General features: G+C 35.1%; 1 protein-coding gene across 1 annotated transcript; it reads left to right on the top strand.

Annotated features, from left to right (window-relative positions):
- The first annotated feature begins 21452 nt into the window (after nt 1–21452).
- LOC127557587 (vomeronasal type-1 receptor 1-like) lies at nt 21453–94772 on the top strand. The gene is made up of 5 exons (XM_051990895.1): nt 21453–21546; nt 24002–24081; nt 93802–94109; nt 94386–94624; nt 94714–94772. Exons 1-5 carry the CDS (start codon nt 21453–21455, stop codon nt 94770–94772), a joined length of 780 nt encoding a protein of 259 aa, XP_051846855.1.
- The last annotated feature ends 49407 nt before the right edge of the window (nt 94773–144179 follow it).

Genomic DNA, 144179 nt, shown 5'->3' on the forward strand with positions numbered 1-144179 from the left:
TCTTGTATGTCTCTCTTCCTGGGACTTATTTCATTCCTAAGAAACGTCTTTTCCTTCCAGATCAGCTATGCATCCAGCATAACCAGCTTGAGTGACAAAACTGACTTTCCTTCATTCCTAAGGACAATTCCCAATGACCAAGCCTGGATCCAAAGTATTGCCATCTTGCTGAAGCATTTTGGGTGGACCTGAGTAGCAAGGTACCCATGATGATAATTTTGGGCATCAAAGTAGTTCTCTGATGAAAACTGAACTGGAGAAGTTTGGCATTTGCTGGGAATTCTTCATATATATTCCTACTTTTCAGTTTCCAGGGAGGTTACAGCATAGACTAGATATGTTGAAAAAATCAAGAGCCAAAGTCTTTATTACAATTTTAAGTACTTGGACTTTTCTTGACTTCTTAGATTTTTTTCTCATTAAGTGATATTGCTGGAAAACTATGGATAAGAAGCTACGTCGAATGGAAGGAACTGATAAGGAACAACCCAAATGTTCCTCAAATTATCAGCATCTCTCTACCTCAACCAACAACACAAGGGCTCCCAAAATTCTTCAGCCATCTATATCCAGAGAGGGCCTCAGAGGACATCTTTGTGAAAATCTTTTGGGAAAATGTCTTTAATTGTAGATGGCAGGACCAGGACCCTAGCTCTCTAGAGAATAAGACAGAGACTGGAGGAGGCCATTTCTGCACAGGATCAGAGCACCTACAAAATGAACATGCATCTGTGTTCAATATGGGAAAACTGACCATAAACTACAATGCTTACAAAGCAGTGTACAGTATAACCCCATGCACTCTAGGACCTGAGTTTGTGGGAAATAGAAAAAGGGCCTCTTGGAAACTGGATGTGCCCAGATGTTAAAATCTTAAGACCCTGGCAGGTGAGAGAATGAAAGTAAGATGTAGCTATTTAGGTATATAAATATACATATATACATATATATTTTAATTATATTTATGGCCATTTGAGATGTAAGGAAGCAGACTAAGAATCCAGTGACTCTAAAAGCAAAGGATCTAAATGACCAAGAGAACAAGTCTTGGAGGGAAAACTACCATGTTGAATATAGATTATAATATTAGAATGTTGGGACAAATGTAATAATATTCATTATCAATTAATATTACTATCCTTCAAAAATCAACTATATCAAGTTCTAAATGGAATAGATATTATTTAACATGAAAAGGATTAAAGAAAATTTCCTAAAAATTAGAGATATTCCAAAGTTACCTCTTTTGTGAGCCTTCAAAAATAAATTGTACAATCCTTCTCCAGTATATTCTTTCCAGGGTTCTTTTGGAATGTTATTGTTATTCTTTAGTTTATTAATTGATTCTGCCTCTTTCTAATTCCATTTAGGATTTTCTTTTTTTTAATTTTTTAAAATTATAGCTTTTTATTGGCAAAAGAGGTGCATGGTTAATTTTTCAACCATTGACCCTTGTAAAAATTTCTGTTCCAATTTTTCCCTTCCTTCCCTCCACTCCCTCCCCTAGATGGCAGGTAGTCCATTTAGGATTTTCTTGGTAAAGATAATGGAGTAGTTTTCTGTTTCCTCCTTCACTTAATTTTTCAGATGAGGAAATTGAAGGAAATATGATTTACCCAAAATCATATACCTATAATATGTGAGGCTGAAATTGAACTCAGGTCCTCTTAACTCCAAGACTAGTACTCTATTCACTGCACCATCCAACTGCCCATCTTGAGGTATGAGTTGTGGAGGACCTTAGTCCTCCACAGAAATTTTATGAGACTGATTTTGTGACCTTAGGGTTTTCTGTGGAACAAAACCATTTACTTTAAAATTTCTGTTTACTACCAATATTTTATTGTCCAAACCTGGGGTTTCATTTGAGTATGAACCTTCTATGAAGGGCATCATCTTCACCAATCAAGTAGATGATATCAATTACAAAAAGGTATTTATTGAGGAGGCATAACACAAATAGTCATGAAAAGCATTCCCTCCAAACTGTGATGCATCTTCTTACATACACAAGGTTATTGGATAGAGATCAAACTTTAAGTAAAAGATGAAAAAAACCTATGGAAAACAAGTGGGGTAGAAGAGCAATCAAAACTTTTGATTCCAGAAGTTTTTTTTCCCCCTTTGTGAATTCACGAGATGTCACTTTGGATGTATCCTTCTGCAAAACTCAGAGGACCTATGTCTTTCTAGAGCCTATAAGCAGCACTTCTCCATTTAACCAAGAGTCCTGACCAAAGAAGCCCCCGTTGTCCTTGGGTAGTTGTCCTTCCAATGCTGGTGCTTTCCTTATCATCTGCTACTGCTTTCTCTTCCAATAGACTCTGATATAAACTAGTTGCAGTAGTGTCCTCTGATGGATATTTCAATCATCCACTGTTTTCACTGTCAAAACCGTCAATTCTATGTTTGGATAGAAAAAACACTAAAGGTACCACGTGTTCACTGGTGCAGAACTACTAGTAAGACAATGCACTTTACAGCCATTTTCATTCACTCTTGCCTAACTTACTCATGGGAAGAAAAAGAGAGAAAAGATAAGGATATTACTTCTGTATGCTAACTCAGTTCAGGCTCCAAAATTCATTATTAATCCTTTTTCCTTAGTCAGTTGGAAGACTTTTTCATAATCACACAGTACCAACCCTTCTTATGGTTGGGAATAGTCTCTTTACAGCTTTCTACATGGTCACTTTGTAAAGATCAGGGCATATTCTAAGGACTACGCTCTCATTCACAAGTCCCCAGGTTATAGATGTATATAACCTTTGGCAAGAGGCTTTACTTTTCTGCATGTCATTTTCCTTACCTATCAAATGATAGGATTGAATTAGATGCCCTATTCCAAAAAAGAATACTTTACTCTCTAGTTCTAAGTTTCTTTAAAAAGTTATTGCAACAAAATGTACTATATTGGGGGAAGGAAAAAGACTGCAGAAAGAGAAGAATGATCATCGAAGGTCTATAGAGTGATTGCAATAGCCAATAGACAGGGTAGAACTATTCAAAACTTAGTTTGCTTCTATTTTTTCTGCCAAGAAGAATTACTTTTGTATTAAATGATCGGAGAAAAAGAATGGTTAACAGAGAGTAAGTGCTATCTTCATTGAATTCAAGTCAACATATGCAATGAATTATATCCCAGGGGCTGAAGAATTGTCACTTGGGCATTTGCAATAACTGGAATTTTAAACTTGAAGGAATATTATTGGAATGGAAAAAGAATAAAGTCCCAAATTAGTTGATGAAGGGGGAGGAGAAGTAATAATTCTAATAGCTAGCATGTGAATAATGATTTAAGATTTCAATATCTAATAGATATCAAGGATATACAACTTAAAATATTTAATGAAAAGTTAAAAATTAAAAGTCAGAGAGATTCTTTAGGGACACACCATGTCAGACTAATTTTACTTCTCTTTTTCAAAGTGTTATAAGCCAGATAGAGAGACTCTACAGCATATTGCATAGAATTAGCAAGACATGGGTTCAAGTACAACTTCTGACACTTAATGTCTTTTTGAGCTCAGGCAAATTATTTACTTCTCCAATATTTTTTAGATAACTCAAAAATTATGAATTGCAGAAAAAGTGTCACCATGTGGTGGTTGAGGGACTTACTTCATCTAGGAACTTTCTATGATTTCATAAGATCCATCCTTTTGTTACATATCTGGCAAAAAAAAGAAGCTGTGAAGGGGTAATGCTATATTTTAGGTATAGCAATGCATTTGATAAGATCTCCCATTTATTCTTAAGGAAAATGTGTAGTATGAAGTACATGATACTTCAGTTAGTTGGATTTAAAACTCGAGGTAATTCCAGTGGTTAGTAGTTAAAATTTTGATGTCAGCTTGGAAAACAGTCTCCAGCTGACTGCCACAGAGATTCAGTCTTGACCCAATGCTCTAATTTTTACCCAGTGGTATGGACAAAAGCATGGATGGCTCATTTATTAAATTTGCAGGTGATAAAAAGTCAGAAGACACAGGTACCATGTTGAATGAGAGAATAGCAACCCCAAAAGATTCAACAGACTAGAAAATTAGGCTAAGTCTAAGAAAACTTAATATGAATATAGATGAAAAGACATTAGGTTCAAAATTAATTTTAAAAATGCAATACGGGGAGACGTGATTAGTGATAAAACAAATCTGGGATTTTAGTGACTTGGAAATTCAGTATAATGCCAAGGAAAATCTGGCAACCTAAAAAATAAATTCCATCATAGACTGTATTTAATATGCATGGCACCCAGTGATGCTAGTGATAATCCCACTGTCCTATGTCCTAGTCAGACCACAAATGGGCATCATTCAGTTCAGTCAGTATGCTGGAGTATGCAGCATATTCCAGGAAAGACAAAGACAAGATAGAAGATCATGTTAGTATCAAGAGAAAGACTAAAAAATTCTCTGCTTAGGAACAGAAGACCTAAGGAGACATGATTTATTTTTGTAATTCAGTTGTTTCAGTCATGTCCAATTCTATAAAGAAAATTTTGGGGGGGATTTCTTGGCAAAGATTAGTTTGCCATCTTCTCCATCCCATTTAATAGGTGAGGAAACTTAAATGAGTGATTTGCCCAGGTTCATACAGCTCTTATGCAAGGCCACATTTGAATTCAAGTTTTGACTCCAGGCCTAGCATTCTATCCACTGTACCAACTAGCATGAAAATGTGAGATCCTGAGTTTAGCATTTGTATATCATCTTATGGCAGGTCCTCTTGGAAGAATGAATTAAGCTTCTAGTTGACTCTCCTCCTGTCTTATCACAAGTGATAAAGGGAATCATGGGGATCTAAACAAGTTTTTTGTTCATTTCTGATGAATTTAATGCACATTCTGCACTGTTTGGAAAACTTCTAGAGTCTAGGAGAACTTTAGGTTCATGGTCACTTGATACATATCTTATTTCTTATTGCTCTATTTTATTACACAAAATTTATTTGCTCACTGATTTCATGCTAAGATGAAAAACAGTAAACAGCAACAATTGAACATAATTGTCTTTCTTGCTTGATTTATGTTCTAAACACTTCTATTATACATTTTTTGTTGTTATTGTTGTTGTCCATTTTTGAAGAGGACCAAAATGACATCACTATATTAGAATCGAGTTATATATAGGTCTGTAGGTCTAATAGATGTAATGCTAAACTTCCCAGAATTGCAACTCTATGGCAGAGAGCACAAGTTCATTGGGCTGACACGGTTTTTTGAATGCCAAATGTATGCTTACCAAAAAGTTATTTTATAGAGAACTCACACTGGGATGTTGTTTAATGGAAGTGAATTCAAAGGAAACCTGAGGGGAAATTCTAGTAACTTGGGACAAGCTATAAAAACACTTGATCCTACATAATATTAAAGTCAGTCAACTGAGGGAAAAAATAGTAGGAGTAAAAAAAAAATACACAAGGGACATTGTGGTAGAGATGGGGTCTCACGAGTCAAAGAAAAATGTCAGGATCAAGTATCTTAAAATAATGGCATTCCAGAATTCTAATGGATTTCAGCAGGCATTTTTTCAGTCCCATAGATTTCTTTCAAATTTCACTACAGTAAAATGTATTGTTTTATGCAAACATTGCTTGAAAACCTGCAGTGAAGGTTTTCTGATATTAAATTTAATTTTTTTCAACATTTCTTGGAAGTCTGTGTCATAAGGCCAACAAAAATTCTGAATCCTCTTTTCACTTTACAGCCTTTTAAGTTTGATAAGAAAAATGATTTCTCCTTTTCTCTTTTCCAGATTATATATTTTTAGTTCTTTCAACTGATGCTTTTATACCAAGGATCTATGATTCCAATTTTTCCTCTTAACTTCAATTACACAATTTTCATGGCATACAATGAAGCTCCAGAAAACTGATATTGCTTTCTGGTTTTTTTCCTCTATCTTTTTTTGTGTTCCCTTGTATAACATGAATTTATATTCTAATAAGCATTAGAAAGTGATCCAAAATGCAACATAGTATGAAAAGGGAATAGAGTTGGAATATGAGACATCTGAATTGATTCCCTGACTCTTATGCTCTATACCTATGTATCCATATGGCTACTTTATTTCTCTGGCAGTGGAAGGAAGGAGAAGGAAGAAGGAGGAGGAGGAGGAGGAGGAAGAGGAGGAGAAAATGAAAATAAGGAAAAAAAAGAAAGAAAGAAAAAGGAAAAAAGAAAGAAAGGAAGGAAGGAAGGAAGGAAGGCAAGGGAAGAAGGGAGGGAGGGAGGAAGAAAGGCAAGGGAGGAAGAAAGGCAAGGGAAGGAAGGAAGGAAGGCAAGGGAAGAAGGGAGGGAGGGAGGAAGGAAGGAAAAAATGGAGGAATGAAGAAAAGGAAGAAGAAACAAAGAAGCAAAGAAAAAACAGGCAATATGTCTTGGAGATGAAAGAAAAGTAGCATGGTGGACCTCAAAATGGGCACAATAAAGGGAAGGCTACAATCAGAATTTGAGATCTTAGTGCTGGACTCTTGGGATGCCTTGGAAGTGGCTAAGAAAATAACAGTGATTTTTAAACTCTGTTGTTTTATCAGGAATACCTGTATTAGAAGTTAAATTCTATTGGCAAAGAAACAAGTAAATACATAAGTATATAATAGAAAATAGAAAATCGATACAATTTAATGCAAAGTAAGTTGATATAAGTTAGTTTGAAAGTGAAAATATTAGGAGATAGAAAGATCAGAAAAATATTCTGGCAGAATGGGGTGTTTGATCTGTATCTTGAATAAAAGAGAAGAGATCAATTTCTAGCTTTTTTTCTTAAAAAGTGTACATTTGTCATCAAAAAGTGGGGTGGGAAAGGAGTGAGAAAAAAATCCAATAAAGCAATGGTGAAGATGGAGTACATACCAAGGCTTAGTGCACAAGCATGGAGATAGGAAATGGAGTATCCCCAATAAAGATCATTGAGAATGCAAATCTGATTGGATCGTGGTGTGCAGAAGGGAGCACAATGTCCACTGAGTCTAAGGAAATGGAGTATCCCCAATAAAGATCATTGAGAATGCAAATCTGATTGGATCATGGTGTATAGAAGGGAGTACAATGTCCACTGAGTCTAAAAAGATAGGCTACAGCAGATAGTCAAAGCCTTAAAGGCTAAACAGAGGAATTTAGATTTTAGGCTAGAGGAAATTAGGAGATTATTTTACAGGGGAGTGACATGACCAGGTTCATGTTCAGTAGAGTTCCACAATGTCCATGTATCTATTCTCATGCATCTATTCATCAAGTGGTAGACACTGACGACCAGCCTTCACATCAGGTTGGCCCAGGTAACTCATCCGTATTTATCTCTTTAGCCATGACCTTGGGAACGTTCCTGGGCAGGGAGTATAGTTCTAATCATGTATATGCTCTGGTTCCCCCAGGTCTCTCCATCTATCTGTAGTGAGAGTTGCCCTCCAAGGTCCAGCCAGGTCCCTATAAAGGGATGATCCCACTGATACTTTGATTGTGAACCCTGCCCGGAAGGCCAGTTTGCAGATCATAGAGGTGAGAGCACAGAGGTAATGGTAGAATCACTGTCACTGGCTCAGGCATTCTGCCATCTTCAGGTAGCTTTGAACCCAACTGGGAAACCACAATGAAAATAAGGAACAAAAATGAATTGGACAGGGGTGGCTAGGTGGCGCATTGGGTAGCACACCAGCTCTGAAGTCAGGAGGACCTGAATTCAAATCTGATCTCAGACACTTAACACTTCCAGGCTGTGTGATCCTGGGCAAGTCACTTAACCCCAATTGCCTCAGGGGGAAAAAAACGAATGACTTTTTGAATAAGTAAGTTATTTTGTCTATATAAATACCCAAGTTAACTATAAAAAAGAAAACTGAGGTACAGATGGGCAGTTTGAACAATGGAAAAGATATTGGAGTTGAAATAGGCAGACAAATTAAATCCCAGCTCCTACATTTACCATGTAATAAAATGGATTCTTCAAAAGTTCCCCCAACTATAAGTCTATGATCCTATGATCTTCCTCTCTGGAAAAGCTGAATAAAATGATTTTATGCCATATGATAGTCTTAAGTCTGTTAACATCAGTGACACTGAGGGAAGGACCTATTCTCATGGCCTGAGGACACAAAAATGGGGCCAACATGGGAATGAGGGAGTAAGTTTTGATTCTTCCTCAACAGATATGAAACGGTGTGCAAAGTGCCCAGAGGACCCATATCCAAACACAAAGAGAGATGGCTGCTTCCCCAAAGTCCTGATTTTCCTGGCCTATGGAGAACCTCTGGGGGTGACTCTGTCTTGCATGGCCCTTGCCTTCTCTTTCCTCAGTGTCATGGTTCTCATGGTCTTTGTGAAAGCCTCATAGTCAAATCCAACAACAGAACTCTCAGCTATGCTCTGCTTCTCTCCCTCGCCCTCTGCTTCCTTTGTTGCTTGCTCTTCATTGGCCACCCAACCACAGCCAGCTGCCTCCTCCAACAGATGACTTTTGGAATCACCTTCAAAGTGGCCATCTCTTCGGTTCTGGCCAAAATCGTCACTGTGGTTCTGGCTTTCAAGGCCACAAAACCAGGAAGCTGGCTCAGGAGATGGGCAAGTACCCGAGTGTCCAACTCTTATCATCCTCATCTGCTTCCTCATCCAAGTGAGTTTCTCGGAGGTTCTGGCTGACCACTTTTCCCCCCTTCCCAGATGTGGTCGCTAACCTTGAGCCTGGCTCATTGTGTGTGATGAGGGCTCCATTGCTAGCTTTTACTGTGTCCTGGGCTACATGGGCTTCCTAGCCTTAGGGAGCTTCACTGTGGCTTTCTTGGCCAGGAACCTGCCCGACACCTTCAACAAAGCCAGGTTCATCACTTTCAGCATGCTGGTTCTGCAGTGTCTGGATCTCCTTCCTTCCTTCTTACCAAAATGCCAAGGGAAAAACCATAGTGGCTATGGAAGTCTTCGCCATATTGGCCTCTGGTGCTGGCTAATCTGCATCTTTATCCCCAAGTGCTACATGATTCTATGACGGCCTCATCAGAACGCTCAGAAGTGGCTCAAAAGCCACCCTCATTCCAGGGGGGCAATTTCATCTTAAGGCTCTCTATCTCCCTAATCTATTTTTGGTAAGGTCTCAGGATCCCAGAAATATGACTTACATAGGACCGAAAGAGTACAGAAGGTTTCAGAATCCTATCATCTTTCATGGTTTATAAGTAGTGAGCAAAACCCAGAATCAAAATAATTTAGAAAGATATTTACTCAGACATCCAACAAAGGAAAGAACTAAAAAGGGGTCATGTACTCCCTCTGAGCCTCTCTAAGCTACACATTATATAGGGTACAAATAAAGGAACAAAAAAACAGCAATGATTGGTCAGCACCAAGGCAGTTTCCAGATAGGACATATGAAATGTTTAACATATACAGAGGGAGAAAACTCCTCACACTGACCTTTGAATCTGAAAGATTTCTGACAAATTAACTTAGGTCTAAAATTAATAAGCAAATCCAGCCTCTGAGTGACAGGTCTGGTTTCTCAGCCATTTGAGGCTGGGTTCAAACAAGGATCATGTTTTGTGGTGTGGTACAAGAGGCTTGAGGTCTTTGGCACAAAGAACAACAAAGCATCTGTGTCAAATTAGTAATTCTTCTCTCACTGGACTCATAGGATTTATAGTAGGAAGGAGCCCAAAATGTCCTCACATTCATTTCTTTCATTTTACATATGAGAAATGAAAGGCCCAGAGAGGTTAGTTGTTTTTCCCAACATCACATAGATAAGTAGAAGTAAGATTTTTAAAATAATAGCTTTTTATTTTCAAAATACATGCAAAGATAGTTTTCAACATTCAAAAACATTAAAACATTTGTGTTCCCCAGCGAAAGAATTCTGGGAAATGAATATGAACCCCTATAGAATTCCCAATCACTCTATTTTTGTCCGCCTGAATTTTTGATTTCCTTCACAGGGTAATTTTACACTATTTCAAAGTCCAATTCTCTTTGTACAGCAAAATAACTGTATGGACATGTATACATATATTGTATTTAACATATACTTTAATATATATAATATATATTTGTCAACCTGCCATCTGGGAGAGGTAGTGGGGGGAAGGAGGAGAAAAATTGTAACAAAAGGTTTTGCAATTGTCAGTGCAGAAAAATTACCCATGCATATATCTTGTAAATAAAAAGCTATAATAAAAAATAACTGTGCTCCAAGTTTTTCTCCCCCTTCCCCTCATGCCCTCCGCTAGACAGCAAGTAATCCAGTATAGATTAAATATGTACAATTATTCTATACATATTTCCACATTTATCATGCTGCACAAGAAAAATCAGAACAAAAAAGAAAAAATGAGAAAGAAAATGAAATGCAAACAAACAAAAAAGGTGAAAAACTATGTTGTGATCCACACTTTAAGAATGCAGATATCTCTCTCCATCACAAGTCTTTCATAATTGCCCTGAACAACTCATTGTTAAAAAGAGTTACATCTATCAGAATTGATCATCACATAATCTTCTTCTTGTGGCCATGTACCATGTTTTCTTGGCTCTATTCACTTCATTTAGCATCAGTTCATGTAAGTCTCTCTAAGCCTCTCTGAAATCATCCTGCTGATCATTTCTTATAGAACAATAATATTCCATAACATTCAGATACCATAACTTATTCAGCCATTTTCCAACTGATGGGCAATGATTCAGTTTCCAGATCCTTGCCACTATAAAAAGGGCTGCCACAAACATTTTTGCACATGTGAGTTCCTTTCCTTCCTTTAAGATCTCTTTGGGATATAATGCCAGTAAAAACACTGTTGGATCAATTCCACCAACAATGTATTAGTGTCCCAGTTTTCCCAAATCCCTTCCAACATTCGTCATTATCTTTTCTTGTCATCTTAATCAATTTGAGAGGTGTTTAGTGGTTTCTCAGTTGTCTTAATTTGCATTTCTCTGATCAATAATGACTTAGAGCATCTTTTCATATGACTAGAAATGGTTTCAATTTCTTTATCTGAAAATTGTTCGTTAATTATTCTTTAAATGTTTAGTAGAATTCACTTATCCATCTGTCACTACAGATTTTTAATTAGGGAGCTGATTAATAGCTTTTTCAATTTGTTTTTCTAAAATGGGACTATTTAAGTAATTTACTTTCTCCTCTGTCAATCTGGACAATCTATATGTTTGTAAACATTCATCCATTTCACTTAGATTATCAGATTTATTGGCATATAGTTGAGCAAAATAGCTCCTAATAATTGCCTTAATTTCTTCTCCATTGGTGGAAAGTTCACCCTTTTGATTTTTGATACTAGCAATTTTATTTTCTTCTTTCCTTTTTCTAATCAAATCAATGAAAAGTTTATCTATTTTTTGGTTCTTTCATAAAACCAACTCTTACTTTTGTTTATTAGTAATTCAATAGTTTTTTTTTTTATTTTCAATTTTATTAATCTCCCACTTTTATTTTCAAAATTTCAAATTTGGTATTTAATTGGGGGCTCTTAATTTGTTTTTTTGCTAGCTTTTTTAGTTGCAACCCCAATTCAATGATCTTCTCTTTCTCTATTTTATTCAAATACGCATCTAGAGATATAAAATTTCTCCAAAGAACTGTTTTGGCTGCAGCCCATAAATTTTGATGTGTTGTCTCATTACTGTTATTCTTTTGGCTGAAATTATCAATTTCTTTTATGATTTGTTGTTTCATCCACTCATTCTTTAGGATTAGATTATTTAGTTCCCAATTAATTTTTTTCTATTTCCCCTGACTTTTTATTAAATGTAATTTTTATGATTATGATCTGAAAAAGATGCATTTACAATTTCTCTCCTTCTGAACTTGATTTTGAGGTTTTTATGTCCTAATACATGGTCTTTTTTTGTGTAGGTTCCATATATCACTGAGAAAAAAGTATATTTCTTTCTGTCTTCATTCAATTCTATTTACCTCCTTACCTTTTTTCTTATTTTATGGTTTGATTTACCTGCTTCTGATAGAGCAAGATTGAGATCCCCCACTAGTATAGTTTTGCTATTTCTTTTTTGAAGTTCTCTTGTCATCTAGGAACTTGGATGCTCTACCACTTGGTACATATATGTTTAATATTGATATTACTTCATTATCTATGGCACCCTTTAGCAAAATGTAATTTACTCCCTTGTCTCTTTTAATTATATCTGTTTTTGCTTTTGCTTGATCTGAGAACTGAATCGCTACCCCTGCCATTTTTACTTCAGTTGAAGCATAGCAGATTCTACTCCAATTTTTTATCTTTATTCTGTATGTATCACTCTAAATGTATTTTTTGTAAACAACATATTATATAATTCTGGCTTTTAATCCATTTCCATTTTATGGAAGAGTTTGTCCCATTCATATTCACAGTTAAAATTACTAACTCTGTATTTCCTGCCATCTGATTTTTCCCAAATTATATTTTTTCTTTTCCTTTTTTCCTTTCTCACCAGAGATTTTCTTCTGATTATCACCTCCCTCAATCTGCGTTGCTCTTTTACAGCCCCTCCCCCATTTCTGATTCCTTTCCCCTTCTACTTTTGTTCTCTCTTCTATTGCTATTACTTTCCCCTTTCCTCTCTATTATTTCTCCTCCATTATTTCCTTTCTATTATTACCTTTCCCCTTTCTCCTTCTACTTCCCTAAAGGATGAGATAAATTTCTATATTAAACTAAATGTGAGATATTCTCTCTTGAGCCATATCCTATGAGATTAAGATTCACACAATGTTCATTTCCCTCGCTTCCTTCCCTCAATATTAATGGGTCTTTTTTGCTTCTTCATAAGATGCAATTTACCCTATTTTACCTCCCTTTTGCTCTTCTTCCAGTAAAATCCCTTTCCCCACCCATTTCTTTTTTATATCTTCACAGTAAAGTCAAATTATACCTATATCCTCTAAGTATACTTCTAACAAAGATGCAATTCTTGAGTTAAACATATCTTCTCATATATGGATGTAAATGTTTTTACCTCTAAAAACATGTTTTTTCCTTCCCTTTTTACCTTTTTATGTTTCTCTTCAGTTCTGTATTTGAAGATCAAATTTTCTGTTCAGCTTTGCTCCTTTCATCAAAAATAAATGAAAATCCTCTATTTCATTGGATATCCATCTTTCCCCCTGAAAGATGATTAATTTTGCTAGTTGATTCTTAGCTGTAATCCAAGTTCCTTTGCCCTCAAGAATATAATATTCCAGGCCCTTTGATCCTGTAGAGTGGAAACTATTAGATCCTGGGTAATTCTGATTGTGGCACCTTGATATTTGAATTATTTCTTTCTGGCTGCTTACAGTGTTTTCTCCTTGATCTGATCATTCTGAAATTTAGCTAAATTATTCCCTAGAGTTTTCATTTTGAGGTCTCTTTCAGAAAATGATCAATGGATTCTTTCAATGGCTATTTTATCCTCTGTTTCTAAGACATCAGGGAAGTGCCCCTTGGTGATTTGTTAAAAGATGTTGTCTAGGCTTTTTTTTAATCATGATTTTCAGGTAGATTGTTTCTCCTGGATCTATTTTCCAGGTCACTTGTTTTTCCAATGAAGTAGTTTACATTTACTTCTATTTTTAATTTTTTTCTTTTGGTTTTGTTTCAAATGTTTGATATTCTTAATGTTCCACTGAGTCATTTGCTTCCATTTGTTCAATTTAATTTTTAGTAAATTTTCTTCAATTAGTTTTTTTATCTCATTTTTTTATCTCAAATTTCGTCAATTGAATTTTTAAAGGAGTTGTTTTGTTCATTGTTTTTTTTTTTTTTCCATTTCAGAAATTCTGTTTTTCGAGGAGTTTTTTTTTTTTTTTTGTCATTTTGCCAAAACTCTTTTTATGAGTGATTTTTTTTCAGACAATTTCTGTTTCCTCTTCCAGAGCTCTCATTTCCTTTCCCCATTTTTCTTCAAACTCTCTTTTAAATTCCTTTTTGAATTCTTTAAGATCCTAATCCTTTAAGATTTCATTAGGGGATGTCTTGTCTTTAGTATCCTCAGGGTTTGAATTTTATTCTTCCCTGTCTCTACAAATGATATTTACGGTTGGAGCTCTTTTTGCTTTTTTGCTCATTTTTAAAGGTTGAGATCTGCTCTTAAGGCAAAAGGGAGATTGTCCCAAGTTTCCCCTACAGGTGACAAGGGCTTCCTACTGCCCTGGGGCCAACGCTGCTTTCTTGTGTTGGGTGGACCTGGCCACGTTCTCTTGCCATGCTGGGCTTCAGGAGCTCACTATTTGCCTTTTGCAGTTGTGTTGGATGTCTCATAGCTACTGTGCTGATTCAGTGGTTTCTGAACCAGGACAGTGGCAAAGGCTGCTATGTTTTGGCTCTTAGCCAGAGCACGGAAGTCACTTTTCTCGGGATTCCCTGTGAGGGGCGCTGCATCTGCACCTGTGCTGGGCTACACCTTCCTCTTGCCTGAAGAGACAGATCTTTGCTGAAGTTTCACACAGATCTCCACAGAGCTCTGCCATCTCTGCTCCAGTCTGGGGTACATACCTTGAGAAAAACCATCTACACTAAGCCTTTCCAGGGCGTTTCCTCTCCCTTCGTTGGACATTTTACAAACTGGCTTCTACCCTCCTCATACCATTAAAAAACACTTTCTCCAGTTACCGATGATCTCGTAACTAAGAGATCTTAACTAAGCATCTAATTGCTTTTTCTCATTCCTCATATTCCCTTCTCTCGAAGCCTTTGACATCATTCATTCATTCACTCATTAATTCATTCATTCAGTGGCTGATTCTACGTACACAACATATGGAAGCCGAGTCCAATTTACTCAGTCCCTCTCAGCTTCCGTCTCAATCCCAGACAATTTGGACTGTGTGGAGCGGCCGGACCGCGCCCCCTCGTGGCCGAGAGAAAGACTATTCGCCCGGCGTTACAGTTCCTCACAGGAAACGTAAGGCTGTGGGGTTTCCTGGGAAATGTAGTCCGTGAGCAGAATTTGCGCAGGCGCAAAGCTGCCTTAGGCGGGCGAGAGGTAATCCCTTAGTCTAGCAGTCCTCTGAAGTCTGTTCTTGGAAAGAGGTCCCAACGCCGGCCCCTTGGTCCCAGTGCACCAATCCCAGGAAGCAGAGGCGGCTTTGGCGTGCATGCGCCTCCGGCCCGTCACCATGGTAACCGCTTCTCCTTTGTGACGTCATCACCCACCCCGAGGGAAAGCCGGGAATCCTGAAGATATCCAGGAATCAATCCCGAGTTGAACATCACCCCCAAGCTGTGACTGAGCAAGAGCTTTCCAACATCTCCTAAATACTTCCTTCTCTCCTCTGAGGCTGCCCCCACTCTGGTGCCGATCCTCATCACCCCCTATCTGGACATTGCAAGAGCCAGGTGGAGGAGAGTGCTTCCCCCCTCTAGCCAGTTCTCCATTAGGCTAAGTGATCATGAGTAAACTCTAACGTCTCTGTTCCTTCCCCCATCAAATATAAAATCTGCTCATTGGAGTTCAAAGCCCTTCATTACCCATCCTTCCCCTGCCCGGGCCAGCCCCCACCTTTCCAGGCCCTTACACACCACCCTAGGTTTTACCCTTCGCCCAGTGACAAGGGGCTTCTTAGTTATGGCACAAACAGGACTCTTCCTTTTCCATCTCTTTGAGTTTTCACCATCCCTCATTGGAAATCAAGGCAGCTAGAGAGTGCAGCAGACAGGACATCGGACCCTGAGAGACCAGAGTTCAAATCTAGATAGACCAGCTATGTGAAACCTGGGCAAGTCACTTAACCTTGTTTGCCTCAGTTTCCTCATTTGTAAAATGAGCTGGAGAAGGAAACGGCAAACCGCACCATTATCTCTGCTAAGCTACAGAGAGTTAGACTGAAAAAAATAAAGAACATCCCTGAAATGTTTTACCTCCTCGTCTCTGCCTTCTTGTTTTTCTAGCCTGCGTCAAGTTCCTTTTTTTAAATAGCAGGAACTGGCAAAGGACAATTCTGGCTCACTACTGGTCTATAAACTAAGAATGATTTGAAAATTTTAAAATACAAACCAAAAATATTTTAAAATGTAGCTTGTTCTTTGTTCTGCAAGATGACCTTGGCAACTGGAAGGGCTTGCAAGTGAGTTGGATTTAAGTGAGGGAGGTCTGTGCAAAGTCTCTAGCCCTACTCTCTGTTCTGACTCCTTCAGGGCTCAGAGGCAAAATAGTAATTAGCATATCTGGGGCTGGCTCTGGCTGCTGTAAGAGACCTTGGTCTTGTGAGACATGCTGAAAAGTTGGTTTCCACAGTGTTGCGAGCTTTGAGGTAGTGTGGGATAGTGAGTACCACTTGACCAAGAAGTTTTCAGAATATGAGAGGTTAAGGAAGGTTAAGATTCCACAGAACAATTAAGTGATCAATAAATTGTCCTGAACAAACAAGAAAGATTGTAACCCAGAAAAAAGGGACCAATCCCTTCTGTGAAGGGAGGGCTGAGCCCCACTACCAAGTATAAAGATTCTCCCACTTCTCTGCTCAGGGTTCCCTCTTCCTGAAGAGAAGTGGGGCCCGCTTCTGGCCAGAAATATTAAGATTCTTCTTTAATAAATTTTTCTCCATATCTGATTTTCAGTGTCAAGAGTGTATTTCTAACAGTCTTTTCAAAATATTTTGGATACTCTGTTTCTTGGAGCTAAGGCCCAGGAAACAGGAAAGAGGCTGTGTCCTGATCTTGACATAATAATTCTTTGTGCTTAGGATGATATCATCCTCTGGTAAAGTCTATTACTGGGACCAACACCAGGTGTTCATTGATTTAGCTTTTCCAGGGTCATATATCCTATATTCATAATCTCTGTTCCATATTATATTCAGGTACTGCACTCATATTCCCATCACATGACTCCCAAGACTTGAGACAATACCTTTCCCAAAGGAGCAGTGGGAATACTAACTCAATACCTAAAAATAAGACCTCCCTTTGATACAGGAGGTTAAGCCCTCCTTCTTAGGAGGGAGAATGTTTATTTGCAAATGTCGTTTTCCTTATTTTGAAATTAATTAAATGTTTCTGTCTCTGACTGTCTCTAGCCTGCTCTGTTTGTTTGGCTCACCCAGAGATAAAGAGTCCATTCTGTGTTAAGGACTTTCTAGGTTTCAGTGTGATGGAGACAACACCCATTAAATGATTAAAGTTAGTTAAGAAATGAGGCCTTTTCTATCTAGTTAAAAAAAAAAATCAATCAATCAATCATACGGTTCTCAAACTACAGCCCACGGGCCAGATACGGCAGCTGAGGATGTTTATTCCCCTCACTCAGGGCTATGAAGTTTCTTTATTTATTGTTTTTTTTTGTTTTTACTATATTTTACTATATATAAAACTTTATTGTTTTTACTATAGTTTGGCCCTCCAACAGTCTGAGGGACAGTGAACTTGCCCCCTATTTAAAAAGTTTGAGGATCCCTGGCCTGGAAAGACCTTTCTTGCTCTTTACATTCACTCTGAGCCAATCAGGATCCAAACAACAACTAACTGGAGCTTAGCCTGGAACCTTTTGTTGGCATCAATGACAAAGTGATTTGGATTTAAGGTACCAAAGGTACCTTACTTAGTGTACTGTAAGGTACAGTCCTTAAGAAACAAATAGAACTGGTAAACTCCAAGGTATCTAGTGAGGTTACAGCAACTCAAATTTTTATTTCTTTGGACAGAGGCTCTTCATGTAAAGGCATTATATCCTATGTAAATAGAGAGAAAGGAAGGAGAACAAGAGAGGAGAAAAGAAAAAAGGGAAAGGGAAAAGAAATGAGGAGCTGCATTTGTCCAAGTGGGTAGCCAATTGGATCAGCAGTGGACAGCTTCTCCTACTCAGTTGGTTGTTTGTCCTTAGTTCTCTTTGAGAACCATGACATCAGGAAATTGATGACTTGCGAAAGAATTGGATTTCAGTGCCCAGTGTCAAGATATAAATCAGGATGACTTGAGATGGATCTGGATGCAATAGGAGACCTTTTTGATTACAAAAGATCCTTTTAAAGAAAGCTCTTCTGGGTTCTGATTTAAAAAGTCTGGAGGAAGCTAATTAGCCATTATCAGATGTCCAATTGAATTATAGTCTAATTGAATCTCTTTTAGTTCTTATTTTTTCTTATAAATTCTTCTTTATTGTTCCTGTTATAAAAATCAACTCTGCCAATCAGTCAGGCTCTCAGATAATGAAGTCCTGGGTAAGTAGGTGGGGTTGGCAATGAAATCTAAAGGAAAGGCACTGATGGGGAACAATCTTACAATTTCACCCCTATGGAGGTCTTGGGAAACCCCACCTTACTGTATCCAATCAGAAAGCTAAGTTATGATATCAAACCTCCAGGTTAAATTTCCCTTATAGATCTGTACAGGGCCTACACTATCTTTGCAGAACCCTTTTTGGATTAGCCTGCCAAAACATTCTGCCTCTTGGTATCCTACTCTTCATCCCCTCCCCCAGACCTCATGGTATCTTTCTCCTAGTTGTAGGACTTAATTCTTTTAGGATGCTAAATTCTTCTGTTGATTTAGCTGCCATCAATGGCATACTCCTACCTCTTGGCATATTCCTTTTACTCTTGGTTAAATTTGTGAGTTCCATTGGGAAACTATTCTTTTGTTTTGCTAATTGTTAAACCCTTTTTCGTGCCCTCCCAAATTTATTTCATATTTACTATTCTTGGTATCTATTTTATCTCTTTATTTTGTCTGTAAACTCTTCTCACAAATAAATGGAACTTTTGGCAAGGAGAAAACCATTGTGAATTTTTCACATGTGAAGAATTGCTACCCAACTCCATCTTTTGATGCTGAACCCCATTATTTGGTGCCAATCTTCAACTTCATCATTCTCCATGGGAGGAGTCAGATGACCCTATTTGATATATGCAAATTTGATATATGATAAATGCAAGTGTTGAAAATTAAGTGATAATTACAAATTAAATCGGTAACTGTGGTCCTTAGTTTACTTTTTCTTTCAGATTACTGACATTCCCATAGGGCCAAGTGACACTCAGCATGTCCAGAGCAAGTCATTTTCTTCCCTCCAAACTTGATCCTTTTTCTGTTGCAGGAACCACTATCTTCATCATCATTCATCTCCTTACTCACTCTGAATAACCATTTAAAAAATCTCTACAGCCTCTTTCTTTTCCACCCACCTCTATCTCCTTAGATCATCACTGACCTTTTTACAGGCCCTCATCACCTTTTTTTTTTTAATTCTTTTTATTGTTAAATCTTTTTAATTTTCAAAAGATGTGCGTTGATAATTTTTCAACATTAACTCTTGTTAAACCATGTTTCAATTTTCTCCCTCTTCTCTCTATCCCCTCCCCTAGATAGTAAATAATTCAATATACATTAAACATGGTAAAAATGTGTTAAGTCCATATTTATACAATTATCTTGCTGCACAAGAAAAATCAGATCAAAAAGGAAAAAACTGAGAAAAATAAAATGCAAACAACAACAAAACGAGTGAGAATGCTATGTGATCTACACTCCGTTCCCACAGTCCTCTCTCTAAGTGGAGATGGCTCTTTTGATCACAAGATCATTGGAACTGGTTTGAATCATCTCATTGTTGAAGAGAGCCACGTGCATCAGAATTGATCATCATATAATCTTGCTATTTCGTGTAAGGCGATCTCCTGGTTCTGCTCATTGGTAGCTCTTTGGACATAGTTCCAAATTGCTCTCCAGAATGGTTGGATCAGTTCACAACTCCACCAACAATGTGTTAGTGTCCTAATTTTCCCACATCCCCTCCAACATTTATCATTTACCATCAGGTGGAGAGTGGCTGAATAAGTTATGGTATATGAATGTTATGAAATACTGTTCAATAAGAAACAATCAGCAGGATGATTTCAGAGAGGTTTGGAGAGACTTACACGAAGTGATGTTAAGTGAAATGAGCAGAACCAAGAGAACATGGTACACGGCAACAGCAATGATCGATTCTGATGAACATGATTCTTTTCAACAGGAGGTGATTCAGGCCAGTTTCAATGGTCTTGTGTGAGGAGGGACTGTGGGGATCACAGCTTAGTTGTTTTTTTTTGGGGGGGGAGAAGGGGGTTTTCTTTTCTCTCTCATTATTTTCCTTTTTGATCTGATTTTTCTTGTGCATCATGATAAATGTGGAAATATGTATAGGAGAATTGTATATGTTTAACATAAATTGGATTACTTGCCACCTAAGGGGGGGATGAGGGAAGGGAGGGAGAATAATTTGGAGCACGTTTTTTGTGGGGATGAACACTTAAAACTATTTTTACATGTAGTTTGAAAATTTAAAAAAATTCAAAAAATAAGAGATTTTAAAATAAATAACTAAAAAATAAATTAAAAAATAACAAAAAAAATGCTCTTTGCCCTCTCCTCCCACTCCCATCATCCCTTCCTCCTCGGTCTCTCCCTTTTTCCTTCCTTCCCTCCCTCCTTCAGACCCACTCCTCTCTCTCTCCTTTGTTCCATTGCCTGCAGGCTTTCCGACCTACAAAGGCGAGATAAGGGGCGGGGACTGTTTCACTTTTATCTTTGAACACACGGAACAACGGAAAGTCTCTTCCGCCCCGCGGGAGTAGAATCTAAGTACTGGAGGATCGATTGATGATTCGAAGCCCCGCCCACTCAGCGATTCCACTCTCAGAGGCCCGCCCACGGTCCCCGCTCCGACCCTCCGGGAGCGCTGTCTGTCCCCAAGTCTAAACTCGTTCGTCTCGGCCGGTTCTGCGCAGGCGCACCTTCGGCAGTCGGCTTCGGCCCCTCTCGCGGGCTCAGTCCTCCGCGGTCACGTGAGCCGAGACGGGTGCGGGCTCGGGCACGCGCGCCCTAGGACCCGGTACGTGCTGAGTACGTGCCCGGAGCCAATCCGAGGAGGGCAGAGCCGAGAGGGAACTTAGGGTTCATCGCGCACACTGCACACGGTGTGCTGAGGAAAAAAAGGCCGAGAGGAGGCCGAGAGTCCTAGATCACAAGGATAGTGAGTGTAGTCCCAAGTCTTGACGCGGAGGAGGCATTTAATAAATATTGCTTGATGCGGCAGGGTCGGAGCAGGATTCAAACCCTCACTTTAGAAGTAGAGAAAATTGAGGTTCTGGGAATCGATAGACTTTCCTCGAGCTTTCCTCCACCCCCCTGAATAGACGCTTCGATAATGGTCGGTTGTTGAAAGAACAAAGTGACCTGTCCACAGCCACACAGTTTCAGCTGTACATTCTGGGATTCGAACCCATGTCCTTTTCCCCCAGCAGCCCCCTCTCTCGCCCCTCCCCACGGTACTGCCGCTTCCTGGATAGTGGCCCGAGGGTTCTCCCACACCGGAGGTTCTGCATTCTCCAGGAGGCCTGGGGGTGGGTGGGGGAAAGAAGAACAGTCTGCAAAGTCCGGGGAGCCCTCTTTCCTCCGAGGCTCAGCCCGCCTCTGATTTTGTGGGTTCGCCAGCATTTAACAAATCGCTTACTAAGTGCCAAGCGCTGGGGGTGCCCAGAAAGCACCCAGAGATGCCCGGGAGCCTAGCGGGCCGAGGGGAGCGCCAGCCTGCCTGCGGAGTCAGGAGAGTCCGAATTCGCATCCAACACCCGCCATTCCGGGGCAGTGAGACATCCTCTTCACTTTTCCAATCAACTATAAGTCTTCGCAGTTTTGTCTCCCAGAAGCCTCTGCTTTCCGGGAGACAACAACCACTTAGTACAGATCTTTCCACCTTCTTACCCTTAGTCACCTACTAGGTTTTTTCACCTGGGTTGTCATTCCATCTCCCACCTTCAGAACAACCTTCCCCACTTAAAAATAAATAGTAAATTTTTGAACCATTAAAATCCACAAATTTCAAATCTATAAGGACAACCCCCCTTCCCATGCTTTCTTTTCATATCTTATTATTTTTATAGTTTTAAAAATATCAGCATTATCTTTACAAGAAATAAAATCACCCCATTTGTGTCCTTTTCTAAATTTTCATATAATTATGTGTAGTACTTACATGTATGTATATATTTACATATATTTAATATGTGTAAGTATATATATATATATATATATATATATATACATGTGTGTATATATATATTTATATGCATACAGACAAGTATAACTATTTTTACTTGGTAGGCATTCCTGAACCAGTGTTTTATAATCTTGAAATAATTAAGCACTAGTTTTTGTTTTTAACTCATTTTATGGCAATTATATACACAAATGTTTTAATATATTTATACAAAATTGTTTAGAAAATTAATCCAATCTCATTAACACTCCTTCCCATTCAAAAGATGAGGTTTTGAAATCAGGACATTTGAAAAATGGGGAAACTCTGGATTTCCTCAAGTCATTGGTTATTAATAATCGTTTCCCTCAATAATATATATTTTTGATAACATACATGTATAATGTAACATAGTATATGTTTTTTATTTAGTGTCACATAGTTTTGATAATTCCTGCTATCATTTCTGATATGACAGCCTGATGACTAATGATTCCGTCCATAAGCACCTATTGTGTTCTGGGTCCTGGAGATAGAAATAGAAGATGAAACAATGCTCTCAAAGTTCAGTGGGCATGGAGTGGGTTAGATGCCAGCTTCTTAAAACTGGGATGTTACCCCGTGTGGCATCTCATAACGTAATGTGGGAGTTGTGATTATGATTTATTATTAGAAAATGTTTGATTTGTACACCTATTTAATATACCTATACACCAGGGGTCACCTAAAAATTTCTTGGGCAAAGAGGAGTCACCAGTGAAAAAAGTTTTAGAAGCTCTGGGTTTGATAGGACATGATGCTCGCTCCAGGACTTGACTTTGGAGGTCGATGATTTAATAGGCAGGTAGGACTGGGCAGGAGTGTGCTGGAGCCAGCACCCTTATAAGTAGATTCACAATAAACATAAAGAGCATAAATGCAAACAAAATTACAGTGTCCAAGGTCATGGAAGAAAGAGAAACATTGACAATGGGAATCGAGAAAGCCCTGTGGTGGTGTTTGTGCTGTATAACCAGGGTGGAGAGGATGGAGAAGGGATCTGTTGAGGAGCTGTGAGGGGAGCAGTTTGATCAGAGTGAGGACGTTTATCTCCCCCACCGAGGACTATGAAATTTCTTTATTTAAAGGCCCACAAAACTAAGGTTTTGTTTTTACTATAGTCCGGCCCTCCAACAGTCTGAGGGACAGTGAATTGGCCCCCTATTTAAAAAGTTTGAGGACCCCTGCCATATAGGATCATCTATTGGGGGGGGTGTCACAAAATTATGATTTATTATCAGTAAATTTATTATCAGAACATTATCAATGCCCAAGTCCTAATTAACCTCAGGATTTAGTCTCCCTCATCTCAGATCAGCCATCAAATCTGCTCCTTGTGCCTTCCCCAAATCTCTCAAATTTTCTCCATTCACAATTACCACACTTACTTTGTAATTCACGCTTTATAATTAGTAAATATTTATTATCAGTAAATTATTGATTTGTATATTTATGTACCTTTATGACTGGGATTGCAAAAACATTTCTCTGCTGACGGGATCCTGAGTGGAAAAAGTTTAAGAAGCCCTGCTGTAGACTGAAGAAGTATGGACAGATGGAGGCTATCTCCAGGCCTGATCTATATATTGCCACAGACCCAGATGTCTCCTGAGAGAGTGAGGCTGGTGATTTTGCATAGGTAGGCTGCAAGCAATCTTTTCCCAAACAACTAAATCTCTTGGGGAAGCCCCATCTCTTCTGGTTTCCTACCTGAGCAATGTCAAAAGGTCTTGCTTTAATTCTAGCATTTCATGAATCAACTTTTAGCCAAGTGAGGTTAATATTAACAGGAAACATTAAATATCCGTGAGATATTTGGCATAATAGAATGCTATAAAAGGAAATTAAAGATTTCCCTTTACAGACCCTGGATCTCCCAGACTCCCAACTCTAGCACTCTCCATGACACATATTGCCTTTTCTTTTTTATTGGGAGAGCTATGGTCCTTACTTATCTTGTGTAAGGATATTTCTAGCATGGTAAGTCTTGGAGCCACCATTTTGATTCCTTTTCTTGCCCCCTAGGTTTATTGTCTGAAGATGGTTCCTTTCTCCACGAGGGCACCAGAGAAGGGAAGGGCATGACCCTGACAACTGGGTCACAGGCAAGTTGAGCTTTGTTTTATTTAAATGTCATCTTGCCTGTCAGTCTGTGATGTTTAAAAAAGTTTGAGAGAGATCATTTCTTGATAGTTTAATCGTTTTTATTAATAATACCAGCATTTTAATGAGAGGATGGTTATTTGAATGTCTTTCTCTTAGACCAAAGATAATCCTGGTGGTGGGCCCAGAGCTTATATTCCCCTTTAGAAGAGGGGTGGTCTGAGGGTGGCAATCAACTCTGGTTGTCTAACAATTAATGAGAGAATGAATATTACAAGGAGGGGCTGAGCTATTGAAATGAACTTTGATCATATCACTTGCTTCCAAGTTCTTCCCCCTTTTCCCATCTCCCACCTTGAACAATCTATTCAAAGAATTTGTCTCCCCTCCCATCAAATTTGAGTGGAGTATAATGCCTTCCATGTGGGTGGGTTTTGAACAACTGTTAAGAAAGTTAAGTCTATCTCATTATTAGTGATAACCTTCTAGAGACTGAATTTTTGAAATTGGACTTTAGAGAAAGGGGAAACTAGTGATCTCTTCAAATCATTGGCTCTTAATAATCATTTCTCTCTATTCCCTTTTCTGGTTCTGGGACTCCTCCCCAATATTTCCCTTCTAGCACTTGAATCCCAGTGACTCTCCCCTAGGGCCATTTTAGGCAATGATGGATTCCCAAAGGAAAGTTCTCTACTTGTTTAGAGTCACTCTCTTCTCCAACCAATAGTTTCCTATTCATGCAACAGGCCTTTGAGGCCTGCTCTCTCTTAAGTCTTATTCCAGGTGCTCGGATAAATTTCAAAAAATATGACCCAGTGCTTGAAATCCAAAGTCTCCCATGTTAAACTAGTGACAAAGCAATGAGAGGATCTGTGAACAAGGGCAAAAATTAGTCTGAATTAAGAATACATATTCTTGAGGCAGCTAGTTGGTATAATGGATAGAATACCAGCTCTGAAGTCAGGAGGACCTGAGTTCGAATCCAGCCTCAAGACACTTAACACTTCCTAGCTATGTGATCCTGGGCAAATCACTTAACCCCAATTACCTCAGGGGAAAAAAAAAAAAAGAATACATGTTCTCTTTATTGATTGTTAAATCTGAAAAGACACTGTATAGGCCACTGGTATCAAACCCAGTAGAAAGTTATTGACTCATATTGAGTTAAAAAACTACAAATCTGTGTTGCATTTTGTTTATTTGTTGAATTTTTTCCTAATAAAGTTTTAATCTGGTTTGGGGCAGACTCTAGAGTTTTGCATTCTGGGGCCTGGCCTGGGGCCCTTCAGCCAGAATTTGATACCTCTGAAACCCCAAGGCCAACAAACTAGATTTCAATTTCATTTCTCAGGACTTTTCCTACTTTGCTTTCTGGCCTGTGCTTTTATTCAGAAACAGGGAGATGAGGGTAAATTTAGAGGCAGTAAGGGAAACTTCAAGCTGGTTAGCTGGAGAGGACAGTAAAGGAGAATCCAAGTCATGAGAGCAGGATGAGCAAAAACTTGGAGGTGGAGTCTGGCAGGAATGACTTATTGTTATCATTATTATTATTTGAGGTAATGGGATGGAGTGACTTGCTCAGCACAATTGTTAGTAAGTCTCTGAGGTCAAATTTGAACTCAGGTTTTCTTCCTGAAAAGGCCAAGGTCTCCCATTTCATGCAGAACCATTCCTAGTGGTCCTGATTTGTGTCTGGCCATTGAACCCAGAAGGCTCTGAGGGGAAATGAGGCAGATGATCTTGCACAGCCTCCCTCCCTGAAATCTAGCTTCCTTGCATGTCATGTCATCGCTCTCATGGTCCTTTTGGAGAACGAAGACTACCAGCATCTGTCTGATTCTAGGCCATTGTTGTATTCACTGAGCCACCCAGCTCAATTCATCCTGGCAGATCCTGAAAGTTGTCAGGGGCAGCCTGAGATATGGGGCTTTATTATGTAGCCATTGAAAGAGTTTGCACAAAAGGATTTGAAAACTGTAGCAACTGGTCAATTAATCCATCACTAGGCAACTGTGAAGTCCTTACTCCATGTCTGGCTTTTGTGCTAAATTTCTTTTTTTCCTAGCTTTTGTGCTAGATTCTGAGGGTACAAAGATGCAGGCTCTCAAAGAGCTTCCTTTCTAATAGGGGAGAATACATGCATGTAGGTACAAGAAACACATATATTCCTCCCTTAGTGAGAAGAGGAGGCCAGGCGCGAGCTTCCCTTTCCTGAGGTGAGTTTTATAGCAAAGTGGAATCTATAAGAACGTGATGGGGCTGGGGGGCAGGGAATTCTTCAGAAGATCTGGCTTCAAATTCTACCTCTTCTGTGACTTTGGGAGAGACTCGATTTGTTTTGGAACGGCTCCCATGTCCTCTTTGAATTTCAAATGATATAACCTTTCAATACTAAAGGTAACTGTCTATAAGATTGTTAGAGAGAAAGTGGTACATAGCGTTTCCTCAGTGGGGAGATCTCCATCTCAACAAAATCCACTCATTATCACTCTTCCTGCCTGGCTTCCTCTCTAGCATAGAAATGGGATTATTTTGCCTAGAGCTGACAAGACTTAGAGGGGACATGATCATTAGGAGGCCATAAAGTAAAAAGAATAATGGTTCTGTAATCAGAGGACCTGGATTTAAAATTCTGTGTTTTATCTAAAATGTGACACTATTTCAGTGGATCTCAGTTTTCTCATCTGTAAAATGAGAGAGGAAACAGGTGATCTCTAAAGGGCCTGTCAGCCTTAAATCTACAATCCTGTGTATTAGGCAGCACTGTGAAAGAAAGATTGATGACTCTTATTCTTCATGGCCCCCAGCAGAGCCAGTCTCTGAAAGTTCCAGGGCCCCTTTCTAGCTCTGCATGAGAACTTAGCAATCAGATTTCTCTAATAGACTAAGAGAAATAGGAGATGCTGAGATTGCATCCCAGGAAGATGCAGGATGCCTACTGAGGGGTTCTGGGATTCTGTGACTGGGGCTGAGTAGACAGGGAGAAGCCAGCAGGTGGGACCCAGTGATATCCGGGCCCTTTCCAACTCTGAGATTCAATGAAGTTTAAGGTAGAAAAAAAAGGACAAAATCCTGGTAATTACTGATTGGACAGTATGCCACCTGGTATCAGCTTCTTGTCATTGCAGCTGAAGCTCTGCTCCCAGATCCCTTGACTTTATTTAGAACATGTTAATTCCACTGGACAATATTAGCTTCCATCTTTGTTTTTGTCTTTGTACCAGCTTGCTTAGCCAAATGCTTAGCAGGTAGTAAGTATCTAATAGGAGACTTCATTCAACTGACTTAAGTCCCTTCCTTCTAGATAAGGAGTTCTGAATTTGGACTGCAAGTTCTATACATATACATAGAAATATATCATATATATACATATATGTAATGGGCTGAGGCTTGAGTTGATGCACTGAGGTCCCAAGCACATGAGGCTAAATAGTAATTGGACCATACTCTATTAATATATAATCTTGGAGAAAGAATGGCCCCCGCCCACTCTTTGTGCAAGTCCTGATGTGTTGTATAGGAAATGACGATTTTGGTGGGTGGAGGCAGGGGAGTGGAAAAGGAAGGGGAGGAGAGCTCAGATGGCTCAGTGGATAGAGCACCAACCTTGAAGTCAAGAGGACCTGAGTTCAAATCCAGCCTCAGACACTTAACAATTCCTGGTTGTGTGACCATGGGCAAGTCACTTAACCCCAACTGCCTCAGCAAAAGCAAAAAGAAGAAGAGAAATAAACAGGAAGCCAGCTAGCTCTCCCCTGCCTCCACCCACCAAAATCGTCATTTTCTTTACAACACATCAGGACTTGCACAAAGAGTGGGCGGGGGCCATTCTTTCTCCAAGATTATATATTAATAGAGTATGGTCCAATTACTATTTAGCCTCATGTGCTTGGGACCTCAGTGCATCAACTCAAGCCTCAGTCCATTACACATATATATTTGGGGATGCATGCTACACACACACAGCAAACAATTCACATATTGTTATTGTATTTACATATATTTTTAAACGATATAAATACATATCTTGAAAACTATATTTCATTACAATTGGTTTCCTTTGCAGTCATATATATTTTATTTTATGCACTTAAAAACATTCTTCTAGGAAGTACTCTACAGGTTTCAAAGTCTGATTTTCCAAGGGGTTGAAGTCATCTAAAAAAGTGAAGAACTTTAATGATTGGGGGGCATCATGGATGCTCAGGCAGTAAATCAGCCTAGTCTTTCTCCAAACTATAGGGATCTGGGGATACAGGCAGCAGGAAGATGAAGGTCAGCTTATCAGAGATGGCAAACACACTTTCTACTTGAATACCAGGGTTTATCAATCACCAATCAACATTAAATGTCTCATCTCTGTCAAAAGCTGTGCTGAGTTTTACAATAATGTTCTAAATAAAGTAAAGGGATCTGGGAGCCGAGCTTCAGCTGCAATGACAAGAAGCTGACACCAGGTGGCACACTGTCCAATCAATAATTACCAGGATTTTGTCTTTTTTTTCTACCTTAAACTTCATTGAATCTCAGAGCTGGAAAGGGCCCGGATATCACTGGGTCCCCACCTGCTGGCTTCTCCCTGTCTACTCGGCCCCAGTCACAGAGTCCCAGAACCCATCAGTAACTTTTCATGATTCCATTTGGGGTTTTCTTGGCAGACATAATGGAGTATTCCATTGCCATTTCCTTCTCTAGTTCATTTTACAGATGAGGAAACTGAGGCAAACATGGTTAAGTGACTTGTCCAGGGTCCTACAGCTAATAAATGTCTGAGGCTTCACTCCAGGTCTAGTGCTCCATCGGTTGTATCACCTAGCTGCCCTGTACACCCATGTACAAAGTAGTTAAGGTTATGGTTGTTTGGGACGGAGGATATTAGCAGTTGGAGGGCATCAGGAAAGACTTCATACTAGAAGATAGAATTTGATTGCTTCTTAAAGGAAGAGAGGGATTATAGAAGGGGAAAGTTAATAAGTATAAATGTAAAGTTCTTGATCCAAACTCAAAAAATCAATCATACAAGCACCAGATGGAGGACTTGGCTAGATGAATGATATAAGAAGATTCTGTGCTTTTTCATGGACTACTTCCTTAAAATGAGACAAAAATATGATGTAACAATAAGAAATGGTTACAAAATGTCTAAAAACAAGCATACAAGCAAACTTATGACCAGTTATTTGAGTGAAGGTTAATTTGGAATTAGAAGCTGCTTTGGGAATCATATAAAATGACCTCATTACCTCTGATTCCTCCATTCACCCATCTTGTTCTCCCTCTTCAAACTGTTTTGGATTAATTTTGAATTTATTTTGCACACCCTTATTTATGCTCATGTTGTCTCCCATGTGAGAATGTAAGCTCTTTGAGGTCAGGAACTGGTTCACTTTTGTCTTTTTATCTTCTTAACTTTTCATTTCTTTTACTTATTTATTTATTTTTGTTATTGGGGGGAGGGGGAAGGAAATTAGGTCTAAGTGAGTTGCCCGGGGTCACAAACTAGTAAATATCTGGGCCTGTATTTGAAATCATGTCCTTCTTACTCCAGGGCCCACCATTGAACTATCCATTCTCTTTCCCCTCCTCCCCCCCCCCCCCAATTGCTTTTCATAGTGTCAGGAACATGACATACCTACTTCAGAAATGCTTATTAATGATTGTGGTAAACTTAGATAATTAGCACATTGCTTATAAAATAGAAATCACTTTTAGACAGTAATGGAAGGTATAAGTTGTTGGAAAAGATGGGAGCCAGGATTCTTATTTTTTTTTTTTTTTTGGTTTTTGAATCCTTTTGCCAGTCTGGTCATACCTAAACCTTTTTCTCAGAAGAATGTTTTCAAGTGCATAAAATAAAGAACATAATATTATAAAGGAAACTAATTATTTTGACTTATTGTAATCAAAATATTTTTAAATGGCAATATTATACATGTTTATTGATGCATTAAATAATGAGTAAATTTAAAATCTAAATATGGTAAAATGAAATTGAATTTCTCAAAGACATCAGTTTGCTGGACATGGCTCTTTTCAACAATGAGATGATTTAGGCCATTTCCAATGACAAAATTAGAGAAATCTTTCTGAGTGAGTGGCTGAATATGAACAGTAATTATTTACTTGAAGAATATCTGCTAGGTCCTAAGAGAAAGCCTGAGGGTAGGTTTTCCTTTAAATCTTTTTATTTTGATTTTTTCAAGTTGACTTTGTTGTAGTAGCTTCAGTCTATAAGGATAAATTAGACTGAAGTTAAGGCTGTCTTTTCAGACAGCCTCTGGCTATGTTTGAGGATAAAGTAAAGCCTGACTAATCAACAGACTAAGTCCAAACCTGAGAGTAAATTGAAGTTTATGGTGGAGCATTTTTATTGCCAATTTGCATGGTTGATCAGGCTCAACTATAAAATTCTTAATATTTTGTCTGTCATATATGGCTTGGAAATACTCTGTGGCTGATTTCATTTTATCGCAATAAAAAGAAGTAGCATTATTTGAATTGGATCAATTGACCTATTTATAGAAATTCTTAAGTGAAGATATCCAACCAAAATGATGGATTTTTAAATGAATTTCCACACTATTTAGTTCTTTCAGTAGATCACCCAATTTATTGTTTGTTAAGTTTGTTATATACTGAACCACTGTGAGAATTTTCTCTGCGGTATTTGAACATCCTCAATATAAATAGGTCTTCAATTGTTGGGTTTGTGAACTGGCACAAAAAAAGGAGGAAATAACCATATACCAACTTTTTTTTTTATTATTAATTAAGTACCTTGAATTGAATAAAAGTTCTTTGATTTAAAAAGAGTTTTCAGGTCAGCTCTCTTCATTTTGGTTCTCATTCACTAATTTCTGTCTATAGAGGATTTATTAAACTCTTTTGCTACATTGCTTTGTTGTTGTTTTTTCTGCACATCTCATACCAATAAGCATTCACTACTTTTTCCTGACAATCAGGAATACATACCACAAAGTACAAATCATCTTTTACCCTTACCCTCAGAAAAGATGTAGTAACTAGAAGATTTCTGTGTTTTATGTATACAACTGCTCTTCTTAATTTCTTAAATTTTGATAGAGGAAAGGGAGAGATTACCACTGGCGTTGATTGGACTTATATTAAATATTCTTCCCCAGACTCATTAATTTCAGTTACACTCAATTACTGCCCCCATAAATTCAGATGTTTGGCCACTTAGTGCTTTCAGAGTGAAATGCCAGTTCATGAGAATACATAAAATTATACCAAGTAGAAAATGATAGGGAGAGTGTGTGGCTATGATTAATTTTATTTATTTCATTTAAAAATTTTATTTCACTTCTTTTTATTTTATTTTTGAAATCCCAGCAGCTAGAACTTTACCCTTGTAAGCTGTTAGTATACATGCATGGAACTAAATTAGGAACAAATTGTCCATACAGTCGTCAGAAGTTATGATACGTCAGAATGATTATTGATTCAAATACTGAAATTTAATATAAATATAAATGTGTATAATGTATATACATATAATGTATAAATACACATTTATATTTATATTAAATTTCAGTATTTCAATCAATAATTAAAATATTAAATGTAAGTATATATATAATGTACATATATATGTATATATATATATATATATATAAAATGTACATATATATGTATGTGTATATATATATATATATACTTACATTTAATATAAAGCTAGCAAATTGAGGTAAAATTGGTAATGTTGGAACCCTACTCTCATCTTGATTGAAGAGGAATCAACATTCATCTTTAGAAGTCCTTTGACTTTGTAAAGAGATGAGAAAACTGGGGATAAGCTGAGGGAGTGTTGTTTACAAGTGTTAGATTAATATATAGGAGGCTGTGTGGAAAAAATAAGGGAAAACTTTTGGAGGATGGTATAGATGAGGATTAGAAATGTGAGGAGAGAAGATAAGGGATGAATTCTTAAAGATTCTTAAAGAGGTGGATAAAATAAGGAATAGGAAGATAAGGGGAGAAGTATGTAAAATGGGACTGGACAAAAAAAAAGGCTGAGAATGATGATAGCAAATAAAAATACGATGAAAAGAAATACACAAATAGGAATTATAGCTTTGAATATGAATAGGAGATACACTCACCCACAAAAAGGAAATGGATAATAGAATGGATTCAAAATCAGAATCCAACACTATGCTTTAATATAAGAACTACATTTTAGAATGAGACATAAACACAGAGTTATAATATAAGGTTGAAGTAGAATTTATAATGCTTCATCTGATGCAAAAAGGGCAGGGAAAGCAATTGTAAACGCACACAAAGTTATGTACTGATTGATTGAGGAATAAATACTTTAGAGAAATTTTAGTCTACATGAAAATGAATCTTTCCTAACAATTCTAGATAAAGAGCAATGGACTATCTGAAAAGTTAAACTCTGGTGATTATATCAATAGACACGATAAAATAGATTTAATTAAAATGATTAAAAGAATAAAGATATTTTGATAAAAGGTACCAAAGAAAATGCAGTAGTGAATCTATATGCACCAAATACTATAGCATCTCAATTTTAAAAAGAAATTTAAATGAGTACCAAATGAAGCTAGATAGTAGTACTATAATAGTAGTGACTTGTTCCCATCTTAGAACTAGATAAATCCAACTAAAAAGTAAATAAAGAACTCAAAGAAGTGAACAGGATTTTAGATAATCTACGAATGATAGTTATCTGGAGAGAATTGAATGGAAATAGAAAAAAATATACCTTTTTTCTATAGTTCATAGAACTTTATAAAGATTGTCCTGTATTAACATATGAATATTTTAATATTAAATTTAATATTAAAAGTTAAAAAGCAGAAATACTAAAAAGTGTCCTTTGCAGATAATGATATAATAAAGTCATTTTAATAAGGAACATAGAAATACAGAATAAAAACTAACAACCTAAATGTTAAAGAATGAGTGGATTAAAGAACAAATCATAGAATAATCAATAATTTCATTAAAAAGAATGACTATAATGAGACAACATATCAAAATTTATGTGATATAGCAAAAGCAGTGACCAGAAGAAAATTTAGAAAGATAAAAATTTTATATGAATTGCATAAACATTAATTATTAATTAATAAGCAATGAGATGTATATTTAGATATAAATTTTATATAAATTTGTATCTCTAAATGTTTAGGTTAATAACCTAGAGAAAGAGCAGGCTAATGAAATGGATATAAAATTCAAAAAGAACAACCAGAAAAAGATCCTAGTTAAATACTAAATTGGAAATCCTAAGAATTAAAGGAAAGATTAATAACAATGAATGGAAATTCCCATTGAAGTAAAAAAAATAAACATTTTTATGGAAAAAAATGAAATAGATAAACAATTGGAAATTTTAATTTTAAAAAGAAGAAATCCAAATCACTATTTTCAGTATGAAAAGGATGACTATACCACTAATGAAGGTGAAAGTTATTTTCCCCCAATTATATGCTGATAAATTTAATAATCTAAATAAGATAGAAAAATACTATATATATATATACATATACATATACATACACACACACACACACACACACACACACACAAATTGCCTAGAAATAGAATATATTTCAATAATTGAACAGGCCATAAAGCAGTTTTCTAAAAAAAAAAAAAAAGTACCATAAGCTCACTGATTTACAAGTGAATTATATTAAAATTTTAATAAATGGGGCAAGTTACTTAACCCCAATTGCCTCAGCAATAAGAAAAAGAAAAAAAAAATAATGAACAACTAATTTTGTAATTAATTATTTGGAATAATTATGTCCTATGAAATTGCTTTTATGAAACAAATATACTGAAATGTAAATCAGGAAAAGTAAAAATAGAAGGAAAATTATATTAATTTCATTAATGAAATAATTATTTAATAATTAATTTCATTAAAGAAAATTGATGCAGAAAGCCTAAATAAAAGATAAGCTAAATTAGAACAAATGTGTGACAAAGATTGAACATTATAATCAGCTGGGGTTTATAGCAAGAATGCAGGCATGGTTTAATATAAGGAAAGTTATTAACCCAATTGATTATGCCAATATTAAAATTTTTTTAAAACTAAAACAGTTTTTAAACTGGTGATTATATCAATAGACACAATAAAAACTTTTGATAAAATGCCACACTCATTTCTATTTAAAAAACAAACAAAAGTATTGGTGTAAGTAGTTTTATCCTTAAATTAATAAAAATCATTTACATAAACCACCTGTCATCCTTATTTATACTGAGGATAAACTAGAAGATTTCTAAACAAGATTAAGTGTGAAACAAGAATGCCCCCTATCATTAATGTTATTATTTTATTTTAATATTTTATTGGAAACCTTAACAATATCAATAAAGGAAGAAATATAGAAGGAATAAGAATAGAGAATGAGCTAACACCATAATCTTCGAAACTAATGAAAATGTAGTTGAAACAATAATTTTGATAGAATAGGCAGATATTAAATAAATCCACATAAAACATCAGCATTCCCATTGATCACAAACAAAATCCTCAGGAAGAGATAGTAACAGAGGCAGAGTCAAGAAAGCAGAAAAGGAAGGGACTCATCTGAATCTCTCTTTATGACAAAACAAATTCTAGAGCAACAGAACCCACAATAAAGAGGGAGTGAAACATTTTTCAAATCTAGACTTAGAAGATCAGCAGGAAAGGTCTGATGAAAGAAGATGAAAGTGGAGATCAATCTGGCAGAGTCTCTTTCAGCACAGCCCCAATCCTAGAAAATTAGGATCAGGCCTTCGGAGCCATTGAATCAGGAGGAGCAGGGATGACTTCTGGCGCTTTCAGTCCACAAACAGTAAAGGACTTTATCAGATAACTGGTCAGAGAGAGATGACGGGTACCTTTGCTAGTACTAAAGCAGGATTCTGTTGTTTTGATCATCCATGAATGCAAATTGTAGTCCTAAAAAACAGTCACTGAGTTAGGAGGAATACTAGCACATCAGTGCTTGCAGACGCTATAAAGCAGGGACCCTCTTTACAATCTCAGGAAGGGAAACAATGTTTTTGCTCATTCCCAGTCCAGAGCACAGATCATGAAAGTAGTAAATATACCTCTGATTTCTCACTGAAAAAAATCTCTCTAGAAATTCTCTGAAAATAGCTGTACAATAACCCTGAAACTTGGGACAGTACACTTTCAACCCTGGAAACAGAGCCTTACTTGAACAGAGTTACAAGTCCAGTTATAGGCTGGGGAAATGAGTGAAGAACAAAAAAAGATTATGACCATGGAAAATTTTTATGGTGACAAGGAAGATCAAACCACATACTTTGAAGATAAAAGAGTCAAAACTTCTATATCCAAAGCCTCCAAGAAATATATAAATTAGTCTCAGGTTATGGCAGAGCTCAAAAAGGGCTTTGGAAATCAAGAGAGGCATAGAAAAAATGGGAAGAAAAATGAAAGTGATGGAAGAAAAATCATGAAAAAAGCTTGGTAAAAGAGACACAAATACACAAAACACTGGAAAAAATAACTTAAAAAAAAGACTGCCAAAATAAAGGAGATATGAAAGTGAATGAGAAGAATTACTGAAAAGGTAAATTTGCCCAAATGGAAAGAAACATAAACATTCACTAAAGAAAAAGTTCCTTGAAGAGTAATATTGATGAAATGGACAAGAAAAAACACATCCACTGAAGAAAGCAACTTTTTATTTTTATTATTATTATTTTGCTGAGGCAATTGGGGTTCAATGACTTGCTTAGGAAAAAGCAAATTTTTAAAGAGTAAAATTGAACAACTAGAATAGGAAGTACAAAAACATTTGCTTAAAAATGAGAATTAAGCAGATGGAAGTTAATGACTTTATGAAAAATCCAGAAGCAATAAAAAAGGCCCCCCAAAATGAAGAAATGGAAAACAATGTGAGAAATCTCATTGGGAAAAAAAATGTGCTCTGTAAAACAAATCCAAGTGAAATAAATTTAAATCATTGAATTATTTCAAAGCTATGATAAAAAAGTGCATATGATCTTTCAAGAAATTGTCAAGGAAAACTGCCCTTGTATTCTACAATCAGAAGAAAAAAATGAAGATTCAAAGAACCCACTAATCACCTCCTGAAAGAGATTCCAAATAAAAACTCCTGGGAATATTGTGGCCAATTTTCAGAGCTTTCAAGTCAAAGAGAAAACACTGCAGTCAGAAAGAAACAATTCAGTATCATTAAGCTGCAGTCAGAATAACAAGACTTAAGAGTTTCTGCATGAAATATCATATTAGAGAGGGCAAAGAAGCTAGGATTAGAACCAAGAACCTCCTGCCCATAAAAATTGAGAATAATCCATCAGAGGGAAAACAAAAATTCCATGAAATAAAAAAGAACTTTTAAACATTCTTGATGAAAAGACTAGAGATGAATAGAAAATTTGACTTTCAAATACCAGTTTAAAAAAGATTTTATGCATTTAGGCTATCCGAATGTTCTTTTGTTCTGAATCTCTTTGTCTCCTTTCCTTAAGACCATTTTGAACTTTCATTGCTGAAATGTTTATTCGGTTTTCTTGGCCTACTTTAGAAATAAATTTTGTTATACAGAATTCTGTATTGATGGAAGAAAAGCAGTTGAGAAATGTCTATTGATTGCATCTACAAATAAATAGAAGGATTTTATGTTTTATCTGTGACCTACAAGTAAAATAGGCAATATCTATGAAAAACCAAGAAGTTTTTGTGAAGTATCCCTCTCAAGAATTGATGCAAGTGATATATTATGTTGCATGTAAAATGTAACAAAATTGAGGCAATTATCAAAGAAAGGTAGCATTTATTAAAATGATTTGCTGCCTGTTAATAAATGGATAAACAATTTGCCTCCAATTATTTCAAAATCTCAGAGCAAGAAGACATTTCTGCTTTTGTAGGTTTCTGAGAAGTACAGAGGAACAGAGCATGGTGGGAAACTTCATATGATTGACAACAACATTACTGGTTATATACTGAGGCTGAAGGGCCAATATAATTTTATAGAAGTTAGATAATCAGGGAACAATTTGATTACCCACTTTTCCTTCTTATGGTCCAGGTGTATGAAAACCATCCAAACATCCTTGATGTATATAGGTTGGTGCTATAAAGGAGGCCTTACTCCTGTGTGTTTACATCTATCCCCTCAAGTCAGCTAAGTTCCTTGACACAAGAATAATTGAGTGGTTAGTAGGAGAAAAGCATTTCTAAAGTTGACTCATTAGAAGCCAGGTGAATTTTATACAAAGTTTATTGACAAAGAACCATGACTTGAGGTGTTACAGGAAAAAAGCAGTTACAGTATTGATTCTAAACAGAATCAATAAGAAAATGCTACAGAATTATATATGTCATTTTAAATTCCTTCAGTTAAATAATGAAAATACATAGCTCTCATAGTTTACATATATAAGGGAATCCTACCAGAAATGTAACATAATCAGTATCAACTTTAGTTTACTCACACAAATATTTTTCCAGTAAAAATTTACAACTGGGTTAAAAACACTAATTAATGCAAAATTAAAATGAAAAATATAGTAATAAAGCTGGTTAACCAAAATATGTCATAATAAAAATATCCAAAATCATGGAATAAATTTTGAAAACTTTGCATGTAAATTAAAACAACTCTGAGATACCACCTCACACCTCTTAAATTGGCTAAGATGACAGGAAAGGATAATGATAAATTTTGGAGGGGTTGTGGGAATACTAGGACACTAATGCATTGTTGGTGGAGTTATGAAATAATTCAACCATCCTAGAAAGCAATTTGGGACTATGCCCAAAGGACTATAAAACTGCGTATCTATCATCTTTGGCCCAGCAGTGCCATTACTAGATCTGTATCCTAAGGAAATCATAAAGGAGGGAAAAGGAACTACATGTGCAAAAATGTTTGTAGCAGTTCTTTTTGTGGTAACAAAGAATTGGAAAAGGAGTGGATGCCTATCAATTAGGGAATGAAAATGCCATCTGCAACCAGAGAAACAACTAAAGAAACTGAATGTAAGTCAACATATACTATATTCACTTTTTTTCTGTTTTTTTCCTCTCTCCCATGGGTTTTCCCATTTGCTCTGATTTTTCTCTCCCAACATAATTCATAAAATAATGTGTATTAAAATGGATAAACTAAAAAAATTAAAAGATAGATTTGCATGTCTCACAGAAACCGAAAACTCAGCAAACTTAGACAATTGTGAAATACAATTCCAAAATAATACAAGGTGATCAACAACATTAACTCACAGTATTCATGGATCCCAGTAATTCATTTCCAAGGTCCATGTAATCAGCACATTTCATCTTTGATTTTAGATGTTCCACTTAATTGACTGGTTGTCTGTTAGCAATTCTCTTGTATATTCTGGAATTTGTCTCATCCTCAGGATAACTCCAAAAGGTGCACTTGTTCCTCAGTTTTTCTTGTTTCACTTCTTTTATATATCTACTAGAAGTTCTTGCTACAGTCTTTCATAAAATACATCTCAATACCATTTAATAACCTTCTTACAATTTTTTTCTGCAATAGTTAAAATCAGTAAAACATTATGTTTCTGATAGTATCTAAAACAGAGCTATAAGAATATCATCAATTTAGGAACTAATATATTTGAACTTTCAAAGAATTTAAGTTCTTAAATACTCCCTTGCTGTTTCTTTTTCCAAATTATGTAGTTTATTAAAAATAATTCTAAAGAAGAAGAAAAAATTTTAAAAACTTTACTGAAGTGTAGCAAGTCCTTCTTGTTCAAAATTTAATATTTACTAAAGTTTTCCCAGTTATATGTAAGACAACATTTCTTTTTGGTTATACATATACATCCATTTTTTAAACATTTTCATATGAAACATGGGAGAGAAAGATTGGAACAAAAAGGAAAAACCTAGAGAAGAAAAAGAAGAAAAATGTGAATATAGCATATGTTGATTTGCATTCAATCTCTGGATGTGGACTTCCGGTTAAGATGGCGGAGAGGAGGCTCACAGTTGCATAAGCTCCGCGCTTTCTCTCACTATCCACTTCATTACAAGCCTCTGAATCAATGCTTGACTGAAAAAAACCCACAAATAGTTACCAAGAGAAGCCATCCTTGAGATCCGCCAAGAAAGGTCTGTCTTTACTGGAGGGCTGGGGCGGTTTTAGATCAGGCGCAGGCTGAGGGCAGCGGCAGTGAGAGCACGGGAGCAGAGCTGAGAGGGGGTGGGGAGTGATCGTAGCCGTCTCTGCGGGGAGAGCTTCGCTACAGGTTTGGAACCTGCAGCAAGTCAACAGCCCAGCAGAGAAGCTAAAAACACCGGGGCTGAAGAATACAACCCCAAACAGCTGGAGTCTCTCAGGACCTGGCCGCCCCCCCCTTCCCCCCCCTCAGTGACTCAGCACGCTTTGGGATCTCAGAGCGCAGGCGCAGCACAGTCCTGCTAGTGCCTCACTGCTGCCACCTGCAGTCTGTAGAGGAAGCTCGATAACACACCCAGCCCCCCCCCAAAGAAAGACTCCAGTTTTTTCTGTTTTTCTTTGGTAGTTTGTCTCTGATTAATAGACAGAATGAGCAAGAAGCTGAAGAGGACTTTAACCCTTGACAGCTTCTATACAGATAGAGAGCAGACTCTAAATCCTGAGGAGACTAAAAACAGGCAGTCCCCAGGTGATTCCCCAAAGGAGGAGATTGTCTGTTCCTCAGCACAGATGAACCTCATAGAAGTGATTAAAAAGGCTCTCACAAGGGAGCTAGAAGAAAAATGGGAAAAGGAGAGGGAGGCTCTGCAAAAGGAGAGGGAGGCTTGGCAAAAGGAGAGAGAGGCTTGGGAAAAGGAGAGGGAGGCTTGGCAAAAGAGCCTGGAGAAAGTTAAAGAGAGAGTGGATAAAGAAGTAAAATCCTTGAAAAATAGGATTAGTGAACTGGAAACAGAAAACAGCTCTCTAAAAAACAAAATTGGCGAAATGGAAAAAAATTCCACAGAACAAAAGAACTCAATTGGACAATTAGGGAAAGATTTTTAAAAAGTGAGTGAAGAGAATACTTCACTGAAAATCAGAATTGAACAAGTGGAATTGAATGACTCGAGGAGACAAGAAGAATCAGTCAAGCAAATCCAAAAAAATCAAACAATGGAGAAAAATGTGAAATACCTTCTGGGGAAGACAACAGACCTGGAAAACAGATCCAGGAGAGACAATCTGAGAATCATTGGACTCCCAGAAAAACATGATGAAAAAAAGAGCCTGGACACTGTCTTCCAGGAAATTATCAAAGAGAACTGCCCAGAAGTCATAGGAACAGAGGAAAAAATAAACATTGAAAGGATTCATCGATCACCCACTGAAAGGGATCCTAAAATCAAAACACCAAGGAATATAGTGGCCAAATGCCAGAACCCTCAGATGAAGGAAAAAATATTGCAAGCGGCTAGAAAAACCCAATTCAAGTATCAAGGAGCCACAATAAGGATCACCCAGGATCTGGCAGCATCCACATTAAAAGATCGAAGGGCCTGGAATATGATATTCCGAAAGGCTAAGGAACTTGGTATGCAACCAAAAATAACTTACCCAGCGAGAATGAGCATCTTTTTCCAGGGAAGAAGATGGACATTCAACGAAGTAAGCGAATTTCATCTATTTCTGATGAAAAAACCAGAACTTAACAAAAAGTTTGATCTACAAATATAGAACTCAAGAGAAATCTGAAAAGGTAAAGATTAATCTTGGGAACTATATTTTGAGTATATAGATGTATAAAAAATACATGTATACCTTGTTCTAGAAATTGATGTGGAAAGGACATTGTACCAGAAAAAGGGTAAAGTGGGGGTAGTACATCTCATGAAGAGGCATAGGAAACCTATTATATCTGAGAGAAAGAATGGAGGGGGATGAATATAGTGGGTATCTTACTGCCTTCAGAATTGGCTTTAAGTGAAAAATCTTAAGACATATTCAATCTATGGTGAAACTTCTCCCATCTCATTGAAAAGTGAGAAGGGAAAAGTGGAAAGGGAAGGAATAAGCTAAGCGGAAGGGAATACGGGAACTGGGAGGGAAAAAGATAGGGGGAGGAACTCTAAGGCGGGGGGAGGGACACTAAAAAGGGAGGGCTGTGAGAAGCAAGGGGTGCTCACAAGCTTAATACTTGGAAGGGGGGGGAAGGGGAAAGAAGGGAGGAAAGCATAAACCGGGGTTAACAAGATGGCAAGTAATACAGAATTGGTCATTCTAACCATAAACGTGAACGGGGTAAACTCCCCATAAAGAGGAAGCGGTTAGCAGAATGGATTAAAAGCCAGAATCCTACAATATGTTGTTTACAGGAAACACACCTGAAGCGGGGAGATACATGCAGGTTAAAGGTAAAAGGTTGGAGCAAAATCTACTATGCTTCAGGTGAAGTCAAAAAAGCAGGGGTAGCCATCCTGATCTCAGATCAAGCTAAAGCAAAAATTGACCTAATTAAAAGAGATAAGGAAGGACACTATATCTTGCTAAAGGGTAGCATGGATAATGAAGCACTATCTATATTAAACATATATGCACCAAGTGGGGTAGCATCTAAATTCTTAAAAGAGAAACTAAGAGAGCTGCAAGAAGAAATAGACAGTAAAACTATAATAGTGGGAGATCTTAACCTTGCACTCTCAGAATTAGATAAATCAAACCAGAAAATAAATAAGAAAGAAGTCAAAGAGGTAAACAGAATACTAGAAAAGCTAGATATGATAGATCTCTGGAGAAAATGTAATGGAGACAGAAAGGAATACACTTTCTTTTCAGCAGTTCATGGAACCTATACAAAAATTGACCATATATTAGGACATAAAAACCTCAAACTCAAATGTAGTAAGGCAGAAATAGTAAATGCATCCTTTTCAGACCACGATGCAATGAAAATTACATTCAACAAAAAAGCAGGGGGAAGTAGACCAAAAAATAATTGGAAACTAAATAATCTCATACTAAAGAATGATTGGGTAAAACAGCAAATCATAGACATAATTAATAACTTCACCCAAGAAAACGATAATAATGAGACATCATACCAAAATGTATGGGATGCAGCCAAAGCGGTATAAGGGGAAATTTCATATCTCTAGAGGCCTATTTGTATAAAATAGAGAAAGAGAAGGTCAATGAATTGGGTTTGCAATTAAAAATGCTAGAAAAGGAACAAATTAAAAACCCCCAGTCAAACACTAAACTTGAAATTCTAAAAGTAAAAGGTGAGATCAATAAAATTGAAAGTAAAAAAACTATTGAATTGATTAATAAAACTAAGAGTTGGTTCTACGAAAAAACCAACAAAATAGACAAACCCTTAGTAAATCTGATTAAAAAAAGGAAAGAGGAAAATCAAATTGTTAGTCTTAAAAATGAAAAGGGAGAACTCACCACTAACGAAGAGGAAATTAGAGCAATAATTAGGAGTTACTTTGCCCAACTTTATGCCAATAAATTCGACAACTTAAATGAAATAGAAAAATACCTCCAAAAATACAGCTTGCCCAAACTAACAGAGGAAGAAGTAAATATCCTAAACAGTCCCATCTCAGAAAAAGAAATAGAACAAACTATCAATCAACTCCCTAAGAAAAAATCCCAGGACCAGATGGATTTACATGTGAATTCTACCAAACATTTAAAGAACAATTAACTCCAATGTTATATAAACTATTTGAAAAAATAGGGATTGAAGGAGTCCTACCAAACTCCTTTTATGACACAGATATGGTACTGATACCTAAACCAGGTAGGCTGAAAACAGAGAAAGAAAATTATAGACCAATCTCCCTAATGAATATTGATGCTAAAATCTTAAATAAAATATTAGCAAAAAGATTACAGAAAATTGTCACCAGGATAATACACTATGACCAAGTAGGATTTATACCAGGAATGCAGGGCTGGTTCAATATTAGGAAAACTATTAACATAATTGACTATATCAATAACCAAACAAACAAAAACCACATGATCATCTCAATAGATGCAGAAAAAGCATTTGATAAAATCCAACATCCATTCCTAATAAAAACACTTGAGAGCATAGGAATAAATGGACTTTTCCTTAAAATAGTCAGGAGCATATATTTAAAACCATCAGTAAGCATCATATGCAATGGGGAAAAACTGGAACCTTTCCCAGTAAGATCTGGAGTGAAGCAAGGTTGCCCACTATCACCATTATTATTTAATATCGTATTAGAAACACTAGCCTCGGCAATAAGAGTCGAGAAAGATATAAAAGGAATTAGAGTAGGCAATGAGGAAACCAAACTATCACTCTTTGCAGATGATATGATGGTATACCTAGAGAACCCCAGAGATTCTACCAAAAAGCTATTGGAAATAATTCATAATTTTAGCAAAGTAGCTGGCTACAAAATAAATCCCCATAAATCCTCAGCATTTTTATACATCACCAACAAAACCCAACAGCAAGAGATACAAAGAGAAATTCCATTCAGAATAACTGTTGATACCATAAAATATTTGGGAATCTATCTACCAAAGGAAAGTCAGGAATTATATGAGCAAAATTATAAAAAAGTCTCCAGACAAATAAAGTCAGACTTAAATAATTGGAAAAATATTAAGTGCTCTTGGATCGGCCGAGCGAACATAATAAAGATGACAATACTCCCTAAACTAATCTATTTATTTAGTGCTATACCAATCAGACTTCCAAGAAAATATTTTATTGATCTAGAAAAAAAACAACAAAATTCATATGGAACAATAAAAAGTCGAGAATCTCAAGGGAATTAATGAAAAAAAAATCAAATGAAGGTGGCCTAGCTGTACCTGATCTAAAATTATATTATAAAGCAGCAGTCACCAAAACCATTTGGTATTGGCTAAGAAATAGATTAGTGGATCAGTGGAAAAGGCTAGGCTCACAAGACAGAATAGTCAACTATAGCAATCTAGTGTTTGACAAACCCAAAGCCCCTAACTTCTGGGAAAAGAATTCATTATTTGATAAAAACTGCTGGGATAATTGGAAATTAGTATGGCAGAAATTAGGCATGGACCCACACTTAATACCATATACCAACATAAGATCAAAATGGGTCTATGACCTAGGCATAAAGAACGAGACTATAAATAAATTAGAGGAACATAGAATAGTTTATCTCTCAGACTTGTGGAGGAGAAAGAAATTTGTGACCAAAGATGAACTAGAGACCATTACTGATCACAGAATAGAAAATTTCGATTACATCAAATTAAAAAGCCTTTGTACAAATAAAACTAATGCAAACAAGATTAGAAGGGAAGCAACAAACTGGGAAAACATTTTCACAGTTAAAGGTTCTGATAAAGGCCTCATTTCCAAAATATATAGAGAACTGACTCAAATTTATAAGAAATCAAGCCATTCTCCAATTGATAAATGGTCAAAGGATATGAACAGACAATTTTCAGAGGATGAGATTGAAACTATTACCACTCATATGAAAGAGTGTTCCAAATCATTATTGATCAGAGAAATGCAAATTAAGACAACTCTGAGATACCACTACACACCTGTCAGATTGGCTAAGATGACAGGAAAAAATAATGATGAATGTTGGAGGGGATGCGGGAAAACTGGGACACTAATGCATTGTTGGTGGAGTTGTGAACGAATCCAACCATTCTGGAGAGCAATCTGGAATTATGCCCAAAAAATTATCAAAATGTGCATATCCTTTGATCCAGCAGTGTTTCTATTGGGCTTATATCCCAAAGAAATACTAAAGAAGGGAAAGGGACCTGTATGTGCCAAAATGTTTGTAGCAGCCCTGTTTGTAGTGGCTAGAAACTGGAAAATGAATGGATGCCCATCAATTGGAGAATGGCTGGGTAAATTGTGGTATATGAATGTTATGGAATATTATTGTTCTGTAAGAAATGACCAGCAGGATGAATACAGAGAGGCTTGGAGAGACCTACATGAACTGATGCTAAGTGAAATGAGCAGAACCAGGAGATCATTATACACTTCGACAATGATATTGTATGAGGACATATTTTGATGGAAGTGGATTTCTTTGACAAAGAGACCTGAGTTTCAATTGATAAATGACGGACAAAAGCAGCTACACCCAAAGAAAGAACACTGGGAAACGAATGTGAACTATCTGCATTTTTGTTTCTCTTCCCGGATTATTTATACCTTCTGAATCCAATTCTCCCTATGCAACAAGAGAACTGTTCAGTTCTGCAAACATATATTGTATCTAGGATATACTGCAACATATCCAACATATAAAGGACTGCTTGCCATCTAGGGGAGGGGGTGGAGGGAGGGAGGGGGAAAAAAATCGGAACAGAAATGAGTGTAAATATAATGTAATTATTAAATAAAAAAATTTAAAAAAAATAAAAAAAATAAATAAATAAATAAATTAAAAAAAAAAATCTCTGGATGTGGATGGTGTAGATGTTATATACTGCTGAAAAAAGACATATTTCTTTTGATCTCCACTACATTTTCTCCAAAGGTCTATTATACCTAATTTCTTTTTAAAAAATTCTATTCACTTCCTTAAAGCCTTTCTTGTTTATTTTGTTGTTAGAATTATCTAGATCTGATAGAGGGAGGTTGAAATTTCCTACTAGTATAGTTTTGCTTTTTATTTTTTCTTGCAACTCACTTCTCTAAGAATTTGGATGCTGTACCACTGGGTGTGTCAATGTTTATTTATTTATTTTTAATGCTTAATTGGTATTCAGACAGTCTTTTCCTTTTATATGCATGGATAGGATTTTTTTTTTTTTAATCATAAGTCCTTTGCAAAAGTTGTGGATCATTGTGTTGCTGAAAATAGGAAAGTCATTCATAGCTGATTATCCAACAACATTGCTATTACTTTGTGTTAAGGACCATGCCTAAGTGAAAGGGCAGGTCAGTTCTCTGAGAGCCTCCACAGCTGTGAATCATAACATCTGAAGCAGCCTTTACTGACACAGGTGTTGCTTGTGGACTGGGAATGAGATAAATTGGAGGCAGAGGAAAGAGGAGAGAGGTCAGACAACACAGCTGTCTCTCAGTCTTCTTGAATCATCATCATCATCCTCTCACATGAAGAGATCCATTCTATTGGTATGATTAGACTTCCAGTAGCCACTGGCAGGTGACTCCTGTATCACAACAACTTTGTACATTTCACTTTCCCTCCATTGTAAAAGTTTTTTCTTGTCTCTTTTTATAGTAGATAATTTACACCATTCTACTTCTCCCTTTCCATTTCTTCTAGTACATTAGTCTCTCACTCCTTAATTTCATTTTTTTGAGATAGTCCTTTCATATTCAACTCATACCTGTGCTTTCTTTCTCTCTCTCTCTCTCTCTCTCTCTCTCTCTCTGTGTGTGTGTATTTTATTCCTGCTAACTGTCATAATAATGAGAAAGTTCTAATGATACAAATACCATCCTCCCATCTAGATTGTAAACAGATAAACCTTATTAAATTCCTTATGATTTCACTTTTCTGATTACCTCTTCAGGTTTCTCTTGAGTTCTGTATTTGAAAATCAATTTTTTCTATTCAACTCTGTTCTCTTTTTTATTTTTTTATTAATTTATTTAATATTTCCCCAGTTACATTTAAAATAACTTTTTACATTTTTTTTACTTTTGAGTTCCAGATTCTCTCCCTTAACATTACCACTATCCCCATTAATAAAGCACATGTGAAGTTTTGCTTTTACAATATGACAAAAGTCAATCTGTTCCTTTTCTGTAAATGATATCTATATCTGTATGGATAGGATTTTTTTCATCATAAGTCCTTCAGAGTATTTGGAGATGATGGTGCTGCTGAGATAGCAAAGTCATTCACAGCTGATCATCCCAGAATATTGCTATTACTTTATACACAGTATATTTCACTTTGAGTTCATGGAGGATTTTATACATTTTTCTGAGAACATTCTACTCATTCTTTCCCATTGTATAATAATATTTCATCATAATCACATGCCACAGTTTATTCAACCATTCCCTAATATCATTTTCCTCATTATTTCCTTATGTTTCTCCTGAGTTCTGCATTTGAAAATCAAATTTTACATTCATCTCTGGTCTTTTCATCATGGATGCTTGAAAATCTTCTATTTCACTGAATGTCTACCTTTTCCCCTAAAAGGGAATATTCTGTTTTGTTGGGTAGGTAATTCTTGGTTGTAATCCTAGCTCTACTGCTATCTGGAATATCATATTTTAAAGCCTCTAGTCCTTTAATGTAGAAGTTGTTAAATCTTATGCTATCCTGAATGTGGATCCACTATAGTTGAATTGTTTCTGCATATTTTCAATATTTTTCTCCGTGATTTGAGAGCTCTGAAATTTGGCTCTAAACATTTCTGGGAGATTTTATTTTGGAATCTCTACCCAAAGATAATTGTTGGATTTTTCAATTTATGACTTTTCTTCTTGATCTAGAATATCAAGACAGTTTTCCTTGATAATTTCTTGAGAGATGCTGTCCAGGATCCTTTTTTGATCATGACTTTCAGGTAGACAAATAATTTTAAAATTATCTCTCTTAGATTTATTTTCCAGATCAGATTTTTTCCAATGAGAAATTTCACAATTTTTTTTTATTTTTTTCATGTTTTTGATTTTGCTTTATTGTGTCTTGTGTCATAAAGTTATTAACTTTCATTAGCTCAATTCTAACTTTTAAATAATCATTTTCCTCAGGGAGCCTTTGTACCTCCTTTCCCACTATCCCCATTTTTTTGCTTTTAAATTTTGCCAATTTTGCTTTTAAAGCATTCTTCTCTTCACTAGTTTTTTTTTTAATTTCCTTTTACATCACTTTCAATTCTCTTCTTAATTTTTCTACTGTTCTCTTGATTATCAAAATTCTTTTTGAGCTCTTTCATAACCTGAGACCAATTTTTTTTTGGAGGCTTTAGATGTAGGAACTTTAATTTTGTTATCTTCTGAGTGTGTGTTTTGATCTTCCTTGTCACTATAGTGACTTTTTATGGCCAGAGTCTCTTTCTGTGTTTGCTCATTTTAGTAAACTTTCAAATCCCTCTCTCCTTGGAAATCTGCAAAAGTTTCTCTCTCCAGCTGCTCCCAGCTGTACTTTTTAATTTATTTTTTGACCTTATTATTAGTGACTTAACTGTTGGTAGTTGTGTGATTATTAACAAATAATTGATAATTATTTACTCCTGAGAAAGTCCAAATTTTCAGTGACACTTCTGAGATCCCATGGAGTCAATGTTCCTTATCTCAACAGCTGACAAGATAATCACATCTCTGGAGGCAGCAGGTACCTCGAGTGTATAAGTAACTTTTGTCTGCCTCTTAGCATATTCTTGCTTTAAGTGATAGAACCAGCCTGATGACTAGGTTCCTACATATGATTTTTATTTAGTGACTTGGAGGAAGAGCAGTACATTTCCTCCTGTAGACAATGGGAAGGCAAAATGGGATCCAAGACCTCTATTTGCTGCCAATAGGGAAAGTACTCTGAAGAAGGCTCTGATATTTTCCTTCAGAATCTTAGTAAGACATTTTCTTTGTGGAGGTCTTCTCTCCTAGTCCAAGTCTCTATTGCAGCCATTTGAACCACTACAGTGTGCTCCTGATTAATTTTCTTGATTTGAATTCTGTTTGTAGCCCCTTGTACTCATTCTGTCAAGTGTATTTTTAATCCTCAACCCATTTTCTTCATATCTATGCCCTTTTTTCATAGATTCATGGATCATTGGATCAGCAAGGAATGTTTCATTCTATTTCTACTTCTTGTTTATTGATAGATATAGAATAGGAAGTGAACTATTGAGTCATCCAATTCATTCCCCAGAAGGAGAATTAAAAATATGTGCCATCTCTCACTGCAGTAAAATGGAATGAAAAATCCTTTCTACTTTGTCATTTTTGAATTAACTGCATATGTAACAGTCATAAAACTTTCTAAAAGTTCACCTTCCTTTTTTGTTTCTTGAGCAAAAATCATATTAGTTCCCAGTGATATTTATTTTGCTTTCTGAATGCCAGATATCTGTCTAAAGTTTCTCTTTTCCTCCTTTTTCTTTCCTCTTCCTTTGAAAAGTATTATTATTTAACTATAACCTTGGCAGATTAGTGCTTATTGACTTAGTCCTTTCCAGAAAGGAGTGAGTATGAGGACCCAAAGTTTACTTAAAGAAAGACAAATCACTTTCCAGTGAATAATATCCTTGGGTGAGTTCAAATAAATTTGAATCCTTTTCAGTTTGTCTTTGAAATGATTCACTTCCAGTTAATTGATCAGTTTATCAGATGAGATTCCCTTATGTTTCTCTTGGAACCAAAGTTAAAATTTCCCCAACTGCTTAGAAATGTGATGACTGCAACTTCTTTGATGCCACAGAGTGATGGAAATGAAATCAGCTCATCAGAGGTGGACTACCTAGGTAAGATTTCTAATCCTTTCTAAACTTCCAGTTAAGTTTAACCTTTTTTTTGTCCACTAGAGTAATAAATAACATTTTATTAAAAAACAAAACTTTTTTTGTTTGAATGATATTATTTCAAAATTTTGAAGCCAAAATTATATCCAAACTGATTAAGACAAATTATAAAAATCTGTCTGAAGTGAAGGGCTCAATATGCACAGTGATGTATTGTAAGAATGTCTTCCAGGTTCCTGGGTGAAATTCTGGAGAGAAAGTTTTCTTTTGGAATTTATTATTTTGATCTTTTCAAGGTAGCCCTGTCATGGCAGCTTCAGTCTACATCCAGGGTAGACTAGACTAAAGTGAAGATGGCCTCAGAGATTCTGGTTTAGTCTGAGATTATAAGAAACCATGAACAAACAACAGAATAAGGCAAGTCTTAAGTACATTAAAATTCAGGGTGAAACATTTTATGTCTAGCCTCCATGGGTTAGAATTACATATAAAATTCTTAATCTTTTGTTATAAGAATAATTTGAATAATTTAATTTAGCAAAAAGAAAGTTGTAGAGCCTTTGAACTGGATAAATTTACCTATTAGCAGAATTTTTAAATGAAAAGACCAAAGAAAAAGATGAATCGTTCATTTGGAGAGGTCACTTATTTTAAACTGTCTCTCTATTTACTGTTAGCTCCTTTGTTCTGTTTTTCTTTTGTTTTTGTCTAAATTCTTATGATACTGCTGGATATGGGAATTCAGGACCACAAGAAAAATTTTTCTACCTTGAGCTTTTAAAGAGAATAAAAATATCAAGGATACATTTCTTTTTCATTTCTATGTGAGAAAATATATGTTATTAGTTCTGTATTTTTGTATTGTGGATTGCCAATTTTGGCAGACATCCTTTTATATGCACTCTGATCATCCAGAGTCAAAGGATAGGAAAAAAATGAGAACTCTTCAAATGAAATATTGAACAATTTCAAAAGATAAAATTGTATCTTTATTCCTAATTCTGTTTAGAAGTGAAGGCTGAAAAACAGAGATGGTGAGACAGAAAAGAGATAGACAGACACAGACAGACAGAGACAGAGACTGGTAGAAACAGAGACAGAGTTTCATTACCCTTCTGTAGAAATTTATGACATTGTAAACTAAAGTGACTCTATTATGACTTCAGTTATATATATTCAATCTCCAAATTACAATTCAGAATGTCTTTTCTGTTTTTCATAAACTGAAATTTCTTAGTTTATTTTTTTAATTCAGAAGTTTTTTCCTAGGAGTGTAAGGAAAAAAAAAGACAGTGGTATCTGCATACAAATATACATCCAGATATCTTTCCATCTTTTCCTTACCTTCTCTTTTTTGTTACATCTAACTTCTATTTTGATAGTTCACATATATTACTTTGTATAAGTGTGAGCATATTTAGATACATAACTTTATAAAATTAAATCTTTTGTATTCTGTATCCAAAGTTAAAATATTTGATTAGTAAAAAAAATTCCCCCCTCTGAAATTGAGAAATATTTTATATTAATTATTTAATATAAATATGAATATTTTTGAGCAAATAGAGCATGTTTTAGGTATGATGGACAGATTAAAACCTGTTATGTTTTAAGTTCCAAGATATCCCATTTTCTCCACCACATATAATTTAATAGTAGTTTTAAGAATTATAGTCACTTTCCAACAATGAGATGATTGATGCCAGTACCAATGATCTTGTGATGAAGACAATCATCTATATCCAGAGAGAGAATTGTAGGAAATGAATGTGGATCACAATATAACATTCTCATTCTTTTTGTTATTGTTCTCTTGCATTTTGTTTTCTTACTCATTTGCTTTCTTCTTTTTGATCTGATTTCTCTTGTGCAGCAAGAGAATTGTGTAAATGTGTTTATACATGTTTTAGCATATATTGAACTGCTTGTCATCTGGGGAGTGGGTGGGGGGAAGGAGGAGAAAATCTGAAACACAAGGCTATGCAAAGGTCAATGTTGTCAAATTATCCGTGCATATGTTTTGAAAATATAAAGCTTTAAAAAAAAAGAATTATAGTCACATGGCTAACTAATGAAACTAACCAAACTAATCAAGAGAATGGTCACTTCTATCATTGATGGGTTATAAAGAATCCACTGAAATCTCTTGGTTTCACTCATTCTTGTAAGTGGAACTTGGCAAGCTTCTTTCTAGACATTATGTAGCTCTGAGGGCTGTGCAAGTAGTTTAAAAAAGTATGCTATTTGATTAAGTGTTAGAATCCTTACAAAGTGTTAATTCATTAGAGTTGATAGAGACAATAATTATCTAATTTAGCATGGTTCAGTATGATTGATCTGATCATATGAGATGTTATGGGCCAGAACTTGAAACAAGGTACTAAGTAGAATTGAGGAGATAATGTTTAAATCTAGTTTAGCATTGATTTAATCATACAACAAATAATGGTTTCCCAGTGATATAATGATTGGTGTGTACCCAATGAACAGCATATAAGCAAGAAGCTCTCAGGGTCAGAGAGCACTCTAGGAGATACAGAAGTCCACAAGCCCACTCTCGGAGGCAAAGTCAGATTCATTCCATCTTCCACCTTTGTGCTGGCTGGAGGCTGAAGAAAATAGAGGCAGAAGCAAAGAACAAGCTCCAAGAGCTCTTGGAGTCAAGGAAGGAAAAAATAAACGTCTGGATTTTATCAGCTGGCTGTATTTGAAATGATTCTTACTTTTAACTGAAACTAAGGCTGCCTCCAGAGAACCTCCCCCAAGAAACCTGCTCTCAGAGAGAACCATCCTATATTATATAAAAGAAGAGAAAACCACAATTAAGGAATAAACAGGATTAATAATTATAAGTCAAAGCAGTGTTTAAATAAAACAGTGATATCCTTTCTTAGAAGTGAGTGAAGTAGCTTTGTTGGGAATTACTGAATGAGAATATTGAGCAACTATCCTTTTTCCACTGAGTCAGCATATGCTCTACAAGCACATATTACTTTTATTTCTCTTCTGTTTACTCTTTGCTGAACTTCAGTGAATACAGGTCCAAGAAAGCAATAATCAGCTGATTGGAAAAGCTATCAGGATTCCACCTCCAACTAGTCAATAGCAGAGTTATTGGGAGAAATGGTATCTCTAGAAAATAGCCAGTATGATAAAGATTCTTTTTTTGTTGCGTCTTCTTAAAAAAATATCTTTTTCAAATGATTATTGTGTTATCTCAATAGGCTTTTATAGAAGACATAGCAGAGAGAGACACATGAATAACCTAGTAAACTCCAGTCCTTTAGAGTTATCCTTAAGTAACTGAAGAGAGACAATATTCTCTGGGGAGCTAATCTTAAGTGTCAATGGGAACTGGAACAATGATTGATCATGATAAAAAGTCAGAACCATTGTCTACTTTAAGTAAATTAAAACAACTTTCAGTGAGGAGCTTGCTTTCCAAACACAGAACCATACCTTTTCTGAACTTTTGAGTCTGAGAGGCATATGATATGATGAAAGCGTGTATTCTTGCCATGGGTCACAAAACCACTATGTCAGAAATTACTCTTGAATGCATATGTTTCTGTTACTTAGGAAAAAACTTTATCTATATAATACCACAGGGTTCCATGGATTGTTTAAATATATTCTGGCATAGTATACTTTTGCAAGCTTGGTAAAGCGAATGCTGCCTCTCAACTTTCATTTCCCCTGTGTTTTCCAGGTTCTTTTGTCAACTATGGTTGTAGAACTTTTGATATGACTTTTTTATTCTGTCAAATAGCCTTATAGTTTTTGAATCTTGTGGCCTTTAATTTAGAAATTAGTCTGGGGAATTCTACTAAAACAGATTAGCTCTATGATCAGCCTAGTTATGCCATCTGCTTTTTTGCAAAGTATATTTTGGTGTTTTAAATATCTCAAATTAGCAGACTTATTTAACTATCAGTTTTCACAGAATATTTTTTGAATAGCTTTCATTTAGCCACATTTTAACATCTTTTTTCTCCTTTTAAAACTTGGATGAGTTTCCCCTATTTTAAAAAGTAAACTATTTCAGAATTACTTCTCATTTCAATTTCTCTTCTAAATACTTGTTTTAATTCAATTTTTTAATTATATTTGTCTATCTTTTATTGTTGCCTTGGCTACTGTTGTCTTATCTTCAGTGAGTACACATTTTAAAATATTTAACCACATACTCATAATTAAATTTCTTATTCTCACAGATTTTTCAGTATAATAAATTTTGCCCAATTTTTCATATTAACAGCATCCTAGAGATTTTTATATATTATATGTGTTGCTTGTGTCTGGTGTAATGTTATTATTTTTAATTAATCTTTTATTGTGATAGTATAATATATTAAAAGATTTCAATATGAATTAAGTTTTGGTATCTTTATAATGATTATTTATTAGACACAATATTATCTTAAGTATAACAGAGGATTCTTCCATTTCTAAATGTATCTACATACTTTTGTCTCATCACAAGAATAATGGATAATTTTCTTCCATATTTACTTACATTATACATTTTCCTTCAATTGATCTTCATATATGTATTAGATCTAGTTTTTTTTTAATAGTCTATTGAGCTCTATCATTATACAATAATTTTGAATTTTTGCCTATTTCAGTAGTGGATTGTTCTAACTTTCTTTCAGTCTGGACATTTGGATTTAAATAGAGCATTTTCATATCTTTGTTGATTACTCAGTGACTGAAAAAAAATTCTTCTGATGGTCTGGTGAAATGATGGTGCTTCAAAAACTAGGCATCTTACACTTAACACCATACACCAAGATAAGATCAAAACGGATTCATGACCTAGGCATAAAGAATGAGATTATAAATAAATTAGAGGAACACAGGATAGTTTACCTCTCAGACCTGTGAAAGAGGAAGGAATTTATGACCATAGAAGAACTAGGGATCATTACTGATCACAAAATAGAAAATTTTGATTATATCAAATTGAAAAGTTTTTGTACAAACAAAACTAATACATACTAGATTTGAAGGGAAGCAATAAACTGGGAAAACATTTTTACAGTCAGAGGTTCTGATAAAGGTCTCATTTCCAAAATATATAGAGAATTGACTCTAATTTATAAGAAATAAAGCCATTCTCCAATTGATAAATGGTTAAAGGATATGAACAGACAATTCTCAGACAAAGAAATTGAAACTATTTCTAGTCATATGAAAAGATGCTCCAAGTCATTATTAATCAGAGAAATGCAAATTAAGACAACTCTGAGATACCACTACATACCTGTCAGACTGCCTAGAATGAGAGGGAAAGATAATGCGGAATGTTGGAGGGGATGTGGGAAAACAAGGATATTAATACATTGTTGGTGGAATTGTGAATACATCCAACCATTCTGGAGAGCAATTTGGAACTATGCTCAAAGTTATCAAATTGTGTATACCCTTTGATCCACCAGTGTTACTACTGGGCTTATATCCCAAAGAGATCTTAAAGAAGGAAAAGGGAACTATATGTGTTAGAATGTTTGTGGCAGCCCTCTTTGTAGTGACCAGAAATTGGAAACTGAGTAGATGCCCATCAATTGGAGAATGGCTGAATAAATTGTGGCATATGAATATTATGGAATATTATTGTTTGGTAAGAAATGACCAACAGGATGATTTCAGAAAGGCCTGGAGAGACTTACATGAACTGATGCTGAGTGAAATGAGCAGGGCCAGGAGATCATTATATACTTCAACAACAATACTATATGATGATCAATTCTGATGGACCTGGCCATCTTCAGCAATGAGATGAACCAAATCAGTTCCAATGGAGCAGTAATGAACTGAACCAGCCACACCCAGTGAAAGAACTCTGGGAGTTGACTAAGAACCATTACATAGAATTCCCAATCTCTATATTTTTGTCCGCCTGCATTTTTGATTTCCTTTACAGGCTAATTGTAAACTATTTCAGAGTCTAATTCTTTTTGTACAGCAAAATAATGGTTTGGACATGTATACTTATTTTGTATTTAATTTATACTATAATATAGTTAACATGTATTGGTCATCCTGCCATCTGGGAGAGGGGATAGGGGGAAGGAGGGGAGCAATTGGAACAGAAGGTTTGGCAATTGTCAATGCTATAAAATTATCCATGCATATAACTTATAAATGTAAAGCGATTTAAAAAAAAAAAAGAAATGATGGTGTTTCCCCGATATAGAAGGTAATTCTACATTTCAGAATCTGCACTCTGCTCACTTTCAGATATTCAGTAAATACAAATCAGGTTGAGTATCACAAATCTGATTCATTCTCAATAATAGTCTCCAAGAATGTTGGAAAATTCTTTCTTGCCCTTTCTCCCTTCATCTCCACTCTTCTCCCCCATTTCTCTTCCTTCATTTGTTCCTTCATTCTCTCCCTTCTTACCTTCTTTCCTTCCTTCCTTTCTTCCTTCTTTCCTTTCTTCTTTCTTTCCTTTTTTTCTTCTGTATTGGAAAACAGTCCTACTTCAGTCAGTGATAGAAGTATTCTTTTTACTTAGTTCTAGGTATCATCTTCCTCATCCAGACAGGAGCTGGTATACTGGGAAATTTCTTTATCTTTTGCCACTGTGCCTTTGCTTTCCTCAATGGAAGAAGACTGAGGCCCATAGACTCCATTTTGTTCCACTTGGTCTTGGCCAACTCCATAGGACTTGTTTCCAAGGGAATCCCTCAGACAATGGTTGGTTTGGGGCTGAAAAATTTCCTGAATCTTGTCAGCTGTCGATTTATTGTTTTCCTCCACCGAGTGGCCCGTAGTCTTTCTGTCACTATCACTTGCCTTCTGAGTGCTTTTCAGATTATTATCATCAGTCCCTTTACCTGTTCCATACTGTCAACAGTTAAAACCCATACTTCAAAGTGTATTTTCCCCTCCTATCTTTTCTGCTGGATCCTACACATACTGGCAAATGTATTTATGTTTAGGAATATGCAGAACTTTAGAGCAAACAGTAACATCACAAGGATATGGAATTTGGGATTCTGTTCAGATTCTACTCCAAGTTCATTTGATGCCTCATTATTATTAATTTTGTACGCTATTCCTGATTTTCTGTGTGTGAGTTTTATGATCATTGCTAGTGGGTACTTAGTGCTTCTCTTACAAAGACACCATCGACAAGTCCAGCATATTCTCAGCCCTAACCTGTTGTCAAGGAGGTCCCCTGAGACTAGAGCTACCTACACCATCTTAGTGTTGATGAGCACCTATGTCTCCTTCTACTCAATCAATTCAACATTTTCATTTTATCATGTTCATTTTGATAAATATTCTCGATGGTTGCTTCCCATATCAGCACTCTTGGATTTATGTTTTCCAGCAATAAGTCCATTTGTGCTTATCAGTTGTGATTCCAAAATTCTCCTTTTCTTTTGCTCATTCTGGAAAAAGAAAAGATTCCAAGACTCTTTTTTCCCCTAGCTGTACCACTGTTAAGTATCTGATTTCAACTTGTAAGTAGATATCTTTAAGTACAAATGGAAGCAGATAGCACATAAAATGATAAAACAATTCTTGGTTTTAGAAACTAAAAAGGATGTTTATTATAACTATAGTCTTCATTATCTCAACATATATAGAGAGCTTCAAAGATTGAAAATACTTTTTATACACTTCACATGTAGGCTATTCAGATGTCCTTTTATTATGAATCGTTTTGTTTCTTTTCCTTAGTATATTTTGAGTTCTCATTTCTGAAATGCTAATTAAATGATCTCATTCTACTTTAGAAATTGTGTTTTTCATGGATTCTAATGGGTTGTTGAGAATAGCATTTTATACTGATAATGGAGGGCTGTTGAGAAATATCTATCAATTTTCTACCTATGAAGTAAGGGGAAAATTTTATATTTTACCAGTGATCTACAAAAAAAGAGATAAACAAAATCTGGAGAAACATAGAAGTTTTGTAAAATTGGCCCCTCATTGAGACTGGTATAAGGAGTATATTATATCAGAAGTGAAATTAAACAAAAGGAGAAACTGAGGCAATTCTTTGCAAAAAATAACTTTATTCAAAGAAGCTTACTGTCTTCCAATAAATGATTCAATGAATTGCCTCCATTTATGCCAACGACCAAAAGCAAAAGGATAGTTTACCTTTTGTAGTTTTGAGGGGTGTAGAATGAAGAACAGAATAAGGAAAGTGATGTCATATAGTTGAGGGCAACTAAAATGGTTATAATGCTGAAGCAAAAAAACTAACAAGTTTGAGGCTAGCAACAAACTCTTCTTTCTGTCCACAGAGTCCAAGGGCAAGATAATCAACTAAATATCCATGAACGATAATTTGAAGGCATAAAGATATAAGGCCTTTATCCCTTGAGTTTATATGCATCTCCCAAGATCAGCTAAATTCCTTGAGACAAGGAGAAATCAGAAATTAGCAGGAGGGTTGAGTTTATGCAATTGCATATTTATAGGCCAGTTGAATTCTGAATTAAATTTCAAGAAAAAGAACCTTAACTTAAGGTTCTTTAACTTATTAAACCTTAACTAAGGTGTAATAAATCAAAAGCAGTTGGAGGACAAAATTAATTACTTGCAAATAGGATCAAAAGGAAAATGACACAGAACTCATACTGGTCATTTCATTTTTCTCTTTTATCCATTAGAGATACCTATGTCTCATAGATCACTTATCTATAATATAATTCTGTAAGATATTTAATATCATCATTATTAATAGTTTGGTGTATAAAATAAATTTGTTTTTTGGCAAAAGTTCAAATTAGGCTTTAACACAGCAAGTAATGCAAAATTGAAAAAGAATAAGATGGCTAATTACCCATAGCATAAGCCATAATAAAAATACCTAAAACCACTAGACTCAATTAAAAAGGGACATCTGCATGTTTCAAGGCACCAGAGAAAACTTGATTGGCATAAATGCTTGAAAAGCAAAAGCCCATGAAATAAGATAATCACCAAGAATGCCAATTTATAGCAAGTCTTCTTGTTTTCCTGTATTACATTCTCAATATTCATTTATTCAGTACTTTTTGTCTTGGATCCCAATTGTCCCATGCAGTCAATTGGTCTTTTGGTAGCAATTTCTTGGATATTTTAAAGCAGGATAAGTCTATAGGAGATTCCTCTTCAATAATATATTTTTTCTGATTTCATATATCTTGTAAATTCTTAGAAGTTTTTGGTACAGTTATTTTTATTAAAGCTTTTTTATTTTCAAAACATATGCATAGATAATTTTCAACATTTACCCTTTCAAAACCTTGTGTTTCAAATATTTTTCCTCCCTTTTCCCCACCTTTCCCCTAGATGCAAGTAATCTAATATATGTTAAATGTGTGCAATGTACAGTTTTTTTAAACATCTCAGTAAAATTTGGTACATACCTTCAAATTTTTTTCAATAATCAATTAAAATCAGTTCAAATCTTATGATTGTGATGTTTTAAAAAACAGAGATATAAGAAAATTATTGCATTAGGAACATAGTTCACTTAAAACTGCAGGGAATTCAAGTTCTTGCATATGCCTTGCTTTTTCTATTTTTTTCTATATTCGATTTACATTTGACTTAAACTTGCTAACATCAAGCTAAAGGAAGAATGTTTCCAAAATTCTGGGGAAAATATTTACCTTGTAAAATGAAAACTTTTATTTCAAAATTTAATATTTATCAAAGGAAAGCCATATGCCCATCTAGATTATCATTGACTCCAATGTAAATACTTTTCAGTGGTGTAAGTTAGCAAATTGTTACCCTGATATATTTTTAAATTTCAAGTACTAACTAAACCATCAAAAGCTAAATAAGTAGAGAGAACTCTGAAAATATTATAATTTATACATAATTTCTTTTTAAAAATATTTTTACTGCAACTTTTCAGCACTCAAAATTTTTCAATTAATTCCAATTTTTTCCTTTAAGAATTCCAATTCAATTCCTTCTTTAGCAGAAGTAAAAACTAATAAGGGTCTAAGTCTTACATAAAAATGGTACATTTCAATAAAAAGATGACCTCTAGTACACAATGAATTTGCTTAATATTATAAATTGTACTCCAATCTAGCAAAAATGGGATGACATGAGCAATCATGTTAAATAGCTAATTCCAAATTATATACAGTTTATCAGTGAAAATCAAATGAATTGTCTTACATTTAGATATATTTGTGTTTCACCTGCTCTAAAAAACATTAAATAATGAACCTAAGCAAAATTTGCAGTTCCTTTGAGGCAATACAAGTTATTCCGTAAGTTATTATCCTCTAAGTAAACTGATTACAATGAAATTTTTTTCTTCAAGAAAAAATTTAAAAATGTTTCTGATTTTAATTTGAACAAATCAATAGATTAATATTTTGCTCTCACAAATTTTGCATCACTGAGTAATTATTCCCTTAATCTTTTACAATATTTCAAGTATTTTATCTTATTCTGAAATATATAACCACAAACAGGCAGATGATAGTAATCTTCATATTTTTATGGTATAGAAATGAATATAATTTCAGACAGAAAGTCATAAAGTCTCCTATACCTGTGTATTAAAGCAATGCAGAAGCATCAAATATAGCTGCAACAAGATATCTTATATTACAACTCAACTTGTCATGGTTAGAGAGATTTTCTACAAAAGGAAGAAGCAGAAAAATGATTATAATATTAATACTGGTTCATCAGGCCTAATTCCCAGGGGCCACAAGGATAGCACATTTTTAACAACATAAAAATTCTTAAATCCATTTGAATTCAAATAAGAGTTACATAAGCAACCAGTGATAGGATCACACAGTTATATACAAAATTAATTCTGGTTGGGGAAATTTAGCTAAGATAGTCTTATTTAAAACTTCCCAAAGTCATCCTTCCTTTCCTTTTCCTGTAAACAGAGATCCATTAGACTCACTTCCATTGAGCTGCTAGCATTTTTCTTGAAGAAATGAAACATTGTATCAAAGATAACAGTGAACCTGAAATCAAAATTTGGAATAATTTTAGATTGGGGTCCCTCGAGATTTTTCCTCATGTAGCAAGTTGCACTAATCAGGCATAGGCTTGGATAAAGTTATGATCAATACTCATAACTCACTGCAGTGTATGAGCTAACAAATAAAAAGCTTTCAGACCTTTCCAAAAAAATCACCCAAATGACTTGATTCAACATTTGTTTTCTTCTATTATTTTCTTTTCTCAAAGTTTAAAATTCATTATGGTATAAAAGGCATTTAAAATAGTTTAACAAAACAATTACTTAAATTCCTACAGATAATGAATTCATGATTGTTTTCTAACTCCTTTAAAATAAAAATAAATTTCTAAATCTGGTCTCCATTATGATTAAATAGACAATATGTAAATTCAGGATAGATTTTTCAAGTATAATCTTATAATTGTCATAACCACATATCATCACATAAATCAATCATATCTGTACTATAAAGACACATTTAAATTTTTTCCCCAAAATTTTATTTACCTTGTTCAAGAAGTATAATTCGGGGATCCTATTCAAAATAAACTGATACCAGCATTCTTTCACAGGGCTGAAAAAGGTTCATGGCATTTCTGAAGTTTTGTAAGTTTACAAATAAGGAGATTTAAATAAAATCTCTCTTCTATTCTTTTTAAAAAGTGACCTTTTATTTTTTCCATTTAAAATATATCCAATTTAAGTCCTTATAGATTTTGACATTATGACAATAGTCTCACATCACCTAATAATTTCACTGTGTCCAAATTTTAAAAAGAATCAAAATCTGCAAAGATATAAAAATACCATTTCCTCAACAATGTATCTCATACCCTACTTTCCCAATATTTGCAACCTAATAAAACATAGAAAGATTAGAAGAACATGCACTACATTCTGAGCTTACTAAGTTAAATAAAACTATGCACAGATGATATTAATTTAATCTAATTACAGTTATGTAGAAAGTCACCCACCCTACCCCTTATTGGCTTTTGAAACAACAATCAATGTGATGTTCTTCTTCTTTTATATAATATAATGGTTCTCTGGGAGCAGGTTTCTGGGGCAGGTTTTCTGGAGGCAGCCTTAGTTTCAGTTCAGAATAATAATCACCTCAAATACAGCCAGCTGATAAAATCCAAACATTTATTTTCTCCTTCCAAGTCTTGTCTCTTTCCTTGGGCCCAATTAGCTTTCCCGACTCCTGGCAATCTTCCAAACTGATTGACTGCCTGAAGCTCTAAGAGCTTCTTATATATGATCTCTTAAAGGTGTGAACCCAAAGGTTGATTCCTCCTCTGAGAGAGTGGGATTGTGGGTTTCTGACTTGTGAATCTCCTGAATTTGTGAACTCCAATGTGTGAGCTCTAATGTGTGACCTCTAATGTGTAAACTCTTAAAGGTGCAAACCCAAGCACACAAGCATTTTCCCCACCAATTCCATTGAGTTATCACCTTGTTTCAAATTCTGGCATTTAACAAATCAATCTCCTTAGTTTGTTAAAGACATTAAGATGAGACAAATTCCATATTTCATTAAAGACCCAATTAATTGAAAAATAGTATATATGTTGGCCAAATGAAATCAAATAAGAAATATATAGCTCTATTGGATTCAGTTCAGTGCAAGGCTTACTCTACATATGCTGAGCTTACAAGACATTTTTTGTTGTACCTTTCTTTAATTGCAGAGATGGCAAGATCTCAGAATTCTTCACTGAACAAATGAAGACATCTTAGAGATTTCTGCTATAATGAATTCATAATAAAAATTTAAAATTATTTTTATTATTCTCCATTGTATTTCCAAATGAAGAGTCTTCGGCAATTACCAGTTTTTCCTAAATAGCTGGTTCCAGAACAGTTTAATTTATAATCCAAATAATCTCAATTTATAAAGAATTTTCAGTGGAGGCTATATGGTAGAATAGAGGCAGGGACTTACCTGAGCTTTCTCCAAATATCTAAATAATAAGTTTATACACATTCTAGAGCAGTAGGACCTACAAAAAAGTGAATAAACTAATTGTCCAGTCCTAGAAAACTTAGGAGTTTGTCAGAAAAAAGTCTGTCATATCAGGCGCAGAATAGAGCAAACTCTATCAGCATTTCTCTGGCTCCAGAAAATGTGGAATAGGCCTTAGGAACTAAGGATATGCCTGCCACCATGTAACCTAAAGTTTAGTATAGGAGCTGCACTGATTTGAGATTTTCCTACCAATAACATGAAAGGTGCTTAGAACTAATCATAACTTATTACAATTCCCTGTTTGCTAGCAGACTGTTTTATATATATATATATATATATTTATTTATGTGTGTATGTATATATTTTACACATGTATATGTACACACACATATGTGTATATATGTGTACTTACACAGATTTATGTGTGTATAAGAAATTTGAAGAAATTGAAGCTTTATATGGCCATATTAAAATTTCTCTAAATCATTATTCATTGGAGAAATGCAAATTAAAATAATTTTGAGATATCATCTCATACCTATTAAACTAGCTCAATAAAATGCAACAGAAATATGATAAACATTTGAGGGAATTTATGAGTGAAATGGGGAATTGACCCAACAATTTTGTAATGCAATCTGGAGTTATGCCCAAAGAGTTATAAAACTACATGTTCTCTTTGACCTGATAATACAATGATTAGGTCTGTTATCCATATGATCAGAAGTAAGGAGGGAGATTATATGTTTTAAAATTGTTATAATAGCTCTCTGTGGTGGCAAAAATTACAAATTAAAAAGATACCTATTAATTGGGGGAATACTTAAATTGTGCTATGTGATTGTGATGGAACATTACTGTGCTGAAAGGAATGATGAGCTAGTTGATTTTAAGAGGGAATGTAGAGAGTCAGTATTGAATAAATTCATGTACAGGAAGAGTCTGGTCCAGGTACTACTAGAGACCTGTTCTCTGTAAGGGCCGTTCAAAGCATTGTCTCTCCGCCTTCCCTGAAAGTGATGAAAGACATGATGGGGGTAAAATTAAAGTTTCTTGATGGACAATGCATGTAATTGGAACAAGTCATCACAAATGATACCATTTATAACTTTGTCAGATAAGTAGTTTGTTACAACTAATTGCTACAACTGTTAGCTAAGTAGATTATTATTACTTATTGCTACAATTTATGACTGTTAGATAAGTAGTTTGTTACTACTAATTGATTTGTTACTAATTACTACAATTTGTGGCTTTTAAGTAGTTTGTTACTACTAATTGACATTGTTACTACTAATTGCTACAATTTGTGACTGTTAGATAAGTAGTTTGTTACTACTAATTGATATTGTTACTACTAATTGCTACAGTTTGTGACTATTAGATAAGTATTTTGTTACCACTAATTGCTACAATTTGTGGTAACTTGATAATTAGATTGGTACTACTAGTTACTGTTTAATGTTAATGTCAAGCTGGGATGTTGGAAATGATGCATACCTGTAACCTTGTATGAAAAAACTTTGTTATTGCATAGAAGAATGACCTCCTGGTGAGCTCAAGGATTAAAAAGGTAAGAGATGAAAGGAGTTTATCACCAGGCTAACATGAGGATTAAGATAAAAAATGTTAAGATTGATTCTTGTCCAGCTGATATCAATATAGTGCACATATTGAATCATAATAGGGGAAAATCAATCAGGTGGCAGGGACAGAGGGACATCCTATGTAGAGAGCCACAGAGAGTGGGGGAACTCTGGATGAGGTATAAGACTCTTCAGCCCTGCTGACAGTGTCTGATTTGGCTCTCCATCTCCCCTAAGGATTCTTAGCTTTCCTGAGAAGTCAGGGGGCAGTGACAACGTGTGTGGTGATTGAGGCAGAGTGATACTAGGTGGCAGAGTGATACCAGGTGGCAAACTATATGCAATAGCAAATTGTTTATGTGGTCCCACATGCACAGTATATACTTACTGCAAGTGCAATGTTGCTTTGATTATATAAGGATATGAGGGTATATAAGAGTAAAAGAACTTGGAATAAATGGACTCCATATTTTAACCATCCTTGAGAGTCTCACTTCATCACTCCTCCACTAAGATGGTATGTTTTAATCACCCCAGCATGGGGGCTCTAGAAAGCATGGTACATTTTGTCACCCCAACTTGGGGGCTCTAGAAAGCAGGACACAATAATCTTATACAAAAATTATGCAAGGATCTAATGAGACCTTTGCTGACTTTGTCAGCTGCTTAATGATGGTTTCAGCATTCTATCAGCGATGGGAAGGCAGCTCAAATTTTATTGAGACAATTTATCCTTGAAAATGCTAATAAACCTTTAACTTTAAGTTTAAAATGTAGAAAGGGCATACATTGGGCTTCTGAATGTCTCTCTCAGAAAGATAATCTGATATTGGGAAATTGTGGCCCAGTCAAACAATGGGAGCTGCACTTTCCCTTATTCCCCCTGAAGCTGTGCTGCAACCAATACTTTAAATCCAATGTATAGACAGTACAAGATTTAATGCATGCAACCCTGGGAAGTGCTGGCCTTGATCTGTCCCCCTCAGTGTCACACCAAATTACTGATAATATGGAAATATGTTCTCTCCCCACTGGAGTCGGGTCCTCTTCCTTCTGGTACACTAGATCTCATTTTAGGATGCAGTTCACAATTATTGATGGGGCATAATTATGGTTGTGCATGAAGTAGTAGACTTGGATTCTTTAGGGCTATGCTGCTCCTCACCAGGATATTTTAATAAAAAGTGGGGAGAGGATAGCACAGTTACTAATAAAACCTGACAAAAGAATAGGAAAAAAATAAAAAAAATCAGAATAGTGGTTTTGGGAGTACAGGAAAACAGGCATTCTGGAGACAACTTTTAACTGATCCTAGGCCAATTTTGAAATAGAAAGAAGGGATAATTTAATTACTCCAATGATTATCAAAAATTATTGGGGAATATTAATTGGATAAGACTGTATTTGAATTTGGGAACACATGAATTGACAAAATTATTCAAAATTTTATAAGGAGATTCTAACCCCAATTCAAAAAGTCTAACTAAGGAAGCTGAGGATCAACTGCAGGCAGTAGATGGTATTTACAGAAGATAATAATAAACAATTATCCTCTTTATTTCACTTACTACTATATATTTTAAACACCCCATTTGAATCAACACAGCAGAATGAGCTATATGCAATCATTACTGTTCAAGAACTTCAACTTTTTTTAAGACAGCAAATATGCTGTTTTAAGTTAATAATATAGAAATAGCCCCTGTCCTGGACCCCCTGCTGGTTAAATGAGATTCCTTTAACATTAATTGTTGCTATTGTTTAAAAGAATAGTTTATGTTTGCACAGATACAGATAGACAAAAATGACACGGAAGAGGCCTGTCCCATCTATGCCAAAAGCCATAAATTTAAAAAATAATAAAAAACTCAACTAGTTAGTTTAGTAACTAAACTAAACTATTTAGTTCAGTAACATTTGGCAAAGATGGGACAGTCCTCTTCCATGTCATTTTTGCCTGCCCATAGCTGTGTCTCTGTGCACAATTTCTGTGTCATATTTATTTTGTGAGCTAGATTTTTTAACATCCTTGACCCCCACTTTAAAAGGGGAATATGCCTGATTTTTTCCTGTGGACCCCAGTTCTGGATAGATTGGGAGCTACAGAAATAAAGTTAGCTAATTAAAATTATAGAACTGCTAAAATAACATTTTAGTAGATTCTCAAAGTTTTGAGAGAAAAGATGGCAGTTTGGCAATTAGTCATTCTAAGATTACCAAAAAAAATCCTAGATAAATAGCAACTTTTTGCTAACCCTTCTTTGACTTGTATCTTGTCTGGAGTCTCCTTCTACTCCTTTGGTAAAGAACCCCAGAAGGTATTAAGGGACCCTCTCCACAACCCTGATTACTCAGCATGTTCCATTCCTGGAGCCCTGAGTGAAACAGTAACAGCCATGGGGACCTCCCACATAACACCTCCCCAACCCACCTTCAGGGAGTGGAGATGGATTGGGGTCAACCTCATGGTCAGCATTCCCTGAGCACCGGCACCTGAAACTATTATCAGAGGGAGATCCCAGCCTTCAGCAGGTTCTGTCTTGCAACTGTCTGAGAAGAATCTGGGTGCTCCTGGAAGCACCCAGCATAGCAGTGTGAGGAGATAAAGTCAGTCAGTCTCTGCTTTTGGTAAGCCTATCATTGTCTGTCTAAGTTACAGAAATGTATTAGCTTTGTAATTTATGGCCAATTATTTTATCACTGCCCACTTTTCTGATTTGTAACAAGAAATAATAATAATAATAAAGAAATAAAAATATGATGAAGATCACATGATTGCCAAAGTGCTTAGCATAAAACAAATCATATATGTATGTTAACTTCTTTACTGGATATAATTGCTTCATATTTGTAAAATTTATATGGGTTTTTAGATGTGACTAATATACAATGCCAATATTGAGATAAATGATTTTTGTATTTGTAAACTAATTTGGAAGCAAATTCAACTAAATTAAGGCCGCCCCAGGACTAGGAAGATAGTGCACAGAGGAAAGGGAGTCTCATTCTCTTTCTTCCCCCTTCTCTCTTTCCTTGACTATCACAGGGACACTTGGACGAAGGGCTGAGAAGAGAAAGAAAATATACATAGTTCAGTGAAATTTGTGATTTGAGATATGTTAGCAAAATCAGTTTTAAAGGAGCTCTAATCTTTTTTTAAATTAAAGTTTTTAAAATTTATTTACAAAGCATATGCATGGGCAATTTTACCAACATTGACCTTTTGCTCCAAATTTTCCCCTTCTTCCTCCCACCCTCTCCCTTAGCTGGCAGGTAGTCCAATACATGTTAAATATGTTAAAATACATGTTAGATCCAATATAGTCATACATGTTTATGCAATTATCTTATTGCACAAGAAAAATCAGATCAAGAAGGAAGAAAAAGAAAAACTAAGAAAGAAAATAAAATGCAAGAGTAGGAATGCTATGTTGTGTTCTAGGCTCTGTTCCCATGGTTCTCTCTCTGGGTGTAGATGGCTCTTTTCATCACTGCATAAGTGGAAGTGGTTTGAAACATCTCAATGTTGAAGAGAGCAACATCCGTCAAAATTGATTGCCATATAGTCTTATTGCCATGTATAATGATCTCCTGATTCTGCTCATTTCACTTAGCATCTGTTCATGTAGGTCTCTCCAAGCCTCTCTGAAAGCATCCTGATGGTCATTTCTTACAGAACAATAGTATTCCATAGCATTCATATACCATAATTTTTTCAGCAATTCTCCAATTGTTGGGCATCCACTCGGCTTCCAGTTTCTTGCCATTGCAAATAGGGCTGCCACAAACATTTCTGCACATGTGGGTCCCTTTTCCTAAAGGAGCTCTTATCAAAGCCCACTAAAGGGATAGGTAAATTGTAATCTATTTGCATTGACAATTTTTTTTATTGTAGTAAGTTTATTTATCTTTAACGCACATTGCTTTATCAATCATGTTGGAAGAGAAAAATTGGAGCAAAAGAGAAAAACCATGGGAAAGATAAAAAAAAAAACAGAAAAAAGAAGTGAACATAGAATGTGTTGGTTTTATATTCATTCTCCTTAGTTCTTTTTCTGGATACAGATGCCATTTTCTGTCCAAAATCTATTGGGATTGCTTTGGATCACTGAACCACTGAGAAGAACCAAGTTTTTCATAGTTGATCATTACACATTCTTGCTGTTACTGTGTACAGTGTATTCCTGGTTCTGTTTGTTTTTCTCAGCATTCATTCATGTAAATCTTCCGGAGTTCAACAGCTTGGAGATAGACAAAAAAGATAGAATAAATGTAACAACTAAAAGAAGGTGGAAAGATTAAATAAATTTTGCTAATCCCATTTTATAACATTTTGTAATGTAATTTAAAAATTAGGCATTTTCACCTTTGCTAAAATATTAAGAGGAAATTGCAAGTAAGACTATTTGGCTATTAGGAAAATTCTAAGATTGTTAACTGAATTATTTGGAGTTATTATCATCATGTTAAACCTAAAATTGGTAATTACTGTGTGTGTAACAAGAGGAATGAGATAAAAACATCAGTTTACCTTCAAGTATGAGGGCATGCAACACTTTTTTTTCCTCCTTTACAGAATGGGAAGAGTTATCAAACAGCACAGTCCATGAAAACACTGGGAATAGTTAGGGTGAGCAACATCAAACTCAGCCCCTTTCCTGGAAGCTGCCAACTCCCCTCAATTTGCCAGTTTTCTTGAAATCATCAGGGTAAGAAGATCATCAGTCCTGAGAAATGAGCCTATTTAGGATATATAATTCCTAAACAAGGAATGTGTTTCTTAAGAATCTATAAGTTTGTTTAAGGCTAGATCCTTTGCTCCAGAATTAGTTTAAAGATATAAGATGCTAAACAAAATCTCCTATGTGTGTATGTCCTGGCAAACTTTGAAAAGAAATAATTTCTCTAGCGGTGATTAGTAGAATTTCTTGGGACTGTAAATAATATTGTTTTGAGTTTTAAATTTGTGAATGATTTTTCTGATGAATTATTAAGTCAGTAACTCACCATTTGAGAGAAATACCATGAGATATTCAGAGAAATGTGATCCTGAACTGTTAAAGATGGAGGTCTGTGTCTGGACAAGAGTTGGGAGAACAAACTTGGCCTCTGCTCAAGGTGAGATCCTCCTGACCCAGTTTCCCATTTGTGCCTCCTTGAATAAGAACCCACCTGATTATTCGTAAATCTGGCTATCAGGTAGAACTATTATAATTGGTTATCAAGCTGAGCTAAGGATGCTTTATCCTGTCATGTGTATGCTCCTAGACTGAGGCCCAAAGATCCAGTTTTGATGACATTATAATCATACTATATTTTCCTCTTATAACAAATTTCTATAATCAGAGCAAATGGTGAATAGAAGTCATGAGCACCATTCAATTGTATAATATATTGCTGTTTTCAGTCTGAAAATATGTAGTCATTATATCCTAAATAGTTAGATGAATGAGTTTTTGGCCTAGTCATCTATCTGTTACTAGATGTTCATGTCTGTATGAAATAAGGTCCTTAAAGGTTTCCAAAATAATATAAGAACAATTAACATGCTTGTATATAAGATCTAACTGTTATTTGATTGTTTATTAAAACTAAAGCTAATATATCTTTAGCATTTGTGAGTACCGTGACACAAATAGATTTCTCTACAGGAAAAGTTGATGGCCAATCTATATTGGCTTCTCTACATCTTGTAGCAGTCCTTGTGGACTTGTCTTTCTATCTCAGATTAACCTAACCTGTATTTGTTGAATTTGTTTTTTATTCTAGATTTTGCTCAGTTACAGCTGCATTGACCAGATTCAAAGAACTGAATCAACCATTGGATGTTTCAACCAGTTCATGCTTACCACCTCCTCCAAAAAGAAAAAAAAAATGGGGCCCTGTAGATGATTCAGCTTTACACCCATTCTCAATAGGAAGTAGTTTCAAAAGATGAGATCATCATCTCCATCCCCAGAGAATTTTGGGCCCCATTGGTTTGGGAAGGAACTGGAATTGGTTGGTAAATGGACCCCAAATTATCCAGTGTCTAGATGGGTCCCCTGTTACAATGTATTTGGGACTTATGATGGGACAAATTTTCACATCTCATATATAGGATTCCATGATTTTTCAGGTCCCTCAGAAATATACTGTATAGGCATGTTTAAAATATTCACAGATAAGTTTCTAACTACAGATATTATTTTTAGAAATGTCACTGGAATCCAAATCATGAATGAACCAGGAGGGCATATCGTAAAATAATACAATTGTGTTTTATCCCAATGTCTTATTACTTGTAATTCATTGCCCATAGTTCTTATTATTGAATTCCCCTCTTATGTGATAGTGCCTACTAAGATTAATCACAATTAATACAGGCTTGGGATAATATCAAAAGAAAAGTAGAAAACAATAGAAGTAGGAAAAGGACATTTGTATTATTCATAGCTGGAGTTCTAGCCACTATAGCTGTTATTACTTCACTTGCCATTTCAGCTATAGCTGAAACAGAATCTGTTCATAAGGCTCATTTTGCAGATCAATTAACAAACAAAAAAAAAGTATCACAAGCTGTTAAAGAACAAATTGATATAAATAATGAGTTAAAACAAGAACTAAACTTAATGGAACACTCATTAATGTGGTTAGGAGATCATGTAGACAATCTGGAAACCTAATTACAACTTGTTTGCAATTATAGATTTAGTCATGTATTTGTAACTCCATATAAATGAGATAATGATATCACCAATGTGACATGGATTCAAATAAGGAACAGAATAAATGGAACATACATAATTTTAACCTCACTTGGAATATATCTCAGTTAGCTGCTTTAGTGGACAAAAATGGCAGAAAGTAGTATCTCTGGAACTGATCCTGAAAGTATAGCAAAACAAATATTTGAGTGGTTAAAAAGGTAGATAATGTAAATAATATGACTTCTATGCTTTTGCATTTTGTTCCTCTTGCATGTGCCATTCTAACTTAATGGCTTAGTCCCTCATGCTTTGTGATATGTTTTTCAACTATTTTCATCTATGGGAACTGAAATTTATATTATTCAGCTTATGATTTAAAAAGGGCGAAATATAGAGGGCCAGTATTGACTAAGTCAATGTACAGGAAGACTCTAGTCTAGAATAAATGTAACAGGAATAAGGCATCATGAAGTATACTATTTATGACTCTTTTATTATAAGTACATTGTTACTGCTAGCTACTGCTATTTATGACTCTATTATTGTTACTGTTGATTACTCTTTAATGTCAAACTGAAATGTTGAAATATGGTATATACATTAACCCTGGAATGTACACAATGCCACCTGGAGACATCTGTTAATGCAAGACTAACGTAAAGAGTGTATAAACTCTGATTCTCAGATCAATAAATGGATTGCTTAGACAGATCCCAGCTGGCTTGTGTATTTTCGTTTGCATTTGTATTCTCATCTTGTTCACTGGAGCTGGACTGCTACAATGTGTGTAGGGGAAGATGAGTGCAAACAATAGGATTCAAGGGGACATGGCTTGATATTCAATTTCAGGAAGATCCATAGGAAACTCTATCCATTGCATCATCTTGGCACCAAATTCTCTCTTAAACTTTGCCTCTTACACAACAGGCATAGTCTTCTATGCATTCTTTGTGAATGCAATATCTAATGTGCATGATAATAGTCATGGGATGTTGCTGTTAGGTTGTTTCTTAATGTCAGATGGATTGATTTCTGGTCCCTTCTAGTCTTGTTATACCTTATCCTCTCACAATCTCTTTGATCCACTGACAACTCTTATAAGCTTTCCATTACAAAAGCCACTCCATCTTCTGATTTTGTAGACATTTTCTGTGGTTGTCTGCTATTCCTAGGACATACTCCTTCCTCGTCTCTGAATCCAGACTTCCCTGGATTTCTTCAGATCTCAGTTAAATTCCCACCTACTTCAAAGCATCTACTCTGATATTCTTAAAACCTGAAATTACTTTTTCTTTATTGCACCTAGTTAATTTATTTGTAACTATTTGCTATCATCCTTGGGCTGACTTTTGCCTTGTTTATTTCCTCAGCATTTAGCATGAAGCATGCCACAAAGTGTACACTTAATAACACATATGTTTTTACTATTAGTAAATTACAACAAAAAAGTTGAATATCAGAATGTACTTTAAAAAGCACCATTTTAAAAAAGATATTAGAATAAGAAAAAGTCATTATATCTTCTTTTAGGAGTCTATATAAGTTAGATTTTTAAAAATGTCTTGGTTTCACTGAAATTCATCTCCTGGAAGTCTATTTTATAATAGTTCTTGTGTACTTTTCAATTTGAAAAATAAAATAAAAATCTATAACAATGGACTTGGTGGATGAATTTCCTGTCCTAAAAAGGTCATTGTCTCTTGTCTCTATCACAGAAGTCTCCTCCACCTTGATGCTTCAAATAGAAGGGCAACATATGTGGGGACTTGCCTCTTTCTAGGTTCTAATAGATAGAAATTATCCCACAATTGACCACTGATTGACCTTCCCATATATAGTAGGAAATTTCTGTGTATAAAATTTCATTTAGGAAATGAATGAAATTCGTTCCTAATCAGGAATTTGACAAGCTTCATCTTCTTCATATATGCAAGACTGAGAAGCATTCATAATCACAATCTCCTTGTTATCCATAAATGGGGAGTTGTCATCTGGATTACCAACTGATTAACTTTTATCCTCTTCTATCTCTAAGGACCTACCCAGGAACTATCATATATGATTGAGCTCCCAGCTCTCAATCTGGGATTGAAGACCACTCTGGAGCAGACTGCTGGTTGGAGGTGAAAAAGTAGTCTGGAGTGTTAAGATTGATAATGAAGAAATTGAATGCCATGGAGAGCAAATGAATTAGTCACAATCATAAAGGTCATAATATTCAGAGTGAAAATTTGAATCGAGTTGTTCTTACTCCAGGCATTACTCTTTCCTCTCTGCCACTATGTTTTTACTATGAGGAACCTCAGACAAGCATTTCTACAAGGAAAAACAAATGAGACAAGATAATTGCCTCAGTCAGGATCATGAAGATACAAAAGTGTCAGAGCTAAAATTTCAGTACATTAATACTTTCAACTTCAAGAATCTTCTCATTGAAGATGTTCCCATGAAAAGAAAAAGATTCTTGGAGTTGGAGTATATTTCTTCTTCCCTTGGGTTTCTACAATCCAAGCTTTCATATTTTTGTTGGTGATTCTTTTTTGCATTAGCTTGGAAACTGAGAGATTTGAATGATCATTTTCATGGCACAAGATGACAAACAGCCTCTTTAATGATATTAGTCTTTTGCAGGAAGTCATAACCAGTGATTGGAGTCACAAGACAGACTGAAATGAATGGGAAGGAGGATTCTCAACAGAGGAAGCTTAGGCAGGTTTAAAAGTCTAGGCAAGCTTAAATTTATCCCTAAAAAGGCCCTCACCTGGGCTTCCATGTTCTTCTTAAACTCCCAATCCATCTCTCCCTGGAAACCTGCAAATATTTTTCTTTCAAGTTGTTCCCAGCTGTATTTTTTCAATTATTATTGACAATCTTCATTAATAATGAATAATTGTTGATGAGTGTATTATCATTAGTTAATAAAAATGGCTGATGTTGATGTAGATCTGGGACAAACCTTCAGTGACACTTCTGAGATCCCATGAAGTCAATGTTCCTTATAAGATAATCACATCTCTTGGGAGAGACAAAATCTTGAGTCTATAACTAGCATCTGTCTGCCTCCTCTTACATCCATGCTCTGAATCGTACAGCCTAGTTTTCACCTCAGCAGCAGAGCACAGCCTGGTGAGTATCTTCCTCAATCTGATTTTTAGAATCAGAGACTCAGAAATTGAGCATCACTTCACTTCTAGAGGTAAGAGGGGAGGCAGAGTGGGATCCAGATGTTCTTTTTGCTATCAATAGGGAAGGCATTGTGAAGAAGGTTCTGGCATTTTCTCTCAGAATCTTAGTGAAACATTGTCTTTGTGGAGATGTTCTTTTCCAGTCCTAGGCCACACTGTAGCTCATGTGGGTTGCTACAATGTTTTCTCCTGATCATTCTTCTCAATTTGAAGCCTTCTACTAGCCTCTTGTTCATGTTCTACCAAGTATATTTTTAATCCTAAATCACAGTTTCATTCTATTTTTGCCCTTTTGTTTTTGCAAATTCATAAATTTAAAGATAGGAAAGGAATGTTTCTTTTGTTTCATTTGTCATTTTTCTTGACTGACAGATATAAAATGGGAAATGACCTGAGATGTCATCTAGCTGAGAGAAAAAACCCCAATACAGATGGCCTCAATCACTTTAGCCAAATAAAAGGCAAAATCCTTTCTACTTTGCTATTATTTATTGGATTGCATCTGTAGCAATTTTAAAACTTTCTGAAAATTCCACCTTTTCTTTTTTTCCTTAAAGCAAGATTTTAGTACCTCTAGATAATATTTATTTTGCTTTTCAAATGCTAAATGGTTGGCAAAAATACTCTTCACTATCTTGGTTTCCCTCCTTTGAAAAGCATGAGTATTCAGTTTCAAATGATCAATGATGGACAGAAGCAGCTATACCCAAAGAAAGAACACTGGGAAATGAATGTAAACTGTTTGCATTTTTGTTTTTTTTCCCAGGTTATTTTTACCTTCTGAATCCAATCCTTCCTGCGCAACAAGAGACTTGTTCGGTTCTGCACATATATATTATATCTAGGATATACTTTGACATATTTAACATGTATAGGTCTGCTTGCCATCTGGGGTTGGGGGTGGAGGGAGAGAGGGGAAAAGTCAGAACAGAGGTGAGGGCAAGGTTTAATGTTGTAAAAAATTACCCAGGCATGGGTTCTGTCAATAAAAAGTTATCATTATGAAAAAAAGAATACAAAAAAGAGAAAAGCATGAGTATTGGACAATCTCTATGTAATTGTGTATCATTTACTGAAAGGGCTGAATATTGTGGCCCAATTTCTTCTTTAAATAAGCGAGATTCTTGGATTAGAGCCCTTTCTAGCAAGTAGCACTCCAAATAGTTTCAAATAAATTTGTTTTCACTTGAATCTCTGAAGTCTTTTACTTTCAGTTAGGAAATCAAGGTAGTGGGTAAATTCCCCTCCTTATTTCTCCTGGAACCATGATTAAAATTCTCATCACTTTAGAAATGAGATGTCTAGAAATCTTCTGAGGACACAGACTGGTGAAAATGAAACCAGCTCTTTGGTGAACCAGCTAGGTAAGTGGTTTTTTTTTTTTTTTTTGTTTGGTTGTTTGTTTGTTTGTTTGTTTTTGTTTTTTTGTTTTTTGTTTTTTATCCCTGCCAGACTTCTCTGCTTCAGTTCAAGCCTTTTAGTCCTCTGAAGTAATACTGTTTTCCTTTAAAATTTCTTAGTTTGTTACATAATTTTTAAGCCAAAATTGTATCAAAATTAATAAAGAAAAAAATTATAGAAATTTGTCTCATTAGTTGAATATGAACAGTGATTATTTTACTGGAAGAGTGTCTTTCAGGTTCCTGGGAGTAGATTCTCTTTTGGAATTTATTTTTTTAATCATTTAAGCCAGAGTATAGCCCAGACTATGAAAATTTGAACTTTTCAGACAGACTCTGATTTAGTCTGAAGATAAATTGAACTATGACAACGCAAAAGAGTAAAACTTTCTCTCAAAGTGGAAGGAAATTTATAATGTAACATTTTATAGACAACCTGAATGAGTCTATCAGGATTATCTACTATTAGTCTTTCATCCTTTAAACAGTTTAAGAATACATAGATGATTTCACTGCATAGCACTAGAAAGATATGGAGTCATTTGAATTAACTAAGCTGAGCTATTTGCAGAATTTTTTTAGAGGAAGATGGTTAGCCAGAGATTGCTAGCTCATTTAGAGACATTTATTTGAAGAAACTTGTGTCTTTGTTCTTATATTTTACACTTTAAAAATATTTCCTCTTTTTTTTTTATATCTAAATTCCTATGATATTGCTGGACTTGCAGATTTTCTATCCCAATAAGAAGGTTTTCTGACATCAACCTCTAGAGAAAGTGAAATAGATTATAATTATTTATCTATTTTATTATTTTTTAATTTGAAATAGAGTATAATCTCTCAGCTTTCTGGATTGTTGTTGATAGGATTTCTTTTACCTGTATTTTGATTATCCAAAGACAGAAGGTGGAGAGAATAAGAACTCAGCAGATGAAAGATGTGACAATTTCAAACAAGACTGCATTTCTTTGTATCTCTATTTCCAATTTCATCCAGGAAGTGGAAGGCAGAGAGATGAGAGAAAGAGGAAAAGAGAAAGAGACAGACACTGAAACAGACAGACAGAGACAAGGAGAGAGAAAGTGACAGAGATCAAGTTAGACTAAGACAGAGATACAGAGACAGAGACAGAGAGGCACCAAGATTGACACAGAGGCAGACAGAAATGGAACCAGAAATAAAGACAGAAAGACAAAGAACAGAAATCAAGAGAGACAGAGACAGAAAGAAATAGACAAATAGAGAAAGAAACGTAGATAGGAAGACAGACAATGAAACAAAAACACACATACAGCCTCTTTTTCTTTCTGTAGAGATTCATGACCTTGTAAATCATAATGATGCTATTTGTGTCAGAAGTATAGCTATTAGTATGAATCTAGAAATTATAATTCAGTTTCTTTTGTATATTTATCAATTCAAACATCCTAATATATTTTTATATTAATCAATTATTACTTTATACAAATATATACCCAGATTTTTTCTCTGTCATTTTGTCACTTCCTCTTTTTTGTTTCTTCTATTTACTAATTTAATACTTCACATATATCAATATTTATAACAATATAAGAATATTTACATACATATTTAACTTAGTAAAATTAAATATGTTGCTTCTTATTTCCAAAATTATGATAATTAATAGGTAGAAAGTTTCCTATTCAGGGCAGCTAGGTGGTGCAGTGGATAGAGCACCAGTCCTGAAACCAAGAAAATCTGAGTTCAAATCTGATCTCAGATACTTAACCGTCTTGGCTGTGTGACTCTGGACAAGTCACTTAACCTCAATTGCCTTAGAAAAAAGGTTCTTATTCTTAAATTAAGGGATATATTGTTATAATTACTTAATAAAAATATGAAAGCCATTGATCAAATGAATAGATGAAAACAACTTTTTTTTTAAGTCAAAGCTATCCTATTTTCCCCATCACATATGTTTCATTAAGAGTTTTTAAAAAGGTAGTGATAAGGCTAACCAATAAAACTATCCAAATCTTGAGAGAAAATGCACATCTTTCCTTTCTGGAAGGTAATGAAGAAAATGCATGGAAATCCCTTACCTCTTTCCATTCCAATAAGTGAGGTTTGGGGGGGGGGATTTATTTCTACACATTATGTAACTGAAGTTATTGTGCCAGTAGTAAAAAGTAGGCTAATTGATTGAGGAATCATCAGGACTAATGACTCAAGGGTCCTTGAGTTACAGGGTTATGTACAATAGGGCATCCTTTCCTAGAAGTGAGTAGCTCCAATTAGAGTTACTGAATGGAAATATAGAGAAGAAGCATTTTTTCCCACTGAGTTAACATGTGTTCTGTGAGTACATAATACTTAAGTTTCTCTTGTGTTTACTCTATGATGAATTTAGGTGTACTTGGGTCCTAAAAGGAAATAGTCATATTACTGAGAATTCCATCAGAGCTTTCAGAATTTCCACCTACAACTAAGATCATTAACAGGTCACTAGTAACTTAAAAAAAGGTAAAAGTATGATACCCCACCTTTTTTTTTTTTTTTGCTAATTCTTGGTAAAGATTTTGAGGAAATGCTTTTTCTAGATGATCATTGAATTATCTTGACTGATTTAACAGAAGGAAATTATGGATATACTAGAAATATCCAACTGCTCAGAGTTATTCTGTGCCAACTGAGTAGGGAAATCCTTTAGGGCTGCAATCTGCCAGAGTAAATAGGAGAGGGAAGAGTTATTTTTCTATTGATAGGGATGAAAGATAAAACCACAACTATACCTACTTGTAAAATATCATCCTGTAAGTTGTTAATAAACACTTTATTAGAAAACAATGGGGAAAATAATTTCTGATTTTTTAATTCATAAATTTTATGGGATCATTAGATTTGAATCCAGAATGAGTGATAGTTTTGGTATATTCTTCCCCCATTTAAAAAAATAAATAAATAAATGATTAATTGGAGAGGAGAAAATTCATTGATATAACATCTACTATGTGAGTTTTATTTATAGAAATTCTATTTTAAATGATTGTTTAAATGTTACATCAATAATAGTAAGTTGCAAAACAAGAATTTGAACCCAGTTTGCTTTGATCTCAAATATAGCACTGTTTTTACATGTACCCAACAACAACAACAACAACAACAACAACAACAACTCTCTTCATGGATTCCCTCTTTCTGTTTCTCTTAACCTTAAAAAAAACTTAAAAATCTACACAAAATCTTTTCAATTCCGTTTTAATTATATATTTTCTTATTTTTCTATTAACACAAAAACATTAATAACAAAAACAAAAATTAAACCACGACTAATAATAGCAACAAAGCAAAAACAATTCTGATAATCAGAGTAAAAGTAGTAATGTCAATAGTAGCAGTAGTTATAGTAGTCATTGATTTAGATATAGTTATAATATTGGTCTCTGAGATTTCTGCGGTATATGGAACTCTCAATGGGAAACTTGCTTTGCCATCACAAATCAATACCTTTTCTAAACTTTTTAGTCTAAGAGAGAAGTCTGACGGGATGAGATTCTGAGTGACTTGCCAATTTCACAAAGTCACTATGTCAGAGGGTCACCCTTGACACTATTTGTTCCTAAAGCAGTCACTAATGCATGTCACCAAACCGTTTTCCAGATCATTTTAATACATATTGGCATATAACGCTTGGCAGACTTGGTAAAGCAAATGATACCTCAAGTTGCAATTCTCCTATATTTTTACTATTGCTGTCCATAGTTTTCATAGGAATTTGGATATAACTTTATTTCTTCAATCAAGTGGATTAATAATTTTTAATGTAATTCTTTTCAATCTATAAATTAATCTAGAAATGTAATTAATCCAGATAAGCTGTGTGACCAGCTGGCTTATGTCAACTACTTCTTGTCTTGGTAATTTTGGTATTTTGAATCTCTAAAACTATGAAATTTATGTAAATTTTCCAGTTTCAAGAAATAATTACTGGATATTTTTAATTTTAATCTTGTTTAAATTTCCTTTTTCTCCTTTCAAAATTTGGATATTTGTGTTTCCTTTTTTTTTTTTAACAGAAAAATATTTAAAATTTAATTTTCATTTCATGATATTCTTAATCAAGTCATGCTGTCCTTTAAATTGTTTTACTATCTTATTTGCTTAATTTCTGTAGTTGTCTTGGATTTCTTCCACTTTTTTTGATTACATAATTCTTTTTGTTCAATATTTAACAAAAACTGACCTTTAAAATTCTTGTTAACATGGGTTGTCACTGTGTCAAATTTACCTGTTAACATTCTAGAGATTTTTATGTATGATGATTGACTTGTTGAAGTCTGATATAAGTTAATATTTTTAATAATTTATTTTTTGCTGGAGCACTTGTGTAGTACATTTTAAATTTTTCAATATGAATTTACTTGTGTTATAATTAGATCCTTTATTTGTTGTAATATAATCTTAAATATAGCATAGTCTTCATTTCTAAATATATCTACACATGTTTGTTGTACTAGGACATGAATAATACATAGTTTTCTTCAATGTTTCTTTCATCAAGCTTTTTTCATATAAATGTTAAACTTTATTTATTTAATAATCTATTCAGCTTTTTTCCCCCTTTTTATTGAATTTTAGCTTATTTCAATAATACATTCTCTTAAATCTCTTTCTATTTTGGATTTTTGGATTAAAATTGAGTAAGCATTTTCCCAATCATCAATCATCAATCTCTCTCAATGATTTAAGTCTCCTTATAGCCTGATGAAACTGTGATATGTTACCTATATTACTTTCTATTGTTTGGGTAGCTGCAAGTATTCATAAGGTTGAACATCACAGATCTTACTTATCTCATTAGCAAATGTTCTCCAAGAAAGTTTGAAAGCAATCCTACTTTTTCTTAGTTTCTTCTTTCTGTATTTTTCTTTCCTTCTTTTTGTCTTTAGCTCTGAGAACATTTTTACTTCAGTCAGTGAGAGAGTTTTATCTTGACTTAGTTCCAGGTATTATCATCTTCATGCAGACAGGCGCTGGTTTACTGGGAAATTTCTTACTTCTTTTCCATGGTACCTTCACATTCATAACTGCCAGCAGGATGAGGCCCATAGACTCCATTTTTTTCCACTTGGCCTTGTCCAACTTCATAGGAATTATTTCCAAGGGAATTCCTCAGACAATGGTTGGCTTGGGGTTTAAAAATTTCCTGGATCGTGTCAGCTGTAGATTTGTGGTTTTCCTCCACCGAGTGGCCCACGGTCTTTCTGTCAATAATACTTGCCTTCTGAGTGGTTTTCAAATTATTACCATCAGTCCCTTTACCTGTTCCATGTGGTCAAAACTCAAAACCTATGCCTCTATTTACATTTCTCCATTTTGTATTTTCTGCTGGATTGTCCACATGATGATACACATTTATATGTTTGTGAATATGCGATACATTATAGAAAGAAATAACAACACAAGGATATGGAATCTAGGATTCTGTTCAGATTCTGCTCCAGTCTCATTCAACAACTCACTATTTATTATTGTGTATTCTATTCCTGATTTCCTGTGCGTGGGATTTATGGTCATGACCAGTAGCTACTTGGTGTTTTTTCTGCAAAGACATCATCAGCAAGTCCAACATATTCACAGCTTCAGTCAATTGTCAGAAAGGTCTCCTGAGATTAGAGCCACCTACACCATATTGGTGCTGGTGAGCACTTATGTTTTTTTCTACTTAGTCAGTTCCTTATTTGCATTTTATTTCTTTCATTGTGATAAATGTTACCAGTGGTTGATGGTCACCACAGCTTTCTTAGATGCCTGTTATCCAACCATCAGCCCATTTGTGCTTATCAGATCTGATTCCCAAATTCTCCAATTCTTTTACTTACTCTGGCAAAATAAAAGATTTCAGGACTCTTTCCCCTAGATGTTCCACCACCCACCTAACACTCTTATTTCCACTTTTACAAAAAGAAATTTTTCAGTAGTTGAGAGCATTTCAACAAACAATAAAAGAATTTCAGACAGCATCTAAAAGGGATATTAATGATAGCAATAATTATCATAATGAGCATTTGAATAGAAATTCAAAATTTGAAAAAGACTTTTTATAGCCTAAATAGTTGTCCTTTTTTCTGAACCTTCATTTCTCCTTTTTAAGAGCTCTCATTTGTGAAGTGTATTCAGTTTTTCTCATTCTACTTTAGAAATTGATTTTCTTGGAGAATTGAGTGGGATGCACCTTTATTACTGGCAACTGGGGATAGCTGTAAAATGTCTATCAATTGCTTCTATAAATAAAGGCAGAGCAACCATGACTGATTACAGAACTGAGGCTCAAGAGCTAATATTGAAATTTTGGTAATAAGGACCAGCAACAACTCCCTCCTTCTCTTCTGATGATCCAGGTGCATAAAATTAACTAGAAATCCTAGAGAACTCACTAGCTGGTGTAAAGATTTTAAAACCGACTCCCTTCTAATCCATATTTCTTCTCTAAGATAAGTTGAGTATTTTTCTGGGAATGTTCAAAAGTTGGTTGAAAAAAATACACTAAGTTAAAAAATAAAAAAGGTGATCAAGCATAATACAAATTATAATAAACATCTTCAAATATAGAGTAAATTTGAAGAGAAATTTGCATGGCTCACTTGAGAAAATAGTATACACAGATAATTATAAAATAAAAAGCCTAAATAATACAACATGGATCAACAACATTAACTAACATTAAATCTTATTGCATCCCATCAGGGTACTCCCAATGTCCACTTAATCATCACATTTTATTTCAGATTCTAGAAGATCCACATAATTGACTAGTTCTCTGTTGGCAATTTTCTTGCATCTTCTGGAATTTTTCTCATCCTCAGGGGGATCTTCTTCAATAAAGTTATTTTTCTGGTTCCATATCTTTTATAGACTAAAAGAAGTTCTTGCTACAAATTTTTATTAAACAAATATCAGTGCAATTTGGAACATACTCTAAATTTAAATTCTCCAATACACAGTTGCATTAAGTTCAATATTTATGGTGCTGATATCAGTAAGAAGGATTATAAGAAAATCATTAAATAAGTGATGTATCATTCACTTGAAACTTTAGAAAATTTAATTTCTTAAATACTCCTCAGTATTACTTTTCCTTCAAACTCTGTAATTAATATAAATATGTTTAAAAATTTTAAAAAAGGAAGCTATAAGAAGAATCTTTGGGGGAAAAACTACGAGAATCTGAAATTTAGAATGAGTTCTTCTTGTTCAAAATATACTATTTATCAAAGTAAAGCTTACAGCCTTGTTAAATTATCATTGACTGCATTATATGTAATGTTCAGGAAAATAATTTGCAAAATTCTTTCATTGTTACACTTTAATAAATTCAAATACCACCAGCAAAATCAAAAGCAAATTTTTTTTGGTTCATCCTGGTTTTTTTTTTTTGGGGGGGGGGGATTAAAGCATTTTCTTTTGAAAATATAAGCATAGGTCATTTTCAATATTCACCTTTGCAAAACCTTGTGTTACAGTTTTTTTCCTCCTTTCCCCTCATCCCTTAATGTGAAAAGCAAGTAATCCAATATATAAACATGTGCAATTCTTCATTACATATTTCCACAATTATTATGCTGCACAAGAAAAATCATATAAAAATAAGAAAGAAAACAAAATGCAAGCAAGCAACAATATAAAAGGTGAAAATATTATATTGTGATCCACATTCAGTCCCCATAATCCTCTCTCTGGGTACAGATAATTCTCTTCATCATAAGGCCATTGGAACAGGCAAAAGCAAATAATTTAAAATTCCACAGAAAGCAGAATTATGAAAATGTAAATTATCACATGATTGTAATTTTTCTTGTTTTCTAAAAATTTCATATTTAATTTTCTACTACAGCCATTTAGAACTCTAATTTTTTCAATAAATTAATTTTTTTCCTTATAGAATTTTGATTCATTCCAATACAATTTCCTTATGGTTTTCCTCCACCGAGTGGCCCAGAATAGAGGGTATTATGGAACAAACCTTACATGAAAACAACAAGCTTTTTATATGAATATGACATTGAATACCGATGAAATTTATTAAAAATATATAAATTATATTCATATATAGCATAAAGTCCTGAGATTGAATAAGCAAGCAAATTAAGTATTTAGTTCCAATTGCATAAAATTTATCAGTGGATATCAAATGAATTGTGTTTCAGGACGTGCTTTAAAAAGTAATGTAAAGCTCATATTAGATGTCAAACCTGTGAAAAATTGACTTTTCCTTTGAGGTAACACAATATAAATTGTTTTTCTCCAAGTAACCTAACTACAATTAAATTCTTTTCTTCAAGAACAAGCTGAAAAAGTTTCTGTTTTCAATATGAATTAATTCATAGATTTATACTTTCGTCCCACTAACTTTTACTTCATTGTTTAATTATTTCCATACCAATCTAAGAACTTTCAAGAACCATAGTATCTTATGCAGGAATACATAACAATGAACAGGTAATTGACAAGGTCCAGTAGTCATCCATAGAGTTGTTTCAGATATAGATATGAGTATAATCTCATATTGAAAACCATAAAATCTCATATGTGACAACTCAACTTTCACTAATTTGAGAAGTTTGATTAAAAAAAAAAAGAAAAAGAGATCAATAAAAGTCCACTAGTCCTAAACCCAGTGGCCCAAAATGATTTAGGATATGTATAACAAGATAAAACACTTCAGATCTGATTGATTTCAGATAAGAATAGAAAAAGCAGCCAAATGTATGACAGGATACCTCACTCAACTCAGAAGTAATCAGGTGAAAAGATTTCTTACATGATAAATTAAGTCAAAAGTATCTTGACTTAGTTTTCCCCAGGTCAACCTCCCAATTTTTTCACATGGGCAGTGGTTCACTATCCTCATTCCCATTAAGCTGTTGACATTTATATTGAACTGGTAAAACATTGGCTCAAAGACACATCAAATCTGAAAACAAAATTGTCTATTAGATTGCAGTTCACTGAGATTTTTTCTCACATAACATTTCATTTTTCATGAATAGGCTTGGATATAGTTATTATTAATACTCCCATGTCATTGCAATAAGTTAGCTAGAATGTAGAGGGCCACAGATAGTGGGGGGATTCTGGATAAGGTATAAGACCCTTCAGGCCAGAGGGAACCTGCTGATAATGTCTGGTTTGGCTCCCCATCTCCTTTAAGGGCTCTCAGTCTTCCTGAGAAGTCAGGGAGGGCATGACCATTTCCCTTTGGTGCTCTCACCCTTCTTGAGAAGCAGAGAGGGCATGATCACCACCTATGTTCTTCTTGAAGCAAGGAATACTTACAGTAAGAGGAATTTACATATCAGGAGCAGGGTGAGTATAGTTAACACATGCACAATATGCTGTGGTGATCTAATGCTACCATAGTTAGCACTTGTGCAGTGTGCTTGGTGATGTGGTGATGATGTAATGGTTCTACAGTTGGCATATGCTCAGTGTGCTGCAGTGATGTAATCCTACTAAGGTATTTAAGGGCTGAGAGGACTTGAAATTAAAGGACTCCATCTTTGTCCATCCTCCTGAGTCTCCTCCACTAAGACCAAGGCCTCGGGCTGGTCTCAAGGTCTTCCAGAGAGCTAGTCCAGACACTATATTTTAATCACCCCAGTATGGGGGGTCTAAAAAGCAATGGTACATTTTGTCATCCAACTTGGGGACTCTAGAAAGCACACTACACTAGAACATAAAAGTTTTCCGAACTTCTAACATTTCACAAAATTCTTAACATGGGTGGAGACAGGTGATTTAATTCTGAGCACAACTCTCTATTCTACCATGGTTTTACTATGAGATACCACAGATGATTATCATTGGCCAATCTTATAGAGGAGAAAAATGAATTGTCCCAATCATGATTATGAAACTCTTAAGTTTTAGAGCTAGAATTTAGATATAACTTTCAAGATAATACTGAACTGCTTCTGACTTCAAGAATCTTTGCTTGGCAGATGTCTCCAAGGAGAGGAGAAGTAAAAAACATGGTTACTACTGGAGTAGATTTTTCTCCCCATTAATTGCTACAGTGCAAGCTTAATTTTTTTTGCTGGTCCTTTTCAGTTGGATGAAGAGGCTTTGAAAACAGAGATTTGAAAAATATTTGTGAGTAGATGAGAACAGTGTCTTTAATGATATTGACCCTATTCAAGAAATCATAGCTAGTGAAAGAGACTGAAATGATTTGAAACGTATATTCTCAGGATAGGAAAGTTAATAAAACTTTCAAAATCCAAGTCAGTGCAAAGAAATCCCTGAATATACCTTCACCTGGTCTTCAGTGTATCTCTCCTCTCCAACCATAAGTAAAATTTCACATCCCTTTCTCCTTGGGAACCTACAGAAGTTTCACTCTCAAGTTCCTCCCAGTTGTATTTTTAAGAAAAAAATTTGGCCTTACTCATTGTTAGTGATAATTGTTGGTAAGTTTATTATTATTAATTAACAAAATAGTTAATGTTTATTTACACCTGGGACAAAGTTGAAACTTTCATTGACACTTCTGAGATCCCATGAAGTCAATATCCCTTATCATATAGCTGAGAAGATAATCACATCTCTGGAGGCATCTAGTAGCTTGAGTCTATAACTAACTTCTGTCTGTCTCCTTCCATATCCATCCTCTGAGTGACAGAGCCCAGCTTGGTGAGTGGGTTCCTACATATGATTCTTAATCAGAGACTTAGAGGCAGAGCAATGTATCTTCTCCTGGAGATAAATGGGGAAGCAGAATGGGTTATAAATATTCTCCTTGCTGCCAATAAAGAAGGCACTCTAAAGCAGGCTCAGGCATTTTCTTTCAGAATTCAGAAATTGAGAAAAATACTGACTTTATAGGAATTACCACCACCCCCAAGTCCTACTCCCCATTGCAGCCCATTTGAGTCATGGCAGTTTGCCCCTGATTAACCTTCTTGATTCAAATTACTCTTGCGCCCATTCATCCAAATGTAATTTTAATCCTCAATCCCACTTTCTTCATATCTATACCCTTTTATTTCATAAATTAATAGGTCATTGGTTCAGGAAGGAATGTTTCTTTCATTCTATTTATAATTCTTGTTGATTGATAGATAGAGAGTGGGAAGTGAACTGTGGAGTTATTCAATCCACCACCCAGAAGAGAATTTATATATATATATATATATATAGTGATCATCACTACAGCAAAATGGAATGTAAAATCCTTTCTACTTTCTCCTTTTAAATTAACTGCATATGCAACTATCAAAAAACTTTTTAAAAGTTCACCTTCCCCTTTCTTTCCTTGAACAAATATTTTATTAGTTCCCAGTGATATTTGAATGCCAAATGTTTACCTAAAACTTCTCTTTTCCTGTCCTCTTTTCTTTCATCTCTTTTGAAAAGCATTCCTGTTGACCTCCAATCTCATCAGATTACTGCTTGTTGGTTATGTAAGCTTTGCTAAAAAGGCTGAATATGGAAACACAAATGTTACTTAAAGAAAGACCAATTCTTGGATTGGAGAGTTACTTTCCAGGGAAGGGAATTCTAATGTAACTTCAAATGAACTTCTTTTCAGTTTGTCCCTGAAATGATTCTTTTCCAGTTATTTGATCAATCTATCAGATGAGATTTCCTTATGTTTCTCCTGGAACCAAGATTGAAATTTCCCCAAAATTTTAGAAATGGGATGACTGCAACTTTTCTGAGACCACAGAGTCATGGAAATGAAACCATCTCATCACAGGCAAATTTAGGTAAGATTTCTAATAGCTGCTAAATATCCTATCTAGTTCAACCCTTTTTGTCCTCTGGATTAATAAGTAGCAATCCCCCCCCCTTCAAAACGTTTCTGGTTAAATAATGCTATTTAAAAATTTTTGAAGCCAATATCATATTTCAAGTGATTAAGACAAAATTATAAAAATCTGTCTGAAGTGAAGAAGTAAGTATGGACGGTGATTATTTATTGGAAGAATATATTCTAGGTTCCTGGAAGAAAGATTGTGGAAAAAGTTTTCTTTTGGAAATTATTATTGTAATCCTTTTAAAGTGGCCCTGTCATGGAAACTTTGGAATAATCTGGACTAGAGTTAAGGCAGCCTCTTCAGACAGAGACTCTAGTTTAGTCTGAGGTAACACTTGATCAAGAACAATCAACAGAGTAAGGCTAGCCTTGAGAGTGCATTAAAATTTATGCAAACATTTTATGGTCTGCCTGAATGGGTCAATCAGGATTATCTACAAAATTCTTAATCTTTTGTTTGTTTTAGGAATAACCTGGATAATTTCAATTAGATAAATGAATTTTTAAGTGAAGAAAGCCAGATAAAGATATGTATTATAAATTTGGAGAGAGCTGTCTCTTTGTTGATTGTTATCTCTTTGTTCTATTTTTCTTTTGCTTTTGTCTAAATTCTCATTGTATAGCTGGGTATAGAAATTCAGGATCATAACAAAAAATTTTCTAAATTGAGATTCTAAGAAAAGTAAAAGAAATCAATATTTTTTTAATGGATTTCTATTTGTCAGAGAATATAAATTGTGTTATTTGTTTGTATTGTGGAATGGCAGTTTTGGCAGAAATTCATTCACCTCTACTCTGATCATCTAAAGGCAAACGATGGAAAAAATGAGAATACTTCATATGAAACATTGGATGATTTAAGTAAATATAATTATATTCTTTTTCCTGATTCTCTCTGGAAATGGAGGAGATTGAAGAGGAGAGAGAAAGGCAGAGACAGAGAATAAAGATGGAAAGACAGAGAGATAGAAACAGAGAAACACACAGAAAGAGACAAATAGGAAGTCAGGAAGAAACAGAGATTAGAGATAGAAAGAGAAAGCGACTGATATAGAAAAATAGAGGGCTTTTTTCCACTTCTGTAGAAATTTATGACATTGTAAATTATAATGATTCTATTCTGACTCATATCATATGTTCAATGTAAAATTTCAAATTATAATTTAGAGTGTATTTTGTATGTTTTGCATAAATTGTTTTGTGTATTTTATTTTTTAATCATTATTTCTTCTTAAGAGTGTTTAAAAACAACAACAAACAATTAACCACAACAGTAATATCTGCATGCAGATATGCATCCAGATCTTTTTCTTCTTGTCTTGTTTTTAACTTAATGCTACCTCTATCTTCTATTTTAATAGTTTGCATGAATTAATTTTTATATACGTATATTTACAAACAACTTTATAAAATAAGATCTTATATTCTGTCTCCAAAGTTATATTTGATAAGTAAAAAAAAAGTTTCCTTCTGCATCTACAGAGAGGACTATGGGAACTGAATGTGATTTACAACATAATATTTTCACATTTTGTTGTTGTTGTTGTTTGCTTGTTTGTCCCCCAAGCCTCCTTTTGATCTGATTTATCTAATGCAGCATGATAAATTTGGAAGCATTGCACATGTTTAACTTTTATTGGATTACTTGCTCTCTAGGGAAGCAGGAGGAAGGAAGGAGGAAAATTTGGAGCACAAGATTTTGCAAGGGTGAATGTTACAAATTATCTTTGCATTTTGAAAAATAAAAAGCTGTTATTATAAAAAAAAAGAGGCAAAAAAAAAGCTTTTACAGTGGAGAGAAAGAGGCAGAGAGAGTGAACTTTAATCTCATCAGAAATGATTTAAAGAGGAAATAACATACACACTCATTATGGATATATAAATCTATCTTATCCTGAAGGAAAATAGAAGAGGAATGGGATAAAAGAGAGGGCATATTGGGGGAAGGAGTGGTTGGTAGTAAAACACTTTTGAAGATGAACAGAGTAAAAAGGAGAGAAAGAATAGAATAAATGGTGAGAAATAGTTAGCAACTGTAACTGTAAAAAAGAATTTTGAAACAATTTTTTCTAATAAGGCCTAATTTCTCAAACATAGAGGAAACTGATTCAGATTTATATGAAAAAGAGCTATTCTCAGTTGATAAATGATCAAAAAATATGATCTATATCCAAAGGGCTATAAATTCATACATATCATTTGACCTAATAATGACAGTACTAGTCATGAAAACTAAAAGAGGTTTTTTTTTAAAGGAAAATATTTGTAACAGCTCTTTTCTCAGAGCAAAAAAATCATTTTTTATATAAGTATGAATATATTTACAAACCATTTTACAAAAGAAGAACTCTTGTATTCTGTCTCCAAAGTTATGATATTTGATAAGGAAAAATGTTTCTTTCTTCTGAAAATTATGAAGTTAAGGGGTAAGAGAGGAATGTACTGGGAGAAAAGAAAAGGAAGAAATGAATGATGCAAATTATCTGTCATGAAAAAGAGGCAAAATTCCAATAAACTTGTGATGGAGAGAGCCATCTGCATTTACAGAGGCAACTATGAGGACTGAATGTGAATTGAGGGCATGCCTATCAATTGGGGATATTTGAATATATTGCAGTGTGTGATTCTCATGGAATATTATTGTTCTATGGAAATGATGAGCAGGATGCTATCAGGGAAAAAAAAAACACTTGGAAGGTCCTCCATAACTCAAACAAAGTGACTATATACAAACTAATAGCAATGTCTTGCAATGACCAGCTTTAAATAACTTGCTATTCTCAGCAATAAAGTAATCTGTAACTAGTCTGAAGGATGTATGATGAAAACCCAGGAAAAAAATGATTGTGACTGAATACAAATTAAAGAATACTCTCTCTCTCTCTCTCTCTCTCTCTCTCTCTCTCTTCTCTCTCTCTCTCTCTCTCTCTGTCATACACACACACACACACACACTTTATCTTTCTTGATTTTTATTAGGGTGGGAAATCTATATTTTCACAACAAGACTTTTTGGAACTGTTTTGCATAACTTCACAGTAGTTTCTTAATAGGAACTGAGGGTGGGTTTAAAAGAGAGAATCTGGAGCTCAAAAGTTTTAAAAAATGTAAAAAAAGTTTTAAATTATTTTACTGGAGAAATTTAGGAAAAGATTGAATAAATAAATTTAAGTTTTTTTAAAAAGAGAAAATATTTCCCCCTGTGAAACTGGCAAATATTTTATTTTAATTATTTAATAAAATATGAATATCATTGTGCAAGTAGCGCATGTTGTAAATATGATGAACATAGAATAAATTTGTTTTAAGGTCTCAGATATCTATTTTCTCCATTAAAAGACTACCTAATGACACCTTTCCCTTCCTTATAGAATACTAACATCTGCCCTTTTGGGTGGGCTATAGAGAATTCACGGAAAACCTCTACCTGCACTCATTTTAGTAAGTGTAGCTTTGGCAAGTTTATTTCTAGACAATATGTAGTTCTGCATACTGTGCAAATAGAAAAAAATCATGCTAATTGGTTAAAGATTCAGCAGGATTAATAACTCAAGACATCTTGAATCAAAACAGGGTTTACATACAACAGGTACATCTTATCCTAGAAGTGAGTTACTGAATAGGAAGATTGAACAACTGTACCTTTCCCACCAAGCATATGCTCTATGAGCACATATTACTTTTATTTCTGTTCTGTTTATTCTTTACTGAACTTTAGTTAATACAAGTCCAAGATGCAATGGTCAGGTGACTGGAAGAGCTATCAGAGAATTAAGTTTCCACCTCCCACCAGAGTGAATAGCAGAATAACTGGGAAGAATGGTATCTCTAGAAAAGTACCAGTATTGTACAGACTTTTTTGTTGCATCTTCTTAGGAAATATCTTTTTGAAATGATTATTGAGGTGTTTTAACAGATTTATTATAGAGACTGTAGCAGATAGAGGCTCATAAATAACCTAGTAAACCCCAATCCTTCAGAATTATTCTTAAATAACTGAAGAAAAACATCATCCCCTGGGGACCCAATATTTGGTGTCAATGAGAGATAGAAGAATGACTTGTTTTGTTGGTAGTGATAAAAATCAGAACTACAATATTGTCTGTTTTATTTCTTAATTTCTACATTTTGTAGTAAATTTTTAAAAATAGAAAATTTAAAATTTAAAATAAAAAAGTTTAAAAATAGAAAAAAATAGAAAATAATGGGGAGATGCCTTATTGTTTGTTTTCATTTTTCTTTTACCATATATTTTACAGAATCATTATATTTGGACATAGAAAATAGTTTTGGTACAATTTACTCCAACCTCTTTTTTAATGATAATGATGAAGGGGAAAAAAACATTTATATATAACCTACTCTGTAAATTTATATAAGGAAATTAAGTCTAGATTGGTTCAATGTCATATCAGCAGGAGTGGGTTGTACAAGGGGATTTCAACTCAATTTATTTTGTCTCCAAATATAGCACTCTCTCCAAATGTGATCCTCAACAACAAAACAAACTTTGCCCACTGATTTCTCATGTGCTTTTGTAATTTTGTGCTTATGATTTCTCTCTTTTTGTGTTCTTGTCTTAAAATTACCAGGCAATGTTTCCACATAAAATCTTTGTTGTGCTATCTTTAAATAATTTATTTTTGTTTATCTATTAGCACTAACCTCAGCATCAACAACAGCAACAACAAAAATAACAATACCACCATAACAATTACAGCAACAACAACAATAATGATAAGTTATTGTATTTGTTTCTTTCTAAATTTTCTTTGGTATAAGGAATTCCCAGTAAGGATCTTGCTTTTCCCATAATTCAATACCTTCTGAACCTTTGCGTCTGAGAGTTATCTGACATGTTGAAAGAATACAGACTTGTCTAGGGTCACAAAACCATTATGTCAGAGGTTGTATGTGTTTTTGCTGCCTAGGAAGTCCCTCTATCTATAGTATCACAGTGCTTTATTTATTGTTTAAATAGATACTGGCATATTATGCTTTTGCAAGCTTGGTAAAGCAAATCCTGCCTCTCAACTTTCACTTTTGCTATATTTTCCAGATTCCTTTGTGCATTATTTTAATAGGAATTGTGATATGACTGTGTTCATTCTTTCAGCCTAATAATTTTTGAATCCTAAGGCTTTTAATTTATAAATTAATCTAGGAACTTCCACTAATCTAGACCAACTCTATGATCAACCTGCTTATGCTGTCTATTTTTTGTATGTGTATTTTGGTATTTTAAATCTCTCAAAATAGCAAATTTACTTAAATTATCTGTTTTCATGGAATAGTTTTGGATAACTTTCATTTAGTCTTATTCTAATGTCCTTTTTCTCCTTTTAAAACTTGGTCATTTCCTTTTTTAAGAAAAAAATTTTTTTAATTTTCATTACATTCATTTCTTTGTCAAGTAAGTTCTTGCTTCGACTCAAATTGTTTTATCATCTTATATTTGTTTACATTGTTGTCTTGGCTATTTTTGTCCTTTTTTCAGTAGGAACATACTTTTTGCTTAACATTTAACAAAGTACTCATCATTCAATTTCTTATTCTCAGAGATTTTCAGTGTAATAAATTTTGCCCTATTTTTCATGCTAACAACATTCTAAAGATTTTTAGATATGTCATTTATGTTGCTGATATCTAAAAATTCAATATGAATTGTTTTATTATCTTTATAATGATCATTTGGTGCAATATGCATAACAGAGGGTTCTTCTATTTCTAAATATACCTACATTTTTTTTCCTGTCTCATGAACAATACATATTTTCTAATAAATAACACATTTTCAGCACTCCTTTGCTGATGCCATTTTAGTTGACACTGGCTATGTCCTTTCTCATGAGAAAGCAATTCCTTTTTGCCTCTTCTAAAAAAAAGTAACACATTTTTCTCCAATTAACCTTTCTTCATATATATATATATATATAGGATCTAGATTTTTATAATAATCTATTGAGCTCCATTATTTGGCATTTTTATTGAATTTTAGCCTATATATGTAGTGGATTATCTTAACTTTCTTTCTATTCTGGACATTTGGGTTAAAATTGAGCATTTTCATAACCTCCTTGATTACCTTTAGTGACTGAAAAAAGTCTCCTGATGGCCTGGTGAAATGGTGAATTTTTTTTTCAGTGTCTGCACCCTATTCATTATCATAGGAATATTAAATAAATATAAATCAGAATGAGAGTCATAAATCTGATTCATTCTTAATAGTAAGTGGTCTCCAGGAATGTTGGAAAGCATTACTTTTTCTTTCTTTTCTCTCTCCTCTCACCACCTTTCCCTCCATTCCCCTCTGGTCCCCTCATTCCTTCATTCCTTCCTTCTTTTCTTCTTTTCCTTCCTTCCTTCCTTTTTCCCTCCTCTCTTTCTCCTGTCCTCCCTCCCTTCTTTCTTTCCTTTCTTCCTTCATTGTTCCCTCCCCCCTTTCTCCATTCCTCTTTTTCTCTCTCCTTCCTTCCTTTCCTCCTTCTTTTCCTTTTTTCCTCCTTCCTTCCTTCCCTCTTTCCCTGTCTTCCTTCCTCCTATCTTCCCTCCCTCCCTCTCACCTTCTCTCTTGCCTTCCCTTTTTTCCTTTCTTCCTTTCTTCCTTCCTTCTTTCTTTCCTTTCTTTCTTTTTTCCTCTGGCTCGGAAAACAGTTCTACTTCAGTCAGTAATATAATTAATTTTCTTGACTTAGTTCTAGGCATTATCTTCTTCATCCAGACAGGAGCTGGTGTACTGGGAAATTTCTTCATCCTTTGCCACTGTGCTTTTGTTTTCCTAACTGGAAGAAGACTGAGGACCACAGACTCCATTTTGTTCCACTTGGTTTTGGCCAATGCCATAGGGCTTGTTTCGAAGGGAGTCCCTCAAACAATGGTTAGTTTGGGGCTGAAAATTTTCTTGGACCGTATTGGGTGTAGACTTATTGTTTTCTTCCACCGAGTGGCCCGTAGTCTTTCTGTCACTGTCACTTGCCTTCTGAGTGGTTTTCAGATTATTACCATCAGTCCTTTTACCTGTTCCATATGGTCAGAACTCAAAACCCACACTTCAAAGTGCATTTTCCCCTTCTGTCTTTTCTGCTGGATCCTACACATACTGGCAAATACATTTATGTTTGAGAATATGCAGAACTTTAAAGGAAGTAGTAACATTACAAGGATATGGAATATGGGATTCTGTTCAGACTTTACTCTAGCTTCATTCAATGCCTCATTGTTTGTAATTGTGTACTCTGTTCCTGATTTTCTGTGTGTGGTTTTTATGGTCATTACTAGTGGGTACCTGATGCTTTTTCTACAAAGGCATCACCAACAAGTCCAGCATATTCATAGATCTAGCCTTCTGTCAAGAAGGTCCCCTGAGACTAGAGCCACTTACACCATCTTGGTGTTGATGAGCACCTATGTCTCCTTCTATTCAATCACTTCATTTTTTTCATTTTATCATGTTCACTTTGATAAATATTCTCAGTGGTTGCTTCCCACGTCAACTCTCTTGGATTCATGTTTCCCAGCAATAAGTCCATTTGTGCTTATCAGTTGTGATTCCCAAATTATCCATTTCTTTTGCTCATTTGGGAGAAAGAAAAGATTCCTAGACCCTTTTTGTTCTGGATGTGCCATTGTTCAGCATTTGATTTCTACTCTTACAAGCAGATATCTTTAAGGACATATCACCACACAAAATGATCAAATGATTCTAAGTTTTAGGAACTCTAAAGGATGTTAATCATAACTATAATCCTTATCATATCAACATATAGAAAGAGCTTTAAGCATTGAAATACTTTTTATACATCTCAGTCTATTCAGATAACCTTTGATTAGGAATCTTCTTGTCTTCCTTCCTTAATAATCCTGAAATATTAATTAAGTATTCTCATTCTACTTTAGAGATTGTGTTTGTCATACATTATGAGGGGTTGTTGAGAGTAGCAGTTTGCACTGACAATGGATAGGCCATTGAGAAATGTTTATCATTGTTTGTACCTGTGAAGTAAGGGGAAAATTTTATATTTTTCTACAAAGATAGATAAGCAATATATGGAGAAAAAGAGAAAGGTCTTGTGAATTTGGTACTTTATTAAGACTAATATCAGGAATATATTATGTTATAAGTGAAATACAACAAATGGATAAAATGAAGCAAGTCTTTGCAAAAGTTAACTTTTATTTAAAGAAGGTTACTGTCTTCCAATAAATTAGTCATTGAATTGCCTCCATTTATGCCAAGGAACCCAAGCAAAAGAATAGTTTCCCTTTCATAATGTTGGGAAATACAGAACAAAGAACCAGAACAGGGAGATGAACTCATATAGTTGAGAGCAACAGGAATAGTTATAATGCTGAGGCATAAGAAGTAATATGATGGGTTAGAAGTTTGGGACTAGCAACATTTTTTCCTCCTCTGAGTCTGGGTACAAAATAATCAATCAAATATCCTTGAGGGATACCTTGAAAGCATAAAAATATAAGATCTGACCCCTTTGTGTTTATTATGCATCTCCCAAGGTCAGCTAAATTCTTTGAAGTAAGGAGAGATCAGACATTAGCAGATTAGAACTAACACTGTTTGATTAATTAATTCTAATTAGAGGATAAAATTCTGGATTTCTGCAAGTATACATTCACAGGCCAGTTGAATTCTGAACTAAGTTCAGAGACAAATAACCTTAACTTAAGGAGTTATAGGACAATAGCAATTAGAAGACAAAATCAATCACTTATAAATAGTATCAAAAGGAAGATGACACAGAATTTAAAATGATCATTTCATTTTCCCCTTTCATCAATGAAAGATACCTGTATCTCATAGATCACTTATCTATAATATAATCCTATAAGATATTTAACATCATTTTTATCAAGAGTATGGCACATTAAAATAGATTTGTTTGTTTGTTTTTCTTCTGGGAAAAGTTCAAATCAGGCTTTAAAACAACAAATAATGCAAAGCTGAAAAAGAATAAGAAGGCTAATTACCCATAGCACAAACCATAATAAAAATAATTAAAACCATTAGACTTAATTAAGAAGGAAGAGTTCTATATTTCAAGGAACCTGGGAAACTTGGCAAGCATGATAGCTTGAGGCCCACAAAGTAAAATAATCATCAGCACCAATTTATATCCAGTCTTCTTCTTTCCCTGTGTTGTATTCCCAATATTCATTTAATCAATATTTTTTATCTTGGATCCCAATTGTCCCATGTAGTCAATTGATCTTTAGATAGCAATTCTCTTGGATATTTTGGAGGAGGATAGGTCTACAGGAGCTCTCCAATAGTTTTGTTTTTCATTCTTAGAAATCCTTGATATATTTTTAAAACAAATTTCAGTAAAATTTAGAACATTCTCTTAAATTTTATTTCAATAAGCAGTTAAAATAAACTCAAATCTTATGGTTCTGATATTATCAAGAATAGAAGTATGAGAAGATTATGGCATTAGGAACCCATAATTCACTTGAAACTTCAGGAAATTTAAAGCCCTTGACTACACCTTGCTTTTTCTATTTTTAACTAAATTTTGTATTTTATGTGAACACTGCTAACAACAAACAAAAGGAAGAACATTCAAAAGTATAGAAGAATCTAACTTGTAAAATGAGTCCTTTTATTTCAAAATTTAATATTTACCAAAGGAGAGCCATATGCCCTTCTAAATTATCATTGATTCCATGGTAAATAACTTGCAGTGGTATAAATTAGCAAATTGTAACATTGATTTATTTAAGAAATTCAAACACCAACTGAAAAATTAAAAGCTAAATAAGAAAACAGAACTCAGGACAGTTAGATGGCACAATGAACTGACTCTCTGAAGTCAGGAGGATCTGAATTCAAAACCGGCCTCAGACCATTGAGTATTTCCTAGTTGTGTGACCCCGGGCAAGTCACTTAATAATCACAACTGTCTCAGCAAAAAAAAAAAAAAAAAAACTCTTAAAATCTTGTAAATTATATGTAATTTCTTTGTTGTTGTTGTTGTTTTTTTTATTCAAAAAAATTTTAACTGCAATTATTTAGGACTCAAAAATTTTTAATTAATTAATTTTTTTTTAGAATTCCAATTGCATTACTTCCTTAGGAACAATAGGGATTGATAAAGATCTAAGTCTTATATGAAAAAAACCACACTTTTAATAAAAAGATGGTCCCTGTTACAGGATGAGTTTACTTAAAAGTTGTAAATTATATTCCAATTGATCAAAAATGGGATGACATGAACAATTTAAGTTACTAATTCCAAATTGTATACACTTTATCAGTGGAAGTCAAGTGAGTTGTTTTATATTAAGAAATATCCACACTTCCGCACTTGTTCTAAAAACAGCTGTTTTTCCCACAATAAATGATAAGCCATAGCAAAACTGATTTTTTCCTTTGAGGTAACACATGCTGTCTTTACCAAAAGTTTGTCCTATACTCAATGCTCTCAAATTGGTCATCAGAATGTAGTAGAAACATCAGAAATGTAGTGTGAGTCCCTCTGAAAATAGAAAACAGTTGTTAGAGTATTGTTTACTCTAGAGCCATATCTTTATTTTGATTTGAAGAGATCTTGTCAGGAAGCATACTCCAAAGGCATTTCTTTTATGATACTTTGGCAACAGAAGAGAACTTTGACTAGTCTGTTCCTTATGAGCACTAGACTCTGTTCTTGACTCATATGTTCAAAATCTTCATGTAGAGATTTCAAGACCACAGAGTACTGACTGCTTGCTGGATTTATGAGCAGTAACAGTCCTATATTGAACACTCTTAACTCCAATTCAAAAAATCCTGTAAGAAAATGGAATATTATTCATAACATTGAATATGTTCTTATTTTCATAATTAGGAATTTTTAGACAGTTCAGATCCCATACAAATGATTAATTGTCATGGATTTGATTACCTTCTCCATATGGATGATTCTTCAATCCACTGATCCCCTCTTAACCAATCTACTGACTTCCACTCTAGATGCCTGTCTGGCATCACTAACCAACAGGTTAGTTGGTTAGAATTCAACAGGTACAAAATAGAACTAACTATTTTTGCACCAATGCCCCTCCTCCTAACTTCCCTGTTTAAGTTGCTACCATCTTTTTTAATTGCCCAGGTTCACAACATAGATGCCATCCTCTGCTATTCACATGTTCTCAATCCTCTTTTGCAATATGATACTAAAGATTGTCTATTTTACATTCATGCTCTCTCATATATGCCATCCTCTTTCAATTAAAAAAAAAAGCCATTGTCATCCTCTCTGGCAGGTCTGATTACACACATATAAATTATTTTAATGATCTATTGGCTGGTCTTCTTGCTACAAATTTCTTCTCACTCGAGTTCTTACTGTAAAATTTATTTTTCAAAAGTTACAAGTATGACTGTCACTCCACTTAATATAACTTAATAAAACAATAAATTTTTGTATGTTCCTATTCTATCCTACCCAGGATCAAATGTAAAATTATCTTTGAGGTTCAAAGATTTGTTCCCTCTAGTCTTTTTACATACTGTACCCATTTCCACATACTCTCTAATCTATTTACCTATTTTTCTGTCCCTCCATTGCACACGGCACTTTATGCCTTGTTGTAAATAATTTCTATGGTTCTCTGACATTGCTAGAACATTCCAAGAACATATTCCCTCCTCATTTCTGCATTGTGAGTACCCAGGATTCTTCACATCTCAGTTAAATTCTGATCTTTTTCAAAGAATCCTTTTCTGATTTTCTTACTAGTTATTATTTGTAATTATCCTATTATTGTATCTAATCCTTTTTTGTAAATATTTGCTGTCATATTGTCTTCCTCAATCAATAGATTGTGAGTTCCTTGAGAACAGTCATTATGTTTTGCTTTTCTTTAATTCCCCGGAACTTAGCATAAAGTACAGCACATAGTACACACTTAATAATACATGCCTCTATATAAATAGACAATTTTCACTTGAAGAAATTGAAACTATTTCTAGTCATATTAAAAGGTGCTCCAAAGCACTACTGATCAGAGAAATGCAAATTAAGACAACACTGAGATACCACTACCCACCTGTCAGATTGGCTAAGATGACAGGAAAAGATAATAACGAAAGTTGGAGGGATGTGGGAAAACTGGGACACTGATCCACTGTTGGTAGAGTTGTGAACAGATCCAACCATTCTGGAGCGCAATTTAGAATTATGCATAGTCTAAAGGCATGTATGTGTGGACTACAACATAGCATTTTCACTCTTTCTGATGATGTTTGCTTGCATTTTGTTTTCCTTCTCAGCTTTTTCTTGTGCAGCAAAATAATCATATAAATATGTATACATATATTGGATTTAACCTATTTCAACATATTTAACATGTATTGAACTACCTGCCATCTAAGGGAGGAGATGGGGAAGGAGGAAAACATTTGGAACAAAAGGTTATACAAGAGTCAATGTTGGAAAAATTGCCCATGCATATGCTTTGTAAATAAAAAGTTTTAATATTAAAAAATACATGCCTTTAGACTATTAGTACATCAAAAAATTAAATTAAAAAAAAATCTCCTGTAGTATTATCATATGGTCCTTGTAACCGAAAAACCACAAAATTTAAAAGAATCTTAGAATAAGAAAGAATACTACATACCTTCTCTTAGATTTCTACTTATAGTTTAGATATTTTTAATATCTTAATTTTACTGAAATTCATCCTTTGGAAGTGTGCTTATGAAATGGTTCAGGTGCAAGTGCCAACTTTAAAGAAAAAAAAATAAAGTCTTCTGACAATTGAATGGATGGATGACTTTCCTGTCTTAAACTAAAAAAAGGTCATTGTATCCTATCTCTGTTTCAGAATTCTCCTTTACCTTCATACAGCAAACAGAGGGACAATAAGCGTGAGGACTGTCCTATTGCTCAGCTCTAGCAGATAGAAATTGCTCTATATTTGACCACTGACTGACCTGCCTACATACTGGGAAATTTCTGTATCCCAAGCTTCAATTAGATAATGAATGAAATTGCTTCCAAATCAAGAAAAGTTCGAAAAGCTTGTTCTTATTCGTATGTACAAGAATGAAAGACTGTCATGATCCCAATCTCTTTGTTATCCATAAATGGGGAATTGCCATCTGGGTCACCCACTGATTGACTCTTAGTAAAATCTCCTCTTCTAACTTTGTGTATCTACTGGGAATTGTCAGATATCAGAGGAGAGACTGAGCTCTCAATCTAGGTTTGCAGAGCACTCTGGGCAAGACTGATGGTTGGAGGAGAAAATGTCTGAGGGGTTAAGTTAGATGATGAATAAACTGAGTCCCATGAAGCGTAAATGAATCACCCAGTATTACAGCAATCAGAAAATTTAACTTGAAATCTTGAACCCAGTTGCTCTCACTCTACACAATTCTCCTTCCACTCTGTCACTATGCTTTTACAATTATCTTAGATAATCTCCCCTGCCCACTTCTATCAGGAAACTTCAGTTAGTTTTCTCACTCAGGATCATGAAGTTATTAAGTTTCAGAACTGGGATTCAGAGCTAAAATTTTAGGACACTAGTGTAGAGAGCTGGAACTCTGGAGAAGTATTCTTGAAACAAGGTGTTAACTCAATGGAATTGATAAGATAATTATTTTCTAGTTCCCATATATACTTAGTATGTTTTAATGTAATGGATCTCTAGTTCACACATACTCAGTGTACTGTAATGATGTAATAGTAATAGAGTATTTTAACTGGGGGAAAAGTCAGACTCCAAGGGAGACTGGTTGAGACTGGCAGACTGGCAGACTGTTGGAAGAGACTGGGTCAAACAGTTAGACTGTGAATTAGACTGCTGGTAGAAACTGTGAGCCAAACTGTCTGAGACTGTGGGGCATATTGGTTCAGGCTGGGACATTGAAGGAGACAATAAAGACTTTGGACTTTATTCCTGACTATTCCCTTGGTGATTATTCTGCTGAAACCAAGACTTGTCCCAAGGCCCTCCAGAAAGCTAGCCTGGACATTGCACACTAGTACTTCCAACTTAAAAATCTTTTCATTGAAGTTGTTTCAAAGAAAAGAAAATATAATTAAAGTTGGAGTAGATCTCTGTTTCTCCTCAGATCATAAAATGCAAGCTTTCATTTTCCTGGAGATTTTTTTTTGTATCAATGCATGGAATAAGAGGCTTTGACATCTTGACAAATCTGAGTGATCATTTACAGGGGCACAAGATGATAGACAGCATGTTTAATGATATCAGCCTTATACAGGAAGTCATAACCAGTGACTGAACTGGTAAGACAGGGACTGAAATAAAGGAGAGGGGAGATAGTCAGCAGAGGAAGCTCAGGAAAGGTTTGAAAATCCAGGCAAGCCCAAAATAATACCTGAAGATGCCCTTATTTGAGTGTCCATGTTGACCTCATCTCCATCCTTCTCAATCCATGTCTTCCTGGGAACCTGCACAGCTTTCTTCCACAAGCTGCTCCCAACTGTATTTTTCTTTGATTATTTTTGACCATTCTCACTAATGATGAGTAATTATCACTGGGTATATTATCACTAATCAAAAAACTACCTGATGATGATTTCAACCTGGGACCAGCCTTCAGTGACAAATCTGAAATCCCATAAAGTCAATCATACTCACACCTCTGGGGAAAGACGGATTTTGAGTCTATAACTAACTGCTGTCTGCCCTCTCTTGCATCTGGGCAGAGCCCAGTTTTCACCTTGGCAGCAGAGTATAGCCTGTGTTGTCTTCCATCTGATTCTTAGAATCAGAGACTCAGAAGCTGAACATCACTTCTGTTTTGGAGGTAAAAAAAAAAGGGGGGAATCAGAATGGGATCCAAATGCTGTATTTGCTGACAATAGGAAAGGCACTCTGAAAAAGCTGCTGGCATTTCCCCCAATAATCTTAGTGAGACTGTCTTTGTAAAGGTCTCACTTTCTGATCTACACTGCACTGTTCCCCTTCTCAGTTTTCTTAATTGCAGTGCTGTGTGTAACTCCTACAAATTCTGTGAAATATATTTTTAATCCTAACTCACTATTTCATCATATCTATGTTCCTTTATTTCATAGATTTATAGATCAGAGTCAGGAAGATATTTTCTTTCATCCTATTTGTAATTTTTGTTGATTGATAGATATAGAATGAGAAGTGATCTGAGAAGTCATTTAGCTGAACACACAAAAAAGGAATAAAAACCCAATCCAGATGACCTCTATCACGCCAGCAAAATGGAATGTAAAATGTTTCTACTTTGCTACATTTGAGAGGACTGAATTTGTGATATTTGTAAAACTTTCTAAAAATTCACCTTCCCTTTTCTTTCTTTGAACAGAGATTGCAGTACTTCCAAGTGATTTTACTTTTTGAATATTAAATAGCTGACTAAAACCATTTCCATTACATTAGTTTCCCCTCAACTGAAAAGTAAGAGTACTGGGCTATAATCTTTGTTTAATACTGCCCATTGGCTATGAATCATTTCCTGAAATGTTTGAATATTGGGTCCAATTTCTACTTAGAGAAAAATAAATTCTTGGATTGTAAAGTCACTTTCTAGAGAGATTCATATTAAATTATTTCAAATAAACTCGTTCTCTCTTCAGTTCATCTCTGATGTTATTCACTTCTAGTAAGGAGATTGAATAATTGGTGAGTTCTCTTTTTTTCTCCTGGAACTATGGTTAATATTTCCCCATCATTTTAGAAATAAGATGTTCACAACTCCTCTGAGACCACAGACTGATGATGGAAAGGAAAGAAGCACAGCACAGGTGAACCACTTAGGTAAGTTTTCTTACTTTTGTGAGACTTCTCTGCTTCATTTTTGTCTTCTGGAATAGTATAATTTTCCTTTAAAATCTCTTAGTTGCCACAATATTACACCAAATTCTTGAAGTCAAAATTATGTCAAAATAGATTAAGACAAAATTATAGAAATCAGTGGGTGATTATTAACAATGATTATTCATTGGAAGAATGTCTTTCAGGTTCCTGGGAGAAAGTCTGAAAAGTGAATCTTTTTGGAATTTATTTTTTGATCCTAAGAGTTAGTCCTATGGTTCTGACTCCAGTCTATATCAAATATAGACCAGATTGTGAAAAATGACTTTTTCAGATAGACTCTGGTTTAGTCTAAGGGTAAATTAAATCATGAGTAAGCAACAGAGTAAACCTATTACTAAAAGTAGAATGAAATTTATGGTACAAAATTTATGGACAGCCTGAATGGGTGGATCAGATTAGCCTTTCATCTGTTATATATGGTTTAGGAATACTGTGGATGATTTCATTTAGCACTGGCAAGGTTTAGGGCCATTGGAATTGGCTAAATTGATGTGTGTGTGTGTGTGTGTGTGTATGTGTGTGTTTGTGTGTGTATACAGTTAGATAGATGATATGTATGTGTAATTATTTTTTTAAAAAGACATGGCCAGCCAGAGGGATTAATGGCTTATTTAGAGACATTGTTTATTTGAAGAAATTGTCTCTCTGTGTTATCTTTTCTTCATTTTTTGAAAAAAAAAATATTTTGTTTTGTTTCTATCTAAATTCCTATAATATTTTTGGACTTGGAGATTTTGAATCATAATAAAAATTTTTTCTTCTATCAGGCTCTATGAAAAGTGAAAAAAAATTATAGTTGTCTTTCTATTTTATTTCTCTTTTTCTACAATAGGATATAATCTGTCTACTTTGTGGATTGTTATTGTTGATAATTTATAACCATAAAAACTATAGTGACAGTGTCACAGATATTATCTCTTCAGTGTGAATCTTGAAATTATAATTCAGTATATGTTTTGTATGTTTGTCAACTGAAATATCTTAGTGTATTTTTTAATTCAACAGTTCTTTCTAGATGTTTGAAAAACCAAGACAGTATAATCTGTATACAATATACACCCAGATTTTTTCTCTTTTATCATTTTATAATGCATTACCTTTAATCTATAAATTGATAAAGGAATTTAATTAATCTACATGAGCTGTGTGGTAAGCTGACCTATGTTGATTACTTGTTGTCTTGATAATTTTGGTGTTTTGAATCACTAAAAATAATTATTTAAATTTTCCAATTTTAAGGCATAATTATTGGATAACTTTTATTTTAATATTTTAATCTCCTATTTTTTTTCAAAATCTGGATATTTGGGTTTCCCTTTTTTTGGCAAAAAAAAAATTTCATTATTGCCTTCATTTCATTTTTTCCCCTTAATTAATTCATGTTGCTCTTTAAATTGTTCAATTATCTAATTTGCTTAATTTCTATTGTTGTCTTGGCTTTCTCCCACTTCCTTGAGTTACATCATTTTTTGTTCAATATTAAACTAAGAACTGAACTTTAAATTTTGTTAACATGGGATTTCAGTGTGTCAAATTTTAACCCAATTTTACTTGTCTACATGTGGTAAATATCTTCTTGGAATCTGATATAATCTGATTGTTTTTATCATTCAGCTTTTGCTGTTACATTTGTGCAGTACATTTTTATTTTCCCAAGGCAATTATGATTAGGTGGCTTGCTCAGGTTAACACAACTAGGAAGTATTAAGTGAATAAGGCTGGATTTGAACTCCTAACTCCAAGGTTGGTACTCCATCCACTACAGTGTCTAAAAGTTTCTTGTGCAGAACATTTTGACATTTTCAATATGGATTTATTTTTGTTGAACTTAGATCCTTGTGTATTTGTTGGAATATAATGTTAGATATTAAATAATGTTTCTCTATTGCTAAATATAGCTACCTAGTTTTTTCCCAGCACATGATAAATGCATAATTTTCTTCAATGTTTACAAAATATATTTTGTTTTCAGTAAACTTTCTTCATATAAATGTTAAACCTGGTTTATTTAATAAACTATTGAGTTCTGTTATTTTTCATTTTTCCCTTTAATAAATTTTAGCTAATTTCAATAATGTATTCTCTTAATTCTCTTTATATTAAAATTGAGTAATCATTTCCTCAGTCTCATCAATCTCTCTCATGACTGAAAAGAACTTTCCTGATGGCCTGAAGAAACTGTGGTATATATCACCTACATTGCTTTCTTATATATGGGTTCTGGTGTTTGCCCACCACTAAGAAAAATTAAATACAAATAAAGTTGAGCATCACAAAGCTTACTCATCTCATTAGCAAATGTTCTCTAGGAAAATTTAAAAGCAACAATTTTTTCTTTGTTACTTTTTTTTTCATCTCTATCAGGCTCTGAGAACAGTTGTACTTCACTCTGTGAGAGTTTTTTATGTTGATTTAGTTCTAGGTATTGTCTTCCTCATGCAGACTGGAGCTGGTTTACTGGGAAATCTCTTCCTCCTTTGCCATTGTATCTCCAAATTCCTAACTGCTGGCAGAAAGAGGCCCATAGACTCCATTTTTTTCCACCTCTCCTTGTCCAACTTCATAGGACTTATTTCCAAGGGAATTCCTCAGACAATGGTTGGTTTTGGGCTGAAAAATTTCCTGGATCGAGTCAGCTGTCGCTTTATTGTTTTCCTCCACCGAGTGGCCCGCAGTCTTTCTGTCACTATCACCTGCCTTCTGAGTGGTCTTCAGATTATCACCATCAGTCCCTTTTCCTGTTCCATATGGTCACAACTGAAAACCCATGCCTCAATATGCATTTTCCCATTTTGTTTTTTCTGCTGGATCCTACAAATACTGATACATAGCTATATGTTTCTGAACTTGCAAAACATTACAGAAAGCCTTAACAACACAAGAATATGGAATCAAGGATTCTGTTCAGAATACATTTCAGCCTCATTCAAAGCCTCAATATATATCATTGTATATTCTATTCCTGATCTCCTGTGTGTGGAATTTATGATTATGGCCAGTGGCTATCTGATTTTTCTCCTGCAAAGACATCATCGACAAGTGCAGCATATTCACGGCTCCAGTCAATTGTCAAGAAGGTCCCCTGAAACGAGAGCTACCTATACCATCTTGGTTTTGGTTTGTATCTATGTTTCCTTTTATTCAGTCAGTTCTACTTTAGGGTTTTATCTCTTTTATTTTGATAGACATTCTCAGTGGTTGATGCCCACCACAGCTTTCTTGGATGCTAGTTACCAAGCCATCAGCCCATTTGTGCTTATCAGCTCTGATTCCCAAATTCTCCATTTCTTTGAATCACTCTGGCAAAAGAAAATATCCCATAACTCTTTCCCCTAAACATTCCACTGTCCAGCACTCTATTTCTACTTGTCCAGAAAGCAATCTTTCAGTAGCTAATGAGAGCAGGTCAGTAAACAATAGAATCAAAGAATTGGAGACTTAGAATTTAAAAGAGATATTAATGATACCAATAATAATCATATTCAGCATTTCAATAGAATTTTAAAATTTGAAAAAGACTTTTACTTACATTTCTCATTTAATCTTCTTGCATCTTCTTTTATTCTGAATCTACATGAGTTTTTCTTAAGACCATTTTGATCTCTTATTCATGAAGTGTATAATCATTTTTTTTATTTTACTTTAGACATTGCTTTTGTTGTAGGATTGAATATAGAACAACCTTCTGTACTGACAATGGAGGGACAGTTGTGCAATGTCTATCAATCACTTCTAACCATAAAAAAAAGAATTTTTAAAAAAAATTTCTCTGTAATCTGTTGAAAACAGAGATTTTTTCTGTGCTTCCTAAGGTCTAATACAAATGATTGCAAATTAAATTTAACAAAAGGATGAATTGAAGTAATTCTCCAAGAAGGATGATATATATTAAAAGGGGAATGCTGCCTTTCAATAAGTGGGTCAATGGCTTGCCTCCAATTATGCCAAAGACTCAGAACAAAAAGACATAATTATAAGAGTATTAATACAGGTCCATCCATCCCAAACCAAGAGTCCAAAATATCTTAGCACATGGATAACAAGATAAAGCATTTCAGATCCAATTGATTTCAGGTAAGAATGGAAAAAGCAGCCAAATGCATGTCAGGATAGCTCATCCATATTCAGAAATAGTCAGGGGAAAAGATTTTTATCATGGAAAACTAAGCCAAGAGGATCTTAATTTAGTTTTCCACAGGAAACCTTGAAATCTTTTCCCCATGGACAAGGATCCACTGGCTTCATTTTCATTAAGATGATGACATTTTTCTTAAAATGGTAAAACATTGGTTCTAGGATACAACAAACCTGAAAAGAAAAGTCAGACATTAACTTACCATCCCCTAAGGATATTTTCTCACATATTCTCATATTCATGAGTAGGCTTGGATATGATTATTAACAATATTCTCATGACTTTGCAATAAATCAACTACAAAATCAAAGTTATCAAACCATCTAAAATTTCACAAAAGGCTTTAATTAACCTTCTTTTCTTATTTTTATTCAATAAATTCTGATATAAAAGGAAGTCAAAAAATTTAACACAAATAATTAAATTCATGCAGAAAATATATGGTAGTTTTCTAAGTGTGATATATATTAAAAGTGTATATGTTATTTTAAACAAAAATATATTTTTAAGTGTGGCATCTGTTATGTCTAAGTTGCTTGAAGATATAACTACAGCATACAGTATTCCAAATATAACTTTCTAATTACCATTAATACAACTCATCTCACACACAGATTATTTGATGCTATATAAACACAAACACATTATTCAAATTTTCCTTATTCAATGAGTGATTTTTTTTGCGTGTGCAAATAGGGACTACTATTTAAATAAACCACATTATGTCTTACACAGGGCTCATAAAGATTCCCAAATTTGCTAAACTTAGGGATTTACAAAAAAAAAAAATCCATGATTGTTCTCCCATTTCCATATTCCTTTCCAAAAAGCAAGCAATTATTTTTCCCAATTAAAATATACACAGAAACTTCATAGTTTTTAAGATCATAAAAATTGTGATGAACAACAGAATTAACAATTTCATGGAATCAAAATCAAAAGAGAATCAGAATCTGCACTGATATAAAATTATGATTCCAGAAATATATTTATTACACAATGTTTTCCCAGAATGTACAATGTAAAAAAATAGTATCACAATAATAATACTCACAACATCATGAATTTAAACAGTGAAATAAAACATTATCTTAATCAGATGATATAAACATAGTCCAATTATTAGTATGTAGAAAATCATCTATCCTAACACAAGTGGTTTTTTAAATCACAATGCCCATTGTTTTAATGGGCATTAATCAAAAGCAAATTTCATATTTAATTAAAGGTAAAATGTATAAGAACAAAGTTATCTGTATTTAGATAGAATGAAATCACATGAAGCAAAGATGGCTTAACTGATTTTAATTTACCATTTGGTTAACTCCAATTATGGGGGCCTAAATATGATAAGATATTGTTCAAATACTTTACTCTTTTGGGGGATTTTAAGATATCAAAACTTTTCATTTCACAGAGAGAAACATCTTAAAGAGATTTCTACTATGCAAAATTAGTGGCAAAAATGTTATTATGCATTTCATTTTCAAAGAAAGACATTTGGACGATTCCCATTGTTGAGAAATGAGGGTGAGAGATCCCCTGGCTGGTGTTGCAGGTTTTTTTGTGAAAGAAGTCACAGTACCAATCTGCTGGTAAGGTTTGTGGCAAAAATGAGTTTATTACACTGAGAAACAACTTCCTTGGGAGCCAAACCCAGAAAGAAATTAGCAAAGGTTTTGGGGACAGTCATTTTTTATTAGCTTTCTAAGGTTTGAGGCTAGGAAGATTAAGAACTAATTTTCAATTCAATAAAAGGTGGTGATTATACCCCAGGCCAGCAAGTCCCATTGAATTGTAGATGGAGATACTCATGGGAGTTTTCCCTAGGAAAAGGAGGGTGGGGCCTTTCCCAAAAGTCAGGAAGAGTTGAGATTTTGGGATTTCTCTAACCCAGGTCCACTTCCCCCAAAGATCAGGAAGACACTGTTTATATCATTCCCCTCTCAAACAGTCATCTCAAATTCATTTGGGGCAAAGGGACGAAGGTCTCATCTTCTGGAGCTGCTTCAAGCTGACAAGGGTTTCACAGCTGTCCCTATGTTCAATGGGGGTTCAGGCCAGGAGGGGAAGTGCAAGATCTGAAGGTGGAAGCAGCAACCTCTAGAGCTTGTTGAGTGTCCCAGTCAGTTGTCCCATGGTCTTTAGACTGAACAAGTTGTTGGAAGTTCATAGCTTGGAGCCTGAAAGAAACAAATCTCATAAGTGGGGGGTAGGGTGAGGAGATGATGACATTAGGGAATGGGGCCTTTGCAAATAATGCATCAGGTCCCATCTGTGGGCTGCCTTAAGGATGCTGATGGCCCACACCACAATCCTGAATGCCCCCACTGCTCACAGAGCTCCCTAGCTGAAAGACTAAGGAGGAGTTAACTACTGGCAGGGGCCATAGAATGACATCAAGAAAAGTAGGAAAATGCTAGGAGCAAAGTTCTCATCCTTCAAATGGGAAATGGCAAAAAAGAAAAAAAAAAGACTCGAGTGAGAGAAAGGACACAGACAATTTCACTTGTCTTTCTCCAGTGTTTTCAGTGCTTCTGTGGAACAGTAGCTTCAAGTCCACTATGGGTTCACAGGAATATTCTGATATATCTGAAGGAGAGCAGAAGCAGCATTTTAAACCTAGAAATATGAGTCCAGCTGGAAGATCATTCCAGTTTGACTGATGTTGGAGTAGTCAGAATGATCTTATACGGTCCTTTCCACTTTACACCCTGAGGGTCAACACAGTGAGGCTTTCAAAATTTCAAGTATATCATGTCCCCTGGATTTACAGGGGGGGGCTGTTATATGAGCATTGGTAGGTTTATGGAGATGCTCATTTGTATATTCAGAAAGGGCCTTCTGGACTGCACCAAGCTGTGTGGCCAACTGGGTGATCAGATGCTGTTCTGCATCTACAAGAATGGTGGTTAAGAAGGTTCTCCCACACAGAAGTTCAGCTTAAAGGTGTCAACAAGGAACAAAGCAACTTGAAACCTCTGCAAGGTGGCATGTGTAAAGTCTATTTGCCAATCTTCCCCTGGGTATGTGCCCTTTCTCTTAACAGGCTTTAGGAGAGAGGGAGCTTTACCAGCTCCTTCAGGATTTACCTGGGTACAGACTGGACAGTCAGGGCAGACCTGTCTGATCATTTCTCCAGCTTGTGAAGAATAAAAATGTTTTTTCACAAGGGATTAAAGAGCATTTCTTCCCAAGTGGGCAGCTTGGTGAAGACCAAAAATAAGTTTCCATTGACTTGCCTCTGGGATTAGGAGTTGTCCTGAGGGTGGTTGAAAGGGTGTATCTCCTTTCTTCTGCAAGGGCTTGTTCCTGTCAATTATATGAAGGTGTATAAGAATCAGGGAACTGGGAACTAAAGGTGCCATAGTCAGGGGTGAGTGAGCAGCAACTTGAAAAGTTGCAAGCCCTTTCCCCTTGGTCTGAAGTAAATCTTCCTTCTTGTGTCCTTTACAAAATATGACTGAAACCTCTCTGGGTTTGTGGACACCTTGCCCCCATCAAGCCACTGATTCCTTTTGGCTTCTAAAATGCTCTGGTACCTTGGGGTGAGTTTTGAGGCTTCTCCAAGAGTTGTTAGAAGGGTTATAGCAGTCATTGCTCTAAGGCACAAGGGCCATTCTAGGGAAACTGAATCCAATTTCTTTGAGAAGTAGGTAATTGGTCTGGGATCAGGTAAAAGGGCCTGAATTAAGACCCCCAAGGCCTGGCCCCACTTTTCATCTACATATAAAGTGAAACAAAAGTCATTGCCAACATGGTAGGCAAATCTGATCCTTTCACACGTGAACTACTGCAATGATCTATGGGCTGGCCTTCTTGGTACAGTTTCCTTCTCATTCCAGTTCTTCCTCCCACTGAGCTATCAAATTAATTTCCCCAAAGCCCAGGTATGAATGTACCACTTTGCTACTTAATAAATTCCAGTGATTTCCTATCCACGCCAGGATCAAACACAAAATTATCTTTGATATTCAAAGATCTTCATCCTCCTCTAGTTTTCTTACATATTATTTCCACATACTCTATAATTCACTGACAAGTCTTATTAGCTCCCCTTTGCACAAGTCACTCCATCTCCTGCTCGTAGACATTTACTGTGGCTGGCTGCCATTCCTAGAACATACTCCCGCCTCATCTCTGCATCCTGGCTTCCCTGAAATCCTTCAAATCTCAGACAAATTCCCACCCATTTCAAGACTTTTTTCTGATACTATTGACAGCTGCACTTTCTTTTTGTTTTTTATATTTAATATTCCTGTTTGTGAATGTAATCTTTTTTTTATTATTAGCTGTCATGTTATTTTTCTCAATAGACAGTGAGTTCCTTGAGAATAGGAATTGACTTTTGCATTTCTTTTTATCCCCAGCATTCAACATAAAGCATGGAACAAAATGCACACTTAATAATATATAATTTTTGACTATTAGAAAATTACAACAGAACCCGAAAAAAAGAACTAATTTTTCATAACATAGCTATCATGCATTCCTTGTATTTAAAAAAAATCTAAAAAAAGATGCTAGATAAGAAAAATTCACCATGTCTTCTAATAAGATTCTACCTATAGTTTAGATTTTTAAAAATTGTATTGGTTTCACTGAAATTCATTTACTGGAAGTGTATTTTGTAATACATCATGTACAACTCTCAAATTTAAAGTTACAATAAAAATCTCTTAACAATGGACTGGATAGATAAACTTGTTGTCCTAAAAAAAAAAAAAAGGTCACTGTCCCCTGTCTCTATCCTAGAACTATTTTCCACTTTCATGCAGCAAATAAAGACAAGTGTGAAATCTGGCCTACTACTAAGCTCTAACAGTTGGAAGTTATTCCACATTTGACCACAGATTAACTTGCCTATCATATACAGAGAAATTTTAGTGTACCAAATTTCATTCAGGCAATGAATGAAATTTCCTCCTAATCAGGAATAGTCTGACAAGCTTCATGTTATTCATATATGCAAAGATTATAAGCTTTTGCTATTACAATCTTCTTCTTGTCCATAAAAGGCAATTTGCTATCTGGGTCACCTGCTGATTGACTCTTACTGAAGTTCTCCTCTTCTATCTCTGGGAATCTACCCAGAAACTCTAACACTAAGATCAGAAATTGAGCTATCAGCTCTTAATTTGGGGCCAGATTGATGGCTGGAGGAGAAAAAGTCTGGAGAGTTAAAGTAGATGATGAAGTAACTGAGTCCCATGAATGGTAAATGAATCCCCCATTATCACAGCAATCAGAAAACTTAGTGTGAAATTTTGAATCCAGTTGATCTCACTCCACATAATATTCCTTCCACTCTGTCACTATGCTTTTACAATTATCTTAGATAATCACCTCTGCCCACTTCTATCAGGAAACTTCAGTTAGTTGCCTCAGTCAGGATCATGAAGTCATTAAGTTTCAGAACTGGGATTCAGAGCTAAAATTTCAGAACACTCGTGTAGAGAGCTGGAACTCTGGAGAAGTACACTTGAAACAAGGTGTTAATTCAGTGGAACTGATGAGATTCTCTAGTTCACACCCACTCACTGTAATGATGTAATTGTAATAGGGTATTTAAACTGGGGACAAAGTCAGACTGGGGTGGGGGAGACTGATTGAGAATGGCAGACTGGCAGACTGGGAGTTAGACTGCTGGTAGAGACTGTGGAGCAGACTGGTTCAGACTGGGAGACTGAAGGAGACAATAAAGACTTTGGAATTTATTCCTGACTATTCTCATGGTGATTATTTTGCTGAGACCTAACTGAACTTCAATTGATAAATGATGGACAGAAGCAGCTACACCCAAAGAAAGAACACTAGGAAACAAATGCGAACTATCTGCATTTTTGTTTTTCTTCCCAGGTTATTTTTACCTTCTGAATCCAATTCTCCCTGTGCAACAAGAGAATTGTTCAGTTCTGCAAACATGTATTGTATCTAGGATAGACTGCAACATATCTACCATATATAGGACTGCTTGCCATCTAGGGGAGGGGGTGGAGGGAGGGAGGGGAAAAATCGGAACAGAAACAAGTGCAAGGGATAATGTTGTAAAAAAAATTACACTGGCATGGATTCTGTCAATATAAAGTTATTATTAAATAAAATAAAATAAAATATTAAAAAAAAAGAAATCCACTTCCATCAGAATACATCTTCATACAGTATCACTGTTGAAGTATATAATGATCTCCTGGTTCTGCTCGTTTCACTTAGCATCAGTTCATGTAAGTCTCTCCAAGTCTCTCTGTATTTATTTTGCTGGTCATTTCTTACAGAACAATTTACCCAGCCATTCTCCAATTGATAGGAATCCATTCATTTTCCAGTTTCTAGCCACTACAAACAGGGCTGCCACAAACATTTTGGCACATACAGGTCCCTTTCCCTTTTTTAGTATCTCTTTGGGGTATGAGCCCAGTAGTAGCACTGCTGGATCAAAGGGTATGCACAATTTCATAACTTTTGGGGCATAATTCCAGATTGCTCTCCAGAATGGTTGGATTCGTTCACAACTCCACCAGCAATGCATCAGTGTCCCGGTTTTTCCCCATCCCCTCCAACATTCATAATTATTTTTTCCTGTCATCTTAGCCAATCTGACAGGTGTGTAGTGGTATCTCAGAGTTGTCTTAATTTGCATTTCTCAGATCAATAGTGATTTGGAACACTCTTTCATATGAATGGTAATAGTTTCAATTTCATCATCTGAAAAGTGTTCATATTCTTTGACCATTTATCAATTGGAGAATGGCTTGATTTCTTACAAGTTAGAGTCAATTCTCTATATATTTTGGAAATGAGTCCTTTATCAGAACCTTTAACTGAGAAGATGTTTTCCCAGTTGTTGCTTCCCTTCTAATCTTGTTTGCATTAGTTTTGTTTTGTACAAAAGCTTTTTAATTTGATATAATCAAAATTTTCTATTTTGTGATCAGTAATGGTCTCTAGTTCATCTTTGGTCACAAATTTCTTCCTCCTCCACAAGTCAGAGAGATAAACTATCCTATGTTCCTCTAATTTATTTATAATCCCGTTCTTTATGCCTAAACCATGGACCCATTTTGATCTTATCTTGGTATACAGCATTGTGTGGGTCCATGCCTAATTTCTGCCATACTAATTTCCAGTTATCCCAGCAGTTTTTGTCAAATAATGAATTCTTATCCCCAAAGTTAGGATCTTTGGGTTTGGCAAACACTAGATTGCTATAGCTGACTATACTGTCTTGTGAACCTAAGCTATTCCACTGATCAACTATTCTTTTTCTTAGCCAATACCAAATGGTTTTGGTGACTGCTGCTTTATAATATAATTTTAGATCAGGTACAGCTAGGCTTCATTTGATTTTTTTCATTAATTCCCTTGAGATTCTTGACCTTTTATTCTTCCATATGAATTTTGTTGTTAATTTTTCTAGATCATTAAAATATTTTCTTGGAAGTCTGATTGGTATAGCACTAAATAAATAGATTAGTTTAGGGAGTATTGCCATCTTTATTATATTCGCTCAGCCTATCCAAGAGCACTTAATATTTTTCCAATTAGTTAAGTCTGACTTTATTTGTGTGGAAAGTTTTTTTTGTAATTTGGCTCATATAATTCCTGATTTTCCTATGGTAGATAAGTAAAAGAAAATATTCTTAAAGTTGGAGTGGATCTCTGCTTCTCCTCAGATCGTAAAATGCAAGCTTTCATTTTCTTGGACATTTTTTTAATATGTCAGTGCATGGAATAGGAGGATTTGAAATCTTGACAAATCTGAGTGATCATTTGCATGGGCACAAGATGATAAACATGTTTAATGATATCAGCCTTATACAGGAAGTCATAACCAGTAACTGAACTGGTAAGACAGGGACTGAAATAAAGGAGAGGAAAGCTTCTCAGCAGAGGAAACTTAGGAAAGATTTGAAAATCCAGGCAATCCTGAAAATGTCCTCATCTCCATACTTTTCAATCCATGTCTTCCTGGGAATCTGCAAGGCTTTCTTCCCCAAGCTGCTCCCAACTGTATTTTTGTTTGATTATTTTTGGCCATTCTCACTAATGATGAGTAATTACCACTGGGTATATTATCACTAATCAAAAAGCTACCTGATGATGATTTAAACTTGGGACCAGCCTTCCGTGACAAATCTGAAATCCCATGAAGTCAATGTTCTTGTGACAAGATAATCACAGCTCTGGGGAAAGATGGATTTTGAGTCTATAACTACCTTCTGTCTGCCTTCTCTTGTATCTGGGCAGAGCCCAATTTTCACCTTGGCAACAGAAAATAGCCTGTGTCTTCTTCCATCTAATTCTTAGAATCAGAGACTCAGAAGTTGAGCATCACTTCTGTTTTGGAGGTAAAAAAGGGAATCAGAAAGGGATCCAAATGCTGTATTTGCTGCCAATAGGAAAGGCACTGAAAAATGCCCTGGCATTTTCTCTCAGAATCTTAGTGATTCCTAGTGTTTGTAGAGGTCTCACTTCCTGATCCACATTGCAGTGTTTCCCTGCTCAGTTTTCTTAATTGTAATGCTGTGTATAATTCCTTGTACAAATTCTGTCAAATATATTTTAATCCTAACTCACAATTTCATCTATCCGTGCTCCTGAATTTCATAGATTTATAGATCAGAGAGTCAGGAAGGTATTTTCTTTCATAAAAAATTATTTTGTAATTTTTGTCGATTGATAGATGTAGAATGAGAAGTGATGTGAGAAATCATCCAGCTGAGCACACAAAAAGAGAATAAAAAGCCAATACAGATGCCTCCATCATTTCAGCAAAATGAAATGTAAAACGTTTCTACTTTGCTATCCTTGAGGGGCCTGCATTTATCATAGTTGTAAAACTTTTCAAAAATTCACCTTTCCTTTTCTTTCTTTGAACAAAGATTGCAATACTTCCAAATGATTTAATTTTTGAGTACTAAATAGCTGACTAAAACCCTTTCTGTTACCTTAGTTTTCCCTTAATTGAAAAATAAGGGTACTGGGCTATGTCTTTGTTTAATAATGCTCATTGGGTATGAATCATTTCCTGAAATGCTTGAATATCAGGGTCCAATTTGTACTTAAAGAGAGATAAATTCTTGGAATACAAAATCACTTTCTAGAGAGATTCATATCGTTAATTTCAAATAAACTTGGTCTCTCTTCAGTTCATGTCTGTTGTTATTCACTTCTAGTTAGGACATTGAGATAGTGGGTGAGTTCTCCATTTTTTCTCCTGGAAGCATGGTTAAAATTTCCCCATCAGTTTATAAATGAGATGTCTACAACTCCTCTGAGGCCACAGGTGGATCTTGGAAATGATAGAAGTACATCGGAGGTGAACAGCTTAAGTAAGTTTTCTTATCCCTGCCAGATTTCTCTGCTTCAGTAGAAGCATTTTTGTCTTCTGGAACAGTATAACTTTCCTTAAAATCTCTTAGTTGTCACAATATTATACCAAATTTTTTAATCAAAATTATATCAAAATTAATTAAGACTAAATTATAGAAATCAGTGAGTGACTACCAACAGTGATTATTCAGTGGAAGAATGTCTTTCAGATTCCTGGAAGAAAATCTGAAAATTTAATCATTTTTGGAATTTATTTTTTGATCCTAAGAATTAGTCCTATTTTTCTGGCTCCAGTCTATAGCAAATGTAGACTAGATTGTGAAAAATGACCTTCTGAGACAGACTCTGGTTTAGTCTAAGGATAAATTAAATCATAAGTAAGCAACAGAGTAAACCTATCCCTAAAATCAGCATGAAATTTATGGTGCAACATTTTATGGACAGTCTGAATGGGTCAGTCAGATTAACCTTTCATCCATTATACATGGTTTAGGAATGCTGTGGATAATTTCATTTAGTACTGGCAAGTTTTAGGATCACTGGAATTGGCTCAATTGATGTGTGTGTGTGTGTGTGTGTGTGTGTGTGTGTGCATTTACATATATTATTACTTAGATTATATATATGTGTGTGTGTGTGTGTATGTATGTGTGTGTTTATTTTTTTTTAAGAATATGGCCAGCCAGAGGAATTAATGGCTTATTAAAGACATTGTTTATTTGAAGAAATTGTCTATCTGTTTGTATTATCTTTCTGAAAAAAAATCTGTTTTGTTTTGTTTGTATCTAAATTCCTATAATATTTTTTGGTTTTGGAAATTTTGGATAATAACAAAATTTTTTCTGCTATCAGACTCTATGAAAAGTGAAAGAAATTATAGTTGTTTTTTCTATTTTATTTCTCTTTTTTTGGGATAGAGTATAATCTGTCTTCTTTGTGGATTGTTATTGCTGATAATTTATGAACTTTAGTGACTGTGTCACAAGTATTATCTGTTCAGTGTGAATCTTGAAATTATAATTCAGCATATGTTTTGTATGTTTGTCAACTGAATTATCTTAGTGTATTTTGAAATTCAGCAGTTCTTCCTAGATGTTTGAAAAACCAAGACCGTATAATCTGTAGCAAATATACACCCAGATTTTTTCTATCATTTTGTAATGTATTACTTTTAATCTATAAATTGATCAAGGAATTTAATTAATCTAGATGAGCTGTATGGTAAGTTGGCTTATGTTGACTACTCATTGTCCTGATAATTTTGGTATTTTGAATTACTAAAAATAATGATTTAAATTTTCCAATTTTAAGGCATAATTATTGGATACTTTTAAATTTTAACCTTGTTTTAATCTACCTTTTTTTCTTTCAAAATCTCAGTATTTGAGTTTTCCTTTTTTTTTTTTTGACCAAAAATAATTTTCATTATTGGCTTCATTTCATGTTTTATTTCCTTAATTTCTTCATGTTGCTCTTTAAATAGTTATCTAATTTCCTTCATTTCCTTATTGTCTTGGCTTTCTCCCACTTTGTTACATTATTTTTTGTTCAATATTTAACTAAGAACTGAACTTTAAATTTTCTGTTAACATGGATTTAAGTGTGTCAAATTTTAACTGAATTTTACTTGCTTACATACGGTAAACATCTTGTTGGAATCTGATATAATCTGATTTTTTTTTATCATTCAACTTTTGCTGTAGCATTTGTGCAGTACATTTATATTTTCCCAAGGCAATTGTGGTTAAGTGGCTTGCTCAGTTTAACACAACTAGGAAGTATTAAGTGAATAATACTGGATTTGAACTCCTGATTTCAGGGCTGGAACTCTATCCACTACACTGCCTAACAGCTCTTTGTGCAGTACATTTTGACATTTTCAATATGGATTTATTTTTGTTATAGTTAGATTCCTTATTTATTTGTTGGAATATAATGTTAGATATGGTATAGTGTTTCTCTGTTGCTAAATATAACTGCATACTTTTATCCCAGCACATGAATAATGCATAATTTTCTTCAATGTTTACACAATATATTTTTTCCATTAAGCTTTCATCATCTAAATGTTAAAATAAATTATTTAATAATCAGTTGAGTTCTGTTATTTTTCATTTTCCCCTTTATTAAATTTTAGCTTATTTTAATAATGTATTCTCTTAATTCTCTTTGTAATTTGGACTTTTGGATTAAGATTGAGTAATCACGTCCTCAGTCTCATCAATGTCTCTCAGTGACTGAAAGAACTCTCCTGATGGCCTACATTGCTTTCTTATATATGGGTATCTGGTGCTTTTCCACTACCAAGAAAAATCAAGGACAAATAAAGTTGAGCATAACAAATCTCATTAGCAAATATTCTCTAGGAAAATTTAAAAGCACCCATTGTTTTTTGTTTCTTCTTCTTTTTTTTTTTTTTCACCTCTATCTGGCTCTGAGAAGAGTTCTTCTTAAGTCACTGAGAGTAGTTTATCTTAATTCAGTTCTAGGTATTGTCTTCTTCATGCAGACTGGAGCTGGTTTACTGGGAAATCTCTTCCTCCTTTGCCATTGTATCTCCAAATTCCTAACTGCTGGCAGGAAAAGGCCCATAGACTCCATTTTTTTCCACTTGTCCTTGTCCAACTTCATAGGACTTATTTCCAAGGGAATTCCTCAGACAATGGTTGGTTTTGGGCTGAAAAATTTCCTGGATCGAGTCAGCTGCCGCTTTATTGTTTTCCTCCACCGAGTGGCCCGCAGTCTTTCTGTCACTATCACCTGCCTTCTGAGTGGTCTTCAGATTATCACCATCAGTCCCTTTTCCTGTTCCATATGGTCACCACTCAAAACCCATGCCTCAATATACATTTTCCCATTTTGTTTCTTCTGCTGGATCCTACAAATACTGATACATATCTATATGTTTATGAACATGCAAAACATTACAGAAAACCTTAACAATACAAGAATATGGAATCTAGGATTCTGTTCAGAATCTGTTTCAGCCTCATTCAAAACTTCAATATATATCCTTGTAAATTCTATTCCTGATCTCCTGTGTGTGCAATTTATGATTACGGCCAGTGGCTATCTGATTTTTCTCCTGCAAAGACATCAGCAACAAGTCCAGCATATTCACGGCTCCAGTCACTTGTCAAGAAGGTCTCCTGAAACGAGAGCTACCTATACTATCTTGGTATTGGTTTTTACCTATGTTTCATTCTATTCAGTCAGTTCCATTTTAGGATTTTATGTCTTTCGTTTTAATAGACATTCTCAGTGGTTGTTGCCCACCATGGCTTTCTTGGATGCTAGTTACCAAGCCATCAGCCCATTTGTGCTTATCAGCTCCGATTCCCAAGCTCTCCATTTCTTTGAATCACTCTGGCAAAAGAAAATATCCCATAACTCTTTCCCCTAAACATTCCACTATCCAGCACTCTATTTTCACTTGTCCAGAAAGGAATCTTTTAGTAGCAGGTGAGAGCAGGTCACCAAAAAGTAGTATCCAAGAGTTGTAGACTTCAAATTTAGAAGGGATATTAATGATACCAATAATAATCATTTGAATAGAACATTAAAGTTTGAAAAAGACTTTTACTTATATTTCTCATTTAACTTGCCTTCATGTTCTTTTATTTTGAACTTCCATGTCTCCTTTTCTTAAGACCAATTTGAGCTCTTTTTCATGAAGTGTATAATCAATTTTCTCATTCTACTTTAGACATTGCTTTTGTTGTAGGGTTGAATGTAGAACAGCCTTCTGTATTGACAATGGAGGGACAGTTGTGAAATTTCTATCAATCACTTCTAACCATAAAATAAGTGATTTTTTTTTATTTACCCTGTAATCTGTTGAAAGCAGAGATTTTTTCTGTGAAGTTTGTCCCTCTTCAGGACTAATACAAATGATGAATTAGATTGTAAATTAAATTTAACAAAAGGATGAATTGTAGCAATTCTCCAAGAAGTTTAACATACATTAAGAGGATGATGATGCTTCTCAATAATGAGTCAAGGCTTAACTCAAATTATGCCAAAGTCCCAGTACAAAAACATAATTCTAAGAGCATCAATCAGTCTAAAACCCAAGAGTCCAAAATGTTTAGCACATGGATAACAAGATAAAGCTTTCAGATGCAATTGATTTCAGGTAAGAATAGAAAAAGCAGCCAAATGCATGTCAGGATGTATTCATATTCAGAAATAGTCAGGGGAAAAGATTTTTATCATGGAAAACTAAGTCAAGAGGATCTTAATTTAGCTTTCCCCAGCTCACCTTGAAATCTTTTCCCCATGGACAAGAATCCACTAGCTTCATTCTCATTAAGATGATGACATTTTTCTTAAAATGGTAAAACATTGGCTCTAGGACACAACAAACCTGAAAACAAAAGTCAGACATTAACTTAAAGACCCCTGAGGTTATTTTCTCACATAGTAAGTCTCAGTATTCATGAGTAGGCTTGGATATGGTTATTAACAATATTCTCATGACATTGAAATATATCAACTAGAAAATCAAAGTTATCAGACCATCTAAAATTTCATAAAATGTTTTAATTAACCATCTTTTCTTTTATTATTTTTATTTAAATACATCATAAAATTCCTTCTGATATAAAAGGCAGTCAAAAAAATTCACCAATAATTAAATTCATGTGGAAAATATTTCATAGTTTTCTAACTGCTATTAAACAAAATATATATATTTTTAAGTGTGGCATCTGTTGTGTCTAAATTACTTGAAGATGTAACCTCAGCATACATTATTCCAAATATGACTTCCTAATGAGCATAAACACAACTCATTCCACACACAAATAATTTGATACTATATAAACACAATCACATATTCAAATTTTCTTTGCTTTATTCGAAGAGTGTAAAAAAAGTGCAAATAGGGACCACTATTCAAATAAACCACATAATTTCCTACACAGTGCTCATAAGGAATTACAAATTTGCTAAACTTAGGGATTTAAAAAAAAAGTTATCTCTGATTATTCTCCCATTTTCATATGCCTTTCCAAAAAGCAAGCAATTATTATTTTCCCAATTAAAATATACATGCAAACTTCATAGTTTTTAAAATCATAAAAATTGTGATGAACAATGGAATTAACAATTTCATGGTATCAAAATCAAAAGAGAATCAGAATCTGCACTGAAATAAAATTATGATTCCAGAAATATATTTATTATACGTTTTCCCAGAATGTACAATGCAAAAAAATTTTAGTATCACAGAAATACTCACATACTCACAACATCATGAATTTAAACAGTGAAATAAAACATTGTCTTAATCAGATGATATAAATGTAATCCAATTATTAGTATGTAGAAAATGATCTATCCTAACACAAGTAGTTTTTTTAAATCACAATCCCCATTGTTTCTATTAAGTATTAATCGAAAGCAAATTTCAAATTTAATTGAATTAGGCAAAAATTAGGAGAAAAAAGTTATCTATATTTAGGTAGAATGAAATCACATAAAGCAAAGATGGCTTAATTGATTTTAATTTACTATTTGGTTAACTCCAGTTATGGGGGCCTAAATATTATAAGCTATTATTCAAATATCTTACTCTTCTTTTGGGACTTTAAGGTATCAAAACTTTTCATTTCACAGATAGGAACATCTTAAGGAGATTTCTACGATGAAAATTAGTGGCAAAAATGTTATTATGTATTTTATTTTCAAAGAAAGACATTTGGATGATTCTTATTGTTGAGAAATGAGGGTGAGAGATCCCCAGGTTGGTGTTGCAGGAAAGAAAGAACTCGAAGTCCCAATCTGCTGGTAAGGTTTTTGGTAAAAAATGGGTTTATTACTCTGAGAAACAACTTCCCTGGGGGCCAAACCCAGAAAGAAATTATCAAAGGTTTGCGAGACAGGATTGTTTTTTATTAGCCTTCTAAGGTTTGAGGTGAGGGAAATTAAGGGTCACTTTTCAATTCAGTAGAGTAGTGATTATGCCCCAGGCCAAGATTTCCAATTGAATTGTAGGTAGAGATTTTCATGGGAGTTTCCCCTAGGAACAGGGGGGTGGAGCTCTCTAGCAAAGTTGAGGGGTTGAGATTTTAGGGTTTCTCTAACCTAGATCCACCCCCCACCTCCCCACCAAAGATCAGGGCAACACCATTTACATCATTCCTCTCTCAAACAGTCATCTCAAATTTATTTGTGACAAATGGACCAAGGTCTCATCTTCTGGAGTTGTTTTAGGCTGACAAAAGGCCATAGAGTTGCACTCCCATTGAGCATAGGGAGTTCAGTCCAGGGAACTGTGCAAGATCTCAAGGGGGAAGCAACAACATCTAGGTGATGTTGAGTGTCCCAGTCAGTTGTCCCATGATCTTCAGACTGAACAAATTGTTAGAAGTTCATAGCTTGGAGCCTGGAAGAAACAAATCTCACAAGTGTGGGGTAGATGGTGACATTTGGAAATGGGGCCTTTGCAAATAATGCATCAGGTCCCATCTGTGTGGGCTGCCTTGAGGATGCTGATGGCCCACACCACAATCCTGAATGCCCCCACTGCCCTCGGAGCTCCCTAGCTGAAAGGCTAAGAAGGAGTTAACTACTGGCAGGGGCCATAGAATAACTTCAAGAAAAGTAGGAGAGAAAATGCTAGGAGCAAAGTTCTCATCCTTCAAGTGGAAAATGGCAAAACAAAACAAAACAAAAAGACTAGATTGAGAGAAAGGACACAGACAATTTCACCCTTCTTTCTCCAGTGTTTTCAGGGGTCCTTTGGAAGAATAGCGTCAGGTCTTCTGTCAGTCCACAGGAATATTCTGAATTATCTGAAGGAGAGGTAACAGAAGCAGCATGAGTACAGCTGGGGGACCATTCCAGTTTGATGTTGGAGTAGTCAGAATGACCTTAAATGTTCCTTTCCACTTTACATGCTGAGGGTCAGCACTTTGAAGCTTCCAAAAATTTTAAGTATACCACGTCCCCTGGATTTACAGGGGTGGCTGTCATATGAGTATCTATTCATTTAGGGAGAGGCTCATTTGTGTATTCAGAAAGGGACTTCTGGACTGCACCAAGCTGTGTGGCAAACTGAGTGATCAGATGCTGATCTGCTACAAGAATGGTGGTTAAGAAGGGTCTCCTACACAGAAGTTCAAAGGGACTAAGCTTAAAGGTGTCAACAAAGACCAAAGCAACTGGAAAGCTATTCAAGGGGGCATATATGTCAAGTCTATTTGCCAGTCTTCCCCTGGGTATGTGCCCTTTCTCTTAATAAGCTTCAGGAGAGGTGGAGCTTTACCAGCTCCTTCAGGATTTACTTGGGCACAAACTGGACAGTTCTGGCATAGCAGCCTGATCATTTTTTCCCCCTTGTGACCTGTAAAAATGTATCTCACAAGGGATTAAAGAGCATTTCTTCCCAAGTGGGCAGCTTGGTGAAGACCAAAAATAAATTTCCACTGACTTGCCTCTAGTGTTAAGAGTTGTCCTGAGGGTGGTTGAAACCATCCAGAAGAAGTAAGGGTGTATCCTTTTTCTTCTGCAAGGGCTTGTTCCTGGGAATTAGATGAAGGTGTATAAGAATCAAGGAACTGGGGCATTAAAGGTGCCATAGTCAGGGGTGAATGGACAGCAGCTTGAAAAACGCCAAGTCCATTCCCCTGGGCCTGAAGTGTCGTGTCCTTTACAAAATATAACTGAAAGCTCTCTGGGTTTGTGTACAGCTTGACACCACCAAGCCACTGATACCCTTTGGCTCCTAAAATGCTCTAGGGCCCTGAGGTAAGTTTCGAGGCTTCTTCAAGAGCTGTAGCAGCCAAGGGCCATTCTAGGGAAAGTGAATCCAGTTTCTTTGGGAAGTAGGCAATAGGTCTGGGATCAGGTGAAAGGGCCTGAGTTAAGCCCCCCAGGGCCTGGCCCCACCTTTTATCTACATACAGAGTGAAAGGCTTTTCTAAATTAAGTAGAGCCAGGAAAGGGGCAGAAGTCCCTTTGGCTTTTAGGGTCTTAAAAGCCCTGGGCTGATCAGGGCCTTAAATGGGGCTTAGATTATGGCTGAAATTTTTGACAGCCTGGCAGACAATGTGGGTTTTAGATAAGGAGATCCTGAAAGGGTCAGAAGATTAAGAGTTTTTATGGCTGCATCTAAAAAATCTCTTGGGTGGGGCTGCAAAACAAGATGTGATTTCTATTAAGCAGCTCCAAATCTCTTAAATCTTTAGCTTGGTCCCAGACAGAGGAATCTATTTTCTCCCAGAATTCAGAGGGAACATGGGAGGGCTTTTAAAGCAGCACAAAAAGATCACTTGGAGGTCTGAGAAGAGAAAATTGGGTCCCCAGTTTCAGTATTAAATCACACCCCTGTAAGGAAACAGGATAGTAGTGAATCATAAAAATTGAGTGTTTAAATAACAGGTCACCAAACTGGCAAGGAAGAGGGAAAGTCTCCAAACAGTTCTTGTTTCCCTTCAATTCCCATTCTGTGGGGAGAGTGGCAAGTGAGACCAGAGTGCCAGAGCAAGACAGAAAGCTCCATATCAAAAAGAAATTCAATGGTCTTACTGGCCAGACCAGAAGATACCCAGGGCTTGGCTGTCATGTTGGAGCAAGGGGGAGCTTAACCAAGCCCGAAATTCCTGCTGGAGGGCAGGGCATTGTGGGGGGGAGGGGAGCAGTTTGTCCCCTGTGAGCAGTCTCTCCTCCAGTGCCCCTCTTGGTTGCATTTGGGGCGAGGACCGGGGAATTTCCTCCAAGGACAGTTTTGGATTGATGGACCTGTCCAGGTTACCTGAAGCACAAACTCCTATGTTTCCGGATATTACAGCAGATAAAATTTGGGACTGTTCTCCATTTCTCGGTTTAATTCTGCAGTCTTTTTCTTCTGCTGCAATTCAATCCCTATTTTTAAAGACTCCAAAGGTTGTTTCTAACAGCTGATTCTAAGGAGTATGAAAGCCCAAGGCCAACTTCTGCAGCTTCCTCCACATATCTGGGGCAGATTGTTTAATATTAACATCTCCTCAGGAAAGATCAAATTGAAGGGCATTGGCCTTAGATTCCTCAATAAACTTGACGAGGACCTCAGAAAAATGGCCAGGTTTTTCCTTAATCTGGGAAAGATTTGGCAATGAAAAAGGCACCTCTACCCTGAGTGTCCTTCCCTGAGAGTCTACTGTTTCTTTCAAGGGCCAGAGTTTAGAAGGGGTGACTGAATCAGGATCCTGAGAAGGAGAAAAAGGGATCCACTCCTTATAGCAGAGGGACTGAGAAGTTGGGGTAGGAAAATCTCAGGATCTGGTTCAGGAGGTGAGAGGGATAAAGTTAAAGAAATATTGTTGGATATAAGGTTCTGTCTTTGGTAAAGAGGTGGTTTTGAAAGGGATTCAGAGGCATCCTGTGTCCCTAAAGAAGATGTAGAGAGCCAGAACTTTGGAGAAGCATACTTCAAACAAGGATACTTAGAACAAGGTGGCAACTCAGTGGAATCGATGAGATGATGGTTCTCTAGTATACATATACTTAGTACTTAGCCTGGTGATGTAATGGTTCTCTAGTTCACATATAAACAGTATGCTGTAATGATATAATTGTAATAGGGTATTTAAGGGCTGTGTTCAAAAGGCATCTTCTGTTCACTTACTTTTCTTTAGAAGTCTCTTAGTTGTTGCTTCATTATTTATAACTTTCAGTAAAATAGAGAATGATTCAATCAATGAGCATTTTTATGCTAAAAATATGTCATGTACATTTAGCTTGGGGAAACAAAAAAAAATGAGCTAATAACTGTCCTCAAAAATATTACATTTTGGAGATGGAGCCAAGATGGCAGAATAAAAGTCGGAACCCCCACCCTAAACATATGCAAATTCCTTTCAGTCATAGCTCTAAAGCAATTTGAGAGCATAAGAACACACACAATGATGGAGTAAAGCACTTTCCAGCCAAAGACCACTCAGAAGGTCAGCAGAAAAGGTCTGTGGCACCAGGTGGAAGTCCAGCATGCAGTCCTGGTGAAGGTTACACCAAAATAGACTGGCGCTGACTCCAATTCCAGCACCTCTTTCATGGCAGCAAACCAGGAATGGGCCTAGGAACCTATGAATCAGCGACAGTACTGGGGACTTTCAGGCTTTTCAACCCAGAGACAGCAAAGGCAAATTGGAAGGTCATCAGTAAAGGTCTGTAGAGTTAGTGTAGGAGTCCAGTAAGCTGTCCTGGCACAACAGTACCAACACAGAACTGACCTAACCCCCAATCCCAGCCCTAGGCCTGCACCAGCAGAGAATGTACAGGTCCACAGACCTCTGAATTAGCAGCAACACTGGTGGTTTTTTGACCCAGACTCACCAAAGCAAACCTGAGAGTTCTGTAGGAAAAGTTTGTCTGTGGGATTAGAGGGCCTTGAGAAACCAGAAAACCAAGAGTGGGTACTAAGAATGAGTATGGGCAGTGGTGGTGGTGGCAGCTTCTGAAGACCTCAGATCATAGGATTTCTCATTATTGATTGAGGAAGGACTGAGTTGCTTTAGCACACTAGATCTGATAGCTACAATGAAGTAGGAACATTCTTAACAATTTCAAAACAGAAAAGTGTGTTCCTTATGTGGTCCCTAGAAGGATCTCTGAAAACAGCTGCATAAAACTCCTGAAACATGGCACAGAACCCTAATTTTAAAAAGAGTTAAAAGTTAAGTAATAGGCTAGGAAAATGAGCAGACAACAGAAATAGTTTCTGACCATTGAAAGTTATTATGATGACAAGGAAAATCAAAAAATATACTCAGAAGATCCAAAGTAAAAACTCCTACATCTAAAGCCTCCATGAAAAATAAGAATTAGATTCAGGTATTGGAAGAGCTCAAAAGGGAGTTTGAAAATCAAGTAAAATAGATAGAGAAAAATTAAGAAGAGAAATGAAAGTAGTCCAAAAGAAAATACACTAATGAGAAGAATGTCTTCCAAATTAAATTGGCCAATTTTCTTGGCACAGTTTTCTTCTCATCCCAATTCTTCCTCCATTGAGCTATCAAATTAATTTCCCCAAACCCAGGTCTGAATGTGTCACTCTGCTACTTAAAAAATTCCAATTGTTTCCTATCCACTCCAGGAGCAAACTCAAAATTATCTTTGATGTTCAAACATCTACATCATCCTCTAGTTTTCTTACATATTGTTTCCACGTACTCTGTAATTCAATGACAAGTCTTACTAGCTCTCCATTGCACAAGTCACACCATCTCCTGCTCGTAGACATTTACTGTGGCTGGCTACCATTCCTAGAACCTATCCCTTCTTATCTCTGCATCCTGGCTTCCCTGAATTCCTTCAAGTCTCAGTTAAATTCCCATCTATTTCAAGACTTTTTTCTGAACTTTCTTTTATTATATTTAATTTTCCTGTTTGGGAATGTAATTAATCATTTTTTTGTAAATATTTGCAGTCATTTATTTTCCTCAATAGACAGTGAGTTCCTTGAGTGCAGGAATTGACTTTTGTCTTCCCCCCCCCCCCCAGCATTCAGCATAAAACATGGAACAAATTGCACACTTAATAACATATAATTTTTGACTATTACAAAATTACAACAGCAAAACCCCAAAATAAGAAACAATTTTTTATAGTATAGCCATCATGCATTTCTTGTACTTAAAAATATCTTTAAAAGTCCCTAGAAGAAGAAAAACTCACTATGTCTTCTCAAAGGATACTATCTATAGTTTAGATTTTTTAAATTGTATTGATTTCACTGAAATTCATTCCCTGGAAGTGTATTTTGTAATAGATCATGTGCAACTCTCAAATTTAAAGATAAAATAAAAATCTCTTAACAATGGAGTGGGTAGATAAACTTGTTGTCCTGAAAAAAAAAAGGTCACTGTCCCCTGTTTTTATCCTAGAACTCTTTTCCACTTTCACGCAGCAAACAAAGACAAGTGTGAAATATGGCCTATTGCTAGGCTCTACTAGTTAGTAATTATTCCACATTTGACCACAGATTGACTTGCCTATCATATACAGAGAAATTTTATTGTAGCAAATTTCATTTAGGCAATGAATGAAATTTCCTCCTAATCAGCAATAGTCTGACAAACTTCATGTTATTCATATATGCAAAGATTATGAGCTTTTGCTATTACAATCTTCTTCTTGTCCATAAATGGCAATTTGCTATCTGGGTCACTTACTGATTGACTGTTACTAAAGTTCTCCTCTTTTATCTCTGGGAATTTACCCAGAAACTCTAACTAAGATCAGAGACTGAGCTCTTAGCTTTTAATTTGGGCTTGTTGATCACTCTGGGCCAGACTGATGGTTGGAGGAGAAAAAGTCTGGAGGGTTAAGTTAGATAATGAGTCCCATGAATGGTAAATAAATCCTTCCTCTCCCTCCTCCCCTCCCCCATCACAGCAATCAGAAAATTCAGTGCCAAATTTTGAACCCAGTTGCTTTCTCTCCACACAATACTCCTCTCACTCTGTCATTATGCTTTTACAATTATCTTAGATAATCACCCCTGCCCACTTCTATCAGGAAACTTCAGTTAGTTGCCTCAGTCAGGATCATGAAGTTATTAAGTTTCAGAACTGGGATTCAGAGCTAAAATTTCAAGACACTAATGTAGAGAACTGGAACTCTGGAGAAGTACACTTGAAACAAGGTGTTAACTCAGTGGAATTGATGAGATAATGATTCTTTAGTTCCCATATATACTTAGTACTTAATATAGTGATGTGATGGTTCTCTAATTTACACACACTCAATATAGTGTAATGATGTAATTGTAATAGGGTATTTAAACTGGGGATAAAGTCAGACTGAGGTTGTTTCAAAGAAAAGAAAATATTCTTAAAGTTGGAGTGGATCTCTGCTTCTCCTCAGAACCTAAAATGCAAACTTTCATTTTCTTGGAGTTTTTTTTTTTTTTTTAATTAGTGGATGGAATAAGAGGCTTTGAAATATTGACAAATCTGTGTGATCATTTGCACAGGCCCAAGATGATAGGTAACATGTTTAATGATAACAGCCTTATACAGGAAGTCATAACCAGTGACTGAACTGGTAAGACAGGGATTGAAATAAAGGAGAGGTAAGATCCTCAGCAGAGGAAGCTCAGGAAAGATTTGAAAATCCAGGCAAGCCTAAAATAATACCTGAAGATGCCCTCGGCTGAGTGTCCATGTTGCCCCCACCTCCCTTCTTCTTAATCCATGTCTTCTTGGGAATCTGCAAGGCTTTCTTCCACAAGCTGCTCCCAACTGTATTTTTGTTTGATTATTTTTGGCCATTCTCACTAATGAGTAATTATCACTGGGTATATTATCACTAATCAAAAAACTACCTGATGATGATTTAAACCTGGGACCAGCCTTCGGTGATAAATCTGAAATCCCATAAAGTCAATGTTCTCGTGACAAGATAATCACACCTCTGGGGAAAGATGGATTTTGAGTCTATAACTATCCTCTGTCTGCCTTCTCTTGCATCTGGGCAGAGCCCAGTTTCCACCTTGGCAGCAGAGCATACCCTGGGAGTGTCTTCCATCTGATTCTTAGAATCAGAGACTCAGAAGCTGAACATCACTTCTGTTTTCGAGGTAAAAAAGGGAATCTGAATGGGATCCAAATGCTGTATTTACTGCCAATGGGAAAGACACTCTGAAAAAGGCTCTGGCATTTTCCCTCAAAATCTTAGCAAGACTCTTTGTAGAGGTCTCACTTTCTGATCCACACTGCAATGTTCCCCTGCCCAGTTTTCTTAATTGTAATGCTGTGTGTAACTCCTTGTACAAATTCTGTCAAATATATTTTAATCCTAACTCACAATTTCATCTATCTGTGCTCCTGAATTTCATAGATTTATAGGTCATAGATTCAGGAAGATATTTTCATTTCATCCTATTTGTAATTTTTGTTGATTGATAAATGTAGAATCATTAGCTGAGCACACAAAAAGAGAGAATAAAAAGCCAATACAGATGCCTCCCTCATTTCAGCAAAATGAAATGTAAAATGTTTCTACTTTGCTATCCTTGAGGGGACTGTATTCATCATAGTTGTAAAACTTTCTAAACATTCACCTTTCCTTTTCTTTCTTTGAACAGAGATTGCAAAACTTCCAAGTGATTTTACTTTTTGAATCTTAAATAGCTGACTAAAACTCTTTCCATTACCTTAGTTTCCCCTCAATTGAAAAATAAGAGTGCTAGGCTACATCTTTTGTTAATAATGCCATTGGGTGTGAATCATTTCCTGAAATTCTTGAATAACAGAGTCCAATTTGTACTTAAAGAAAGATAAATTCTTGGATTGCAAAGTTACTTTCTAGAGAGATTTATATCGCTATTTCAAATAAACGTGGTCTCTCTTCAGTTCATGTCATGTTATTCACTTTTAGTTAGGAGATTGAAATAGTGGGTGAGTTCTCCTTTTTTCCTCCTAGAACCATAGTTAAAATTTCCCCATCAATTTACAAATGAGATGTCTACAACTCCTTTGAGGCCACAAGTGGATCTTGGAAATGACAGAAGCACATTGGAGGTAAACCACTTACGTAAGTTTTCTTACCCCTGGCAGACTTCTCTGCTTCTGGAGAAGCATTTTTGTCTTCTGGAACAGTATAATTTCCCTTTAAAATCTCTTAGTTGGCACAATATTACACCAAATTCTTTAAGTCAAAATTATAACAAAATTGATTAAGACCAAATTATAGAAATCAGTGAGTGACTGCTAATAGTGATTATTCATTGAAAGAATGTCTTTCAGATTCCTGGGAGAAAAATCTGAAAATTTAATCATTTTTGGAATTTATTTTTTGATCCTAAGAATTAGTCCTATTTTTCTGGCTCCAGTCTATAGCAAATGTAGACTAGATTGTGAAAAATGACCTTCTGAGACAGACTCTGGTTTAGTCTAAGGATAAATTAAATCATAAGTAAGCAACAGAGTAAACCTATCCCTAAAATCAGCATGAAATTTATGGTGCAACATTTTATGGACAGTCTGAATAGGTCAGTCAGATTAACCTTTCATCCAGTATACATGGTTTTGGAATGAAATCATTTAGTACTGGCAAGGTTTAGGTTCATTGGAATTGGCTAAATTGATATGTGTGTGTGTGTGTGTGTGTGTGTGTGTGTGTGTGTGTGTATGTATATGTATATATAGATACATAGATTATATGTGTGTGTTTATGTGTGTGTGTGTATGGTTTTTTTAAGAAAATGGCCAGCCAGAGAAATTAATGGCTTATTTGTAGACATTGTTCATTTGAAGAAATTGTCTCTCTGTTTGTATTATCTTTTCTGCATTTTTTGAAAAAAAAATTCTCTTTTGTTTTGTTTGTATGTAAACTCCTATAATATTTTTTGGTTTTGGAAATTTTGGATGATAATAACATTTTTTCTGCCATCAGACTTTATGAAAAAGAAATTATAGTTGTTTTTCTATTTTATTTCTCTTTTTCTGGAATAGAGTATAATCTGCCCGCTTTGTGGATTGTTATTGTTGATAATTTATGACCTTGAAAAGTACAGTGACTGTGTCACAAGTATTATCTGTTCAGGGTGAATCTTGAAATTATAATTCAGCATATGTTTTGTATGTTTGTCAACTGAATTATCTCAGTGTATTTTGAAATTCAGCAGTTTTTTTTCTAGATGTTTGAAAAACCAAGACAGTATAATCTGTAGACAAATATTCACCCACATTGTTTCTATCATTTTGTAATGTATTACTTTTAATCTATAAATTGATCAAGGAATTTAATTAACCTAGATGAGCTGTATGGTAAGTTGGCTTATGTTGACTACTCATTGTGCTGATAATTTTGGTATTTTGAATTACTAAAAATAATTATTTAAAATTTCCAATTTTAAGGCATAATTTTCGGATACTTTTAAATTTTAACCTTGTTTTAATCTACCTTTTTTTCCTTTCAAAATCTCAGTATTTGAGTTTTCCTTTATTTTGACCAAAAATAATTTTCATTATTGGCTTCATGTTTTATTTCCTTAATTACTTCATGTTGCTCTTTAAATAGTTTAATTATCTAATTTCCTTAATTTCCATTGTTGTCTTGGCTTTCTACCACTTCCTTTGTTATATCATTTTTTGTTCAATATTTAACTAAGAACTGAAATTTAAATATTCTGTTAATATGTGATTTAAGTGTGTCAAATTTTAACTGAATTTTACTTGTTTACATATGGTAAATATCTTGTTGGAATCTGATATAATCTGATTTTTTTTATCATTCAGCTTTTGCTGTAACATTTGTGAAGTACATTTTTATTTTCCATTGGCAATTGCCAATGTGGCTTGCTCAGGCTAGAACAACTAGAAAGTATTAAGTGAATAATATTGGATTTGAACTCCTGACTACAGGGCTGGTACTCTATCCACTACACTGCCTAATAGCTCCTTCTACAATACATTTTGAAATTTTCTATATGGATTTATTTTTGTTATAATTAGATCCCTTGTTTATTTGTTGGAATATAATGTTAGATATGATATAGTGTTTCTCTATTGCTAAATATAGCTACATACTTTTATCCCAGCATATGAATAATGCATAATTTTCTTCCATGTTTACACAATATATTTTCTTTCCATTAAGTTTTCTTCATCTAAATATTAAATCTGGTTTACTTAATAATCAGTTGAGTTCTGTTATTTTTTCATTTTCCCCTTTATTAAATTTTAGCTTATTTCAATAATGTATTCTCTTAATTCTCTTTATATTCTGGACTTTTGGATTAAAATTGAGTAATCACTTCCTCAGTCTCATCATTCTCTCTTGTGACTGAAAAGAACTCCCCTGATGTCCTACATTTCTTTCTTATATTTGGGTATCTGGTGCTTTCCAACTACCAAGAAAAATCAAGTACAAATAAAGTTGGGCATAACAAATCTTACTCATCTCATTAGCAAATATTCTCTAGGAAAATTTAAAAGCATCCATTGTTTTTTGTTTCTTCTTCTTTTTTTTTTTTTTCACCTCTATCTGGCTCTGAGAAGAGTTCTACTTAAGTCACTGAGAGTAGTTTATCTTAATTCAGTTCTAGGTATTGTCTTCTTCATGCAGACTGGAGCTGGTTTACTGGGAAATCTCTTCCTCCTTTGCCATTGTATCTCCAAATTCCTAACTGCTGGCAGGAAGAGGCCCATAGACTCCATTTTTTTCCACTTGTCCTTATCCAACGTCATAGGACTTATTTCCAAGGGAATTCCTCAGACAATGGTTGGTTTTGGGCTGAAAAATTTCCTGGATCGAGTCAGCTGTCGCTTTATTGTTTTCCTCCACCGAGTGGCCCGCAGTCTTTCTGTCAGTATCACCTGCCTTCTGAGTGGTCTTCAGATTATCACCATCAGTCCCTTTTCCTATTCCATATGGTCACAACTGAAAACCCATGCCTCAATATACATTTTCCCATTTTGTTTTTTCTGCTGGATCCTACAAATACTGATCCATATCCATATGTTTGTGAACATGCAAAATATTACAGAAAACCTTAACAACACAAGGATATGGAATCTAGGATTCTGTTCAGATTTTGTTATACCCTCATTCAAAACCTCACTATTTATCATTGTGTATTCTATTCCTGATCTCTTGTGTGTGGAATGTATGATTATGGCCAGTGGCTATCTGACTTTTCTCCTGCAAAGACATCATCGACAAGTGCAGCATATTCACAGCTTCAGTCAATTGTCAAGAAGGTCTCCTGAAACGAGTGCTACCTATACCATCTTGGTGTTGGTTTGCATCTATGTTTCCTTTTATTCAGTCAGTTCCATTTTAGGGTTTTATGTCTTTCATTTTGATAGACATTGTCAGTGGATGCTGCCCACCATAGCTTTCTTGGATGCTAGTTACCAAGCCATCAGCCCATTTGTGCTTATCAGCTCTGATTCCCAAATTCTCCATTTCTTTGAATCACTCTGGCAAAAGAAAATATTCTGTAACTCTTTCCCCTAAACATTCCACTGTCCAGCAGTCTATTTTCACTTGTCCAGAAAGAAATCTTTTAGTAGTTGATGACAGAAGGTCAGCAAAAAATAGAATCAAAGAATTGTAGACTCGGAATCTAGAAGGGATATTAATGATACCAATAATAATCATATTGAGCATTTGCATAGAACTTTGAAGTTTAAAAAAGACTTATTTATATTTCTCATTTAACCTGCCTATGTGTTCTTTTATTCTGAATCTACATGTTTCTTTTTCTTAAGACCTTTTGAGCTCTTATTCATGAAGTGTATAATCAATTTGCTTATTCTACTTTAGGCATTGCTTTTGTTGTAGGACTGAATGGAGACCCACCTTCTGTACTGACAATGGAGGGACAGTTGTGAAATGTCTATCAATCACTTCTAACCATAAAATAAGACAATTTTTTTGTTTGTTTTCCCTGTAATCTGTTGAAAGCAGAGGTTTTTTCTGTGAAATTTGTCCTTCCTGAGGACTAATATAAGTGTTGTATTAAGTTGCAAATTAAATTTAACAAAAGGATGCATTGAAGTAATTCTCCAAGAAGGATGACATATATTAAAAGGGGGATGCTGCTCTCAATAAGTGGACCAATGGCTTGCCTCCAATTATACCAAAATCTCAGAAGAAAAAGACATAATTGGAGCATTAATACAGGTCCATCAATCCCAAATTCAAGAGTCCAAAATATCTTAGCACATGGATAACAAGATAAAGCATTTCAGATCTAATTGATTTCAGCCAAATGCATGTCAGGATACTTCATCCATATTCAGATATAGTCACATGAACAGATTTTTATCATGGAAAACTAAGTTAAGAGAACTTTATTTAGCTTCCCCAGGTGACCTTGAAATCTTTTACACATGGACAAAAATACCCTGGCTTCATTCTCATTACGATGATGACATTTTTCATAAACTAGTAAAACATTGGCTCTACCACACAATAAACCTGAAAACAAAAGTAACTTGCCACCCCCTAAGGTTATTTTCTCACATAGTAAATCTCAGGATTCACGAGTAGACTTGGATATGGTTATTAACAATATTCTCATGACATTGCAATAAATCAGCTAGAAAATCAAAGTTATCAAATCATCTAAAATTTCACAAAAGCTTTAATTAACCTTCTTTTCTTCTTATTTTTATTCAAATACAGCACAAAATGCCTTCTGATATAAAAGGAAGTCAAAAAATTTAACCCCAATAATTAAATCAATGCAGAAAATATATGGTAGTTTTCTAATTGCTTTTAAACAAGAATATATATTTTAAGTGTGGTATCTGTTATGTCTAAATTGCTTGAAGATGTAACTTCAGCATGCATTATTCCAAGCATAACTTTCTAATTACCATTGATACAACTCCTCTCACATACAAATAATTTGCTACTAGATAAACACAAACATGTTATTCAAATTTTCTTTTCCTTATTCAAATAGTGATTTTTTGTGCAAATAGGGACTACTATTTAAATAAACCACATTATGTCTTACACAGGACTCATAAGGATTCCCAAACTTGCTAAACAGGGATTTACCAAAAAAAAAATCTATGATTATTCTCCCATTTCCATATTCCTTTCCAAAAAGCAAGCAATTATTATTTTCCCAATTAAAATATACTTCATAGTTTTTAAGATCATAAAAATTGTGATGAACAATGGAATTAACAATTTCATGGTATCAAAATCAAAAGAGAATCAGAATCTGCACTGATATAAAATTATGATTCCAGAAATATATTTATGACACAATATTTTCCCAGAATGTACAACGCAAAAAAATTTAGTATCACAGTAATGATACTCACATCATGAATTTAAACAGTGAAATAAAACATTATCTTAATCAGATTATATAAATATATGCTAGTTATTACTATGTAGAAAATCATCTATCCTAATACAAGTGGTTTTTTAAATCACAATCTCCATTGTTTCTATAAGGCATTAATGGAAAAGCAAATTTCATATTTAATTAAAGGTAAATTTTATGAGAAAAAGTCATCTGTATTTAGGTAGAATGAAATCACATGAAGCAAAGATGGCTTAACTGATTTTAATTTACCGTTTGGTTAACTCCAATTATGGGGGTCTAAATATTATCAGCTATTGTTCAAATATTTTACTCTTCTTTGAGGACTTTAAGATATCAAAACTTTTCATTTCTCAGATAGGAACATGTTAAAGAGATTTCTACTATGCAAAATTAGTGGCAAAATGTTGGAATCTTTACAAACTGTTAAGTCATTAGAGTTGATTCACAAAGTAAACTTTGTAACTTTGTGAATACTAAGGGAGGTGTGAATTCACAAAGTTACAAAGTTTACTTTGTGAATCTCCCATACTTGTAAACTCCAATGAGTAAAGGTGTGAGCACAAGCATTGTATCAATTAGTTCTACTTAGTACCTTGTTTCTTCTGGCCCATAACATCTCCTTATAGGATTAGATCAATCATACTGAACCATGCTAAATTAGATAATTATTAGTAAACTTTGTAACTTTGTGAATACTAAGGGAGGTGTGAATTAACAAAGTTATAAAGTTTACTTTGTGAATCTCCCATACTTATGAACTCCAATGAATAAAGGTGTGAACACAACCATTGTATCAATTAGTTCTACTTAGTACCTTGTTTCTTCGGCCCATAACATCTTCTTATAGGATAAGATCAATCATACTGAACCATGCTAAATTAGATAATTATTGTCTCTATCAACTCTAATGACTTAACAATTTGTAAAGATTCCAACAGCAAAAAATGTTATTATGTATTTCATTTTCAAAGGAAGACTTTTGGATAATTCATATTGTTGAGAAATGAGGGTGAGAGATCCCCTGGCTGGTGTTGCAGGTTTTTTGTGAAAGAAGTCACAGTACCAATCTGCTAGCAAGGTTTTTGGCAAAAAAATGGGTTTATTACACTGAGAAACAACTTCCCTGGGGGCCAAACCCAGGAAGAAATTAGCAAAGGTTTTGGGGACAGAGTCATTTTTTATTAGCCTTCTAAGGTTTGAGGCTAGGAAGATTAAGGGCTAATTTTCAATTCAATAAAGAGTGGTGATTATACCCCAGGCCAACAAGTCCCATTGAATTTTAGGTGGAGATACTCATGGGAGTTTTCCCTAGGAAAAAGAGGGTGGGGCCCTTCCCAAAAGTCAGGAAGGGTTGAGATTTTAGGGTTTCTCTAACCCAAGTCCACCTCCCCCAAAGATCAGGGGAACACGTTTTACATCATTCCCCTTTCAAACAGTCATCTCAAATTCATTTATGGAAAAGGAACAAAGGTCTCATCTTCTGGAGCTGCTTCAAGCTGACAAGGGTTGTACAATTGTCCCCATGTTCAAAGAGGATTCAGGCCAGGAGGGGAAGTGCGAGATCTGATGGTGGAAGCAGCAACCTCTAGGGGTTGTTGAGTGTCCCAGTCAGTTGTCCCATGATCTTTAGCCTGAACGAGTTATTGGAACTTCATAGCTTGGAGCCTGAAAGAAATAAATCTCACAAGTTGGGGGCATCCAGGGTGGAGATGGTGACATTTGGCAATGGGGCCTTTGCAAATAATGTATCAAGTACCATCTGTGGGCTGCCTTGAGGATGCTAATGGCCTACACCACAATCCTGAATGCCCCCACTGCCCACAGAGCTCCTTTGCTGAAAGGCTCAGAAGGAGTTAACTACTGGCAGGGGCCATAGAATGACATCAAGAAAAGTAGGAGAAAAAATGCTAGGAGCAAAGTTCTCATCCTTCAAATGGGAAATTGGAAAAAAGAAAAAGAAAAAAAAGAAGAAGACTCAAGTGAGAGAAAGGAAAAAAAAAAGAAGACTCAAGTGAGAGAAAGGACACAGACAAGTTCACCCTTCTTTCTCCAGTGTTTTCAGGGGTCTTGTGGAACAGTAGCTTCAGGTCCTCTTTGGATTCACAGGACTATTCTGAAATATCTGAAGGAGAGATAACAGAAGGAGCATTTTTAAACCCAGAAATATGAATCCAGCTGGAGGACTATTCCAGTTTGACTGATGTTGGAGTAGTCAGAATGACCTTAAATATTCTTTTCCACTTTACACCCTGAGGGTCAATACGGTGAGGCTTCCAAGATTTCAAGTATACCATATCCCCTGGATTTACAGGGGAGGCTGTCATATGAGCATCTGTAGGTTTACGGAGATGCTCATTTGTGCATTCAGAAAGGGCCTTCTGGACTGCACCAAGCTGTGTGGCAAACTGGGTGACCAGATGCTGTTTTGCATCTACAAGATGCAATGGTGGTTAAGAAGGGTCTCCCACACAGAAGTTCAGCTTAAAGGTGTCAACAAAGAAAAAAGCAACTTGAAACTTCTGCAAGGTGCCATATGTGTAAAGTCTATTTGCCAATCTTCCCCTGGGTATGTGCCCTTTCTTTTAACAGGCTTCAGGAGAGGGGGAGTTTTACCAGCTCCTTCAGGATTTACTTGGGTGCAGACTGGGCAGTCCTGGCAGACCTGTCTGATCATTTCTCCAGCTTGTGAAGAATAAAAATGTTTTTCACAAGGGATTAAAGAGCATTTCTTCCCAAGTGGGCAGCTTGGTGAAGACTAAAAATAAGTTGCCATTGACTTGCCTCTGGGATTAGGAGTTGTCCTGAGGTTGTTTGAAACCATCCAGAAGAAGCAAGGGAGTATCCCCTTTTTTCTGCAAGGGCTTGTTCCTGAGAATTATATGAAGGTGTATAAGATTCAGGGAGCTGGGGAATTAAAGGTGCCATAGTCAGGAGTGAGTGAGTAGCAGCTTGAAAAGTTGCAAGCTCTTTCCCCTTGGCCTGAAGTGAATCTCCCTTCTGGTGTCCTTTATAAAATATGACTGAAACCTCTCTGGGTTTGTGGACAGCTTGCCACCATCAAGCCACTGATGCCCTTTGGCTTCTAAAATGCTCTGGTTTCCTGGGGTGAGTTTTGAGGCTTCTTCAAGAGCCGTTACAAGGGCTGTAACAGCCACTGCTCTAAGGCACAAGGGCCATTCTAGGGAAAGTGAATCCACTTTCTTTGAGAAGTAGGCAATTGTTCTGGGATCAGGAAAAAGGGCTTGAATTAAGCACCCCAGGACATGGCCCCGCCTTTGATCTACACACAGAGTGAAAGGCTTTTCAAAATTAGGTAGAGCCAGGGTAAGCGCAGACTTTCTGGCTTTTGACAGGCAATGTGGACTTTGGATAAGGAGACTATGTATCTCCTACAAGCCTGCAAATTAAGGTTTTTATGTCTGCATCTAATAAATCTTTCGCGTGGGGCTGCAAATCAAGATGTGACTGCTGTTAAGCAGCTCCAAATCTCTTAAATCTTTAGCTTGCCCAGGTCCCAAACCGAGGAATCTATTTTCTTCCAGATTTCAGAGGGAACATGGGAGGGGTTTTTTAAAGCAGCACAAAAAGATCACCTGGAAGTCTGAGAAGAGAAAATTGGGTCCCCAGTTTCATCACTAAGTCACACCCCAATAAGGGAGCAAGCTAGGAGTGAAGAAGAAAAATCAGGTGTTTAAATAACAGGTCATCAGACTGGCAAGGCAGAGGGAAAGACTCCAAACAATTCTAAATTTTCCCTTCAATTCCCATTCTATGGAGAGAGGAGCAAGTAGGACCAGAGTGCCAGAATAAAACACAAAGAAAAATCCCCATATCAAAAAGAAATTCAATGGTCTTACTGGCCAGGTTAGAAGATACTCAGGGCTTTGCTGTCATGGTGCAGAAAGGGGGAGCTTGACTAAGCCCCAAATTTCTGCTGGAGGGCAGGGTATTGGGGGGCAGTTTATCCCTGTGAGCAGTCTCTCTTTCAGTGCCCCTCCTGATTGCATTTGAGGTTGTAATGCCAGAGAAACTGAGCAAGATAGTGATTAGAGAACAATTTAATAATTTATTTAAAAGGAGTGATTTACTGGGACAAAATGGATCCATGGTTTGGTCCCAGGGCTGAATGAGACTATCATCTCAAAGAGTCCAGCAATAAATGTCAGATACAAGGACAATTAGGGAAACCGGGTCAGGACATTAAGAGAACTGTGGCATAACAGGGCAACAACCGGGGAGTTTTCTCTAAGGACACTTTTGGGCTGATGGCCCTGTCCATATCACCTGAAACATGAACTCCTATAGTTCCCGATATCACAGCAGATAAAATTTGGGACTATTCTCCATTTCTCACTTTAACTCTGCAGTCTTTTTCCTCTGCTGCAGTTCAGGCCCTATTATTAAAGACTCCAAAGGCTGTTTCTAACAGCTGAGTTTGGGGAATTTGACAACCCAAGGCTAACTTCTGCAGCAGCTTCCTCCATATATCTGGGGCAGATTGTTTAATATTAACTTCTCCTTAGGAAAGATCAAATTAAAGGGCATTGGCCTTAGACCCTTCAAGGAACTTGACGATGACCTCAGAGTAATGGCCAGGTTTTTCCGTAGTCTGGGAGAGATTTGTCAATGAAAAAGGCATCCCCAACCCCGAGTGTCCTTCCCTGAGAGTCTGCTGCTTTTCTCAGGGGGCAGAGGTTAGAATGGGTGGCTGACTCAGGATCCTGAGAAGGAGAAAAAAGGATCCCACTCCTTGTATCAGAGGGACTGAGGAGTTGGGGTAGGGAAGTCTTAGGATTTGTTTCAGGAGGTGAGAGGAATAGAGTTAAATATGTTGGACATAAGGTCCTGTCTTTGAAAAGGAGGTGATTTTGAAAAGGATTCAGAGGGATCCTGTGTCCCTAGAGGAGTAGGAAGGAGGGAGTTTTGGGTATCCCAGATATAGAATAGACAACAAGAGAAGGTTTACCTCAGCCAAAATTTCAGGGATCTCAGTAATGGGCCACCAAATGTTGAGGTGTGAGAAATGAGAGGTGAGGGATCTCCCAGGCCAGTGTTGCAGGTTTTTTGTGAAAGAATTTTCAGTCCCTAACTGCAGGCTAGGTTTTTGACCAAAAAAAAAAAATTGGGTTTATTACACTGAGAAAAAACTTCTTAGTGGGCCAAATCCAAAAAGGAATTAGCAAAAGTTTGAGGGACAGAGTTGTTTTTCATTAGCCTTCTATGGTTTGAGGCTAGGGAGATTAAAGGCTAATTTTCAATTTTTAAAAAGGGTGATGATTATTTCCCAGGCCAAGATCTCCAATTGAATTGGAGATGGTGGAGATCCCCTTGGGAGTTTCCCCTAGGAACAAGAGGGTGGAGCCCCTCCCATGGGAGGGTTGAGATTTTAGGGTTTCTCTAACCCAGGTCCACCGCCTCCCCCCCCCAGATCAGTTTTTAATATATCAGTTATATTATATCAGTTTTTTATATCATTTTTAAAGAATTGATTCTGAACAGTTTAAGCTATAATTTGGGTTCAAAAAACATTTGCCACATTTATATATCATATACATACATAAAAATAAATAAATACATGCATGTTATGGACATATAGACATAGATATGCATGTATCTAAAACTACAAATTATCAAATTCTTGCTAGTTATAAACTTTATCCATATTACAGATTGATCAAGTGAGATAAATTATATTTAACTCCTTCAGTTAATGATTTTTTTTGGGGGGGATTCATGAATTTTCTTAACATTTAACCATAAGACCAAATAATAGAATAAATTCTGACATTATAAACATTGTTTTAAGAGAGAGATATGTAAGGGAATTACACCTGGTTCAATTTCCCAAATGGCATCACACAAAATCCCAATTAAAACTTTACTTATTTCTATATTCTTAAAGGTCAGTTATTTCAAGCATTTATATTATGGCCTCCAGTATTCAAGATAATTTGCTGGCAAAGTGCTGTCTATTGTTAGATTTAAAATTTTGCTAAACATTACACTGAAATTTACATTTTAATTTAATGCAAAGCTAGGTTCTACAATCTCAGAAAGAACCCATTGCTAATCATTGTTTTCTATAAATTATTCATATTTACTCTAAAATATTTCTTCATTTTCTCCAATGGGAAGTTTCTCATGTATTTTTCTTTTCTTTGTTTTTTTTTTTTTAATGTATTTTTCTTTTAAAGAAAGCCAACATCTTTCCTTTAGCTTCTTTGTATACATATTTAAACATACAGCTCTTTTATATTCATTTTTCAAGTAGTCTCATCAGTTCTTATATTCATGCTAAACCCTGATTTTTTTAAATTATTAATTTTTTAAAATAATTATAACTTTTTATTGACAGAAGCCATGCCTGGGTAATTTTTTACAACATTATCCCTTGCACTCACTTCTGTTCCGACTTTTCCCCTCCCTCCCCCCACTCCCTCCCCCAGATGGAAGACAGTCTTATACATGTTAAATATGTCACAGTATATCCTAGCTACAATATATCTGTGCAGAACAGAACAGTTCTCTTGTTGCACAGAAAGAATTGGATTCAGAAGGTAAAAATAACCGTGAAGAAAAACAAAAATGAAAACAGTTTACATTCATTTCCCAGTGTTCTTTCTTTGGGTGTAGCTGCTTCTGTCTATCATTGATCAATTGAAACTAAGTTAGATCTCTTTATCGAAGAAATCCATTTCCTTCAGAGTACATCCTCATACAGTATTGTTGTTGAAGTATATAATGATTTCCTGATTCTGCTCATTTCACTTAGCAGCAGTTCATGTAAGTCTCTCCAAGCCTCTCTTTTAAATCCTGATATTTTTGATAAATTCCCAAATCCTCTATCTTGTTCCTTATAAATGCCATCAGAATTAATCAGCCTCCAGGTCTTATTTAACATTGGAAAAATACTATAGCAAAATCCTATGAATGTCCATATATAGTGAAAATGTTATTTCTCCATAGCAAAATAGCAAATGAATGAAATTGAATCTTTAATTATCCATGGTGTAGAAGTAGATTTTTTTTTTTAGTTCTAAAAAATTTCTTACATGCAGGTTATTACTCTTCCTGCTCGCAGATAGAGGTATAGTTAGAATTACTGGGCTTATCCAAATTAACAAGGCAACTGAATATAGATTGTTCTACATAAACTGGATGATGGGAAGCCTTAGTCAATCAAAATCACAGACAAACTAGCTAATTTTTGACTCAAATACCAAGTAATATGAATCGTTCCAAATTTCCCTGGTCATGGAATGAAACTAAAAGAACCTTAGATGCTAAGAGAAGTATACCATCACAACTGTGTTTGAAAGGGATCTTTTATTCACTTACTTTTTCTTCAATAGTCTCTTAGTTGTTGTTTCATTATTTATAATTTTCAGTAAAATAGAGGATGATTCAGTCAATAAGCTTTTTATGCTAAAACAGGTCATGTGCCATTAGCTTGGAGAAATAAAAAAAATGAGCTAATAAATGTCCTCAAAAATATTACATTCTGGAGATTGAGCCAAGATGGCAGAGTAAAGGTCGGAACTCCCCCCTAAACATATGCAAATTTCTTTAAATAATAGCTCTAAAGCAATTTGAGAGCATAAGAACACACAAAACGATGGAGTAGAGCACTGTGCAGCCAAAGACAATTCAGAAGATCAGCAGAAAAGGTCTGTGACACCAGATGGAAGTCCAGCATATAGTCCTGGTGGTTACAACAAAACAGCCTGGCCCTGACTTCAATTCCAGCACCTGCCTTATGGCAGCAAACCAGGAATGGGACTAGGAACCTGTGAATCAGCAACAGTACTGGGGACTTCAAGTCCTTTCAGCCCAGAGACACCAAAGGCAAATTGGAAAGTCATCAGGAAAGGTCTGTAGAATCAGGGTGGGAGTCCAGTAAGCTGTCCTGGCACAACAGTACCAGCACAGAACTGACCTAGTCCAATTCCAGCCCTGGGTCTATACCAGCAGAGGATGTACAGGTCCATGGACCTCTCAATTAGCAGCAGCATTGGTGGTTTTT

Source organism: Antechinus flavipes, chromosome 3, assembly GCF_016432865.1.
Source record: "Antechinus flavipes isolate AdamAnt ecotype Samford, QLD, Australia chromosome 3, AdamAnt_v2, whole genome shotgun sequence".
In the NCBI taxonomy this organism is placed as follows: Eukaryota; Metazoa; Chordata; class Mammalia; order Dasyuromorphia; family Dasyuridae; genus Antechinus; species Antechinus flavipes.

Coding starts and splice junctions, on each gene's coding strand:
- LOC127557587 (XM_051990895.1), top strand. CDS start 21,453: ATGCCCGGGAGCCTAGCGGGCCGAGGGGAGCGCCAGCCTGCCTGCGGA. Junction 21,547..24,001: donor ACACCCGCCATTCCGGGGCA/GTGAGACATCCT, acceptor CTTGCCCCCTAG/GTTTATTGTCTGAAGATGGT. Junction 94,110..94,385: donor CCTTTTACCTGTTCCATATG/GTCAGAACTCAA, acceptor TTTTCTACAAAG/GCATCACCAACAAGTCCAGC.